Below are 144,179 nucleotides of genomic sequence, written 5' to 3'. Positions count from 1 at the left end.
ATGTTTCTCAATTAGGTTTTTCCGATCAGTACCGAAAATTGCCGATTTCAAAATACCACGCGTCAGTGTTGCTGCTTTTGGTACCATCTTCGGTGTAGAAAAATCACATGTCACGAAGCTAGTAATCTTTTTTTATTTCATAATTTAAGGTGCGTCTTGTGAGGATACGGACCCCGACTGCAGCAGCTGGTCACAGACAGGGGAGTGTGCACGGAATCCCGGCTACATGTTGTCCTCGTGTAGACGCAGCTGCGGTCAGTGCTAACCATGTCCATGCAATAAACCAGACTCATACCAATAGTGCAGTTGACGTATTATTTAGTGATAAAATAGTTGTCATTTGCCGTGAGCTGAAGTAATCAAATAATTAAACATAATTAACTGAGCAGTACATTTCCAAAACAGTAAGCCGTCACGAACAACCCGTGAAGATCAGGGTTAGAATTGGTTTTCAGCAACCCATGATTGTCGTAATAGGTTTTCAGCAACCCATGATTGTCGTAATAGGGAAATAATGGGTAGTAAGGCTCGGTTGACACATGTCATCGTATCCCAATTGCGTAGATCGATGCTCATGCTGTTGATCACTAGACTGCCAGGCCCAGACTCGATTATTTACAGACCGATATATTGCGATATAGTGCGGCGTTAAACAACAAACAATAAACTCACGTGTTTCATGTCCAGGTCCATCAATTCGTGAACACACACATTATCTGTTGAACCATTTTGTTCAATAATAACGCTAGCGCGTCGTTAAAAGTACTGGTAATACAATAATAGATATAACATGTATATTCTGGTATCACACGGTCGCAATCAAACATGCATGTCTCTGTGTAAATCTAATAATATTGAACGGAACGCTGTTTCACCCTATCTTGCACGTAAAGGGCGCAGGGCGATGTAAACAGACTGCAGTGATTTTACGACGGTGTGCAATACCCCACATTCAAGACAGCATACACCTTAGGCCAGCACTGGGGGAGAATCCATATTGGATCTGCCTCCCCTTTCTCCTCTTGGTCCCAAATCGAACCTTGCCCCTGCGATGATTTAGTAAATATATGTTTTAAATTACTTCTTAGAGAATATATACACATAATAGTCATTCTGAGTGGTTTCGATTTTCTTTTTCTTGTTTTGGGACCTGATCAATAATGTTAAGGTTTCGGTTAACATTTGTTGTTAAACTTAAAGATGAACACAATTTCAGTTACCAATAGGAGAACATTTATTCCAAATCCGCCATTATGTTCCGGCGAACTTTGGCGTCATCTGGATGGTATCAAAGGCTGATAATCACTGAATATCACGATTGTATTGACAGCTGAGTGAGTGAGTGAGTTTAGTTTTACGCCGCACTCAGCAATATTCCAGCTATAGGGCGGCGGTCTGTAAATGATCGAGTCTGGACCAGACAATCCAGTTATCAACAGCATGAGCATCAATCTGCGCAATTGGGAACCGATGACATGTGTCAATCAAGTCAGCGATCCTGACAACCCGATCCCGTTAGTCGCCTCTTACAACAAGCATGGGAGAGAGGGGACCCCTTATATACCAACACACACCCACTTTAACACTTTGCAAACAAAATTAGCTCCTAAACATTAACAGATAGATAATGTTGATCTCAGACCAAACTCCCCGATTCCCCTGGACAATGAGATGGTTTTCGGCCTTCAAGTTTTTTGAAAATGCCGTCTCTGCACGCATCTATATATAGCATACATATTTTAATAAAACAATTAACCATCGAAAAGAGGTAATATAATCTATTACATAAGTCAAATATTTTAGTTCCCGTACTGGAAAGGAGCTGAGATTGTATTCTAACCTGGCAGTTTTGCATACAGTTTGATATTTTACGAACTATTTAAATTAAATTGAGTAAAATTCAAAGTTACATCAGATGCTTGTCATCTGTTCTTTCGAATTCATTTGTCCTTCAATTTTATATCAGAAGGGGTTGTTTAATGTTTTTGATAACGACCTGGCTGTTCAGTTGTACTGTCGTACCCGATGACGTAGAGCGTTGCGTCATAACCAAATGAATAGACCACGTCGTGCCTGTCGACGTGACCGACGTAAAGCAAACTGACCACATCTACGCTTTCTCGATGACAAATAGCCCAACTGACCACACCCCCAATCGTCTTCGACCACCCTGTTACTATGAATACAGAAATTCCGTTAGGTATTTACACGCTAATGTCACCCATCAGTTAAATGCCACAACCAGTTGCTCATATTATGCACGTTAAAGTTTCCCATGAATCGGGGGGTCACACCAATCACAGCTATAGACGCTCGTCCGCCCAGGTGAGACGTTAGCGTAATGATATCCAGGTGTAGCCACTCTTGTGAAAGGGCTTCATCCGCGAAGAACAATAGTCCCTCTTTAAAAGCCATCTCAAATTACCCTGTAATGTCAGGACGCTGAAACCCACCCTAGATTGATTATAAACTTTCGCTAGTTGAGTCAGAGAAGGTGAGAGGCACAGGCACAACTCCCTGTCAACCGGTGACAACTATGAAAAGTGCCTTGTGGAAAATCTGCCAGAAATCATGTTTTCGTAAACTACCGGTGTCGGGTGACAAAGAGGCTATTCAATGAAGCCTGATTGAGTCGTCGTTTGGGACGGGGAGTCGGATTTCACGACTCTTTAACTCGGGAATTTCAGGGGAACTTCGATTGTTTTGAATAGATGAGCAGGTTTAGACGAAAATTGTGCTGGTTTGGGCTGACAGAGCGATTCATCAAATGTGTCACCTCTGGTTTACAACTCTCTGTTTTAAGCTGCATCGGTATTTCAGAGAGACAGCCTGGGACCAAGAGATTCTTTGTCGCCAAATGCCTGTTTTAATAATCGCTAAGTTGGACAGTTTAAAAGTCTATAAATGTTTCAAATTCTTTAGAAGGCTCACGAATTAAGATGACAGAAGGGTTATCGAGTGGTTAGTATTAAAACACACGCGACACAAGGACCAGGTTCGAATCCCTGCACGGTTCTGCTTGTTCATTTAATTGTACTGATTCTAAGTCCATCTGAACAGGCAAAAAACGTTAGTACTCTCCGGACTATAGCCAGTATATGACACAAACATTCCGACTCCTTTCCCTGTAAATTCTAGGGATATTTCATTTTGGTGGCTATGAATGTTAAATGTAAAAGGTCAGTGTTAGAGAATACCAAGTCTCGATTATCCGCCGAAATTAACTTCCATCATCTGAAAACACTGTAGGAAGAAGCCTCACGAACACGAACTGTCACTGTGAAGGAGTTATGAAAAAAATCACATTTTGGATTAAAGCACATCTAGCACACAATTTATTTGAAATGAATTCCTTGTGGTTCATTGATATGGTTTCTAAAAATATCCAGCCCATGTTTCAGTGAAATGAAGACATGGCTGGCATTGCAGGCTTTGTACCCTTTTCTTGCCTATATATTTAACGAAAAGGCAAAACATCTCTTATTAAAACTTCAACACTCCAAACTGTAAAACACGATATTATTTTTATCGACATTAACGAAAGAATACAATTTAGCACCTGTTTGCTGCAAATAGAATTATACATATATAAATTCTGATCTGAGACCCAAATCCCGGATCCCCCCCGAAAATGGAATGGGTTTCTGCCTTGTTTTTGAACTGCAGACCCTACACGCACCGCATCGATAATAATATGCATGTACATACTTCTATATAACAACTTACCACTGGAGAAATAGAAAACTAATACAAAAGTCACATATGTCCATTCCCGAACTTGACCTTGTACATTAACATCACTATTAAACTCCAAATATGTCCATGTTCACAGTAAATCATTTCCATAATCATAATCATAAGAATAATTCCTTTATCACAATGGTTGTAATCATTGATACTATCTGTCTGATAAAATGTGTTACTACACAGTGGAAATAAAGGACAAACATATCATTGCTAAATAGGATTTCAACTGTACATTACCAATTCATTCTCATTGCAATACACTGTAGAAGACATTTATTGAAATATTGTAAAACAATTATGACTATTAATCATGATGAAAATCCCCAATTACGTGAAATGAACATTTTTAAACGTTTGCACATGTGTTAATTATATCAGAAACGCATTATATTGCGTTATCTTTTCATACACAAAATGTGTACAGGATACCAGTTATATTTAGCCTTTCATGTAAAACACATTATATTGTAAATTCTTTTCATGTACAGGATACCAGTTTTATTTATCCTTTCATGTAAAACACAGTACGTTGTAAATTCTTTTCATGTGCAAAATGCGCACAGGATACCAGTTTTATTTAGCGTTTCATGTAAAACACATTATGTTGCATAATATTTTCATGTACAAAATATGCACAGGATACCAGTTTTATTTTGCGTTTCATGTAAAACATATTATATTGTAAATTCTTTTCATGTACAAAATGTGTACAGGATACCAGTTTTATTTAGCCTTTCATGTTAAAAACATCATATTGTAAATTCTTTTCATGTATAAGATACCAGTTTTATTTAGCCTTTCATGGAAACTACAGCATATTGTATAATATTTCATACATAAAATGTGTACTGGTTGCAAGTTTCATTTAGTTTTGCATGTAAAACACAACGTTTGTGTACTGGATACCAAGTTATCTTGCTTGCATGTAATAAACTCAACAAAGCACATATTAATGTTACAAATACCTCTTCAGTTTTGGGTCTATTGAGTCACACCCAATTAAGCCACATCTTCCATTTATAACACCGGTCGAAACAACTCGTGATGACTTAATTGGGAATAGATAGGACGGAACTCAATAAATGTAAACGCGGTTACTTAAAGTTACGAGTTAAGTATCAAAAGGTTTCCAGATTGTAACAAATTGCTGTTTAAGAATGAAGCGGGAGGGGTAGATGGATTAACCTGAAGAAAGTTACGCCATTAAACAGGTACAAAATAAAGAAAGGTAGACGCTTCGATTGCGCCGAACAAAGAGATGATGCAAGCTCCCGGTTGCGTTTTCGTTGTCCGGATTTTAATAGAGCTACCCCTTAGCCAACTACTACTTTAAGGTATCCAATTGCGCTAGTAAAGACCTTATCTGTCTATCAGATAGGAGAAGGATCAAATGCAGTTTTGAGCCTGTAATCCGATTCATAAAACACATTATTAGCCGTGGTAAGAGGAAGAGTTAATGGTTGGCTTTATTGAGTGCTTAAATTGTCTGATGGAAGGGCGTTTAAGTGACAGATTCGTTGAGTGAGATATAGGTTTGTTAATTGTATTTGTCCACAAAAAGGCACTGCTTTGTTATCGACGGTACGGGAATATACGGGTGGGGGTAATTTGAGATATATGTTCATAGTTTTTTGTCTTAGTAATTATTTTAAATGATATTAACATTTCAAACACTGTCATTAGTGACAATGAGGTAGTTAGACGGTGATTTTTGTCTCGTCGTTTGAAGAAAGTTTAATTTACTGTTTCAAGTTATGCTACAGTGTGAATGTTTCCATATATTGGCGTATGAAGAGAAGGGACTATAGATTAACCTTCGTTATATGTACCAGTATGTGTATCAGTATATCATGAATTCCAAACTATGGACACATATACATACAATGTTCTCAGACATTATAAGAGCTCGCCTGTAAACATGTTTAAACTCACCCCTCCCTACCCCACCCAGAGACCATCCCTCCACCCCCACCCCTTTCTCTCTCTCTGTCCCTCAGTCCTTCTTCGGTCCTCCAAAACCAGCCCAGCCCACCTCTCCCCCTACACACACACACACTCTCTCTCTCTCTCTCTCTCTCTCTCTCTCTCTCTCTTGTGTTAAGGAAGTGTATATGCAAGCCTTTGTGTTATGTATGTTACTTATCACAGATTTGATATTTATGATTCGAAAACACGAATATTTCTCGTGACATATAATAATCAATGTTCAAAGAAACAACTTGAGAAACCGCGTATGAAGATAGTGTTTGAGTAAATTGTCCCAATTAATCCAATATATATTTCGCACTTCTGTTTGAGTGCAAAATCACCTATACTTCGGAAAAAAACTTTCAAAAAAACAATCTGTTCGTGACTCGAATTTCTACAGGCTACCGTCATATGGCTGTAAAATTACTGAATATGGCGTTAAACAACACAGACGGTATTTGTATGTACGTGGACGCCAATTGACTTTTTCCGACCCGATACTGTGCTTTGAGCTCGGTGGCAAACTTAAATCCGGATAAATACTTAATACCGCTTTCTCTCCCTTACTTCATAAATATATACCGAGAATCTCGACAACAGTGCACCACGCGACGTATGGCAAATGTATGGGGTTCTGTTTTCATAAGAATTCACAAACACTTTCAAATGTTTGGTATTTTCGATGTTTTGAGGTCAGCTGTGAGGCGTCGATGCAATGATAAGCAATTCATGGTCGATATGCAATTTGGATATTCGTACCAAGACGTGACAACGCTCAGTGATTGCTGACACACCCCTCTGCAGCTGTGATTTATTTACATGTCGATAATAATGACATTATTATGGGTTTAAGACCGTTATAAACATTCCGTTCAGTTTTGTCACAGAGAATCAACTACCCGTGAGAGATCCGGGTTAGAATTGGTCTTCAGCAGCGCATGCTTGTCATAAGATGCGACTAACGGGATCGGGTGGTCAGGCTCGCTGACTTGGTTGACACATGTCATTGTATCTCAAATGCGTAGATCGATGCCCATGCTGTTGATCACTGGATTGTCGGATCCAGACTCGATTATATACAGCTAGCCGTCATATAGCTAGAATATTGCTGAGTGCGGCGTAAAACTAAACTCACTCACTCACTCTTTAAGTCACCTTCTGTGTTATATATTCCTCCGACATTTGTATGCCAGAGCAGGTTATGACAATACATTGTGTTTGTTTGTTGTTCTCGCACCTTCGTTCACTTTTGTAATTTTCAAACGGAGTTCAGTCAGCAGATCGTGTAAGAAATTACATTTGAAAAATAACGAAAGAAAAGCCGTGTATTTTCATAAGATTTTGTCCCCAAAGGAATTCCGGTTAAATACAGTGACATGTTTCACAAACCAATCTTAGAACTACGAATGTAAGTTTTAAAGTATGGGAATTACGTTTGTTGTTAGATTAAGATTGTGAAACGATGCCGTTGTGCAAGCAATGTATGTTGATGGGAAGTGGCTGATTAAATTGGTGGTAGGGTTTGGTTACAAAAATTGATCGCATGTCAGCCTATTGCAAAGGCGAGGATCTTTGTTCATGTTATTCAGCATTGCTTGTTTGGTTTGATTTGTGTTACAGTCATAAAACTACACTCACTCAATCAAGCAATTCTTTATGACTGACTGACTGACTGACTGAGTTTAGTTTTAGGCCGCTTTTAGCAATATTCCAGCAATATCACGGCGGGGGACACCAGAAATGGGCTTCACACATTGTGCCCATGTGGGGAATCGAACCCGTGTCTTCGGCGTGACGAGCAAACGCTTTAACCACTAGGCTACCCCACCGCCCCAATTCTTTATGAATTCCACTGGGCCCATACTTTGATTATACAGCAAATATAACAGAGGGTAGAATATAAAAGTGGGTAGTTATATAAACGTATGTCTGATAAGACTTGCGATTACTGTTGTGTTAGTAGTTTAGATTTTACTCAAACATATGCGTCGTTGAGTAAATATTTTTACATTGAACCAAACTTCTTTAAAATGAATTTACTTATTAATACCCGAAAACGAGCAACTCTACGGAAAATTATCTAAAACGAGTAACAACAACATTATCTAACCCAAACAACTTGTTTCGCAACTGGACTCTGGTATTTGCGCTCTCTGTTAAGAGAAATTGTTGATGCATATTGTATACCTGCATATTGAGATGTATATAATGATGTAAATGTTTTACCTGTGTAGCTGCCAAAGTGTTAATAAGTTCAGTTCAGTCATGGGAAAAGTTAGAATAGGAACGATAACAGGCGGAGACGAAAGTGCACAGTTCTGTCTTATAGAGTCTATATTACTTGAAATAAGAGAGTGCGCATCTTTTGTTCTGATCGAGGTTTACTATGTGTAGTAGAAATTTCGCAACCAGGAGGTGAAGTTTCAAACCAATTGGCCACATACACACACACAAAAAACGTATTGCTTACATCAGTGAAACTACCCCCAAGTTAGAATTGCTTGTACAAGCTAAAATATGCGTGGACAAAATCACCAATTAACCTGCTGATAAATTAATAATCATTTTGGAAAATGTTGTTAATTAAGCATGTCTAAACGGGTTATATTAAACGCTGGTCTCGCGAAGTTAACACATCCCGGAACAGGAATACAGGTTGTCTGATGTCAAGAGACCTTAACTTCTTGTCCGAACGGGCTTCCATAAAACGATCGCGCGGACCTCAGAGAAACAATCACGTTGCACGAGAGTAGGATCCACTCCCAGTGTTTATTGACCGCGTGGCAGGTTTAAACTGACAACTTCGACAGGTAATGGTGACACGAGGTCAGAGTAGTGCGAGCTATTGTGTACATCTGACGTTTATACCTACCACCTCGACAAGGGTCTGCCTTCCAGACGTTTAGTGATTATATATTGACAATGTAATATCGACATCCGACACCAGTATGTGCTTACTATAAAATGGGATTAATTTCGTGACAACCTATTCCTTTTTTAATGGATTCGTGTTAGAGACCAATTTTCCTCCATTCGATGTAATTCCACTGTCGAGTAACATGGCAGAGAAAATCTTTCTGTATCATGTGGACCATTTCCACATTTTTTTCTACCATTTGTAAAACATTTAAAAGACTTAACTACCAACTTTTTTAAAATATAAAATGTATAACATAAATTTCAGTGGTAGAAAGACAAGTAATGTCATGATAATAGTTTGGAATTAATTGTTAAGCGATGCCATTCCCCGCTTGGTATCCGCTTATTTCATGGGTCTGTTGGGTAGCCCAGTAGCTAAAGCGTCATCTCGTCACGCTGAAGACCCGGGTTCGATTCCCCACAAGGATACAATGTGTGGAGAAAATTTCTGGTGTCCCCTGCCGTGATATTGCTGGAATATCTCTAAAACCATACTTACTCACTATTTCAACATATTCAAATAAGTCATGTTAACCTCGATTGACGTTTCACTTTAGCCACTGAATTGGTTAATTCAAATTGAAACGATATATTCTAATGATATTCTAATATCGTTACGACAATCGTTAAAGATTTGCATATTTGCTTCTTTCAAATTTTCTCAGAATGTCTCTTGTGTAATATTACCATGAATAATTAAATCCAGACTCTAATTATTTCTTAAATAGCCTCGAAATAGTCAAACCATCTTGATATTGAATTTTAATATCGTTGGGACAATCCTTGGAGATTATAAAGATCTTATTTTGCATATTTTCTTCCTTCAACTTACAATATTACCATGATTTATTAAAGTCACAGTCTAATTACTGTACTGAATACCTTCGAAATTTGTTCAACCATTCCAAGAGTACGTTCCATAATTTCAGATTATAAGGTTTCCTAATTTGCCAACGGTACACACATTCTTGAAGCCAGTGTCCATGTTATGATTACTCTACCTCATTATAACGCAGTTTACTAACATTCAACGCTTCTAATGACTTAACCTAACACCTGAAATAAATATTTCCGTATCTGCCGCGTATTTATTTCCCCGCGATAATCAAACACAAAGTTAAATTCGATACGAAACACATTCTCCCCCGACTAATTGATCGTTAATGCTTTCCAAACATTTATGGACGCGTTACATAAATTCATCCGAATAATTTAACACTGTTTTACTGCCTCCGTGGGTTTAATGCGATGCATCTTCAAACGATTTTCGGCCTGGGAAAATTTGCAAAGAATTTGAAAATGATATCAGGAGAGGCATAACGTCGTAGGGAGGACGTCGAAGGCACCTTGGAGTCTAAATCTGGTCGTTGGAACGTGGTAGGCCAAAGCCAATTATAACCGTGTCTGTATACAGAGAACCTCAGTGGTCAAATCCCGACGTTAACTATGCTAACCGCTCCATTAATCCGGTGATTCTATTACACGCGAAATCCATTGATTTGGCCCAGGTTCTTTTGTCCTCTGCGACAAGCAAGGCGGCAATTTCACTGTCTCGTTCGTTATTACCTGAGCGAAGATCAAAGACGCCGCCAACAGGTGATTGTTCCCAATTCTCTCCCTTGATTACAATTCACGTCACCTGACAAGACTGCGTACTTTTTGTTTTGATGGGATTATTTTCTTTAGCGGAAGGCTATTTTCACTGTTGGGCGGTCTGTCAAGAAGCGGAAGAAGACAGCAGAGGCTCGGAGTATTGAACGCGGTGTTCAAACGAAGGGGAACTTTCTACTGAGCGCTCACAAGACTAGTCTAGCAGCAAAAAGCCTACACGAGAAAATTGCATTAATGTTTAATGCAGGTTAGGTGATTGCGAAAGCCCATTAAATGAACAAATGACTTTGATTTGAAGAGGAATTTTGTTTTGATAGGACCATTGGTGCCGTTATGCGTTACGTCCTTTTCAGCAAATTGCCTGGAGTCAGGATAGTGTTTGCATGCAGTTACACTATGCCTCTCTCTCTCCCCCCTTCCCTCCCTAACAAGCGGTTCGGCATATTTGTAAAATATCATTGATTGCAACGTAAATTATTTTATCGGAATGTATTCTTCTGACATTGATCGTAGTTGCCAGGGAAATATTAGAACCGACGTCGAACACTAGCTATTAAGCGAATCTGATATATAAAGTTCAATTATGCTTCTATAAGAAGATTGAAATATACCTGTGACTGCAACAACTCCAATACGTGGTTAACAAACATGCATGTTCCAAAGAAAACAAATTAAAACCTGACTCGATATAACATTCTTTCATGCCAGGGGAGATTAAGAGTTCCATTCCTAATGGGCTCTGTGCCCATGTCTTAAGGCGCCGGAGGTAGCTGTGTAGAATTCAGGGTTGGACAAAATCCCACCCAGACAAAATCCCATCCAGACAAAATCCCATAGGCCAAAATGTCTGCACATATGGACAAAATCCCAAACAGTGTGAAAAATGACATACAATTTATTTTGAAATAGATACTTTTATTTTCCCTTATAAATAAGCAGCAAACACTAATAACATGATTCAACGCAAGTTCATAACATGAATCAACACAATCTGATGTTGCGGCCAATGCCTGACAGACAGTTTGGAATGTCAATCGTTCCCTCTTTTCGGCGATAACATATAAAAATGTTTTTTTGTCCTATGTTTGTCATTTTGGTGTGGGATTTTGTCCAGAGAAATTTTGTCCTATGGGATTTTATCTGCGTGGGATTTTGTCCGGTGGGGTTTTAGTCCTTCCCACTAAAATTAACTTGCATTATACACCCTCATGTAAATAACCTTTTGTCTAAGTCCGCTACTGTGTAACTAAACGTGCAAAATGTTTAACCTCACTATGTGTAAGATATCAAGTAATAGGCAGACATGTTGTAATGTTGAAAAGGTCACATCAAGAAAAAGACAAACAACATTTACTATGAACCCAGCTCGAAAACGCTTCATATCTCGTGTTGGGAATCGAACCTGAGCCATCAATATGACGAGCAAATACTTACACCTCTAGACCACCCTGTCCACACAGCATCCTACATACCAATCATCCCATACCTACTCTTACATACCATGAACAATATGTTTGTTTATTGTTTCACATTGCTGCCAAACTTCTGGGGCCGACGAGCTAGTGGTTGACACTTTGAGCACCGCCCCCCCGTGGTTGTGGTTCGATGGCGCGCAATCAACCAATTGTCCAAGCCTCACCACCGATCCAATTTTGTCTTTTCTCGCGACCAGCTGAGGAGACGGTATAAAGTAGAGAGTGTTTCAATAATTTACTATTGTAATATATATATGTTACCATGTTAAGGTTTTGACAGACAGAGCACCAACGGTGTTGCTTCAAAATCGTAATGCAATCTACAAAAACGATGTAACTGAAGCAGGCTCATTCAGTATCATTACCTTTGGTAACTCTGTAAGGAGCAATGCTCATGTTACAGTTGCTTCGATAAATCAATCTGTGAGGACGGACTCAACCCCGGTGCAGGAGAGTAGAACGTACTTCCTTAGTACTGCTCCTCTGCGTTTGGAAACCGGCAGATATACAAATGTGAATGCGGATGAGAGGGTATGTTTTCAGTGCAGAGAGAGAGTTGAGGATGAAAAACACGTTCTGTTGTATTGCCCTGTGTATGATGATTGGCGTGAAAGTTTATATGAAAATGTCTGTTTTAGCTATCCCAACATCTTAGATCTCTGTGATGATGATCAATTAGTTTTACTTTTTAAACAACATGTATATTTCAGTACCAAAACCTGCTTTTATTTCTTACAAAGAAGAGTGAGGGAGTGAGTATGGTTTTACGCCGCGTTTAGCAATATTCCAGCAATATCATGGCGGGGGACACCAGAAATAGGCTTCACACATTGTACCCATGTGGGAATCGAATAAAAAGAAGAAAACATATTTTATATGGATAGATTTTATACTGTATATAACTATATTATTATTTATTTTAGTGTTTATAATACATTATGTCATATTATAACATAACCCTTAAAAGGTGGCTCACTTTTATATTAGATTTTATAAGTATGTTTGTGTATGTATCTTTTGTGAGGTATGGCTGAAATAAAAATCTGTCTGTCTGTCTGTCCTTAACCGCTGAATCTGCACCTCTCGCCAATAAACGTGAGCCCTTCCTGACTGGTTACCGTGACCCCTCCTCTAAGGATTAATCGCGCTCTTTCTCTGCGGATTAATGTGTCCCACCTGCTAAATGGTTAGAACGTGCACCTTCTCTTGTTGAAATGTTGAATGTTGAAATGACGAAAACAGCAGGCTTGCAAAGACTTGTAGCGCGGTACGATGTAACAGCGGACACGCACAGCATGACAAACCATCAAACTCCAAATCAGCCACTGGTAACTGGTAACAACAGTTTACAACCACTGGTAAACCCAGCATACAAGCACTAATAACAACAGTTTACAACCACTGGTAAACCCAACATACAAGCACTGGTAACAACAGTTTACAACCACTGGTAAACCCAACATACAAGCACTAATAACAACAGTTTACAACCACTGGTAAACCCAACATACAAGCACTGGTAACAACAGTTTACAACCACTGGTAAACCCAACATACAAGCACTAATAACAACAGTTTATAACCACTGGTAAACCCAGCATACAAGCACTGATAACAACAGTTTATAACCACTGGTAAACCCAACATACAAGCACTAATAACAACAGTTTATAACCACTGGTAAACCCAGCATACAAGCACTAATAACAACAGTTTACAACCACTGGTAAACCCAACATACAAGCACTGGTAACAACAGTTTACAACCACTGGTAAACCCAACATACAAGCACTGGTAACAACAGTTTATAACCACTGGTAAACCCAACATACAAGCACTAATAACAACAGTTTATAACCACTGGTAAAACCCAACATACAAGCACTGGTAACAACAGTTTATAACCACTGGTAAACCCAGCATACAAGCACTGGTAACAACAGTTTACAACCACTGGTAAACCCAACATACAAGCACTGGTAACAACAGTTTATAACCACTGGTAAACCCAACATACAAGCACTGGTAACAACAGTTTATAACCACTGGTAAACCCAACATACAAGCACTGGTAACAACAGTTTATAACCACTGGTAAACCCAACATACAAGCACTGGTAACAACAGTTTACAACCACTGGTAAACCCAACATACAAGCACTGGTAACAACAGTTTACAACCACTGGTAAAGCCCAACATACAAGCACTGGTAACAACAGTTTATAACCACTGGTAAAACCCAACATACAAGCACTGGTAACAACAGTTTATAACCACTGGTAAACCCAACATACAAGCACTGGTAACAACAGTTTATAACCACTGGTAAACCCAACATACAAGCACTAATAACAACAGTTTACAACCACTGGTAAACCCAACATACAAGCACTGGTAACAACAGTTTTACAACCACTGGTAAACCCAACATACAAGCACTGGTAACAACAGTTTATAACCACTGGTAAACCCAAACATACAAGCACAGGTAACAACAGTTTATAACCACTGGTAAACCCAACATACAAGCACTGGTAACAACAGTTTATAACCACTGGTAAACCCAGCATACAAGCACTAATAACAACAGTTTACAACCACTGGTAAACCCAACATACAAGCACTGGTAACAACAGTTTATAACCACTGGTAAACCCAGCATACAAGCACTAATAACAACAGTTTATAACCACTGGTAAACCCAACATACAAGCACTGGTAACAACAGTTTACAACCACTGGTAAACCCAACATACAAGCACTAACAACAACAGTTTACAACCACTGGTAAACCCAACATATAAAACTGGTAATAACAGTTTACAACCACTGGTAAACCCAACATACAACCACTGGTAACAACAGTTTACAATCATTGGTAAACCCAACATACAAGCACTAACAACAACAGTTTACAACCACTGGTAAACCCAACGCATACAACCACTGGTAACAACAGTTTACAACCACTGGTAAACCCAGCATACAAGCACTAATAACAACAGTTTATAACTACTGGTAAAACCCAACATACAAACACTAACAACAACAGTTTACAACCACTGGTAAAGCCAACATACAAGCACTGGTAACAACAGTTTACAATCATTGGTAAACCCAACATACAAGCACTAACAACAACAGTTTACAACCACTGGTAAACCCAACATACAACCACTGGTAACAACAGTTTACAACCACTGGTAAACCCAACATACAAGCACTAACAACAACAGTTTATAACTACTGGTAAACCCAGCATACAAGCACTAATAACAACAGTTTATAACTACTGGTAAACCCAACATACAAGCACTAACAACAACAGTTTACAACCACTGGTAAAGCCAACATACAACCACTGGTAACAACAGTTTACAATCATTTGGTAAACCCAACATACAAGCACTAACAACAACAGTTTACAACCACTTTTTACCAACCACTGGTAAACCCAACATACAACCACTGGTAACAACAGTTTACAACCACTGGTAAACCCAACATACAAGCCACTACACAAATAACAACAGTTTATAACTACTGGTAAACCCAGCATACAAGCACTAATAACAACAGTTTATAACTGCTGGTAAACCCAACATACAAGCACTAATAACAACAGTTTACAACCACTGGTAAAGCCAACATACAAGCACTGGTAACAACAGTTTACAACCACTGGTAACTGGTAAAGCCAACATACAAGCACAGGTAACAACAGTTTACAACCACTGGTAAACACAGCGTGCAACAACTGGTAACAACAGTTTATAACCACTGGTAAAGCCAACATACAAGCACTAATAACAACAGTTTATAACTACTGGTAAACCCAGCATACAAGCACTAGCATACAAGCACTAATAACAACAGTTTATAACCACTGGTAAACCCAACATACAAGCACTGGTAACAACAGTTTATAACCACTGGTAAAGCCAACATACAAGCACTAATAACAACAGTTTATAACCACTGGTAAACCCAGCATACAAGCACTAATAACAACAGTTTATAACCACTGGTAAAACATACAAAGCACTGGTAACAACAGTTTATAACCACTGGTAAAGCCAACATACAAGCACTGGTAACAACAGTTTACAACCACTGGTAAAGCCAACATACAAGCACTAATAACAACAGTTTATAACCACTGGTAAACCCAGCATACAAGCACTAATAACAACAGTTTATAACCACTGGTAAACCCAACATACAAGCACTAATAACAACAGTTTATAACCACTGGTAAACCCAGCATACAAGCACTAATAACAACAGTTTACAACCACTGGTAAACCCAACATACAAGCACTAATAACAACAGTTTACAACCACTGGTAAAGCCAACATACAAGCACTAATAACAACAGTTTATAACCACTGGTAAACCCAGCATACAAGCACTAATAACAACAGTTTATAACCACTGGTAAACCCAACATACAAGCACTGGTAAACAACAGTTTATAACCACTGGTAAACCCAACATACAAGCACTAATAACAACAGTTTACAACCACTGGTAAACCCAACATACAAGCACTAATAACAGTTTACAACCACTGGTAAAGCCAACATACAAGCACTAATAACAACAGTTTACAACCACTGGTAAACCCAGCATACAAGCACTAATAACAACAGTTTACAACCACTGGTAAACCCAGCATACAAGCACTAATAACAACAGTTTATAACCACTGGTAAACCCAACATACAAGCACTAATAACAACAGTTTATAACTACTGGTAAACCCAACATACAAGCACTAACAACAACAGTTTACAACCACTGGTAAACCCAACATACAAGCACTGGTAACAACAGTTTACAACCACTGGTAAACCCAACATACAAGCACTAACAACAACAGTTTACAACCACTGGTAAACCCAACATACAAGCACTGGTAACAACAGTTTACAACCACTGGTAAACCCAGCATACAAGCACTAATAACAACAGTTTACAACCACTGGTAAACCCAACATACAAGCACTGGTAACAACAGTTTACAACCACTGGTAAAGCCAACATACAAGCACTAATAACAACAGTTTATAACTACTGGTAAACCCAGCATACAAGCACTAATAACAACAGTTTATAACCACTGGTAAACCCAACATACAACCACTGGTAACAACAGTTTACAACCACTGGTAAACCCAACATACAAGCACTGGTAACAACAGTTTACAATCATTGGTAAACCCAACATACAAGCACTAACAACAACAGTTTACAACCACTGGTAAACCCAACATACAAGCACTGGTAACAACAGTTTACAACCACTGGTAAACCCAACATACAAGCACTAATAACAACAGTTTATAACTACTGGTAAACCCAGCATACAAGCACTAATAACAACAGTTTATAACTACTGGTAAACCCAACATACAAGCACTAATAACAACAGTTTACAACCACTGGTAAAGCCAACATACAACCACTGGTAACAACAGTTTACAATCATTGGTAAACCCAACATACAAGCACTAACAACAACAGTTTACAACCACTGGTAAACCCAACATACAACCACTGGTAATAACGAGTTTACAACCACTGGTAAACCCAACATACAAGCACTAACAACAACAGTTTATAACTACTGGTAAACCCAGCATACAAGCACTAATAACAACAGTTTATAACTACTGGTAAACCCAACATACAAGCACTAACAACAACAGTTTACGACCACTGGTAAAGCCAACATACAAGCACTGGTAACAACAGTTTACAACCACTGGTAACTGGTAAAGCCAACATACAAGCACTAATAACAACAGTTTATAACTACTGGTAAACCCAGCATACAAGCACTGGTAACAACAGTTTATAACCACTGGTAAACACAGCGATACAACAACTGGTAACAACAGTTTACAACCACTGGTAAAGCCAACATACAAGCACTAATAACAACAGTTTATAACTACTGGTAAACCCAGCATACAAGCACTAGGTAACAACAGTTTACAACCACTGGTAAACACAGCGTGCAACAACTGGTAACAACAGTTTACAACCACTGGTAAAGCCAACATACAAGCACTAATAACAACAGTTTATAACTACTGGTAAACCCAGCATACAAGCACTGGTAACAACAGTTTATAACCACTGGTAAACCCAACATACAAGCACTGGTAACAACAGTTTACAACCACTGGTAAAGCCAACATACAAGCACTAATAACAACAGTTTATAACCACTGGTAAACCCAGCATACAAGCACTAATAACAACAGTTTATAACCACTGGTAAACCCAACATACAAGCACTAATAACAACAGTTTATAACCACTGGTAAACCCAGCATACAAGCACTAATAACAACAGTTTATAACCACTGGTAAACCCAACATACAAGCACTAGTAACAACAGTTTATAACCACTGGTAAACCCAACATACAAGCACTAATAACAACAGTTTATAACCACTGGTAAACCCAGCATACAAGCACTGGTAACAACAGTTTATAACCACTGGTAAACCCAACATACAAGCACTAATAACAACAGTTTATAACCACTGGTAAACCCAGCATACAAGCCCAACATACAGGCACTAATAACAACAGTTTACAACCACTGGTAAACCCAACATACAAGCACTAATAACAACAGTTTATAACTACTGGTAAACCCAGCATACAAGCACTAATAACAACAGTTTATAACCACTGGTAAACCCAGCATACAAGCACTAATAACAACAGTTTATAACCACTGGTAAACCCAACATACAAGCACTAATAACAACAGTTTATAACCACTGGTAAACCCAGCATACAAGCACTAATAACAACAGTTTACAACCACTGGTAAACCCAACATACAAGCACTAATAACAACAGTTTATAACCACTGGTAAACCCAACATACAAGCACTGGTAACAACAGTTTATAACCACTGGTAAACCCAACATACAAGCACTAATAACAACAGTTTATAACCACTGGTAAACCCAGCATACAAGCACTAATAACAACAGTTTATAACCACTGGTAAACCCAACATACAAGCACTAATAACAACAGTTTATAACCACTGGTAAACCCAGCATACAAGCACTAATAACAACAGTTTATAACCACTGGTAAAGCCAACATACAAGCACTAATAACAACAGTTTATAACCACTGGTAAACCCAGCATACAAGCACTGGTAACAACAGTTTATAACCACTGGTAAACCCAGCATACAAGCACTAATAACAACAGTTTATAACCACTGGTAAACCCAGCATACAAGCACTAATAACAACAGTTTATAACCACTGGTAAACCCAACATACAAGCACTGGTAACAACAGTTTATAACCACTGGTAAACCCAGCATACAAGCACTAATAACAACAGTTTATAACCACTGGTAAACCCAACATACAAGCACTAATAACAACAGTTTATAACCACTGGTAAAGCCCAACATACAAGCACTGGTAACAACAGTTTACAACCACTGGTAAACCCAGCATACAAGCACTAATAACAACAGTTTACAACCACTGGTAAAGCCAACATACAAGCACTGGTAACAACAGTTTACAACCACTGGTAAACACAGCGTGCAACAACTGGTAACAATAGCTCACAACCACTGGTAGATCCAACATACGACCACTAGTAAGCACAGGTAGGCAGGTAAATTAGGAATCGCGGGTGGCCTTATTCTCTGTGCAGGGTTGCGTCCCTTGGGCACGTTGAAAACCTGAGGTAGAAAGTGGATTTGAGTCATGGTACACCGCGATTAGGTTTTCAGGTGCAGCTGTACCACATGAGTGCTCCAACGTGGTGAACGTCTTAGACATGCATCGCTGGGATTCCCTCCCTCTTGTAGAAGAAAGAAAACAAAAGAAGAAGAAAATATAATTTATTCGAGTGTCTGGGGATACAGTTTATTTTCGCTTAATGGTTCATATGTTGATCGCCCGGCCATCTTGGGCCTATTTGACACCAATGACAATTGATACAGTATGTAAAAAAGGACTTTAAGTGCTAAGCTAAGATAAGACATTTAAATATATTGTTAAGCATTTACATTAAATATCATATAAAACTTGCAGCAGACACGCCGGGATGAAACTGAGAAGACATGTTCAAAGTGACGCTAAACCCGACTCACTCATTACGCGAATACAACTACATGAGTGAGTGATTTTAGCTTTACGCCGCTTTTAACAATATTCCAGCAATATCACGGCGTGGGACAAGAGGAATGGGCTTTGCAATTTGTACTCATGTGGGGGACTCGAACCCGGGGTTTTGGTGTGACGAGCGAACGCAATAACCACTTGGCTACCCCACCGCCCCAACAAACTACAGGAAGAGACTGTGTTATATGTTCTCTCCAAAAGCAACAGGACATTTCATTGCATGTAACAGATGAGCAGCATGCGAGTACTCCCAGACAATGAACCATCACTTGTTTTATCCAAAGGCTTGGACTGACTGACTGAGTTTGGTTTTACGCCGCTTTTAGCAATATTCCAGCAACATCACGGCGGGGGACACCAGAAATGGGCTTCACACATTGTGCCCATGTGGGGATTCGAACCCGGGTCTTCGGCGTGACGAGCCAACGCTTTAACCATTCGGCTACCCCACCGCCCCCAAAAGGCTTGGAATAATCAGCAACACATATTTTTATTTTGTTGTTGCTACGAAATGTGCATAGTATAAGGCAAACTATTACGAATATCAGCTTCTTTATTGTATTGTATACTCATGCCAATAATGGTTGTCACCCCCTTCAATTGTTTTAATTGGAGAGGGGGTGTGGGGTGGGGGTGTGAGTTGTGTGTATGGTTGGGGTGGGGAGGGGTGTGATAACCATTATTGGCATGATTATATATACAAAGAAGAAGTTCTATATGCCTCTCGCAAACCCCAAAATGTGCAGAGACAGTTATGTCAGAAGAATGAGTAAAACCAGCTTATGTATACAAATTATATATTCTTGGAAATTGTTCCTTAATAGACAGGATATATCTTCCGTATTTTCCAATAGCTATCTTGTGTATTTCCAAAAATACCTTTCTTAACGTAGTGCATATGTATCATTGAACGTTCTGAATCGATTTCAAACACATAATTAATTGATAACATTCGCCTTTCAATTTCACAACAAAGTTAAATAAACCCTATTATAAAGTTTCCACATAAAAACATTAAAGGGTCATACAGTTCATTCCTGACGTTGCAACCTGCAGATTAAAGGATGTGAAAACAATTATCTCTAGTTTTCCAGTGAATAACTAATGAAAAAATAACATTCAAATCCAAAATCAATACTTTAAAATCACAGTTCCATCACAGTTAACGACCAGTTTAAATGAGTGAGTATAGATGGTGTCTTTGTTTACTTACAGATCGCTTGTCATATCCTTTTATAACATTTATACAAACTATTTGTTTAGCCACGAATGCTTTTGTTGTGACACGAACAGGCTTAATCTAGTTACCTCCCTTTGTGAAAAAAGCACTGGCTCGATATTGTGTAACGGAGCTATTAAAATAAAATTGCTTCTGATTTTACGAAAGACATAAATTACTCATGGCCCGTAAAATCAGTCAGACGGCTAGTTCTGTTAAAACGTCTCGAAGAGTTTGAATGCCTAATTTCTACATCACCTTAGACACAATTGAATCCTTTGTGGAATTCTAATTTCATTTTACCCGCTCCTGAAAAATGAATAACCTGAAATGCACCACCTTCAGAGTCTCGACGTATTTCTTTGTAAGAAGGAAAATGGAGAAATAATTGATAAAATCAGAGGCTTGCTTAGTTGCTTTACGAACAATTACCGTGAGGTGTCCACCAGACCGAATCTCGCGAAATGTCGCGGCGCGAGAACTGCACGCGGCCCCATTGGCAGGAAGCGGAAGCTATCGTAATCGGCACGCGTGGTGACGTAACAAGAACAATGGCGACCATCGAGAAAAGAATTCAGCCGACTGGAGGCACACGCTCGATAAAGATCGGTCGAAATGTCTCAGATTTGTGTGGAAAAACACTTGATGAGTTTTTCATATCAGATTAATTTGTTAGTTTTCTCAAAAATGCGGAACGCGTGAGTCGAAATCAGTGGTTTACATCTTATTTCCCCTTACCCCCCACGTGGCCTGGAGGACACGTGACGTCAACACAAACACGTGCATTCGTTGCGTCATTGTGAATATGTCAGAGTGTTGCTTGCCAACCTATTTCTCAAATTTCTCTTTCAGAATTAATGAGCATAGTGGTAACTGTTTCAGCCTGCGAATACCTACCGGACCATGAATACAGCGAAATCTGAAACTTGAGGCGCACATATGTGCTTCCTAACAACCAAGTTAAGTGAATTATAATTACACTTTCAAACGCTTCAGAAGTTGGTCCACACAAGTACAAACAGTACGCTTGTAAACGTCTTAGAAGTTTGTCCAAACAAGTACAAAAGTAATACACTTTCAAACGCCTCAGAAGTGTATTCACACAAGTATATAAATAGTACACTTTGTGAAATTAAAAGTAAATCCGGGATTGTCGAGTATACAACTGGAACGTTACCATATTTCTTACATATGTTATGGGGCGGTGGGGTAGCCTAGTGGTTAAGGCTTTCGCTCGTCACGCCGAAGATCCGGGTTCGATTCCTCGATTCCTCACATGGGCCCATTGTGTGAAGCCCATTTCTGGTGTACCCCACCGTGATATTGCTGGAATATTGCTACAAGCGGCGTCAAACTAAACTCACTAACTCACTCACATTTGTTATAGAAGAATCCCTGTTGTTCGTGAAATTGTCTGTTATAGATTGAAACCTTGATCTTTCATCAGGTATGTAAATCATATCCTTCCATACATTCCATGTGTACAACATACATGTATACTTGAAAGAATGGTCAACTCGACCTGCACTGCCCGACAACAGAAGTGTGTACATCATAGGTAGAATTGACAAAAGGTGACAACCTTATCAAAACGTTGAAACTAGTCGCCAAACCGCTACACACTTAAGGTCCAAAATAAGACTATGACACATGCATCCAATATACCATCATCAAATGCCTTTTTTACACATGAACGCTTCAAGAGTAGTGTGACACAGTCAACCCAGTAGCACAGTGACATTCGATCGGCCAACACAATCGACATGTGACAGGCAGTCAACATCTTCTTTAGGAACGAACTAATCACCTGAGGGATCCGAAATAATATAGTTTTATTAGTGGTGAATCTGATCGTAAGCAAAAACAAAAACTAACACAAAATACACGAAAACCTTATCCAACAAGATTTCCGCCGAAAACAAAATGGTTAGTTCCTTGCCTTGCGTTATAGGTGTGTTAACCAAAGTTTCCTTAAACGACTCAGCGCATAATGTCATGAAATTTGGTGGTTTTCCAATAGTTTTATCAGTGCACGATGTTGCACCGACGGTCCTCTGACGTTGTATTGACGTTGTACCGACATCCACAGACAAGTGCACAGGTACAATATGACAATCCCAGTGCACAATGGAAGCCCTGATAGTACGTGCAGCAATTAAACCCACCTGATTGCTGATGTACCTGCTTAATGTCGGCCATTAAGTGAGGCCTCGTAATATTCCGGAAACACGAGCCTCGTAATTAAATGCGATCAGTCGAAGGTTTGTGCATCGAGAGACTATGTCAAACCATATACTCAACATAACGGCACAAATTGCTCAATATCGGCCGCCGTTGTGTCCTTTGAATGCCGGATTCTGTATCCTGAAACCTGGAGCTATTGGAACATGATAATCTTTTATAATGTCACAAAAACATCAATTCTGAGTAATTCGCCGTTTTTTATTCATGTTAATTGCACAGGTACTTTTTGTTTTAATGCCTTGGATGTGTGTTGTAAATGTCAGAGAAATGTAATTTTAAAATAAACGCCAATTTATTTTTTTTATGTTCATATTCAGTAATTAGTAGTTGATCAATGAAGTATTCAGTGGTTGGACGTTCCAATTCGTCAGTTCGAATGCAAGATTTTCCCGAAGTGTTTTGTCGACTGATAGCACTAAAGCTGTGATCTTGGGTTTAACTTCAGTGCATCACTTTATGTTTTCTATCAAATTTGACACACCGTGAAATGACCAAAACATTTCCCAAAGCGGCGCTGAACCAAATGCACTCATTCACTCAGAAAGGTGATGTTGCGTTCGATTTTCCAAACCATGGTGTCTCGGGGTAACATTTGTTGACACTGCATAACCAAAGTTCACATTAGTTAACAAATGTTAACATGTATAGTGATCCTAACTGAAATCCGTAATATTTCGGTTGTCCAATATTGCCTGGGTACACGTACTCTTGTAAGCCGGCTCAAAATCATTAATTTAATTTCTCTTCGTGATTCAATCATTATTAAAACATGCTATTGAATATGATTAAGCAGATACTTAAAGTATAAATTATATACAGTTTGATATGCATCAGGGTAATTTAACTTTCGAAAGCTGAACAAACATATTTACACCAGAATGAAGCTTTGGTTTATTCATCTCCGTTTTATTTTGAACTTTAAACATGCATTCACATGCATTAAATACAAAAGGGGCTATTACATCTTTGTCAAGCAATAAATACTTGTTAACTTATGTGTTGTAGCAAAATACGGCAGTTGTGTCCCATGTTCACGTCAGCCATTTTGTACTATATCTAAACTGTCGTTTCATACATTTTATGTGGGTGCTGAATACAATTTATAGTCAAACCTAATCGCAACAAGTGTGGTAACTTCGGTAGTATGTTCCCATGCTATGACATTTATACGCTTCGTACCAACGCGTAACAGTAAAGCATTCTCAAAGCGCGACCATGAATTTGAAATCTGCTATAACGAGCTTTTATGTTTATATCTTAAATGACTTCCATAGACACATTAAAAAACGAGCTCATAGGGAGAATATTCTGCTCGGCTTTTCTGAACAATTGTCCAATAACATTAAACATGGGAAGATGCACTTGGGAATAATGATGTACGGGAAAGTATCTTAAGTTTCACGTCCACAATGATCTGCGTCACTTCCAAACTTATTAAATGTTCACAGAAGCAATTGCGTAACACCAAGACAGATTTGATAGTCTTGTAATGAACCATGACATGTCAAATCAGTTTGAAATGTGCTGCTGACTGCCAATCTGACACTCTACTAAAATGAAAAGTGTGCAAAGTCACACTTCCGCTAGTACCGGAAACGCTACTGGTTGATGTTTTATGATGTCGTAAATGTCAACACTGGGATTTTACTGATTCTTACGCTTGATTTTCTCCTTAAATGACAAAGTAGTATACAAGCACCCCGAGGTTCCTGCCCTATTAAATATTTGTAGACAAGAGTATTTGGGGTTTCAACCAAGACCACCGCTGAACCATTTTCGTACATTTACGTTGTTATTCAACGTCAGTTCACAAAGCAAGACGTTGTGACCGAGTTTCTATTTTCGCCTCAGGGTATTATGTCAGAGGTTCATTGGAATGCATTTTACACCCAGTTCCATTTTATCACTTTTCATACAATGTGTGAAGCCCATTTCTTGTGTCCCGCCATGATATTGCTAGTATATTGCTAAAAACCTCACTCACCCACTCACCTTTACAGACCCGATAAGAACAGAGGGTTCGAATAAACGCTGCTTTGAACAATATTCCAATATATACCCCGGGGCCACCACCACCACCAACAACAACAAACATCAACACCAACACCAACAACAACAACCACCAACACCAACACCAACACCACCACTTCTGGTACTGGGGCGGTGGGGTAGCATTGTGTGGTTCAAGCGTTCGCTCGTCACGCTGAAGACCCGGGTTCACTTCCCCACATGGGTACAATGTGTGAAGCCCATTCCTAGCCTGGTGTCCCCTCGCCGTGATATTGCCGGAATATTGCTAAAAGCGGCGTAAAACTAAACTCACTCACCATATATACCCCGGTGTGTCAGCTTGATGAGGGATCAAATTATGTCGATCTCCGATGTTTACCACTTTGATAGAGCCAAGATCAAAGAGCTTGGGTATGTGCTGAAAGTTTTAATTCTCATGAGCAAGGCAAATCAGTATTCAACCTTACTAATCACACGATTCAGGCATCACGTAACTCGCCAGATCTGTTGGATGCATTTTAGCACTTTTAACAGTTACATCTACCCAGCTTACAACATGCCTTGGCATTTCTCGCCATTATCCGCTTCCAAGCTGCCAAGCATATCTAGACACTTAACGACATTTCATATGTTGGCTGTATCTAGCCAAATAACAATTTCAATCTGCAAGGCAACTCTTGCAATACAAGAGCTTCTGGTCTTCTAGCCACTTAAGCTTCATGTATGTCAGATACATCTGGACACCAACCGCTTCGCGTACAAATTCTAAGAAGCAGGCGAATTTCATGATGAAACATCGAACAGTTTCAGACTGACAGTGATTCTTTTGCTTTTGTTACCCACAGGAGCAATTTTAATCATCTACGGACCAGAAAAACAGATGATTGATAATATGAGCAACAAGCCCGACTCCATGGCAACGAACGATAATCGATAATCAACCAACGATAATTATCCAATTCACCGATCATAAAAAGTTCTTTTTACACGACCCATTGGCTTCTGCAGCAATCATTTTACAAGGAATATGAACGATAATCGATAATCAACCAATGATAATCATCCAGTTCACCGATCATAAAAATGTCCTTTTACGCCATCCATTGGCTTCTGCAACCACCATTGTACATGGGATAACGAACGATAATCGATAATCAACCAACGATAATCATCCAATTCACAATTATTAAAAATTCCTTTTACGCCATCTATTGGCTTCTGCAGCCATTATATTACCGCAAATGCCACTGTGAAGACGTAGTACCAGCATGTAGTAGATGGTCTCCAGGCGCACTGCATAACATAATTAGCAGTTGCGACTGAAATTGGGGCAATTTATTGCCACAACCTCACCTATTTGCGCCAAAGGTAATTTGGGCGACATATATTACCTCCCTTTATAGTCCTGCTTCTTATCTGTATTGTGGTCATGTAAATAGCACTCAGTAAATTAAAGATTAATTTGTAATTAACAACCAGGTATTGAAATTGTATTTTTGACCTTACGATCAAGATAGAGCTTCGAACAACTTGATATGTTGTATATAAATACTGTAACAGTGACTACAAGAGCTAGTTCAAGTGCTTCCGCTCCAAGGCGGAGTGTTTACCCCCAGTGACACTAGACTTTGGGTTCGAAAGCTAAAACAGTGTTGCTGTGAATTATTAACGACAAACGTGGCTTCTCACCCAAGTCCATGGTGGCAGGAATTAAATCCCGCAAGCTTCGCTTTGTATCTTAGCACAGCCAACACCATGAGAAAAAAGCTCTGGGTTGCGTGATTTGGCGATGTATATTGTTCTGATTGAGCCCTGAGATAGCTTTGATTGGCCACTTGCCGTGTGTCGGAGTTCGAACCCCAGCGTTCTTTTCTCACGAGGCAACTGACTTAATATCTCGCTCGCATCACCCATGGGAGGGCCAATTCACGTGCCGCGTTGGAAGGTTTCGGACCGCTTTGATTGGAATTCAAGAAGGTCGCGAAGCTACCAGAATCAACAGGCGATTTATTTCTCGGACATTGATACACAGTTAATCAACAAATTGGCAAAAATCAATATTTAATGATCAATGACACGCACCGTGTACGTTTTCTTATGCGCTGCCAAGTGATCAAAGTTTTCCTACTTGAGTATTCAATTTCGTTCAGGTTGATAAGACAAATTAAGGATCGTACACAAGTTTTTTATTCGGGATGGCGCGTGTCAAACGCCTGTATCGACAGTGCTACCCTAGCCTATGTAATTAGATACATTGAAGCTATGACCACGGAGACTCTCGTCACTTACCGTGAGGTGCCCTGACATCACTTGAGCTCTCCTTCAGCTGGGTACTCTGTGAACATTGCAGACAGCTGTGGCAAGGACGAGAGCATCCGTCCCAACGCTGAGGAGGTCGGTGGGATCGGATTAATGAAGCACAAGTGTTTATGAAACCTATACCATACGTTCTTTTAATTAATAAGCCCCTTATTTTAATATTCAATTAATTCTTAATCCGTTTTAGTTTTATGAGGTGCATGTTTCTGCGTGTGCGCCTTTCGTTTCCACAATTGAGCCTGTATTTTGAAATTGTAATGGTTGTATAATTACTATTTTCGCTTTAAATTATATTTTGGATTATATGTCTTGCTGTGCTCCATGTGTTAATTTTGTTCCACGGACAAAATAGAAATGGCTCCCCTGGTTGCTCTCTATTTCGCTATAACAACGCTGTTTAAAACTCATTAAATGTTTTTTAATTTTGCACACAATTTTAATGTTGAAGATTGACTGTTATGAACAGTTACGTAAAACCTGTTTGCTTGTCTGTTATTTCATGTCAAACCATCAATATTCTGATTATACTACAAACTACCCAATTTGCAAATTACCCAATCTACCCGAGAAATTCTAATGATTGATATTATGAGCAAAGCAAGACGCAACCGACGCACGTTAGCGCACAACATGCAAACCTTGCCAAAGATCGTCATTACACCGTGTCAGACAGTCACAGGTTACTGGTTACCTGTATTAACCAAATCCCGAAGTGTAGGTACGGATTTTTCGAATAAAAGGAGATATAGTAAAGAAAGTAAAATATTTTCTTTCTTGTAGCGAGCTAAACACGCGGTTCAATATTTGTCTTGGTCGACTTGTCATGTGACACGTGGTTCGACACATCAGGATAGGGAGCTGACAGTTACATTGAAGAGATTGATTTGTATCTCGACGTTCCAATTTCGTTTTGAGGAACACTCTCAATGAGTGAGTATGGTTTTACGCCGCATTTGGCAATATTCCTGCAACATCACGACGGAGGACACCAGAAATGGGCTTCACACATTGCACCCATGTGGGGAATCGAACCCGGGTCTTCGGCGTGACGAGAGAACGTTTCAACCACTTAGCTACCCCACCGCACTGACATTCATTACTGTTTGAAATGTTTGCTTTGAGACCGTTTCCATCTTCATAAGAAATACCTTCTGAAAGCAGTAGCTTTACGATACCGATGTATGTCATGTATTGAATATATGATTCACTGCCAAAAAGTAATGGTACCAGGTGTCAGCGAAACTGTGAGCGTATCCGTCACAAACACATGCATAGGCAAGTCAATAGTTCACTTTAACCAAGCGCACGTACATTGGAAGAGACACCATATCATAATTAGCGCGATATTTTATCAAACCATTGTTTAGCGGATCCTGTTCTTCCGCTGGAATTGTATTTTCGGGTACAGTTGCAGGGCTTGGCTGCCCATGTAATATTTAATGTTGCAGTGCTTAATTCTTATCAGGAAGATTTGAACGTGGCAAGGAAATTAAAAATAACCATCCTCTCTTGTGATGAATACGCTAGCGGATGAACATAATATTTTGGTTTTTATTCTTGTCCCAAGCGATGCTGAATATATAATCTTAAAAGCGATGCTTTCAAAGTTGAAACAAGCGTGGGCCGGTTCTCGGATAGTTGTTGGGCGTCTCCAGTAAAGTCGGGTCCTTTTATCTCGAGATCTGTTATCTCGAATGTTTCAATATCTCGAGTCTTTTCTGATCGCCTCACTAAATATAACAGATATTTGACCGCTTATCTCGAATTCGAGATAAATGTACATTGCGCTATTTCGAAAAATGTTGTCGATCTCGCTTTCACTTTAACTTAACTGTTAATAGTTGACATTTGACTCGATTATAGTTTTGCCAAGCACAAATGCAGATTTTACATAGATGGGAACAATCCTCTGAGATCTATCTTGTCTCAAACAATCCTCTGGGGCGAAGGGGTGTCCTTGTGGCCGAGTGGTTAAAGCGTTCGCTCGTCACGCTAAGGCCCGGGTTCGATTCCCCACATGGGTACAGTGTGTGAAGCCTATTTCTGGTGTCCCCCGTGATATTGCTGGAATATTGCCAAAACGTCGTCTGAGTCCATGAGAACTAATACTGACTATTTCCATCAAGTGACTGTTTCAACAAAGCATAAACCTAAACGTTGTCATCTATCCGCCTTCTAAAACTTCATTTATCAAAAACAGTAACACCACACTGTGTAGTATTATTCATTTTTTTCTAAAACCAGCTCACCAATAATTATCTTTGATCCAAACAATACCTGAGTGTTTTACCCCATCAAAGAGAATCCCAGCATGCTGCCAATCGGGAGTTTAATCAAATACTTTCCGCCAAAAAATAGTCGCAATGAGAGTCAATTATTTCACCTGGATGTTTATAACTGTTGGCCAATTACCCCCTCCTGTTCAAATCGAGCTGTCTTCCGACTACAAACCGCGCGGACATCGTCTCGGCCTTTTAGCCTCGTTTTTCTCATTTCTTGCCGTAATTAATTTGCATAACGCAAACGAAAGCTCGTCGAAATCTCGCGAGAATTAATGAGACGTGCGACATGTAAATTTGATCGTTTCTTGCACGAGTTGGCTTCCTAGATACAGAAACCCGAGATAGAGGGTGGAATAAACCTTTAGACGCTCTGAGTCCGTTTTCCTGAACCAAACAAAAGGTGAAATGTCCAATTCACCTGTATTCAATTCATAGATCGAGGCCTACCGCCAATCGTATCGGTAGCGCCATTTCCGGAACATGGCTGCCAAATTGGTCAAGTTAATAGTGTAGAAAGTGGTTTGATTATCTGGCTTTTGGTAGCAACCGTAGTAAAAGTTCAAGGGATTGGAAAAAATTCTTGAATTACAAGAGAATATAATAGACATGCTGTATGCAGTGTTTTATGATGGGGTTAAGTTATGTGGAAATAATTTATCAGATGGGATGGACAACAGGACTCTGGATGCATGAGGCAGCTTCTAGAAGCCTTTGAGGCGTGTTGGGATGTGCATTTTTCGTTTAACCTTTGTTCGTATTAAAACATTATGATGGCTTTCTTAATTATACTTTATTTTTGTTTCATTCAATTTGTAGAATTTCTAAATTTAATAGAATCAAATTGTAAATTCTTTACTTTTGGGGGCGGTGGGGTTGCCTAGTGGTAAAAGCGTTCGCTCGTCACGCCGAAGACCCCGGTTCGAATCCCCACATGGGTACATTGTGTGAAGCTCATTTCTGGTGTCCCCCGCCGTGATATTGCTGGAATATTGCTAAAAGCGGCGTAAAACCAAACTCACTCACTCACTCAGTTTACTTTTGTTTGAAATAACGGCAAAGCAAAGAATGTATACATGTGTGATGTTAGTTAACAATGAACATAGACCAGAAGCGGATATTCGATGGTGATGTAGTAGAAAATGTAGCCTCGTTCTCTACTTCAAGTTTGGAGAGTTCGGGGACTGTAACGTTTGATTTTGTGTGCTCATTTTTCAAGCACCATTTAGATTCACTGATAAGGTTGACAAAACCAAAGTAATTTTGCCAAGTAGGTTAACTTCAGTTTCAGTTTCAGATATATCGATGATGTAGTATCGTCCAATAACCATCAAATAGCCAGCTCCCCTCCACTGATTTACCCAGCTGAACCTAAAATAGAGGAGACAAGCAGGACCGCCTGAACCACAAGGTTTAGGACTATAAGGATGATTTCAACTTCACAATGGTCAAGTTTCCTTAGCAATATTCCAACAGCTTTTGGTGGTCACATTCACAACTTTTGATAATACTACCAATCAAAAGTTTAGACTCACTGAAAACGCTCACTATATGTTATGTATATATATATGGTTACAACGAAGATGAAGTTCTCCACTAAGGGAAAACCAACTGCAAACTTTATGCAGATGAAATGCACGAGGATGATGCATAAAATTGCTGAAAAGCATGTGCAAATATGGTGCATGCGAACAGCTGCGTTTTGGTGTAAAGTTTTCTTAAGAATTTGCCAATTTTCACTGAGTTTCATCATTTATTGAACACATGACACTAATCTTTTCAACGTTACAAATGTGTTTTACAATACATAACTTCATGTGTAAACAGTACCTTTAAACAGTATGGAATATTTTGCAAAATCTAGTTTAGGACAGTTGACTGAAGTAAGTGGCTATATTTACACTAGTGAGTCTATACTTTTGATGGGTAGTATACAATCGAGCATTTCAAAGAGCAGTTACAACTTCGATCAAGCCTCAGTTAAGCTGACATTTCACAATATGACGTATCAGTGACAAACATATGTCAATGGAATTCCTATTTTTCAAGGTGAACAGTTGACTAGAATTCGCATTATGTTTATCACTATTGATAGTGAGTGAGTTGGGTTTTACGCCGCTTCCAGCTATATCAAGCTATATCACTGCGGAGGACACCAGAAATGGGCTTCACTCAATGTACCCATGTAGGAAATCGAACCCGTGTCTTCGTCGCAGCGAGTGAACGCTTTAACCACCGTACTACTCCACCGCCCCCCTATTTGATAGTGATTCATAAACATATGCATGCTTATGATATAGTCGGAACTGTATAACCGAGATTTGTTATGGATGTGGAAATGGTTTGTCACATTTACTTGCCTAGCAGTTTGTGATATTTTATACTTGGTGTTAGCCTATACCACTGGTGACCTTATATATAGATAAATCTATGCGCAGGTCAATCTATGCTTTTTCTCTCAAGGGACGACGGGGTAGCCTTTAGGTTAAAGCATCACACACTGTGGGAAATCCAACCCTGGCTCTCGGCTTGACGAGTGAAAGCTTTCACCACGTACCCGCTTAATCCACACCCAGTGTACAAATATCTGTGCTATAAACCATTGGTTGTGAAGGTAGAAGAAAGTACTAGCATCATATTAATATGTCAAATGTTTTATGACGCCAATATACAGTACACAGTAAAACAACGTTGTGTAATCACTTCGAGTTATTAGACGTTCGACACAACTGCAGGCTGCTGAAAATGGTTGATAGCATTCGGGCTGTACACTTACATACGCACACATATACTGAAACTGTAGGACGTACTTGAGGCACCTAAACATTTTGAAAAAGAGAACGACGAATAGCTACCAGAAGGCTACCGTGTAAAGAAGAATCAGCACATAATGTTTCAAGCTACGTCAAACCAAACTCATTAAATAGAACATTGAAAGATAAAAAGGGATTTTTTTTCAATTAAGTCACAAAAACAAAGCTGCTATAATGAAAATGATCTTTCGTCTAAAAATAAAAATAGTTTCCAAAATTCGTTCCTCTGTTCACAGCGCACCTGGAACACCGATTAAGCAACCATTGCTGGGCTTGTTGAAGCGACTACAGCATGGGGCGCACATTACCAGGTGCCTTCCAAACTCGGTTGATCTGTAGTAACATGGTATTAATGAACACTGGCGACACTCAGCCAGAGCACCACAGAGCAAAATGCTCTGTCTGTTATGTTTGGTAGAAGCAATATCCGGCAAAGCAAAATCAGTTAAATCCGGGTAATTTTCTGCTGAGAAACGCCAGGTAAGCGTGACGAATTTGCACTGCCAATGCCTTTCAAATAGGAGTTTTAAGAGCTTCGCGATTTAGGAAGAATCAATCGATTTGTTGCAGTTTTGTTGCCGCCGAGCCTCGCTGCAATTTTCTTTGCAAAAGTTGGTCATAGCCGTGGGTTATGTTGACACATCTAATGTCGACACCCACAGTCCACGGAGGAAAGTATGTAGACACGAAGGTTGTCATAGCGCCATTGTCATGATTTAGAAGTAAAGTTAGAGTGAGTGAGTTTAGTTTTATGCCGCGTTTAGCAATATTCCAGCAATATCACCAGAAATGGGCTTTACACATTGTACCCATGTGGGGAATCGAACCCCGGTCTTCGGCGTGACGAGCGAACGCGTTAACCATTAGGCTACTCCACCGCCCAGTTAAGTTAGAAGTGACTTTGGCTGAAGGATGTGTTGCAGAAATGGTGTTTAGCTCACCTGTATATAGCTAACGGTGTACAATTGTTCATTGTCAAGTGTATTTTGTCTGTGGTTTATGTAGTGTAAAAGGCAGTATGTGTTGCACTTAAAATGTCACCTGTTATTTTGTCACGTGTGAACTGTCACCTGTATTTTGTCAAGTTTAACATACGCTAGAATCGTGACCATTTCAAGGTCGGCAATTTGTGCTAATTAATGAAGCATTAGACGCGAACTGTCATCTTTTTTTTACATTCGCGTAGAGTTATGTGTATTTTGTCACGTGCGTTTGATAATGCGCAGTTTTTCACGCGAACCGACTCACTCACTCACTCACTCACTCACATGTAAAACGTGGTCTGACCTGCATGACTTCAGGACTGTCTCACACTTTGTTATGCCCTGGAATACTGGCCTAACTGGAGTTAAACCCAAAAGACTCACTTCACCAGTGTGTTAAAGGGGCGGTGGGGGAGCCTAGTGGTTAAGCCGTTCGCTCGTCACGCCGAAGACCCGGGTTCGATTCCCCACATAGGCACATTGTGTGAAGCCCATTTCTGGTCTCCCGCGCCGTGATATTGCTGGAATATTCTAAAAGCAGCGTCAAACTAAACTCACTCACTCAACCAATGTGTTAAACTTCTACACTCTCCCTTCTAAATGAACTGAAACCCTGTGATGCACACAACGCATATAGGTTAAAGATCATCTCATCTGCCATGGCAGTGTAACCATGGTAACATGAAAGAATCTGTTCTTCTTTAACTTCTTTGGGTATCATTATAGAAGTGACAAAACCCTTTCCACACCAATAATAAATCTCTGCTAAGGCAGAGTCGTTTATACGATTCTGACTATATCACGAGTATGTATTTGTTTCAGTATTGCAATTGTACGTTGTAGTTTGTAAACAATCGAGCCTTGACCAGACAAGCCAGTGATTGCTACTCTGCTTTCAGAAGGGTTTTCTTATGAAAATGGAAATGGCCTTACCGCAAATATTTCAATTAGTTGTGCGGTGGGGGTACCCTACCGTTCGCTCGTCACGCCGAAGAACCAGGTTCGAACCATATTGGGAACAATATGTGGAATCCATTTCTGGTGTCCTCCATTGATATTGCTGATGACAGAGTATGTGTTAATGGCTCACTGCCCCGCCCGTGGTACCCGTCATAAACACATGCAAAGTCTAGTCAATTGTTCACCTGAAACAATTCGGGAACGTATGGTACAAATCAAAATACGGAATTGCATCGAGCATACGTTTTGTCACTGATGCTCAGAGTGTAAAGCGGCGTTCAACCAAACTCACTCACACACTTCTTTTTTTATCCTAAATAGACACGGAGGTAAAAATCATCCCTGTCGCCCACCCACCCTCTACAAAGGATACAACGTCTACTTCTTCCACGGAAAGTCGTTTACCATAGCGCGCCTCCCATTCACTACCACACCGGGGTGTTGTTGACTTAAATCTACAAACATACATCACTACCCACCACCGTGACCAAACCTCTGCCCCACGGGCCCTCCCGCTGGGTCGCGAATGTCAGCAATGCAGGAGCAGGGAAATCACCTCGACAAGTGCAATCTGCTAATTTTCTCACGTGCTTTGATTAATGACGTTTTTGTAAATAATTATCAATTACTGGTTACCAGATACGGGTCGACCATTTGGTTTATTATAGACGCGACGTGCGTATGTTTTCGTAGCTTTTCAGCAAATTTAGAGTTTGTTTTTATTTCCTTAAAAAAAACGAGCCACCGTTGTGAGGAGTTTATCTTCTTCATCTCGAAATAGGTTCCATGACAAGCAAGGCGCTGTGATCTTGATGTAGGTGAGCTGTTTTTGTAATGTAATACGTATTCGCTTCAAGGATTCAATACAATACGGTCGTATCTTTAGCTGTGATATTATGTTTTCTTTCGAAGCAATTTGCTCTGCCCGAGAACGTAGCATTGACGGAGCAGGAACACATACTCCTGACGACCTTATTTTTGTCAGAAAAGTATTTTTTATGAGGGCGTAGGGTGATAGCGAATGTCCTTCCACACATTTCGTTATTTTACAAAATGCTATCTCTTTAGACTCTGATACTTATATTTATAAAGGTTTCAGCTGGGTGATATACGATTTATTCAGGCGAGAGTGAGGCGAATAATTTATTTTACTTACATTTCAGTTATTTCACGGCGTGTCTTATTAACATGAGAGGAATGGCCGAAGTAATGCAGATAGTAAGTGCCTGTCCATTTGATGAAGATTGGCACATACAGGCACGGTATTTACATTCAACCATCAGATTGGAAGTTAACAGTGAACGCAAATCTTCTACCTGCTCTTTATATGACAAAGTAAATTGTTGCTACACAATGTTGTAGTTGCATTATGTTTTTTTCTTTTGAGATTAATCAGAAGTTGATAAAACTGTGTTTTAACAAAAAGGCTTACTATCTAATGTGATCACTGTGTGGAATTTACAATATTCTGATGACGTTTGAGTCACGTGTAACCTAGAATGTTGCACAACCGTTATGGATTAATAAAGCTTAGTATGCAACTTTTCGGAAGGTATTTAGACTATATAAAAGAGCAAACATGTCCCTCTCTCCATGCATAAAAAACAACGGTACACTAGATATCCACGTGAAGCGGGACGGTGGGGTGGCCTGGTGGTTAAAGCGCACGCGCGTCACACTGAAGACCCTGGTTCGCTTCCCCACATGGGTACATTGTGTGGAACCCATTTTTGGTGTCCCCCACAGTGATATTACTGGAATATTGCTAGCAGCGGCGTAAAAACACACTCACTCACTCACTCCACCTGAAGTCTCGTTTAGGAGGAGGGGTGAGGGTGGGTGGTGTGTGCAGTGTGGTACCAAGTGGTTAATAGCGGCGTAAAACTAAACTCACTCACTCACTGACTGACGTTATTGCTATACATTGCTATCATATTTCATACTGTCACTGTAACTTTAATGAAGTGTCCTTTTGTACTCCAACTCAATTGTTTTCTCCCATTGTAAAATCTTTGCGTTAATTTGCAGTTGATTTTAACTCGGTTGATTCCATAAGACAATTCATTTTCAAAGTTTACTTGTTAGAAATTCCCTTGACTACTTTTATTGCACGGAATGGTTAAACATACTTTATTCACACCGTGGGTTATAATGACATTAAGTAGAAGAAAGAAGCATGATTGCAGCTGAATTACATTGGATACGATGCTCATCACGGCAAATTCTATATTCCTTACAATTGGATGAGAGACTCTTGTAGCAGCAGAACATGCCCGACCAGATATCGGGATTATACGTTAGTTACAGAGAAACATATGTTAATGAACACAGAGATTATGTCTGGGTTACATCTTCATTTTATTCTCGAGTACAACGTTTCAGGGCTTGTTCTGGCCCCTTCATCAGGTACAACTGAACAGTAACTGTTAACTCTTCCCGTGACGTCACAATGTTATGTACCATGCATTTGGGAGGTACACACCCTGATCCCTGTTTATTGCTGGTTTTGTGCGTTTGATGAAGATAGCTTCAATCAACTTGCGTTTCCGCCAGTCACTGATGTTTTTTGCGAGGACTTCAGTTTCCAAGGCAATTTCACAATAAGACAATGCCCTACCCTCGTCACTGTTCCCATGTTCTGATGTAATCCAGAAAAAATCTCTATGTTCATCAAATAGCATCTTCTAAAATGCCAATCAAGCAACATATGTTAAGTTTAGTCAAGTAAAATTTGAATATACATTTCAACATTCACTGTTATAATTAACATATATACTTATGTAGTTAAATTAATTAAGCCGGTGTGTTCTCTTCAAAGCAAACCTAGGCCAGCTTTGAACAGCGGGATAATAAGACTCTACAGAACCCACAAATGTCAGATATACATGCAAACCAATCCGATTTGGTGTTTAGTGCATTTATATGGCTCTATAGATGTCGTGGTATTGATCCGGTGTGATATACTGCAGGGCTGGGTCATGCATATGCAGGGTGTATATCTACCCGGGGTGGATTCTGCCTTTCCCCGTCGCCTTGAAACTGGTGGACGATGACAATCACAGTGAGACACTGGCTCGTGGGTAATCCCTTTCTTTCTGTCCAGCCTAAAAGACAGCAGCAGCCATGTTGCTTCTTCATCAGCATCAGCATCAGCAGCATCATCATCATCGTCGTCGTCGTCATCATTGTCGTCGTCATCATCATCATCATCATCATCATCATCATCATCATCCCCACCATCATTCTTCAAACACCCGCTACAAAGAGCTGAAAGACTGCTGGTGTGACTCACTCGTTCTTCTATCAATACAAATATGTACCACAACCCACAAATACATGCACTTTTACCTTCTCCTTTGAAAATACGTGATATTATACCATAACCTACTTTTCTTGGGGCTCAATATATAAATGTTTATTATAGATTGATAACAAGTCAAGTTTAGAATTTTCTTTTGATTTACATGTACATGTGTATCAAATTTGTGAAACGACATCTCGATTACAAGGTAGGTGGGATAGCGTAGTTGTTCAAGCGTTTGCTCGTCACGACAAAGACCCTGGTTCGAACCACCTCATGGTTTCCATGCGTGAAACCATTTTCCGGTGTCCCACGCCGCGATTTTGCTGGAATATTGCTAAAAGCGGCGTAAAACCTAACTCACTCATTCACTCAATCAATAACAGAAACATTGACGATACAAATTATAGATATATCATGTTAAACAGAATAAAACAACAACCGATGTCGATGTTTACATCTGAACATGACGCGACGATTTTCTTTACCTGCCTATTTATGTGGTTCCATTCTGTTTTGGCGACTGCCAATGGCTGCAGTTGCACGAATCCTGTAGTTTTAAAAAATAGTAAAATTTCTTGTCAATAAATATCCAACACATCATTAGCAAGCTACACCAACTCTTGGCAAGGAGGTCGTTTAAGTACGGAAACTGTTCCCGTCAATCTGTGTGCATCACCGGTACGTTCTTGAAGTAAAGGTAGCACTTAGTCTTGGTTTAGGTAACAGCCTGGGTAACATCGTGTGTAACATCCTGATTCTTACTTCGGTCATGAAATAGTCCTGAAGATTGTGACTCCATTGTCTTCTTCATCAGGGCCACCAAAGTTCCTCTTTACCATAGCTGAAATATGAACTTCTCCCAAACTCAATGCATTCTGAACACCTTTTGGATTTGCTTTCCTGTTGTTTCACGATATTGCACATGTTTGAGTTTTCGTACTTGTAGCACCAACCAAATGTCTCACTAATCATGGAACGCACGTCCATACCAAATCGTAGAACTATGACTATGACAATTTTGCGAGTAAATGTATTCCACGTGATTAAATACCGATTTATCATTGGACAAGATCCTCTAGCTATGCCTTGATAATCGATACTCGCCACCGTTCTTCGCTGACATTGCGAGGTGCTAGTTACGAGCGCTTCTCCTCCAGGTGATGACTGTGTTATTGTTTGTAAGGGTTTTTCCTGATTTGATGCCGCAGCCAGAATTATTCCAGCTTTATTTCGGGGGTCTAAAAATAATCGAATATTAACCAAACACTGCAGTGACTGACACCAGGAGAATCTACCTACGCACTTTGTATACGATGACATTCAGTGACGAAGTCACTGAGCCCGACCACCCGATCCCGTTGATCGGCCCTTTCGACAAGCATGGGTTACTGAAGACGAATTCTGATTGGGGACGGGGCAGTGGTTTGGTTTGTAGGGGGAAGGGTGTTGCTGAGAAGGGACTGCGCTACTATCTTATGAACGTATCGTAAACCATTACTGAGTGAGTTTAGTTTTACGCCGCACTCAGCAATATTCCAGCTATACGGCGGCTGTCTGTAAATAATCACGTCTGGACCAGACAATCCAGTGATCAACCGGGCGGTGGGGTAGCCTAATGGTTAAAGCGTTGGCTCGTCACGCCGAAGACCCGGGTTCGAATCCCAACATGGGCACAATGTGTGAAGCCCATTTCTGGTGTCCCCCGCCGTGATGTTGCTGGAATATTGCTAAAAGCGGCGTAAAACCAAACTCAGTCAGTCAGTCAGTGATCAACAGCATGAGCATCGATCGCTGTAATTGGGATGCGATAACATGTGTCAACCAAGTCAGCGAGCCTGACTACCCGATCCGGTTATAAATTAGTCGCCTCTTACGACAAGTATGGGTTACTGAAGATCAGTTCCAACCCGTATGTTCACGGGTCCGTAAACCATAAAGTACAATTTATTGAGTGACGACTTGCAATTCGCTGTTTACTCAGGGAAACAAAAACCACATCTTGATAAAAATTAATCTTATTTAAAAACTTGGAGATTCTAGGTAAGAATGTAAACTCAGCTAGTCGTAAGAGGCGACGATAAGGGTCGGGTGAGCTAGCTGGCTCCGCGAGAAGGTCGATTGTACGTCAACACATCCACATTGTTGTCAAATACATTGGCGTGTATAGGACATGTCTGAGGTAACGATTCGCTTTGAGGCGGTTCTTTAGTCGATCAAAAATAATGAATCAGTAAGAAAACGGTGCACCCTATCTCAGTTGTTTGGATGTAAGGAAAAAATGATTGCAAACAAGCACTTTTGTTTTTCGTTAATTCATTAACATGCACAATTCCAAAACGAGATATATGAAGCTATATGGAATCATGATTATTTAAAGGAGTAAATAAACACGAGAAGACATTTCTGCCTGCCTGCCTGCCTGTTCTTTTGCACCGTAGTGACCCGTGAAGATCCGGGTTCGAATATTGATCTGCAGTAACCCATGCTTGTCGTAAGAGGCGACTAACGGGATCGAATGTCAGGCTCGCTGACTTGGTTGGCAGATGTCATCAGTTCCCAAGTGCGCAGATCATGCTGTTGATCACTGGATTGTCTGGTCCAGACACGATTATATACAGACCACCGCCATATAGCTGGAATATTGCTAAGTGCGGCGTAAAACTAAACTCACTCACTGCACCGAAGTGAGCAATATTCTGTCTCTGTCACTGCAATCAATCGATTCTATACCAGAAACACTGAGCTAAAGTTACAACGTACTCAAAGTGACCACCAATTTCAGTTCGTTGCAACCATCGTTCTGAGGTGTTCAAATAATGTAAGTCAGAGTACTGCAGCCATATGAAAATACGGTTTGGTTATGAATATTCGTTTGTAAAGTGAGAATAAGGCAGTAAGCAGTTATAACTACTGAGAATCAGTCCACACAGGTACATGTGATGTTTATGTGTAATAAGCATTGTAACTGATAATTGTACCCATGTACCGAAATTGTTGAAATCCGGACCAACCTGTGTCAGTTATGTACTCATTCTAGATACAGTAAACTATGATTATAACAAACGCAAAGGGAGCACCACATTTAGTTCGATATAGACGTAGTTCGTTATAGACGCACTTCGACTAAAATGTACACCCGAAAACAGTTCGTTATATCCGTTTGTTCGTTATAACCGTGTTCGTGTTCGTTATAGACGAAGTTTATTGCAGATCAAACGACTTCCAGTGGGCCAAGTCACAGAGCCTCAATATTTTAATTTAAGTCGACTCTAACGACAAACATATAGGGGGCGGTGGGGGAGCCTAGTGGTTTAAGCGTTCGCTCGTCACGCCGAAGACCCGGGTTCTGTTCCCTACATGAGTACAACGTGTGAAGCCTATTTCAGGTGTCCCAGCCGTGATATTGCTGGAATATTGCTAAAAAGCGGCGTAAAACCAAACTCACTCACCCACTCAGAAATATATTGAACTAGAGTCCGATTCTGATGCCGTCCTCACACGTCCTTACTGAGACTAACGGTAAATCCGAGTTCCTGTAATCGGAATCCGCATGAATAAAGCATCCCATGCTTTGGGCTGTAAATCAAACCCAGCACCAGAGATAGTCATCATGTGTACAATCGTTACGTTTAATGTCCACGCACCAGGTTATGACAGGCAAGGTATTTGCAGGGATTATCGCAATCGTCCAGATTTGTGTATCCATAATGGAAAAGCCATAAACGCGTTAGCCTGACTGTTGTGATGATTGGAATGATCATGGATGGCTTATGCCATGCGGCCTGATGAATATGCAGCAGCGTACATTTAAACGGGTATTTCATGGACTGCATCTTGTCAAGTGGCGGTGTACATGAAACATTATCTGGCGGCGTTACGAAGGATGGGATTAAGTAGTATTTAGTTAACTGTAGCGGAATGCCAACTATTTCCTGCAGGAATAACATGGAAGATGGAACTGGAAGCTAAAGTTCAATACAGGGGAAAGGGTAGTATGTATATACATTGCACACTTTACTCAGTTCATTTCTACTTGACTCTGAAATTTCGAAATGTGAACGTCACTTGTGAAATACTTGTGTTTTGTTGGTTTGTTTAACGCCGCACTCAGCAAAATAAGTAATCGAGTCTGGATCAGACAATCCAGTGATCAAAAGCATGAGCATCGATCTACGTAAATGGGATACGATTACATGACATTTTGCTATTAACCAAGTCAGCGAGCCTGACTATCCGATCCCGTTAGTCGCCTCTTACAGCAAGCATGGGTTACTTGAGACCAGTTCTGATCCCGTTAGTCGCCTCTTACAGCAAGCATGGGTTACTTGAGACCAATTCTTCTCGGGTGGTGAAATACTCAGTGATATAATGCATGTAATATCGCTTCCGACAAAATATCCAATACATGACCATCGAAATTATTTACTAAACGAAAATTCTTAGTGTACGAAATAGCTAAAAGGAATGAAGCTATTGTCAAGGCGAGTGGTTTTGGTTAAGTGTTGCTTTCAACAGGATTTATCTTTGTCACGGAAAACCTTATGAAACACCGGAGGAGGCAAAATGGGATATACACCTCAGCTCGCATCATACTGCTTTAACAAACTGACGAATATGGTCTTCATCGATCAAGAGTCTTACTTAAGAAACTATGGGATTCGAACCCCGATCTGTCGATCGTACCACGGCCAGATGGCGTAATTCTTCCTTGCAACCTTTTCCCCTTATGTCAACAAGCTGTAACTGATGGAGGAAGACGCACGCATTAATACATTTTCCTCACTCATATTCCAGGACACCCAATATAGAATGAAATGTGGCGCAAGTAGGAATTGGCTGTCATTATATGTAACTAATTCTTATTCTGATTTACGTCAGGTTAAATCCGCATGGTCAGTGACCATGTTTTAGTTACAATTGCCAGGATTAGTCTGTTGCAAGTTTCACAACGTTTCACGTTCTAAGCATATATGTGACATGTTATAAAGCGACATGCAAAATAAAATAATAAATGTTCAAATAGAAGAGAGAGTTAGAATTCCATGAAGCCTTGACTGCAACCGATTTCCCACATTATATTAAGGGGCGTAAATATAAACATCAACGAAACACAAAAGACTGATCAATGCCCCTAAAAGAATAGAAGATTGTTGGTTTTAGATGAAAGGCTTTCTATAATAGGCTTGATGGAGCACATGCGCCAAGCTGTCGGATATGCATTTATATACTGGTCGCACCACAAAGCAAATAACGATATAATAAGGACGCAACCAAGACATTAAAATATTTCCCACGGTCGCAAAAAATCCCTGTAACACTGACCCGCTTTTGATATATATTTCATGTTTTCTTTTATATCACGTTATACAATGTTATCGATAAGGGTTCCCGTTTTGCCGCTTATCCATTAAAAGAAAAGGACAGAGAACACCGCCCTGTTGTGCGGTCAGACCTATACGGCTGCAGCGACCACAGGCAGAGTTTAGTGTCCAGGGCGCCCGTCGCCCCATCTCAGTGGTCATAAAGACAACTCACACGGGATTTGTGATCCAAGTGACCACCTTGACTGGACAGCCACAGCGAGTGGTCAAGTCTGCTATTGTTTTATAAACATACCTACACAAGTGGGGAATGTAAGAATGCAGACGTTGTTACCTTGAAGGTAGGCCTTGGTTTGATAATACCGCCTTTGATGTAATAAAGAGGACGGCACCCGGTGATATGATTAAGCTGTTTTGTCATGGTCAATGATTTATCCTTTATTGTAACAGAACCACATGGCTCTCTTACCCCAACAAAATTACACGAACTAAAAAATCAAGGAAAAAGAAGAAAAAGAGACACCAAGCAAAAGCCGCTGAACATACAATTACTATGGTGATAGTCAGTGAATACTATCACTGACCTTCAGTCAGTTCAGTAAATCGGTTTTGCCTCAAATGTTGCCTTTCATGTAAATATTGCATATCAAATCTAGAAATCTAAATATCTAAGTTTGTATAGCACAAAGCCTTTTATAGATATTAATATATATTTAATTATTCAACATAAACGAATTATTTGCTACTTCTCTTTTAAGAAAACCTAAAACTGTATGAGTACCCTTGAAGCAATCAACGATTATACGTTCAATGGAAACAAATACAATGTAATCTGTTAAAACACAGCAGGTTTCGAAACGCCTTTCCAGTTTATTTCAGATCTCTACTCTGTGTAATTCATCACTAAAAGGTCCGAAAAATATGTTCTATCTTCTAAACATTGTGTAGTATACAGTGAAGTAGACTTAATTCAACTCAGAGTATTATATTGTCTATGAACTGAAAGCAAATATAGTTATTGATATTGGAAGTAAATGATATCAGTGAAATGTACTGTGAAAATGTGAAAAGTCTGTAACAAATCATCGAAAGGTGCCCGCGATTGTGAACATAGCTTCTCTGTGAACGTTCTTCCTCTTGCAGAGAAATACAAGTTAGTTGTTTATGATATATCACTACCTATAATGTTGAAAATACATGCATGAAAGAACAAAATTTATGTTTGAAATTGTCCTCGGGTCGTTATAAAAAGTAGATGATAGGCAAAATGAAAACTTATGGTTACACACACACACACACACACACAAGAAAAAAGGAAATAAAAGATAAAAAAAGAAAGAATTAAATTGCAACAAAATACAAGAGTCTTACATTGTCTAAACAGAAGTTGAATCACACGTCAGCAACTTTCAAATGTCAATTAGAAATATTCACTTTATAACACTTTCATTCAGATGACTAAACACTACCATACGAAGAGGAAACCGCATTTGAATCTGTGTGATGTGTTTGCTTTATTCTCCTATAATTGTTGATGTCAGTTATCAACAACTAAAATCCTTCACTGTCGCGGTATGAAAGAAAATGGGCGTTTGAACGTCTCGATGTATTGACAAAGTAAACCATACCGGAACACTAGAGAGTTAAAGAAAGTCCCTGAGATTTCTAGAGACTCTCGACCAGAGATTTGGCAATCAAATACGCCCATGTATCAATCTTGATTTCCTCAGCTAACGCCCCACAAGAGAGGCTTGTTTTCTCTCCCCTCTAATGAGGCATGTCGTTGTAGAAGGAGAGTGTGTTACCCAAACTTTGTAATTAAATAAGCAGGGCAGAGAACATCGCCCAAGGGAACTCCGAGGTCTTTTCGCGTCGTCTCAGTTAGTTAACTACAAGTCTCCAGAAGACAGACCAGCGCCTCACAACCCACTGGGCTGCTGACGTACTCTTTGGGGGAATAACACAATGCAATGTCTATGTTTCTGGAGAAATATTGTGCAGGCAGTTGTTACATGCATTTAAAGCGAATAATGTGAGAACATGATTTATTTTTTGCATATTATTTGTAATTATGAAGATTACATTTGGAATCGATTGCCAGGAAACACGTACTGAGGCCCAAGGACTGATCAGTTTGAATAACTTGAAAACACGATAAACATGATAAACATGATGAACATGATAAACATTTGAAGGTATGTGGAGGGGAGGTTGTATAGGATATAACGTCGAAGATATTGCCTTTACAAATTGCCTGTATATAGCTATACGCATGCATGTGTGTTCTATAACTGATGGATGTTTTATAGTACTAACACTCCGAGAAAACATGAGTTTAACATGGATACCGAAATCAGACACTGTCCATTGATTCTGACCGGACAAAACATGATAACAATGCAATGGTAACAATTACATTGAAAGGTTACATTGAAAGGTTACTTCCCACCACTTGTTTTCACCCTTTCTTGGCAGATACTCGTTCATAAATGGATGTGGGCAGATGGATGCGGAATGGACGCACGGAATGTACACTGTTGAACTAATGGGTGTCTGAGAAACAGCCACATATAGATAAGATCAACACCCGCCTCAGTGGTGTAATTACATTACGAAAACCTGTTGACTGTAACCTTTCCAACTGACTCTGTCGTATCGGCCTGGGTTAATTAAGTTCACAAAGTCATCATTAAACTATCAAGAAGTAATTTTAAAAAGACGAGTCTTGAACACAACAGTAATCGATCGCCGGTCACGGGATCTGGCCATTTGTCACAAAATCCTAACATCTTTATTGCCCTTCCTTGCCCACAGCGGTAGGCGAGTGATCATGGATTTTTTCTGTGTCCCGAGATGAATTCTCGTGTCCCCTGTCAAAAACCATGACTGCACGATATTGTAATTAAAATACATAATCTTAGCGTTTCCGTAGCACATTGGCATAAATTATACATGTTGAGAAAACTGTCAACCAATTTGTACTGATAACATGTCGGCGGGCTGGTGTTAGGTATCAGATTACACAACTACAGGTACTGATTGTGTCATTCGAGATCACACGGGAGTACCTTGTTACTCTTAAAGCTGACAGGTGGCTCAACACTGTGAAAACCTTTCCAAGATGGCGGTATCGCAGTAAAAAGCAGGAAGTTCTTCACCTGCATTCATCAAGTAACTACCACCACCACCACCACCACCACCACTACCACTACCACTACCACTACCACTACCACTACCACTACCACCACTACCACTACCACTACCACTACCACTACCACTACCACTACTACCTACCACTACTACTACTACTACCAGCAACAGATAGTTGTCGAAAAGGATTTTAGTACTGGATCATCAAGGCTTCTTATAGCAATCACAGAATGTGCTGGTCCAGAATCTATTATTTACCGACCACCGTCATCTTGTGGGAATAATGTTGAGTGCAGCATAAATAACAACCAAACAAGTAAACAGATTAAAAGCATTACATGTCCTAGCTCATCTTACATGTAACGAGGAGATATTTTTGGTATATAAATATATAAAATCACTTTTTTTTCAGTAAAGTCCTGAAATTATTCATGATTTTATGTATCCCCTGCAAATGAAATATATTCATCACATTCAATGAAATACTGTAAGGCTGAAATAGTAGTTTTTCAACATTAAAACATAAATAAACAACATAATTATTCTTTCTTGCAGCTACAGCAGCTACCAAAACTACCACCTCTACCGTAAAAATACAAAGCAAGAGTCATCCCTTGCAAAATTCCATAGAGAGTGAGTGAACGTTGCCTATGTCACTGTATCACTATTTATACTGAGGGAGCTTCGCATCGATGATTGAGGCAAGCCAGCAGTACACACCACGAGGTTGGATGCAGTGAAACGGGATCTAACGTCGTGTCCAAAATCATAGCATATATATAGTGACGTGTGTGTAATGACCTGTGGTTCTGCCAGTTCGGGTAAGTACCGATTATATTGCACCAGCCTGCTGAGACACCATACCATAGTTTCACATTGATACCCAACACAAACAAATTAAACTGACCGTGTACCACTTTAGCCAACGATCATCTTCATTCGTGGCTTTCACCTCAATTGGGACAATGATTTAAGAAGATGATTAACGAGTAGCTGAAAGTTCTTCCTTCTGTGCACTTAAAAAGGATCAAGTAATCCAACTACTTCACACGTTTTGAAAACCTTTTGACAATCCATATGGAGGGATTATCTGGACATCGTTCTGAATAAAGAGGTCCCATCATCGCTGTATCGCATGAAAGCTGAAATGTCGACAGGAGGACATGTTTTGGTCGAGGACGAGGAGGCTTTCCTGACAAACCATCAATTCAACAGCAATGACATTAAACAGTCACTGTTTATTAAAGTGTTTTGTCAAGGATTTCCATAAAGACAAACGGTGGTAACATCTAAATATGTTTTTACTGCAAAGGCATACAAGGCGAGTTTTACATTACAACTCGTTTTCAGAGACAGTCACTCTTCTGCAGAAATTCTGCGGTTTTCATACCCGGATCCTTACTATAGCTTACAACACAGAGCTTAAGGTTTTATGCCAGGGGTTCATCTAGTTAAAGGTTGTTTTGACTCACTCACTAGCCCACCCCTCAGCCTCACACTCACTTAATCAGATAAATCTGAAAGGTTAAGCTAAGTCAAACAGAAACACTATCCAAAAAGATTCCCGGATCCTCATCGAAAAGCGAAATGAGTGAGTGTCACTGGTATCAAAACAAGACCACCAAACCAGTTCTCTCATGAAAAGTGAAGAGTAGATGCTCCAAACCGTTATATTAGGCTAAAAGGGTCGCTATTTAACCGCTACAGCTGCAGTGTGATTTGAGTTGCAGTGATAAGTTTAATATAATCGATTTGGGGGATAAAGTAAAATCTGCTTAAAAATAAAATGTGAGGCAAGCAATTATATATTTCGCATAAAATCATGTGTAAACACGCCATGATGTTATGATTAATAACTTACTGATGTTAGTTCATAGCAATGCCTTCAGGGTGTGGGGGCACCGATGGTCAGTACTGTAATGGTCAAGCATTTGCTGTACCCAGTTGTCCCCTTAACTGTGTCAGGATATGTGTATATATGAATTTTATCAATCATAACTGGAAATTAATGTTGCAAATTTAGTTCAAGAGAATGATTGCTCTGCCTTTGCATGTGTTTGCCTTCAGTTGCTTTACGACCAATCTTCATCTATGACCTGGTATGGTATTATCACTATTTGATAATGATTCATTGACACGTTTTTATTATTTAATCGTAATCTTACAACACACTCGAGATGAGCAGAGATTTCTCGTCAGTATCTAAAGGAATATGTCAAATTCGTTTACGTTCTGTAATGTCAATATAGGTACAGCGTTTTTTCGAAACTATTTGACATATTATATAAATCTACATATTTGTGTCTTCCAAACATATATCAGCATCGTTTTGCACTAACAAGCTCATTATTGAAATTTGATGGGTCTAAATCTTCTGATAACCATACCAATAATAATTACTGGCCTAAATAATACAGCATTATGTAATCAAGGACGCCGATATCCTTGCTTGGTATGAATAAACTATGCTGAGAACGAACTACGAAAGGAACTTCGGTGGGAATTCCTCCGTAAGTCTCGTGATGCACGTGGCACAAGTCCCGCGAGACCTCAAGCTCATTGGGTATTCCTTATTGCACGACCGGCTCACGATTTGCACGTGCTTTTCAAGCATGCCAACAAGCTGCAGTCGCTTTGAGACACCTGTATGACGGCTGACGCGAGAACCTGGATAAGCACGTTAATTAAATCGATCGTTGTGTTTTCTCCTAATTTGAGTTTTTGTTTAATTTGATGTCTACTTTTTTGTGATGGTTAATCACGAAATCAGTGGAGATTCTCGTGAGAAAATTCCTTCAAAAAACTTAAAGCATCGACAATATTTCAAATCCTTGATCTTCTTCAGATATGTCTTTAATGAAAAATAAATCAGAAAAAATATCTTTTTAAAGAAGAACTATGATGAAAACTTTGAATTAAAGTATATATTTGGATTAAAGGTTTGTCGTCACAGGTTTTACATATGAAAATTGCAATTTTCCACATTCATTGTTAATTGTTAAATAGTATGTTATCGTGAATAACAGTGTATTGGCTAATTTTCCTACTCTAGTTTTAGATGAAACGTGATATGTTTTTCCAATAATGTAAATATATTACCATTCCAACATTTAAAAACAATCTGAATTATTTGATTGCACCCGCAAATCTGAAACAGGACTCAAGGAATGCATTAAAATATGTGTACACTAACCTGTGTTAATGGAGAAAGCAGAGTGACGTGGCTCTCCGAATGTCATGTTGTGAGTACTACGTGACAGGTATATCGGAGCGGTGGGGAGGCCTGGAGGTTGAAGCATTCACTCGTCACATCGAAGACCCGGGTTCGATTCCCCACATGGGTTCAATGTGAGAAGCCCATTTCTGGTGTCCCCGTCGTAATACTGCTGGAATATTGCTAAAAGCAGCATACAACTAAACTCACTCACTCATACAACCGAGCGTCGGAAACATATTTTAAAACGTGAAGTAAAAGACAAGACACAGTGATGATGCAATCGAAAATGAAAAATTAATTATAATACATTTTTTAGAAAAAGCAAGCCAATCCTTGAAGAAAGTTCCATAATGGTGTGTTTTAATTACATCAAAACAATCCGAGTCGTTCAAACGAATATTGATGCTTCCTTTGTCGTCCGCATCCAAACATTCCCATTAAAACATGCATACGTTCCTATTTAAGTGATACTGCAATGAACGTCCATGTCTGGCGACGGGCATATCGGTCAGAACACTGGTCAGCTGTATAATTATACCTATATTAGAAACAATCTACACTGACGGACAGTCATTGTCATTTTATCGCGTGGTATCTGACATTCATTTAGGTACATTAATGCCGGCACTTCATGGATAGCATCACGTACATTGTGTTATCTTCTTAACGTATTCATCGACAAACATTTCCCTTTCATAAATGGAAGTAATACAAATTTCCAGTTTTTATGTTAGTTTCAAATGGAAATAGATCTGATGTGAAATGTGTCCAAGAATGGCACATGGAATCATGAATATATTAATATTCATTCCCCTTTCATAAATGGATGTAATACAAAATTCCAGTTTTCATGTTAGTTTCAAATGGAAATAGATCTGATGTGAAATGTGCCCAAGAATTACACAAAGAAAACATGAATATATTAATATTCAAAACACACAGTATGTTCGTGCAAATAGGCAGCATACTGAAAGATTTTCTGGTGGTTAGTTTTCTCAAGTAAATATTTAGACGTTAACACTGTTAGAAGATATACGTCAAAGTTATAAATTATTTAGCCAAAGCGATTAGCTGTAACTGTAATTGTAGTCATACAAATGTTACTGTTTGTGTACATATTGCACGTCTTCCTGAATGTGGTCTTGACCAGTATTTGCTGGAAACTCTCGGATGTTTTCTGTAATGGGGTTGAATCATTTCATACCCTCACGTCACGCCGAAAACCCGGGTTCGATTCCCCACATGGGTACAATGTGTGAAGCCCATTTCTGGTGTCCCCCACGGTGATGTTGCTGGAATATTGCTAAAAGCGGCGTAAAACCAAACTCAGTCAGTCAGTCATACCCTCACCTTTTCGCGAACGCCTGGCATGATCACTATTTTGTAGTGATTCATAAACACTCTGTCATTGTATCAACTGGTGACAATCACTGGATTGTTTGCTCCAGGCTCGATTGGTTTACAAACAACATCGTACAGCTGTAACACTGCGGAAACAAATATATACTCATGATATAATCACAATTGTACAATCGCTATTTCTTATGAATGTGGAAAGGGTTTTGTCGTTTCGATCTATGTGGTCAAATATGTCATTTCAGTCACATGAAAGGAACAGACAAAACAAAACGGACAATGATTATTGAAGATATGATTAATCCATCAATATATTTTTATTCCGTGAACAACTGTGTTTTCACCATCATCTGACATATAAACTGGCTCGGTGTTTGTGTTTTTTAGTAATTTTTAATCTGTGAAGGACACTGGCAGTAGTTCACGCTGAACATACTCTAGTAGCAGCATCAATATATACTTCATCTTAGGGTGCTTCGTTTTATGACTTAAATGTTTTTGTTTAAAAAAATTATCTAACATGCCACGTGTAACGCCTTAAAATTATCCACACCATAATTAGCAATCCTTGTAAGAAATTTGAATTAAGCATAAAATCTCACTTTGTAATTTAAAATATTTATCATTCGTATTGTTTAAACAATAAATCAACTGTGCCCTTCTCGCGAGTGAGTGGGTGAATATAGTTTTACGCCGCTTTTAGCAATATTCCAGCAATATCACGGCGGAGGACACCAGAAATGGGCTTCACACATTGTACCCATGTAAAGAATCGAACCGGGTCTTCGGCGTGACGGGCCAACGCTTTAACCATTAGCTACCCCACTGACCCCTCTTGTCACGAACACTTGCCTTAATCACTGATTTTCAGGGGTCAATGAATATATGTTTTAAAGCTATTATGCCTATTGTCCCAAATGGAATTGGATTTCCTTAATAAACAAGGTTGTTTATTCTCTTGAACCTACTTGTAATATTTACTTTTCTTTTGTGGTTGGCGTTATTCATCAGCATGAACCAGCCTCGTTTATTTATAAAACTGATCCGTTTCTGTTTAAAATTGGCAACGTAAAAATCAACAAAAACGAACGTTTACTCTGGATTATCTGTTAGATGTATACCCTCTCGTTTGTGCAAACTCGATTAAAGAAATACAAGATATTTATACACAATACATTAATATTAAAGACATATGAAAATTAATATACTCTATATTAATATTAAAGGAAGATAAAAGTTGATCTGGTAAAATGTGTTAAATTAACCGGTTTTATTAGAGACGTTGCCTTGGTTAAAATTGTATTCGATCTTTTACGTATGCCCAGATGTTGCTTGGGGGTTTCAGAGAAAGTATTCCAGCAGTGCACTATGAACTTCTGGAGGTTATGAGACTTAATTACTGTAATGTTTCCATACAAGGCGACATTAGGTCCAGTGGGCGTGGTGGTCATTTAGTGGACATCATGGTGACCAAATTGACCTTCCTAAATGGCCAAAAAGGGGGCGTGATGAAATGGGGTATTTCTTTTCTTGCACACACACCTTCCCTCATTTGCATCAATATCAATTGTCAATTTGTTGGCAGGGGTGGAAGCGGGATAAGATCCCAAGATGGTGGTGTGTTGAATGAAATGATCCTTGAAAGAAGTTGATCCGTCGATTAGCAGGTCGATCCTTCCCCCAGAGTCTCTCGGCGTTATTATCAGGGGTGGGGGAAAACGGGGTGACAGCTAATACGGGGATCTGTCCCTCCCGGGGGTGGGGCGAAGGGGACAGGCACCCTGCAATGTCATGTGCTTTGTTTGGCTGGACTGACGGTCAAGGCTGCAATTATCACCCCACGATATACCACGGACTGATTCACAGTCCGTGAAAGTCACATTCTAAATACAGAATTATCACTCAAGACTCAATGGGCCACTTAACACCAAACAATGGTCTCAATAAGCAGATCGTCCCTTTTCTGTGTTTATTTAATTCAATCAAGGGACAATTATTTCCCCTGCTGCGCCCCTTACAATGATACCATATCAGGTATCGCGTTTCTCCGTCGTTGGCGAATATCTACCCATCTCTGACACATAACACTCTGAAGAAGGTTTTCACAAATATATAACCTGGAAAATAGCGCTTCCAAAGGTAACGTCTTGCTTGGCGTTACACAACACTTGCAGAGGTATAAAACGAGTAAACGGGTGCCTGTCAAATGTCGTCTTACTGGATTCATCTGAATTCTCAAATCCTGCATGGTAATATCCTAAACAAGGACCTAAACAACAGGGTAACTTACAGCTTCTCACACACGTTGACTTCGCGCTTGACCAATCACGTGCGTCGCCCGCACCACGTGACTCGAAACCACGCCTCCTGTAATTGAAAGCTAGTTTAAGTACATTGTATGGGATACGAACTTCACATTTTCATTCTGCATGGTCAAAATTATATGTGTCCTGAACAAAATCAGCAGTTACATCTTGGGCTCACTTGTGCAAGCATCATCGGAATCTTCAAAGGAAGTCTTACCTGAGAGTTAATTGGATTGATCACCTGTCCATGATAGGCACGTCTTCAAGAAGCATGTTCCCATCGCTACACATCAGGTATGCAGTTGAATTATTTCATATCATATTTTCAGACTATTAACTTTTACTACCTCTTAGTTTTATACTCATGCTTAGTTAGGTTTAGTATTTCTGATAATTCTTACTGTGTTATAAAAACAAATATCATGGTCGAAAGGGTTTTGTTTTCTTTATCTCATAGGTACATACCATTTATTCTAGATTCCACAAATACATCACCTTCTTAAAGTCAAGCATATTCAAACATTTTCAAGCATGTGATATAAGAACTTAGTACAACAGTCTGGTTCATTTACCTTTGACGGCCACACACCGTTCTTCATATGTAAAAACAGCAGGATGAATTTCTCAAGCGTGCCAAAAACGAAACATGAAATGTCTAAAGCCCCATAGAGCAGCGAAACTCAGACCTGTCTCTAATGGCTCTTGTCGGTTATCGCCAAATATGAATATTTATGCAGCAATATTAACAGCAGGTATCACGGTGCTAAACAAGTCATTCAGACTTCTCCCAAAGTCTGCTACTTTTTAAGGTCAGGATCAGTCCTTACCTTCATATTCGGCTTCAGGAGATTTAAGATTGTTTCATTAAAACTAATTGCCTACAAAAACTTTGGTTCAACTCCGATGAAATTTTCTTTTGTTGAAGGAATAGAATTTAAGTTATGCATGAAGTTTAATTGTTTAAAGCTTGACAAACTGGCAAATCAGTTTTCATCTTTCTAGCATATCATATTTTGTAATATATTTGTTAACATGCGACATGCTTTATTTTGTAGTTAAGCAAACATGCAATTTACATGTTATGTTTGTCGCAATGCTAGCCTTAATTTTCATGAGTATAGAAGGAAATTTCTTCATGGCTTAATAAGAATTGAACAGTAATCGGTTATTTCCACGGCAATCCCACTGCAGAAGTTTAGTTTTGTTTAGGGTGCAAACATTTATATCGGCTGTCGTTATATGAATATATAAAAATATATTTCATTTGCATAGTCTATAGTAAAACGATATATAACGACACATTTCGACATAGAGCGTTGAAGTTTTGAAAAAAAGACCTGGATATATGAAATATAATTTGAATGAAATACACAGACACATATTTTGTCGAACACAGAAAAATCGCAGATCAAAATAAACATCAGGATCATATCAAACTCAAGTCAACACCGAAGAATAGACACTCTCGATTATCCAAAGCAACAGACTGAATTAGTTGAAAAATGCCAAAAGACGTAAAAAATTATTCAACGGATCACCTAAAACCGGTGATGAGACTCGTTCATTTCCATTTATCAAATGAAACATATCATTTAACATATTGGTATGTTTACACTGAAACATTTCATTGATTAAATTAATATCAAAGGGCATACTAAAGGTGTATGTATTTATATGTATGTGTGCGTGTGTTGTTTTTGTTGCTCTGTGTGTGTGTGTGTGTGTGTGTGTGTGTGTGTGTGTGTGTTTGTTTGTTTGTTTGTCTGTATGTATGTGTAAACAAAACGAGTCATCGTCATGCAAGATCCTGAGGGTTCACATTGAGGTGTACTTTTATGCAAGACTAAATCCGTTGTTATGCGAGTATAAGCCAGACTCACGGGTTGCATTTTATAACTCTGATCGGAGTCTGGCGACTGATTGAAGATGAGTATAAAGTTTATAGTACTCTTCGTGCGCGTCAAGTAATGAGGCAATAAGAACCCCACATTTGAATATGAAAGTCGAGTACTAAGCTCACCCGACTATATCAGAGTACTTCAAACATAACGTTCTAATTGATGTAGTTCATTGAACGATGCAGGTATGGCGAGTTAAAATTTAATATTGGCTCCACTTTGTCAGAGATGCGATTCCCTTTGTTTGGTGGTTGAATGAAACTATATCAGACATCCCTGACTGAATTCTTATAGATAGCAATCTATTTATAAAGATATATACCTATGAAAATTTACCTATACATTCTCAGCTAAATTTTCAAATCAAAATGATTTTAAAAACACACTGACTTAAAGTTACAGGTAAATGAATTGAAAAATTGACTCATTAAAGAATTCTATAATTCCTGAATGGTACCTTTAGGGTAACGAAAACACCTACAGTTAACTGTGATAATTAGGTAAGTAAAATGCAATTATATATTTAAAATGTGTGTATGACTCATGCAGATAGTATGCATTACAAACAATACAGCGAGTATGTTATACATATTTTATTTCAAATTGTATGGACATGCCGACGGACACGTGCCGCTTCAATGTGGCATCTTATAACCATCACTATCGTTATGAATTATATTGCATGTATTCCTTAATATGCATGTCTGGTGTTACTAAAGGAAGTTCTGCCACTGTTTGTCTGGCACAACAATGACTTATTGTAATCATTAGCAATTCTGATCATAATCAGCCTTAATTAATCACCATCCAAAGTAAATGTAACAAATTAACATTAAGCTTTCTGCGTTAGCGCATTGCCTGTCTTAAATAAATCATCACTTTTCTAAGGAAACGTGTTAATTCCGAAACTGATTAATTTTTCCTCTGGGAGCAACATCCCCCGTAGGTCTTAAGTCGTGATGGTGAGAAAATCCTGAAGTTTCACGATTTGAATGACAAGAAGTTGAATAATTAAATCTTACTGTTGTGCAGAGACCACTCGACGAAGAGTATGTGAAGAGACTGAAGTGCGTGTCTGGGAAAATATGGTGGAATATATTTGTATCATTATTAATTACGGCTCTGGGGCTCTGATCCCTTTTAGCATTCCCACGTTAACATTTGATTAGAGCACCGCAAGGATGTCTTCTTTTCCCACGGTAAATATTCCGCAGTTTGCAGCATATTGCACGGACGCTACATGTATATGAAACGGAAGCAAGGTCGTCATATGGAATCTGTTTACGCAGGTATTGGAGAAGTGTTATTCCCTACTGTGGACGTTATGGGTTTACATGCACAAAAATAACAGTTCCTCTACAGTCACACCAGGAGATCTGAAAACAATGACATTGTGCATACACCTGTCCTGTGCATTACCTGTATGTGTGAAACAACGACTTTCATGAGACATGTTACCTGTATGTATGAACACAATGCCATTAAGTAGAAATCCTACCTAGAAATGTCTAAACAATTACATCTGGTGAACTGCATTATAAATATGCACACATATTCTATTTACCTGTACATATGAAGCAGTGACTTTAAATGAGACATGTTACCTTATGTATGAAAACAATGCCATTAAGTACAATCCTACCTGTCCAGACAATTACATCTAGTGATCGGTATTACCTGTATTTATGATTACTATGTACACGTATTCTATTTACCTGCATATATGAAAACAATGACATTTTATGACAAGACATAACAGTGATATTTGGTATATAACCTTACCTAACATTCTGCTGACAACATTATAGTATTCTAATGTAATTAATCTACAGTTGTACCTGTATGTATGAAAATATATTAAGAAACATACTATGAAGAACCCCTATTTCACAAAAGTATAATTGCAGTAGTCAAGCAGTCCTACGTGTAAGTAAAACAATATAACTTTAACTTGTACACATCCTTACACGTATAGCGCAAAGCAGAATATGTCATGAATATGAAGCTATTTATTATTTAGAAATGATATCCACGGCTTCCAAGGATCAGAATCAACCATTTCGAAACAGAATATCCTTTGTATTGTACACTGGTGGTATGTTATAGCATACATTGAATTTGCTCATTAAGATAGGTTATGTTACCCAGAAGGTGTTCATTCATGTCCATTATTTGCAAAGTGGCTATTCTAACATTTTGATTAAGCATTTACATGGCTCCGTATCAACAGTTACGTGTAGCAGTATAAATGTACGTAGCATGACGAAGCTATGAAAGCTAATCATAAAAAAGGTAATTATAGCAGCTTTAATCTGTTTCTGAGCAATAGTTTGAAATCAAGTATTTGGAAATGGTATCTATTGATATATCTTTTTCATTCTTTATTTTTTCAGTGTAAGTCCAGTGGAAAAAGCTTTTTGGATGTTACTCTCGTTAGCATTCTTCGCAACATTTTCATTGTTCAATTTTTAGATTTAAATTGAAATGTTATTCCTTAATGCTTATGAACCTTTTGTAATGTTTACGAAGTTATTGAGATGTATGCTCATGAACATATAAAACAGGCTACACGGTATATAAAAAAATGATTCGATCTGCAATTTGGTAATAATAGATATATGGTTGTGTTTTTTTGTTATAAAAAGATAAGCATCGTTATCTAGAAGGCTTTTGCGGGTAACATAAAAAGCGAATTGTTTTTCAAAATTCTAAGGAAAAAGATAAATAAATAAAAAAGGACCTTTTTATGCAAACAATTTAACAATGTTAAAAAATAAATTTCTTAATCTATTTGGTCTTATGTGTAAATGTTATTTAACAGTGTCTAAAAAATGAAAAAGTAACAATATATCGGTCGTACACATACACAAGAATAAAAGCCGGAGAGAACACATGTCAATATCTCAGTCCTATTATACTCGCCACAAATTGAAACATTAAAGATTTTTTATTTCATACATTCGTTATTACTGCGCAATTATCAAATCTGCAAACTCCCATTATCTGTTCAATCTCAGGTATAAAGAGGAATCATTTTGTGAAATTATGTACGCTACTTAGCGCAACACGTGAGCTATTTGTTCATGTTTTGGGTTTGGACAATGTTAAAGCATTTAACTGTCGCGATTTATATTATTCACTCGCTATCTCTCGCATAATCTGACATGGTTTAATCGCTTAATCGGAAGTTCAAAAATCTTATCTGGACAACGAGAAAGTATTTTATTCAGAACAAACGAACTATTGTTAGAAAGACGTATGCCTGTCATTTTTGCAAATGGGAGTCACGAAATATTCTGTCCTGCACCGTTTTCGTATAAAAACTGTCAACATTAACGCGTTAGCGGGGTGAAAATAACCAAATTGAAATGACACTTGCACTGAATTAACAAAATACCAAACACCGCTCCCAAAATTAGAATAGAATTGGTTTTCCATGCGCGAGAACACCTTTACCAGGCAGCCAAAAGGCCAGCGTCAGGCTCGAATGCACCTTATTAATTCGAATTTGATTGGATAGTGCTCGGCCACGTGGCTTGGCTGTCCTTCAAAACGCCCCCTGGTGAGTTTTAGTGGAGAAAATAAAGGCTTCGTGGAAGAGGGTCATTTAATATTCGTTTACTGAAATTTCAACCCATGCAGAAAATCAACCGTTTACAGAAAAACGGATAGTTTCTTTCCTAAGATACAATTTTCTATTTCATTAGCTCTCAAGAAATTTCACTGGCAACATTTTATTAACTCTAAACACCTTGGAATAAATTTGCATTATTTGTAGGGGTTTCCAACAGAAATATTCAAGAAGAAATTTGTTGCAGGATTTAAAAATATATATCATATGAATTTCCAGTTCAGATCAGACAGTGTTTTTGTTTGCTACATTCAAATTCGAAAATGTTACACATTTCACGTCAATCTATTTTACATATTCTCAATTATATTTTCCAACTAAGGATGCTCGCAAATGATGTTTTCCTCTGTTAGAAGAAACATAAACGTGTATTTACGCCTCAGCTAACACAGAGTGAAAGCGCCTGTGCTGATCTGTACTATCGGTTCCATTTTGAAGAAACCTTTGTGTTGCATAAAATGCACGTCACCTTTGTAGTCTTACATATTACCTTACTGCAGATGTCCTCTTACAATGGTTCATATGCATAGTATAACAGAAAAGAAGTGTCTCAAACTGCATTGTATTTCAATGAAAATGAATACAGATATGCCTAAAAGCATACAAAGCAGTGCCTAATTTATAAGCTGAATGAGAGTTCATACACTACAGTGTACGATATCAAATATTTAGATGTGGAATCTAGCAGTAATGGAATTTAAGTATGAATTAATTCATATGCAATAAGAAAGAGCTATATATACATTATTGTCACACACTATATCACAGGAGAATTCGAGGTTTGATTTCATAATTATTTGAAACAAATGTTTAGCTTTGTCCTCTATAAAAATACTGAAGCTTACAATCGCTGTACGTTAAAGTTTTCCCTTAATGCGACTTCGTTAACTTTAATTCAAATCAATGTAATGTAATGTGGCAATAAGATGCATACAATGTAATAAACACACAAAACGCACAAATAGGGTACGTAAATATGGGTCATAATAATATATCACTGCTGTTAGTCATAAAAAGAACTTACGCCATCGCATTGTTGGTTTATTTGAATTATTTGGTTACACATTTCGATTTTTAATTTAAATGCTGAAATTATGACGATGATATATACCACGTTCCAATGAGCCTTTGGGTCATGTGCCTTTCTTGCTATATAATATATCATATCATATCATATATTTGACTGCTTCAAGAATGGCCATTGTTGAATTTGAATGTTTTAGTTGAATAATTGAAAAATATCTACAAATAAGTGAAAAGGGTTTCTTCACGTTTTCAATAAATGATTGCATATTGTTTTGTGTCGTTTTTAGCACTGTCAGAAACGGTCTTTACGTGGAATTTTGCTCTTATATGAGTAATTTCATTAACTGAAATTCCTAAATATATTTGATTAAGATAATCGATTCAGTTGCATGATATGTAATGTCATCCGCACGAGATAACGCCAGGCCCGACCGTTCCTTTCAACGGTTTGACGCACTGTCCAACTGAATTGTTAGTATAACCCCCGTGGTCTGCGTAAAGTCCACTTCAATAAAATGACGATAAAATGTCCATTCCAACGTGCCACTGTCTCCACTGTTACGTCACTTGGTTGGCCAAGCGTGGCCCGGGTGTTAGATGGGCTGAACGTGTGTAATACAGACTGCAACCGTTCACTGAAATAATCTTAAGGGGCGATGATTCCTTTCACTGAAATAGCAACGAAGTACGAAGATTCCTTTCACTGAAATAGCCATGAAGTGCAACGATTTCTTACACTGATATAGCCATGAAGTGCGATGATTTCGTTGATTGAAATTGACATAAGGTGCGACGATTGTTTTTTAACTGATTTCGAAATGGCCATTTCGATTGTTAGGGTCATTGAAATTGCCATTAGGTGCGATGATTCTTTTCATTGAAACAGTCATAAGGTGCAAGGCACATTGATTCAAACAAGGCGTCATACCTGCTACCGAAAGAACACTAAATGCGATTTAAAACTAACAATAGAAAACTCGAAATAAATAAAACTTGAAACTACTATCTGCCTGTACTGATATCAGATGAATTACATGTTTGCCACCTACAGGAAAGAGTTTTTTCAAAAGTGGCAGTAAAATGGATTTTGTAGATTTTTAGACTTTCTGATAGAGATATGAAACGAAAGTATGCACCATTGTAAGAATACATGCTTTTGTCAACCAGAAACTATCCTACTGTGATATACGTCGTGGAATATATACTTTATACACTTTTACACACAGGTAAATGTGTGGTGCTTCATCAGTTGACTAGTATTGATAAATATAGTTAACTAATTTAAAAAAAATATATAGTTCTCACAAAAATGAGAAAAACAATAATTTGAATGGAATGAAGAACAAGTCATAATTTCTTGCTAACTTGTCCAATCGTTGAGCACTTAGTTCAGTTCTCTGTTCAGTTTATTCTATCTGTCTGCTGGTAAACTAATCCGTTAATACAAATATTTATAAAGGAAATACGACTATAATTTTTTATCAAATCTTTGATTAATGCCAATACGTTTATCACTGCTGCTGACATTGACGTTACCATAGTTGCCAGAACTACTATAGCAGCTCCAGCTACGTTACAGCAGTAGTATTGACTTTGCATCTACATTTTGCTTCACCTAACTAAACTTCAAGCAAAGAATACCAGTTGACAAGGACAAGTCAACATCTTACAACGCATTGAAATGTCCCCTGTAAAGTGACAAACTGTATTTTCTAGATCAAACATTTGCAACTTTGAAAGACATTAATCACCAAAAGAGTTTAAACACAAAAGCATACTTAAACCTTACACAATTCCTTAATCGTGTACGGTACGTATCATTCATCAATAAAGCTGTGAACCTTTCATGCAAGCATCACCATAATATACTCATTGTCTGCGTCAACTGAGCAACGCGTTGACAAGGTAATCTTGCTGTGGATTAAATCTCAATTATAAACTATTTAATGGGCCGACACTGATTCAAATGATCGCTTAATAAGTTTCGAGCAGTGCCAGATTTAGCAGGTGCTTTAGTGGACCAAAGCGGCGGCTTAAATATTCCTGGGACATCGATTCTGCGCGAACATATGAGTAAAAATATCCGCGTGTATTTTTTTCCCTGGGCGTGTGTGCACAGAACGTGCTCGCCATGACGTCCCGTGAATCTCGTGCACCGCATGGGCAATTTACCGTAGTCACATGATGTTATGGAAAACATTTCCTGCCATCATCAAAATGCGTTCAGGTACATGTGACACCTTGTGGGTTGTATTGATTTGGAACAGTATCGGACTGTCTCTTCGCCGCCTCTGTTGGCGTACGGCGTCCGGTCTGTAATTAGCTCAATTATGGTAATCAGCTGCTAAAGCACAAGCGATAACGTCTGACGCGAATCACGCGAAATTTACTCGGTAATTTTGGCGCCAATATCCGCCTGTAATCCAATTCAGAAGATTTATTGATGAACTTGCTATTTCGTTTCACGAGTGTCAGATTTTGTTATCACAGCAACGATTAATCTGTAAAGAGAGCTCTCCTCAGCTCCATGGAATCCAGCCAATAATTCGTAAATATGAAGCTATCACCCCACAAAATGTTTGTCCAAAACATATTTGTGTCATGTATTTTATTTGAGTAATTATTTTAAAAAAATCAGTTGAGAAGCAAAACAAGAAGGACGAGAGAGGGTCTCCTTGCAGCAGTCTATCATAAACGAAACAATTAAACGCCCCTTAAACGAAAGGGCAACACTTAAGACCGATAATCGTGTTATTTTTCCGTCGCGTAAACGATCTCATGACGGCAATACATCACCGCCATTACAAGAACCACGGGGGAGTGGAAATTATATTTGAGATGATTTCCTAATGATTAGCAGAGAGAATGATGACAGCACTGAGCAAATTGGCGTAGCGTACAGTGTTGTTGTCACAAGCGGTTTGGACTTGATGATTAAATTTGCATTTTTGTAAGCAGGTAAATAATGCCGGTGTTGTTTGGTTAAGTTAGAATTTAATTTGTCCACGGAACATGAAACAAGATGAAAAACTGCTTGTTGATTTTCGACACCTGATATTTTGGTCTTCAGAACGTAATAAGTCTTTGGCATTAGACTGAATATCACACTCACAGCTCATATGATGCGAGCGTTTGCATATAAAACAAATCGAGTATTAATCAAAGTGATAACACTCTGATTGTTACAAGTGCACCACTTTACATGTAAATATAAACATATCAGTGAAAATGTCTCCTTAATGTTTAATCAATATATCTAAAACAATCGCTTGTACTACGGGTATAATGCTTAAATATATAATCTAAGGAACATTTAAACACTGAAGATACACACATCGTTATAGAAACCTTGCCAGAATACACAAACTAGTGGTGTAACCAAATATATTGTTCATTGTTCGTAATAAGTTCATATTTCTATGGTGTCAGATTCACATCTAGGTTTCAGACTCGAGCCTAGCGTAAATCTACTTTTATTAGGTACTGACTTCTTTAGACGTATGACAGATTGTCCTCTTTATCCCATTTTGTTCTGGGATCAAGAAACTGGCTAAATATTTCATTTCTATCAAGACCGTAACGTAATTCATCGCCAGTGTTGGTCACAACGAAACAGATACGTGCAGAATTTCAGATTAAGTGTTGGAAAAAAATCCCCAGAATGTACAAGGTATTCTTTGTAGATTCATACTGTAATCCTTCTCCTAGCTGAAGCCCATGTTTGGGATTATACCACGGTTATTGTCCTCGAAGGGACGGGTGGTTCTAAAAGAGGGCTTGGCGGGAGGTGCGTGGAACGAAATCGCTCTTGTTGAAGTCTGTAAACTGATAGTGTTAGGTTCGAGCGCCCTAATTGTGTCTGTTTTTCTGCATTATCCCTAATTTTCCCAACAACAACACAGCTTTGCTAATAGATTAATGAGGTCTAAAGCTTTTTCCTTCCGCTACATTAAGTTTGATTGGAAAGAAATATGTCTCGGCTGAAGACTTAAGTCACTGTCTCGGTAGGAAAATTGACCTTTCGCTCTTATCACAAATGAAAGCAATAGTTGTCGCCCTTTGTGCTTGTTTCGTGGCTATATGATACGGCCGCACAGTGAGACCTTACTCAGGTTAATCTCATCTCCTGCCGACAATCCAGCCTTTTATTCACGGTAAGCTCATCTCTCTATGTTTTCTGCTTCAGTGCGTCTGGATTGTGCGAGAGAGGTTCGGCTCGTCACCCCTCGGATCTGGAAGCGAGCTTCCCTCAGCCAGCGATACGAGCTCCCCAACCGAGCACCAGCGTGTCGGAGACACGACCAAGTCTCACCAACGTGTCACTGGGCGCTGTCGGAGGCGGCGCTCTCCAACCCTTCCACAATCTGCCGTTCTGTGGCCCATCCATATCAGGACCTTCTAGTGCCCTAGCGCTCCCCTCCCCTCTCCTTCACTACCCGTCACTCTACCCAGGACAGGCCGGGGACCTCAAGCATATCAGTTTCACCCACTATCAAGCTGTCAACCAGGCAGCTTTCGCGACAGAGATGTCCAAACTCAAGTCTCCGTTCATTAACAGGAACTATCTTGAACTGGCAATGCTGGTCTGTAATACCTTCAGAGGGAAGCTGTTTCCTTGCCCTCATTGTCGATACGTCACGGACCGACGTAACAACCTGAAGAGACACATCTCCACAATGCACCAAGCTTGTGACAAGGTTCTTGAATGCTGCGGTGTTCACTTCACCACCAAGGCTTCTCTTCGCGAACACATAATGATCTTTCACCACAACGGTTACTCCTGCCCATATTGCGGAAGGCGGTTTTGCCGGAAGGCGCTCCTAAAGCGCCATCTGTCGGTACACAGTGGCCAGAAAGACTACACCTGCCCCCACTGCGACTATGCTACCAGTCACAAGAGCAACTTGGAACGACACAAAAGAATCCATGACCGTCTCCGAATGGGCGACGACGGAGACAAAACTGACGAATTCATCGACCCCTGTTCCCCAAGCTACGCACCTGACACGACTGGGACGCATTGTCAAGAAAAAGATGATGACGTATGCGAGATCGTCGATGACGTCAGTGACGACGATGACCTTGACCTTGATGACGAGGACATTGATGCATGCTCGACCATGTGTCCCCCGATGAACATTTTTGCAAAACCTATGGACTTGTCAGATGTTTCGAAGATGCACCCGAAGCCTGAGATATCCCATGCTGCCTCATCATCCAAAGTCACGAGCATTTCCGAAATTGTTAACTTGTCAATGCCGAACAAAACACCGGATAGTTCTCAAGCAGTTTAATTGTCTCATTTCAAATTTCATTCCATGAGTTATAATGTAGCAAAGCAGTAGACAAGTTACAGAAATAAATACATGGGGGTTCTAGATACGTGAATATTGTTAGTCCAACGCATTGCTTCTATTTGAGAACACTACACAATAATTTTTTGTAATGTGACACAGTGACAAACACCAACTTGTGTCTGTCGTAGTGTTGACATAATAGTGTACTAAATACTTATGGACTGAAAACTATAGGCCGTCACAATGTCAAATTACCATTTTTATTTAACGTTTTAAGATCATGGAACATTTTGAGATGCTTCAATAACGTCACGTCTTGCAATGACCAAGTATGAAGTTCCTGTCCATGACACCAAACATGTGTTTAAATTAATCATACATTCGGCTGAGATTTATTAACGCCCAGTTTAGTGGAGTACGTTAAGATATGAAATAGAATTAGTTTACAATTTACATCATGTGATTGTGAAGTTCTTGCATGTATTGAGTTTGATGTTAAAAGTATTGAAGCATGATCATAGAGTACCATCTTGAGACACGACTAGAAATACTTCTGCATGATGAGATATTCATTTGTAATGCATGTATTATATTTTGATGTACATATGTGTTATTTATTAGAATTGTAAATAAACAGTTGTGTATTGACAGTAATAAAGCAACAAGAAAATATATTTTGTTTGATAAGTGTTTTCATTGTTTGATTGAGAACGTTGAGGAGTTTGTATACGAGTGTGGTGGCATGTGGTCTTGTGTGGAGAGCTCAGCTCACAAATCAGTTGAAGTTATGCAACGTTGACCAGTCACGGAGAGTGCTTGGATGAGTGACCGTGTCTGGCAGCTTGACTCCTGGGAGTTTCTGCAAATGAGAAAAATCGTTGTTGCTCACCTAACAGTAAATGGGTACCCGGTGGGATAGGTTTAATGACCATAATCCTTCTAGCGCATCACGGGCAGTTTGGCTAATCGGAGAAATAGAGTCCATTATGTTGTCTGCGGCTCCTGCCGTTATGGACTGTGCTCTCCGACTTCCTGGCGCTCTGGAATTGGTTTCTGAGACCGTCAAGACAATGGTACTATTTTGCATTGACGTTTTGATTAACATCGGTGATTATGTCATGGTCATTTGACGTCCTCTCCCAACAACTCATCAATGCATAACCGAGCTATTGCTGATTAGATTAACATCTACTCACCCTAATAACAATATAATCAAAAACAGGCCTCTGTTTCGAGCATATGATTTGTGGCTAATATAAGCTACAGGGTGGAGTTTGAAGTGACAGAAACAACTGACAAACACTTTTTTCTTGATCTATGTCTGTGGACAAGAGAGACGATTCTCTTGTAAAATCATAACTGTCACTTTCATCTCGAGCAACATGCCACCAACTTCAGTGTATTGCATCTGGATTTCGCACATGCTCATGTACTTAAGAACATGTTGGGCTGCAGGGTAGCCGAGTGGTTAAAGCGTCCGCTATTCACCCCGAAGACCCATTTATGGTGTCCCCCGAAGTGATATTGCTGGAATATTGCTAAAAGCGGTGCAACATGTGCAGTCTGTCCTGGAATTGTAAGGTAGCCAGGAAGAGGGAATTACCAAATATGACACGTAGCGCGATTCCCTTAACTGACCAGCACGTACGCATTTAAGGACAAATATGCGATGCATTACTGTAGTTCAGTGATGTGCACTGACAAGAATTTTAGATAAGCTATATGTTTGCGTAAATACACATTGAACAGCAGAACCCAATTTCTTTTGAGTTGCTGGAGTACAAATACGCGTAAAATAGTAACACTGAAAGGATACAAAGCTGAAGACAGAGGAAGATTAACTCCAAAACGTCGTGTATAACAAATAAAGAAGTTGATATGAAAAAAATACACCTTTGGCACCTAATGATTCTGGTTTAAGTTGTCTTGATGATTAAATGTTGAGTTTAAATCAGTTTAATCAAATACCATCTGAATCACGAATGAATGTGATAACAACATTGCACAAAACGTGCTCATATGATTTTCATTATTCTAATGCAAGTAAAAAAACTAACATCTCAGTTAAATATAATGAAGTTGATCTTCTAATTGTTGGAAAAGCAATTCATAAAGTATAATGTCTGTCTTTTCTTGACTAATATATATCTTGACGCAAAAAGGCAAATGTTCAAATTACTTAATCTATATATTGTGTTAATGACTTTTATGTGAATACTTTCACAAACACTAGCAAACTGACTGAAATATCGATTATATAGCTCAAGCCAAAAACAGATGACACATGATCTTTCATTATGTTAGAAAATCCATTCCATTCTTTGTGAGTGGTAAGGCTCCTGACACCTTGAAATTTTATTAACATTTTCTTAACAGTAATAAACAAGTTATTTTGCATGGGCAAGTAACAACAGAACGCTATTAGGCACACTCAAGTGTCTTGCTATCAGAGGATTAAGTTATAATAATGCATGTCTGATTTCCTTGAAAGATATTCAACATTCTGTCTTCGTGGTGAAGTCACCCAAGGGCAACGACAAAGATAGAGAGACAGCTCTTTTCTCGCCTCTCAGTAAGAAGATCTCCCTCAATAGCCAATGGCGTCTCGCTTCAATGATTTCTCCCTCAGGGGTCGCTCGTTTCAACTTCTTACCAGTCACTAGTCGCGTTACCTTATAATAAAACGGTAAGCTTGATGCGCCACATGGCAGTTTAAATATTTCTACTGCTTGTGTTGACAGAAATGTGAAGTTTTATGGCATGAACAGCGTCAAACAGGCGATAAACGAAAAGAAGGACGGATTACTTTTACCGACTGGTAACGCTACTTGTCTTCGTGTTCAGGGGTGGCCGTAACGAAAGCATTCATTTTGAAAGACGGAACCCAGTTGGGCAGAACAATTGACGATAACATGCGATATGAAGACGGTTTGTTTAAGATGGGAACAAATTGAGGAAAGCAATAAAGGGCTCTTGTATATGCTTTTTATATCAGCTTTGATGGAATACCTGTATATCATTCGTCAGACGTTATGCGCCATGAAAAAATGATTACATTTTTAATGAGGTTTAAGAATAATAACACAATAATCAATACTGACATTACACGTATGTTATTTACCACGGTATACTACTATGACAGTTCTTGAGTTTGAGTAGCAAAATTTCAGAATAATTCGCTCAAACGCGGTAACTCGTTGTAACCATAAGATGAATGAAGCCCGTTTTCGATATAGACGGTTAATCACAGACCCATCCCAACGCTCTTGTGACAGTTTGTCATCTGCGTGAATGGTGTTTTACCCCACCGTGGCTGTATCTAGTCACATAGCCATGTAGCTTTGTGTGGAGCACGGCGACAATTGCTTCATTGTTGAAGTGAGTGAGTGAAATGGGTATAATACCGCTTTGAACTGTATTTAATTATATCGTGGCATGTACATTGAATGTGGGGCAGCTGAAGGTACTCCGGGCCGCAGACATTAAATACTATCGAGCAAGGTTACTAATCACGACAAATAAATGACTCAAACCTGGGATCAGCGGATCCTGATAATGGCCTTGGGTACAAGATGATAGAAGCCTCCACTTAATGCTCTTACATCCTGAGTTTAAGGCTGTTGAGATGATATAATTTTCTTATGATTTAGTTACATTCAAGAGTGAGTAACTGCTGGCCGGCACATGGGCTTATTTCAATTCTGTTTTCGGTTTGTATATTCTTACAATGACAAGATCATGCACGCGTAAATACTTTGCCAACTATGGGGCATCCATACTGATGTCGGAAATAATATTTTGGCCTATATTTCCACATTTGTGATTTTGAGGAATAGAAAAGCTCCCATTAGTTACATGGCCAGTGGGTAGGTAGCTGTGTAACGAGGTTTTACGGCCACAAGAAGTGAGAATCTACACCATGACACAGCGTCTTGTAGCACAGTCTTATCAGTGAACAACTGGGGAAATGGTGTTTGTATGGGATTATGAAACTGTTAGTGATTCCTGAAATTTGACAAACCATCGGATACATATGGAAACTGAAATTGTGTTGATAGTGTTATTTAAAATGAAGACATCTTGTTGGCAAATTTAAAAAACACCCACATGATGTCTGTGGTGTCTGGTTTAGTGTGGTCATTTTTTGTTTGGTTAAAAACATATTTATTTGCATATATACTAAAAGTAGTGGGCCCTTTGGCATAGTTTGCTGTATTCAAAATGAGAACTTAGCAAATATATAAACTCACTGGCGAAGGAAATGTCACCAACATTGTTTTATCTTTTATCGTACACTAAGTGATTATTCATATCTGTAGTTCACACTTTCATAATTCAGAATGTTGTAAATCCATTAATTTTCCAAATATGATAGTTAAATTTCCAAAATCTGAGTTTGTTGTTTTGTGACATGTTAAAAAAGCGAGGTGACGTGTCTTTCGCCCGTAAGGTTTTATGTGTGTGTGTGTGTGTGTACGTGTGTGTGTGTGTGTGTGTGTGTGTTTGTGTATTACTCATATATATAATGTATTTTATTAATGCTACTATATTTGCATATATATATAGATAGATAGATAGATAGATAGATAGATAGATAGATAGATATAGATAAAGATATATAGATATATGCACATGAAGTTGCAAACATGTTTATTTGCATACACACACACACACAAACACAACACACACACACACATAAATAAAGTGAGTGAGTGAGTGAGTAAGTGAGTATGGATTTACGCCGCTTTTAGCAATATTCCAGCAATATCACAGCGGGGTACACCAGAAATGGGCTTCACACATTGTGCCCATGTGGGAAATCGAACCCGAATCTTCGGCGTGACGAGCCAACGCTTTAACCATTAGGCTACCCCACCGCCCCCATAAATAAAGTAGGCATGAAAAAAGTTTATATATGCAAATTTAGTTCATAGACACGATTATGTGTTATTAGATACGGAGGGTGTAAGTTATCATACTAAACTGTAACTCAAAAGGGCAAATAAAGTAAACCTGATTAATCTGGACCGAAGCTTCCCACTGAAATTATCCGGTTTAACACGTTTTCCGGACAAGCGATTCATGGTTACAGAGGATTGTAATTTAGGATACAGCCCGGAACGTTACACACAAAGCGAGCACCTGGTGTCTTCATTTGATTCAAGTGTTTTTTCCCCATTCCATTCTTGTCACCTGATTTATGACCAATGGTACAGATGTATCTGATTCATCGGATAATTGATTATTCCCTGGCGCTGGCGTTTATATTTACCGGATTAACGGGGTGCGGTATTACGGGGTTTCATTGTATCAGGGTCTAGTTAACTGAACCAGAACCGTTATTGTAATAATAAAATGAAAACACGCATTTACATCAAAAATCGTCCCGGTAATATAATGATGATCATGAACGGCAGAACCATTATGGTATAGAGATTATGTTATTTTTAAAAATCATGATCTCGAAATTTTGAAATTGATATCCTGAAATCAGTGTTTTCAGCGTGAGACATATGAACCTCACTTCCTGTCAGAAATATTTAGGAAAACTACTCCGGTAATATATCAAAAACGGAATGAGTAATTCCGAAAATGACCCGCCAATTCAGTCTAGGTGTTCCATGACATCTTTACGAGGGGATTATGTTTGATCGCGGAGGTATTTTACCCGCTGTGCACAGTTGGTAGTGAAGAGGCATAAACCATTTTCTGATACACATCCTAAGCGTGTCTCAATCCAGACAATGTAATGTACTTAAATCAACAGGACCTTTGTTGGGAATCGTGATGGATTTTATCATTTTATGATATTTCATCTGTTGTAATTTGCACTTAGGATTGAGATCCAGTGAATGGAAATGAGTGAAATATGAATATCATCCGCCCTTGGAAGTTTTCTCCTCATCTTCCTCCTCATCCTGAAAATGGAATGGCTTAATATACAAAAACAACATTATTTGTGTTGTTGAGTATTTATTCCATCCTTACAGCATCCGTGAATTTTTTTTCGAGAAGAGATATATAGTATGGCCAGAAATTATTAAGAATTTTATGAATAATATATTATGTTTAATTGAATTTCTATTATAAAATAACCTTGACCAGCTATCAAGTGATTGGTTCCTTTCAAGAGAGACAACCCAGTTTTCCATTAGTTTGTGAAGAGTCTTCCCCCTTTGTTTACTTGCTAGCAGACGACATTTTCAGTGATCCTCAGTATGGATGATTTAGAGAAGAGGAAGTTAATTTTAGAGTATTATAACAAGGGCATCAGATCAGCTAAAGTGATTTCAAGTAGAACAGGCACCCCTTTGTCCACTGTTTATCGTGTTTTTAAAAATATAGCAAATGGATATGGCATTGAGCACCAGGGAGGCGCAGGTAGGCCCAGAAAATTGACTGTCGGTGACAGGAGGCGGCTTGGTATTCTTGCTTCTAAAAACAAACGAAGGAGTTTAAAAAACTTAAGGCTGGATATGATTGAGAGGAACTGTGGCTGTCTGTAAGGAGACAATTAGAACTGAGCTGCATGCAATGGGTTGGCAGAAAAGTCGAGGAATTCCATCACCGATCATGAAACCTGAACAAAAGGAGCGAAGGTTGAACCGGTGCTTACAGCATAGAAATTTTAACTGGGACAATGTGATTTTCTCAGATGAAAGTTCTGTGTGGCTGTTTCCTAATACACTGAAATTCTGGACCAAACAAACTGAAAAACCTTTGTATCAGCGCCCAAAGTACAGTCCGAAATTTAACGTGTGGGGTGGCATATCTGTGTGTTAGGGGCAACGCCCCTCTGTGTATTTGAAGGGAATATGAACAGTGAGCGGTACACAGATATTCTCGAGGGACATTTACTTCCACCTGCTCACGTGTTCTATGGAAAGTTTTCGATTTTCCAGCAGGACAACGACCCAAAACATCGTTCAAAGCATTCACAGGCCTGGTGTCGGACCCAAAATATGACATTATTAGATTGGCCAAGCTATAGCCCTGACCTAAATCCAATAGAAAATGTTTGGGGACTTATGAAGGAAAGTGTCAATAAGAAAAATCTGACAAATATTGCTGAAATGAAAGAAGAGGTGGTCCGATATTGGGACAGCATGGACCACGACTTTCTAACTTCTTTGATCAGTAGTATGCCCCGCCGCATTGAAGCCTGCATTGCTGCCCATGGTGACTTGACAAAATACTAACTGTTCACCTGTCTTTGAATCTGGAGTTATGTTCTTCTAATATTCACATTTAATACGTGAGTAATGAGTGAACAAAATAGAAAAAATTACAATCTTTAAATTCTCAATAATTTCTGGTTGTACTGAACGTATAATATGTTTATAGTTATTTATAGATGAAGACATTTAATAATTTTCAATCCTCAATGTCAGTAAGAAACCTTGCCCATTCACATCACAGAGTGAATATTTGAATATATAGATGTGCATAATGTTTTGTTTGTTTAGATTTGTATTTTTATACCTTCATTATTTTTCAGGTGAATTGTGGCTTACCTTTACATATGCTTGTAACGGGTTTCACCAAAGGTACAAGATACCCTTACTCTGCTTGATAGTGACACAGAAGCTTATGACAGAGTCTGGTGTCTGTCAGGTATCTTCAGTTAGCTAAAGCTTCTTTTGATTGTAGAATGAGAAATTGAGTGAAGTTCTTCAGCAATATTCCAGCGCTAGCATGCCGAGGGACACCAGAAATATGATTATCGAAATAGCTTTGATGCTTTTATGTCAAATACTGATTTTGATGTTGATTCGTTGATGGTAATTATTCCCATGATATGGAATGAGACAATGGATTCTGACTTTAGTAGAAATAACTCGTCAAGATGATTATGTACATAATCATGTAACTTGCTTATGTGTGTGTATGTGTGAACCAACTGTTTTGGCATTTTTTCATGTGTGTTGTACACAGATTTCTGTCTTTTTGTCAGACATATTCATGCCAATAATGGTTGTCACCCCCTTCAATTTTGTTTATTGGAGAGGGGGTGTGGGGTGTTGGGGGGGTTGGGGTGTGGAGGGGGTATACAACCATTATTGGCATGAGTATATAAAGAATACTTCTTAAAGTACGAGCGTCAGTAATTATACCATATGACTGACGGCGAACAGAGGTATGTTTGTTTAATATGTATAGGTATCAATTCTATTTCTATTTCGGAGACGTCGTGGATTTGCGAATAAGAATCGAATCACAGAACCCTTGCCTTTAGTAGCGGTCGGCGGGTTCGGAGAGTTAGATGAAGTCATGTAACTGATCATCCACGTAGGTACTTTTTGCTAACATGTTGCACATACATGAAGTACAGAGTATAAGTTGTTCAGTACAAATGTGTAATGATTGGAGTATAATATCCCCCGCTATTTCATTTTATTGCACTGATGTTCCTCAAAGGGATATTTGATTATATGGAAATTTATAATTTGAGTTCATGAAACGGTCAGGAAATGTGACCTTTCTTTATTGTTTGTTGTTTTACACAGCACTCAGCAATATTCCAGTAATATGGCGGCAGTCTGTAAATAATCGAGTCTCGACCAGACAATCCAGTGATCAACAGCATCGATCTACGCAATTGGGAACCGATGACATGTGTCAATCAAGTCAGCGAGCCTGACCACCCAATCCCGTCTGTCGCCCCATACGGCAAGCATGGGTTGCTGAAGACAGATTCTAACCTGGATCTTGACGGGTATCTGATTGGATGATACCTAACTGTTGTATTATAATACTAAACTATTTCCAATCGTTTTAATAGATTTTGGGCTTAATATAATAGTGAAGGTTAATACTGCCATAATGTTCATAGACATATGTGTGAGTGAGTGTGTTTTGGTTTAGCAATACTCAAGCAATATTACGGCGGAGGACACCAGAAATGGGTTTCACACACTGTACCCATGTAGGGAATCGAACCCGGGTCTTCGAACGGCGAAGGCTTTAACCACTAGGCTACTCCACCGCCCGATAGATATAAGAGAAAGAGGCTGAAGACCAATATGGGTGTGTCGTGCTGTCGCGATGTGCTCCCAGCTGTAATGTACTTTCATCAGTGTAATTGTCGTTATGTTGTTATTGATATAGGGTATTTATATAGCGCACATATCCACGCAACTAGTACATGCTCAAGGCGCCGTTGCATCCAATCAGATACCCGTCAAGATCCATGTTGTATGAGCGACGATGTAGGAAGTATGTATATTTTATGTTTGATGAATAAAATTTAGGAACTGTTTTTGTCTGTAACATATGTTCATTTGAGAGACCAGATGTCTGTCCAGTTGATAGTCGCCGCTGCCTTTGGCAGATCATCTCATGCATGTAGGTCTACATTTGTCTTCATATTATATACTTCCCACCAAACGTTTAGACTCACTAGTGTAAATATAGCCACTTACTTCAGAGAACATTTCTAAACTACCTTTTGCAAAATATTCCATACTGTTTAAAGGTACTGTTTACACATGAACTGATGTATTGTAAAACAAATTTGTAACGCTGAAAAGATTGTTGTCCTGAGTTCAATAAATGATAAAAATCAATGAAAATTGGCGAATTGTTAACAAAACTTTACACCAAAACGCAGCTGTTTACATGCACGATATTTGCACATGCTTTTCAGAAATTTGATGTATGATCCTCGTGCAATTCATCTGCATAAAGTTTGCAGTTGCTTCCCCCCAGGTTAGTGGAGAAATCAATCTTCCATGTAACCATATATATATACATAACTCATACATGGTTGTCACCCCTAGTGCGTGTCTTTAAAAAGTCTGAAACTTATTGATGGGAAGTATATATAAAAGTGAGTCTAAACTTTTGATGGGAAGTATTAAATATAAAACCCTCTGTTAATAAATCACACTGCAATGAAATCTGTTACTTTGAAATGATCTCAGTGAGAAGTGAAACTTTCTCATGTGTGTATATATGAAACAATAAAACAAATTACATGTCATAAACCAGTACCATGTCACACATTGAGAGAGTGACACGAACGCCAGAGGCCATGGAATCTGTTGAAAATGACTTATTTCTCACCTTAATGCTTTGAACGTGGTATTTACCTAGTTTATCCACTTAATCAAGTTTATACACCCGCCCTCTGTGAATGACCTAACCGCTGACATCCCCCTATTGTAAAGGGTACCAAGACCCAAGAGCAACTGAGGTGCATTCCGATCACACCACCCGAGAACGCCCCTTTCCCATTTTCACCCGGGTAGGCTCGAAACCCGATCTTCTTGCTCTGCGAGAGTTTTGCCATCTGTCTTTTATCACCTCAATTACTTATCATTAATTTCGTATTGGAATACCCGCCGATCGTGACCATTAGGATCGCATTACAATCATAAAGGTTGTGCAAGATTGGAAGACCCTCGAATGCCCGGATGTTGACCGCTCTTTGGGCTATTTGGTCATGCTTATGTTCGGTATGGAACGGAGGTATGTGGTTTTATTGGGTAATTGCTCAGTGGGATGTGGACACAGTAGGTAAATAGTAATTGGGTTTATTGTCTTATTACAGTATGATGATATCGGTAGGAGAATGTTGGAGAAAAATTCCGGGCCGTAGCATTGGAAGAAAACTATGAATACTCAATGCCCATCTAAAAGGTGGTCATGTGTAAAGAAACGTTATATATGTGATTACGTTTGCTCAGAATAATCCATTATTTGGATCGCTGACTTTGTGTGCCGGTTATGAGGTGGCTTAGCTTTCCGGATGGGACTCAACCCCAAACAAACTCGAAAATCTCCATTTTACTGAGAAAGGTTGGATTTGAATGATTGACATGATATAAAACTCATAATATCCACTAACGGCGTCACGATCCAGGCTAGTTCGGCAAGGGTGGAATCTGTTTTTTTCACAGCCGCTCGGGAAGATGTGGCAAATCTCTATCTTTCTTATAATCATAATCAACATAATTCTCATAATTGTTCCTTCTATAATCTGGTGATTATTATTGCGAACACTATCAACCAAAGCACCGAGCGTGACCACCCAATCCATCAATTCGCTTCTCACAACAAGGGTAGGTTCTTGGGGACTGCGAACCCATTCTAACACGGATTAACCAACGACGCACATAATGAATAACAATAAACAAGGACTACAACTTTATAATAAACCCTTCACAATGCACCAGGTTTACTTCTTGCCCTTTAATAGGTATCCCAGCGATGTAGTGCATGTATCATAAAGAAGGTGTTGTCCATTCAAGTAGTCTTTGTCATGTGCACATCTAACTTTAAACGTATATTTTGAATCTAAATAAAGAAAAGAACTAAAGATAAAAAAACAACATTAAAAGATTATGGGGCGGGCAATTTTTTGGGCGCTGGGTCATGAGAAAGAGGAACTTTAATATAATAAGGTTAATATATTCCATGGCGATGGTGCATGTACAAGGCGCCTCGGCCATCCATGTGCAATCCCGGTATAAGGGGTATAGGGTATATAAAGCAATAGATCTTCCTTGTCGTCACACACGTCGCACAGACGAGCGGGTGTATTTCCGTGGCACGCCACACCTCCCAAAGTGGGCTGAACCAGAGTGTCGACCCTCTGCGCTTCGCCATAAATCAGCCGTCTGCTTGTGTCGGCCATTGAATGAAAGCGATCTTCCTGTGGCAAGCCCTATCACAGAGGCTATTAAATAACCGTTCAAAATCCCACAGGCGCCTTGTGATGGGCGACAACGCCATAAACCTCATGGTGAACACAACAATTGAAATTTTACTACTTAAACCGAGGTGTGAAGCTAATTGTTGACGTCATGAGGTCGTTGCGGTCACGTGGGTTTCAATGCTGAGCAGACGACACTTACGAGGGGAGAGAAAAGCATGTGATAAAACTATCAGCGCATTTTCATGGAGTTATACTCCATGTAATATTATATAGGTATCTCTTGCCATCTGTTAATTCCGATCATTACTATGCGCGCGTAACAGTTGATACTAATACCGATAATACGATAAGTTCTTTGAGAGGCATTTTAGAAGTTGTGAAGATGAAGGAAAACAAAGATGAAGTTCTATGGATAGTCAACTTCTTTATTGCCACGAGTGCGACCGATAATACGAGCCGTGAATAGTGTTCTGAATATAAATGTGAAACAAAACTGAATTTGGATGCATGAATCAGCGAGAGAGTTTAGTCTCGGTTTCCAGCTTGTTAGTCTGAAGTGATGCAGGTTTTACACATTTACTGCTGAAACTCATGAACACCAATACTGCTCTGAGAAACCTTGAACCAATTTTGGGGAAAGTCTACTGCCACACGTTTCTGGGACGAATCGCGTTTTCTGCTTTTGAACAAACACTGGTGATAAATTGCCTTAATTTCATTTGATCATGCAGGATAAATACTCTTCTTGTGTCCTGAAAACATTATTGTACCTAACGCAAACGTAGAAACGAGAGCTATGACTTTCCTTTGCTTAATTGTGAAACATACCTTGGCTGTTGTAGACTTGGTCTCATTCCCACCCACAATGTTCTGATCAGATGTAGAAGTTCGCAGCCGTCAAGACTAGACATGAGGGAAAGGGTATGGTTAATTTTTTCGGGTTGACCACAATAATTTTCCTTTGTAACAAACTGGTTGTTGTTTAACTCAGCAATATTCCAGCTATATGGCGGCGGTCTGTAAATAATCGAGTCTAGAAAAGACAATCCAGTGATCAACAACATGAGCATCGATCGCTGTAATTGGGATACGATGACGTCAGCGAGTCTGACCACCCGTCGCCCCTTACGACAATCAATGTGTTACTGAAGACCAATTCTAACCCGGATGTTCACGGGTCTATAACAAACTGAAACTATTGAGCTGGGAATCACCATTATGACTTTGTCATCACTTAGATTAGTTGACCGGTTTGTTCGTAAATAAGTGCAGTGGCGAGTAAGGAGCCTGACCACTCGATCCCGTTAGTCGCCTCTTAAGACAAAGATGGGTTACTGAAGATCAATTCTAACCCGGATCTTCACGGGTTCACCGGAATTAGCTGTACTGGAATGTATTCCTTGGTGTTATGGTCTGAAATGTCTGCATTACTTTGGGATATCATCTCATTTCGAGTTTACATGTAGTAATATTACTGGCGTGCTGTTGAAAACCACCTCACTCACTCAGTTTCGTAGGTCTTCCCCGGATATCCTGGTATTATCACTAGAGTTTGTTTGTTTATTCAAAGCCCCTCTCAGGATTATTCGAGGCAAATGACGACGGCCTGTAAATAATACAGACAGTCCAGTGTTTGACATCATGAGCATCGATATACGCAATAGGGATACGACATGCATCAACCTGACAACCTGGTCCCATTAGTGACATCATTGAAAAGGTTGGATATCAATTCTGTTCTGGGTCCCTATCCACAAAGCATTCGTAGCGCTACGATATTCGTGCAGCGGCGAGTAACGGTTATCTCTTTTTGAACTCTCAGATTAATATTACGTCGAGTCAGTATTTTTACTTTGTCAGTACTTAGTTAAACAGACAGAGTGGCCACTGTTATTACTTAGTTAGCAGACAGGTCAGTTGAAAGACGCTCCAGTGTTATAACGTTAACTTAGCACTTAGATTAGTAGACTGACGAGTCATGCTTTTTACTGAGCCCAAAATCCATACCTGACTATAACTCCCTCTGGAATAAGTTACCAATGACTACATCGGGTGTAGTCACTATCTGTGTAGATACAGGCGAGGCAGAGGCAGGGCATATAAGACAAAAGCAGATTAAAACAGCCTTGGAAATATTGCTTCCAATCAGACAAGAGTTGGCCCAATGTCAGATAGAGTTACGGTCCTGTCGTTTGTCTCTTCCCAGACATGTTCTAGGGGTCGAGAGGTGTACATAAACTGCGGGCAGTACAATTATATAATGCTGTCCTGACAGGTTTGTTGAAACAGTGCAACCTGTCTCCTCACTCTACTGTAACCCAACCTTCCGTCAAGAAACAAGATTACATGAACCACACTTACTTTGTTCCATCCAGAAACAAGATTACATGGACCACACTTACTTTGTTCCGTCAAGAAACAAGATTACACGAACCACACTTACTTTGTTCTGTCAAGAAACAAGATTACATGAACCACACTTACTTTGTTCCGTCAAGAAACAAGATTACATGAACCACACTTACTTTGTTCCGTCAAGAAACAAGATTACATGAACCACACTTACTTTGTTCCGTCAAGAAACAGGATTACATGAACCACACTTACTTTGTTCCGTCAAGAAACAAGAACATGAACCACACTTACTTTGTTCCGTCAATAAACAAGATTACATGAACCGCACTTACTTTGTTCCGTCAAGAAACAAGATTACATGAACCACACTTACTTTGTTCCGTCAAGAAACAAGACTACATGAACCACACTTACTTCGTTCCGTCAATAAACAAGATTACATGAACCACACTTACTTTGTTCCGTCAAGAAACAAGATTACATGAACCACACTTACTTTGTTCCGTCACGAAACAAGATTACATGAAACAACTACATGAACCACACTTACTTTGTTCCGTCAAGAAACAGGATTACATGAACCACACTTACTTAGTTCTGTCAAGAAACAAGATTAGATTACATGAACCACACTTACTTTGTTCCGTCAAGAAAAACTCCCACTTATTCAATGAACCTGACCGACCCGCAAACACTGACAATCAATTTTGTTGCACAGAAGACCTAAACGTTGCCAAAACGACTGATGCAAGACAAAAGGCACGTGCATACTGACGGTATAAAACAGCTTACGCGACACGTGAGCAACACAGTAGTAAAAAGAACAAACAAATATGCCACGTTTGAGGCAAATCCAAAAAGTGAGAGCTTTGGGAATGGTCCATCAAGGAGCTAAGCACAGCCATTGCCAGAACCTTCGGCTGCATCTGAAAAACTGTCATCTGACTGATGCAACGATTAGGACAAACAGGCAATATGTCAAGTCAAGTTGTTTATTTGAATGAAGGCCATTGGCCCATATACACATAGTACGTTTACATCGAGCATTAATTACATACAATGTACAATATACAATGATGTTTTATATATGTTACAGATTTCTAACATTTAAGATTGAACTTTGACAAACATATCGACATAAATTATTTAATACATCACAACACTTTGAATTCATTAGCTGTCTAAATTTGGGAATATTTACACTGTGGTGGTACATATATGGTAGATAACGCTGTCTTCAATTTCTATAGTGTTTACATACAAGGATAAAATGATACTCTTCTTCAATTCCTTTTTTACACAATTGACATAATCGCTGACTTAATTCAATTCCCAACCACCTTCCCTCGTTAACTTTTAATTTTAAAATTCCACACCTAAGTCTTATCATTATATTTCGTTGTTTTTGACTTGTTAATAGAGAGAGGTACTTTTCTGGTTCTAGTAGGCTTTTATATTGTCTATATACACTATATCGAGAACTTTCTTGATTAGTACCATTCAATGGCTGTAAATACATATTAACTGCATTAAACATTCAACATTTCAAGGAAAAATGAAATATCACCAACAGCTTAAGACAACCAAACATACCCAAACCATGTGAAAATAGACGATTACAAACATAAGAAATATAAGTTGTATATCCACAGTTATCATTATAACGTAACATGTCATAAGCTTTCTTTGGTATTCTATAATGACCCATATAGATACAAGTTTTAACATATATTTTACAAATTGACATTGTGCATTTATGTACAGTGGATATCGGCCACATTCACCGTATACAATGGCATTTGGTTTCTGTGGACCGACGTTTAAAAACATTTTACATGCAGTGAGATGGACATTTTCAAGTTTATAGAAATTATTATAACCCCAAACTTCAGCTCCATATCCAAGAATTGGTTGGATTTGCGTATCAAATATCTTAAAGAAAACGGTCGACAAAATCTAGTTTACACAGGTAACAAATAACTTCCAATGAAGACCTTTTACCCCTAGATGACAAATCTTGTATACATTTATTAAATTTACATGAGGACGCAAAGAGAATACCTAGATATCTATACGAGTCTACCGTTATAACATTATTTCCTTTATATAAAACATTTGTCGTGCTTCAACAGGCGCCAACCTCGTCTAAAAGCTACAATATTTGTTTTCTCCAAATTTACTGTTAGACCCCACGTATCTGCATATTGTTCTAAAATGTTAAGTTGTCTTTGAAGACCAGATATCACATCGGAGACTAAAATCACATCATCAGCAAATAATAATAATATCTCGATCATATCAGGTAAGAGCTGAACACCATATTTTCCATTATTAGCAATTTCTAAAGAAAGTTCATTTATGAAGAAAGAAAATAAAAGCGGACTTCAAATACAACCTTGCCGCAAACCTATTGGACATTAAACAAAATCAGTGAACATAATATTATTACTTCTAACACAAGATTTCACAGATCTATAGATACTCTGAAGGACTCTTAACATCTTCCCTCTTAATCCAGATGAATATAAACATTCCCAAAGTTTATTACGGTCAGTGGAGTCAAACGCCTTCCTAAAATCTATTCAGGCTACATACAACTCCTTTTTCTTCTTCAATAAACATTTTTGTATTAAAGCATATAAAGTAAATATATGGTCCTTAGCAGAATACCCATGTTGAAATCCAGCTTGGGTTTCTGTAAGTTTATCATGTATAGTAGCCCAGTTAGTCAATCTATTATTTAGTATACATGCATATATTTTACTTAATGTACAAATAACTTAAATTCCCCTGTAATTATCTGGATTATCCTTATTGCCTTTCTTATGTAACGGGGTGATAATTGCCTTCGTCCACTGCTCAGGAAATAAGGCTGAATCAAACATTGGATTAAATAAATTTCTTAAAAATGGAGTTATGAGAGTTTCAGAACATTTCAACATTTCGGCAACAATATGATCATGACCCGGTGATTTGCCATTCTTTATATGGGTGATGAAATTATGAATTCTACATCAGTAATAGGCGATTCAAGAATACATTTATCAATTTCATCTAACGGTTAATCATCATACGCCTTAAAATCTACATTAAACTGGGTACCCATAAATATTAAACACATTCTTAATATGGTTCATCCACATGTCTGGTTCAATGTTTGAAGTACTAACATCTGTACGGAGAGACTTCTTAATTCCTTCCAAAATCTCGAAGAATTTTTGACATTATCATACAGGAACCTTCTTTTCTTGTTCTGTTGAATATATTTTGACATTTTACATACATATTTATATCTATTTCTCATCTGACAGTACAACCGTCTATTTTCATGACTTTTATTATTTCTAAATCTTCTCAAGTGTTTTCTCGCTTCTTGTTTGGCATTTTTACATTTCATATCATAAAAACCTTTATGCCGTTGTTCAGCTTTAATTCTAACTGTTGTTTTCATACATTCAGCAGCTGAGACAAAAGCATTTACAAACATGTCTATGCTCTCCGTAAGATTATCCTAAACTCTATTAGTTATATCATGTAACGAAGGGTATGACGTACTCAACGAACTTAAGAATAATGGAGTCATATTCTCATCCCACTTATATGTAAGATTGGTGTTACATTCTGCATTCTGCGTTAAATTAGTTACAGGGTCTGACAATGTTTTAGATTTAAAACAAAGGTTAACAGGCATATGCTTTGATTCGACCCTACAGTCGACAAGTAAGTCATGAGACAGATAAAACAAATCAACGCTACTTATGAAGTAGTCCACAACACTACATCCTTGTTCTGATATATAGGTGATGTCAGACAGGCCTAGGGGTGGTCGACCACGTGTGACAACGCCCGGTGATGATCGCCACATACGGACAATCCATCAGAGAAATTTGTACCGGCGACGTCAACGGCAGCGACGGCAGTAGGACACCGTATCAGTCGACATACAGTGTGCTGGCGACTGAGAGAACAGGGTATTCGAGTGCATCTGACTCTGGGTGTGTTCAGCGACGATCTCAAAACGAGACTTGTATTATTCATGGCAACCTGAATGCAAGGGATGAAGTTTGCGACTAGTTGTGTTGCCATTTGTCCTGCAGCAACCACGTGCCACTGGCCACCAACCCTATAACGCAAGGCCTCACTCACACAGCGAGACTGACAGATGACTTTCTGCACAACGCTAACATCGTTGTTTTGTCGTGGCCAGCATGTTCCCCTGACATAAGTCCGTTTGAACATTTGTGGGACTACCTGAATCTACAAATTAGAAGACTACCAGCGCCATCTATCATCGCTCAACAATTGAAACAATATCTCCTACAGGAATGGCAACGAATCACACCTTACGCCATTCGTTGTCTTACGTCATCAATGCGTCGATGTGTTCTGGCGTTTATTGAAGCCAATTGTGGCCACACTAACTATTGATTCAGGACTTCATGATATTTTGATACCAAGTGCCTTTCCGTGTCAGTCAAACGGTACTTTCGACTTTGTATATGAAATTAAATTGTGTACATTTGCTGTTATAGAATTGAATTCTCTACTGACATTAAATAGATGTTCATTTATTATGCTTTTCTTTTCTTTTCAAGTTTGATCAAACATACTGCATATTTTCTTTTGAGCACTAGTTTATTTTATATTAGAATTTTTTGTACATGTATTCTAATTTAAAAATCGGAACCGGATTTGTGCCCACTGTTTCAGCTCACTGAGGGCATATGATCAAACTACATATATAATAACAATCGCAACTCATTCAAACAAGACGAAGATACTCGCTCATTTGCTCATGAACAACTTTGAGGTGGTGATTAGTCAGCGATAAACCCTTTCGCATCACATCCGTTGCATTGCTAACGGAGGGGAGGTAACTCGAAATAGAGTATAATAATTGAAGCGCCTGAAAATCATCTAAACTGTGGCTTTATGATTACACGAAACCAAATGTTTTCCCATAGACTTCTATAGAAACGTTATATATTTTTAAAATCCTCCAGGCTGCTAATACCCATTCCATGTACACATGGGTACAGTCTGAAATTAACCTACAATAAAAACACAAATTCCAGCTGACGTATTCTGTATATTTTCTGAGCACTGGAAGCTGAACATATCAACCCTAGTTCCGCACCAAATGTCACCAATTTTGAAAATATCTGTATACACATTAAGCATTAGTCATGATGATAAAGTGACTGCATTAAATGCTTAAAATTGTGGTCAGTATTAATTACTGGATGGATGTGTTTTTAAAAAAACCCAATAACAATCTTACACTATTTCATCCAATCACATCTGGTCCGATGTTTGCACACGACACTGGCTCAGCAAGCAAGTGATTGTGATTTAGTTTAGTACAACCTTGGGTGTCCAGCCTTGTCCTTGTCTCTTTTGTCATTACTACAGCCAATACCACCTAATTTTGTTATTGTACCTCGACAATAGTATTTGATCCTTAAGCATGAGCATCGTGTGTTGGAAGCGAGTTCTCATCCAAAATCCCAAGGGCGTAATTTGTTGTTATACATTTGTATACAAAGGAATATTCATTCTTCGATGAACACATTTTCGTATACGTCTGCATAAAATAAAAATCCGCAGTCTATCATTGAGACAGTGCAAGTATGGTTTTCCGCCATTATTAGTAATATTCCAGCACTATCACGGCGAATTGGGCTTCACACATTGTACCAATCTGGGGAGTAGTAACCACTATGTTACCCCACCGCCCCTAATTAAATATTATCGTCTGTTTCACCCGTAATGTGTGGGTCTGTCAACCCGTCTTTGTTTCACCTTTCATATTGTCCCTGTGTCACTGCCTTATTCGGCTATTCTCGCAGCCTTCCATCCTCCATCTCATTCCTCACCCTTTTGTCTTCTATCTCAGTCCATACCCTCCTGTCGTCCATCTCATTCCTCACCCTTCTGTCTTCTATCTCAGCCCATACCCTCCTGTCGTCCATCTCATTCCTCACCCTTCTGTCTTCTATCTCAGTCCATACCTTCTTGTCGTCCATCTCATTCCTCACCCTTCTGTCTTCTATCTCAGTCCATAACCTCCTGTCGTCCATCTCATTCCTCACCCTTCTGTCTTTTATCTCAATCCTCACCATTCTGTCATGCATCTCAGTTCTCGACCTTCTGTCTTCTATCAGAGTCCTCGACCTTCTGTCTTCTATCAGAGTCCTCGACCTTCTGTCTTCTATCAGAGTCCTCGACCTTCTGTCTTCTATCAGAGTACTCGACCTTCTGCCATCCATCTCTGTCCTCCCCCTTTTGACTTCTATCTCACTGCTCTCATGCATCTCAGTCCCCACCCTTCTGACTTCAATCTAAGTCACAATATGGATGAAATATTGCCGATGTGACTATAACTCTTACCTCACTCACTCTACCTCAGTCGTCACCCGTCTGTCATCCACCTTAGTCTTCAGTCACTAATCACCCACCTGAGTCTTCACGCTTCTGTCATCCAGCTCAATCTTCACCCTTCTGTCTTCGTTCATTCCTCACGCTTGTCACACACCTCGATCCTCACCCTTCTGTCATCCTTCTCAACCTTCACCCTTCTGTCTTCGTTCATTCCTCACGCTTGTCACACACCTCGGTCCTCACCTTCTGTCATCCTTCTCAACCTTCACCCTTCTGTCTTCGTTCATTCCTCACGCTTGTCACACACCTCGGTCCTCACCCTTCTGTCATCCTTCTCAATCTTCACCCTTCTGTCTTCGTTCATTCCTCACGCTTGTCACACACCTCGGTCCTCACCCTTCTGTCATCCTTCTCAATCTTCACCCTTCTGTCTTCGTTCATTCCTCACGCTTGTCACACACCTCGGTCCTCACCCTTCTGTCAACCTTCTCAACCTTCACCCTTCTGTCTTCTTTCATTCCTCACGCTTGTCACACACCTCGGTCCTCACCTTCTGTCAACCTTCTCAACCTTCACCCTTCTGTCTTCTTTCATTCCTCACGCTTGTCACACACCTCGGTCCTCACCTTCTGTCATCCTTCTCAACCTTCACCCTTCTGTCTTCGTTCATTCCTCACGCTTGTCACACACTTCGGTCCTCACCTTCTGTCATCCTTCTCAACCTTCACCCTTCTGTCTTCTTTCATTCCTCACGCTTGTCACACACCTCGATCCTCACCCTCTGTCATCCTGCTCAACCTTCACCCTTCTGTCTTCTTTCATTCCTCACGATTGTCACACACCTCGGTCCTCACCTGTCATCCAGCTCAGTCCTCATCCTTCTGTCACTCATCCCTGTTCTCATCCTTCTGTCATCTCATTACTCAACAACCTGTCATCCATCTCATTCTTCACCTTTCTGTAAACTATCTCATCCCGTACCTTATGTGTGTCAGACTTCACCCTTCTCTCATCTATTCCATCATCTTCTATGTGTGGAGGCAATGTAATTGCCGGGCATTTTGATGCGAACATCAGACACTTCTAGTCGAGGTCTGACATAAGTAAAGAGGTAAACCCCGTCAAGGTAAGAATGCAATCTGTGGGGTAACTCATTTCGCATCTACATCCACCTGTCAACAGAAGGCACGTCAAAGGTGACATATTAGGGTTCTGAGACCGTTTTGCTTAAACTTAATAGTATCGTACGCGTCCGGCTACACACGGGACACAACTCTGCTCTTCTTAATGCGACTGAATTTCGCTGTGCCGCCTGATTGTCTTGCGATCGCATTGGAAGAATCTTTAGTTAACAACTCCACATATCAAGCTCATAACTAACCTTATGAATTCTGATTGCTGAGGGGCGGTGGGGTAGCCTAGTGGTTAAAGCCTTGGCTCGTCACGCCGAAGACCCGGGTTCGAATCCCCACAAGGGTACAATGTCTGGAGCCCATTTCTGGTGTCCCCCGCCGTGATGTAGCTGGAATATTGCTAAAAGCGGCGTAAAACCAAAACTCAGTCAATCAGTCAGTCTGAGTGCTGATGGGTCCATGCATATTTTTGACTAATATTGCACTGATTAATAAATATTCTTCAGTTGATCCACTATGGATATTTTACCTGCAGGAATTGGATAAACGGTGTGCCAGAGTAACTAACCAGCTCAACTTCTGGACACAAGTGCCTCGCGGGCTGAATTACACCAGACATTGATAACCCACAGAATGCTTGTCCGTTATGTAAGAGTCCTATGACGTTAGGGCCGCCTCCGTGGTGTAGTGGTTACAGCGTCCGCCCGGAGAGCGGAAGGTCGCGGGTTCGATCCCCGACCGCGTCATACCAAAAGACGTTAAAATATGGTACTTGTTGGTCCCTGTCTGGCGCTCGGCATTAATGGGTACAACAAGGACTGGTCGGCTCGGAGTCAGTATAATGTGTCTGAGTGGGGTGTTCATGCTTCTCTGCGGCTTGGTATCTCAGTGGGCTAGCACTATAAAACCAGCTTCAGTCTGGGCTAGTACAAGCAGCCGCACATACACAGCATGAACGTCGTCATATGAGCGAAATATTCTCAAGCACGACGTAAAACCCAATTTCACCTCACCTCACCTCACCTCACCTATGACGTAAATGTTTGCTGTTTGTTTGCTGTTTAACGTCAGCAGTATTCCAGGTATTGAGGTTGGCTGTAAATAATCGAGTCTGTACCAGACAGTCCAGTGATCAACATCATGAGCATCGATCTACGCAACTGGGACACAATCACATGTGTCAACCACGTCAGCGAGCCTGACCACTCGATCCCGTAAGTTGCCTCTTCCGACAAACATGCTTTGCTGAAGATCAATTCTAACCCGATTCTTCACGGGTTTTATTTATTCTTGTGGTTTAGTTTATGTGGTTCGAAAAAGGTGGTGGTATATATTTGTGACAATAGTGAGATTTGATTAAGTGATACATACGATGTGCATCCCTGATGACATGAGGAAATGTTGTTAAATGTCCAGTTATAAAGTCCATCACTGCTTATGTACACACAGAAAAATACATCATTTTATCAAAATGTCCAATCGGAAAATATGAAAGCAATGAGAACATTGACTTACTAGCATGTAAACTATTCTTAGCTGTCGGTCCACGAACACCAAATGCAATAGTACCGTATACCGGGAAATTTTCGAGGTATCTAATTTTCGAGGTTTTCGAGGTTAGAAACGCAACATCGAAAATATTATATCCATGAATTTTTCCGAACTTCGTACCTTTGGGCTTGATTTCCTATCGATAAGCATTTCAACTGCTGGCAAACAATGACTTCCTGACATGCGCATTAACTCTGTAATGCCTGTCTACAACCACGCTATTAGACTCATTTTGTCTCGTTAAAATGTAACGACATCGACTGAAACAAACTTTTATTCGTCCGATGGCACGTTTGAGTCAAGCTACTTACATGAATAAACTATGGTAAACAAAAGAGTTCAACTTCTCAGCTTTCTAACAACAACATAGTTTCAGCAGAGACCCATGCATACATGCTTATAATTAGTTGTTAACAAAACAATATCGTCTGAGAAAAAAATGGCGTCATGTTTGAACTCTGCCGTTAGAATGTTTTATGGGCCATTTATCACAACAAAGGATCAAACGTTTGTTTTCATTACTATTATTGCTACCATGGACTGGTATACCGGTTGTTATAACAGTCAGACAGCAGTTATCACAGGCTACTAGGAGTTTTGCCGATAGCTCAGTGAGTATTGGTCCGGTAAGTGATGTTTCTGGCCCCTTTCTTCTAACCTCGAAATTAACATTGTCTAAAATATTTATATATTTTAGGTCCCCAAACCTCGAAATGTAAATCACCTCGAAAGCTCTGGGGGTCTCAAACCTCGAAATTGTAATACCTTGAAAATTTCCCGGTATACGGTATATGGAGAATGTAGACGATTTCCAGTTTCTTTAAATTCCTATGCTCCAACGATGTGACATTATGCTTAAGTTATCCACAGTGCATAATGGTCGAAATCCGAAAAAGGCATTTAATGTGTTGTATTATCTAGATGCTGCTGGGTACTACACATGGACGTCAGATATCAGCTACATACTCTGCTCACACAGTTTTTGATTTGTCTAACTTTCACAAGCTGTCGGTGATAAGTGCGCTTTTCTTTACATTTTTGTTTTACCATAATTGGGCATCTCCTGTTGAAAACAGGTCGCGATATAAGTTATATACAGGATATAAACGAAAGTTATATACAGGATATAAACGATATAAGTTATATACAGGATATAAACGATATAAGTTATATACAGGATATAAACGATATAAGTTATATACAAGATATAACAGGATATAAGGGTCTCCTTGAGCCAGAGGGGTATAATCCCATATGGAATATAAATAAAGTGTTGATTCAATTCAGAGCAAGTATTTTACGTGTAAAGAATAACGTAGGAAGGTGGCAAAATATTGATGCATCTTTAAGAAGTTTGTCCTGTGTGTAAAATAGATTTAGAAGATGAATATAACGTTTTCCTGATATGTTGATGATATAAAGAACATCGGGATAGATTTTTGCCTGACAATTTGCAAGTTAAAATGATATGTTTCAGTAATATCCTTAAATTGAGTGAGTGAGTTTTGTTTTACCCGCACTCAGCAATATTCCAGCTATATAGGGGGCGGTGGGGTAGCCTAGTGGTTAAAGCGTTGGCTCGTCACGCTGAAGACCCGGGTTCGAATCCCCACATTGGTACAATGTGTGAAGCCCATTTCTTGTGTCTCCCGCCGTGATGTTGCTGGAATATTGCTTAAAGCGGCGTAAAACCAAACTCAGTCAATCAGTCAGTCCAGCTATATGGCGGCGGTATGTAAACTATCCTTAAAGAACAGGAAACTGAAGACATGACCATTCTACCTCGTTTCATCTATTCCACATACAAAATGAGAGTAAATTTAGAAAACTAGAAAAAAGGTAGCAACATTCTAAAGGCTTCAGTCCAGCTATACATATAATATGCTACTTATATATTTTACAGAGGGTGTAGATAATCTATGCAGGTAGACACTAGACAGATAAATGCTATGAATTCTGAGAAATTGTTTCCTTTTTTCGTTAACGACTTCCTACCTGTTTGGAATTAGGGCTGGATCTTGCCCTGATTTACATTTTGCGATGTATTGCAATAATGTAAGAGATATATAATACATATTGTGATATACTGACTGGAAGGTTCTGCCCAAGTGCATACATCATAAATTCACAATAGCTCTCTATGTGCGATATCATCTTCTAAGTTAGTTTCTCCCTGTTACACTATACTGTCAGGTTCCCCATCCCCATTGTGTTGACAGATAAATAAAATGATATAGAGTGTTAATTGAAGTTTTGCAACAAAGTTTTGCGAACATAATGATGAAGTTAATAGTATAACATGACTTCACGGTCAGTGTTGTTGGCTTCAACAGAATGCACTTCAATGCAGTATTATTGTTACTGCATGTCAGTGATTCATTCAGATTCAACTCCAATATAAACTTGTGTTAGCATGAACTATTGCAAAATGAAACAAAGACATGATTGAGGTTAAATAAATAATAAAGCATGCAGATCAGGAGGGTGCCTGGGTTCTCCACCGGGAGCACAGCCCTTCTGACACTCTGGGTAATGCAGGAGGCTGCAGTGTTTGGGAGCCTTCATATTCTCCGAGAGTTCTTGGTGGGTTCGACTAGGCAGTGTTTCCTGGGAGAAGTCCCATTCGCTGTCTGGTCTGCGTGTAGAGAGGGCGAGGGCCATGAGCTGATGATGAGCCTTACCAGCCTGACTGTGCCAGGATCACCCTAACCATCTTTGTTGTATTTTCATCTTTAATCTGTAAAGCATGCTAAGTATGCGTCCCTCGCCTTTGAAATGTCTCGCTTGCATCCCAAGTACACTGTCGTCAGGCTCCCCATTGTTCTCGGTGCCCTTGGTTTGGTACCTCCTGATCTCTCGGCTCAGATCAGGAGAGTGCCCGGGTTCCCCACCGGGAGCACAGCCCTTCTGACACTCTGGGTAATGCAGGAGGCTGCAGTGTTGGGGAGCCTTCATATTCTCCGGAGAGTTCTTGATGGGTTCGCCTATCCAGCGTTTTCTGGGAGAAGTCCCTTTCGCTGTCTGGGCTGCGTGTAGAGGGGGCATGGGCCCTGAGCTGATGATGAGCCTTACCAGCCTGACTGTGCCAGGATAATCCAAACCCTCTTTGCTGCATGATATCTTTAATCTGTAAAACATAATGCTGCACGATAAACCAGGGCTGCAAGTACTTCAACTACAGTAACCGACTACAGATGTCCAACCTGTGGACGCTTCTTCTGTGTCCTGATCGGATTGACCAGTCAATTCCGGACACACAGATTCCAATCAACTGCGTGAAGCCGTGGTCCTTGTCGACGACGACAGACCAACAACAACAAGGTTCTTGACTAGAATGTCATGTTACAGTCCTACGACAGTATAAGACTTAGGCCTTTATGATAAGCGCTCGGCATTAATGGGTACAACAGGACTGGTCGGCTCGGAGTCAGTATAATGTGTCTGAGTGGGGTATTCATGCTTCACTGCGGCATGGTATCTCAGTGGGCTAGCTCTATAAAGCCAGCTTAAGTCTGGGCTAATGCAAGCAGCCGCACATACACATACACACGCATGCACGTCGTCATATGAGCGAAATATTCTCAAGCACGACGTTAAATCCAATTTCACCTCACCTTTATGATAAATGGATAAAATATGTCCCATTATGAAACAAACAAAAATAATGTGAATTACAAAATGGTCACTCAGAGCCAGAGGCTCTACTTATAAGTCGAAATAAAATATGATCCATTTGAGGCAATTCCTCCAAAATGTCAGATATGAAACTATTCAAAGCCACAAAACAATTAAAGCATTTGGTAGAAATATTTGGCACTTTGGAGCCACTTATAATGATACTTCCACTTATTATTGTAGACCGCCTCCGTGGTGTAGTGGTTAGAGCGTCCGCCCGGAGAGCGGAAGGTCGCGGGTTCGATCCCCGACCGCGTCATACCAAAAGACGTTAAAATATGGTACTTGTTGGTCCCTACCTGGCGCTCGGCATTAATGGGTACATCAATTAAAGGACTGGTCGGCTCGGTCTGAGTGGGGTATTCAAACTTCACTGTGGCATGGTATCTCAGTGGGCTAGCACTATAAAACCAGCTTAAGTCTGGGCTAGTACAAGCAGCCGCACATACACAGCATGCACGTCGTCATATGAGCGAAATATTCTCAAGCACGACGTTAAACCCAATTTCACCTCACCTCACACTGATTAATGTAACATGAAACCAACATGAACAGACGTAAATTTGGCCGTTTTAGAGCACATCTTGTTGCTGTGGATTTGAAGGGCAAATAATTCAAAGGTGCTAACTCTGGATGACCCAATATATTACAGAATCTGAACCATATCGCGACATTCGTATCGTGAGATACTGTACCGGTATATAACGGTTCACCGGTAATATTGCACAACCCTATTTGGAATATGCATATTAATATGTATTACCCATATGGTGAAACATGGCCAGTGTCATATATAGAGCATATGCACATGTGCACATATCACTTTTGCCTAGTAACTATTTTTTCTGTATTTCGTCATCTGTGACGTCATTACACAACTGACTGTGACGTCAATGAAGAGTGCCGTCACACTTGCTTACCGTGTTTTACTGCACAAATGTACATGAATAAAATGGATGATAAAGAAATTATTACACTCGAGCAAGTCTGCCACACGACTTATACGAAACTCGTGCAAAATTATTTATTGCTCTCGCTCTCAATACAAAAGTTCACACTCGTTTCACATAAGTCGCATGACACACTTGCTCGTGTAATAATCTCTGTGTATATTGGCCTGTGGCCTATGGGACACCTGTCCCATAGGCATAGAAGTTGTTCCCCAAATGTGAAAACAATCCATCAATTAGTTTTCAAGTTCCTGGAACAAATTTGTCTTTTTAGTTCAAATTAAATTAATAGTGATTATTCTTGACAATAAAAACAATTTCTACATCACACTTTGCGCTACAATTTCCCTACAAATAAGGCCTCCATTGCCAAAATCTGAAACATTCCTTTAAATGACTGTAATGTTATTGGTTGAACAAATGTGAGGAGGTAGTTATTTTCAGAGTTCAAGAGATGTAATTTGTGACAATTCTTGATAAATTGCTAATATCGAACATTAAACAACCTTGCACAGAATCTTGAAATCAATTCATTCAAGTGTGTGTTTTTTAAAAAATAAATCAAAATATTTAAATTGATGCAGCTCTGCTCTGCGCCTTTCCTTTAGACAAAGAAGGTGGCCCTCAAGAAGGTGGACCCCAAATTTGAAAACAATCCGACCAACAGTTTTCAGTTTATTGGTTGAACAAAATTGTCTTCGGAGGAACGGACGGACCGGATTCATTGATGTAACTTTAGACCCAAGAACCTTTCAGGCTGGGGTAAAATTAACCTTTATGTAACGTAACCTACATTGTGGTAACACGTCGTATTGATTAACGCGATATTTGACAAATATTTAAGGTGCAGTCAACCTGTGTTGAAACAAAATGCAACCTAATATAAACGTCTGCACAAAAACGCTTCACGGAAATGACTCACACGGAAGCCTTGTGGGACCATGCGTGTTTGTCCTATGTCTCACGTGAAAGAATGAAGCAACACAAATTGTAATTGAGATGCTTGCTCATGCCACAAGGATTTGGGTCAGGGCAGTTGTGGGATCAGGAGAAGACAGGAAGGTAAATTTCAGGGTATTCAAGTTATAGTACTCCAATAGGACCGACCTATTGCCTTGATGAGTATCATGTATCTTGGAATTTCTGTCAGCCAGCACGCAGCCAGATCAAATGGATTCGTTGGCGTCCTTCTGAGAAGAGCTATGTTTTACCGTTTGTTCAATAAAGTCACTCGAGTTGTGTTTATGGGGTCAAGTTTCATTCAGGGTGTATTTGTATTTCAGAAGCGACTGACAGCAAGTCTTAGGGTGTTATCTACACAAGAAATCTGTTCAATGAATGTATTGTAATTTACAGTCATGTCACATAACATGTGTCAACATGACTGTTTTACCCCTTTATATAAAAAAGGTACTTTAACCCGTGTGGATCCGGGTTAGACTTTAACCGTGATGATCCGGGTTAGAATTGATCTTCAGCAACCCATGCTTGTAAGAGGCGGCTAACAGGAGATTGGGTTGAAACATGCCATCGCATCCAAGTAAGTAGAACGATGCTCTGGATTGTCCTGTCCAGACTGAAGTATTTTCACATCGCCTTCGTATAGCTGGGATATTGCAACAAACAAAGGCATTTTTACCAATATGCAGAATCTATACTACCCATCAAAAGTTTAGACTCACTAGTGTAAATGTAGCCACTTACTTCGGTCAACTGTTCTGAAGTAGAATTTGCAAAATATTCCATACTGTTTTAAGATACTGTTTACTGAAGTATTGAAAAACAAATTCGTAACGTTGAAAAGATTATTGTCATGAGTTCAATAAATGATGAAGCTGAGTGAAAATTGGCGAATTCTTAACAAAGTTTTACACCAAAGCGCAGCTGTTCACATGCATGATATTTGCACATGTTTTTCAGCAATTTGATGCCTGATCATCATCTGTTTGTAGTTGATTAGCACAAATTAGTGGATAAATTCATCTTGGATGTAACCATATATATATACATAACATATAGTGAGTGCTTTAAATGACTCTAAACTTTTGATGGGTAGTATACCTCGGTCTTCGTCGTGGCAAGCAAACACTTGAACCAATGGGCTATCCCTTCTGCCTAGTACCACAGATGTTAATGATGTTGATCACTGGTCCAGATTATTGGTTGGAGGTGCCAACCAATGCTACTTAGTCTCTTTGTATTTTGGCGATTCTCAATGACCAAGGAACATAGCTGTAACAAACTAGGAGCCACGTGACCATGTGGGTAATCCTACATAATTGTCCTCTTTTACTTCATAGTTAATGCGGAAATCGAGTTTTCTATAAATCTCTAATTTAAACACATTTTGTGTTTTTACTGATCGTAGACGTTAATAAACTGGTACACTTTCAAATCAAAACAATTTTACACATAATAGAGCAAACTTGTTCCACTTCAGTGCATAATTTCGAAATGCAGAATCGGAAAATCCATTCCATTTTAGTAGCACCCATTAGCCTTCCTGGAATTTAATTCCGTGGTGTAGTGGTTAGAGCGTCCGACCGGAGAGCGGAAGGTCTCGGGTTCGATCCCCGACCGCGTCATACCAAAAGACGTTAAAATATGGTACTTGTTGTTCCCTGCCTGGCGCTCGGCATTAATGGGTACCACAAGGACTGGTCGGCTCGGAGTAAGCATAATGTGTCGACGACGACAGACGAACAACAACAAGGTTCTTGACTAGAATGTCATGTTATAGTCCTACGACAGTTGTCTTTTTAATGGATTTTCTTGTTTACAGACCGCCGTTACATAGCTGGAAAATTGCTGAGTGGCACAAACAAACGTGGCAACCACAACAATGCCCCGAAAACTGTTGGTACCTGGACAATGGCAACACTTACTCCTTTCCCCACATCGGAGTGGGAGGGTCACGTGAGGACGAACTGGAAATTCCCAGGGCCCCAGAACAACGTCGTAATTCACTGCACAACAATCACCATTCAGTCGTATATTCGCGTCTCGAAGATCCGGTTTTACATATCACTCCCATTCACTGTGACCATTGAATAGGATCGGTACAGCGCGAGGCACGGTGTTTATGACCATGTGGTAATAGGCTCTGGGAATTACAGAAGCGTTCACGGAACCTATTCGACGCATGTTGCTTTCAGTGTGGTCAAAGGTGATGTATTTCTCACCAACCTTTCAAGTGAACGTGTCGGATCGAGAAAGTAGTTCAAACTGATCTATTGATCCATATAAATCCCTTCTGGAGACGTGCGAGTCACTGACATCTTTTTTTTCCTTTTTTTTCCAGCGTTCTCGTCTTTTTAATGAATCCTGACATCTTAAAATCGTCTTCCACAATACACTCATAGTTCCGAAAACGCCAAGGGTATACTTTATATTTTCTTTAAAATAGTTAATTAAACTTAAATCCGCTAAATTCTCCGATCACTGTGCAGTGTGTTAATTTGGTTGTTTAACTACAGTTTAACATCCCAGCATCTGAGGCCGTTACTTTCATCATTTATTGTCCCATTCGTTTTGATAAAAACACATTGGTCGGTGGTTGAAATTAACATTGGAAATTAAATAACTAAGCCTCAAATAATTCTCCATTTAATGATTAATGCTTCATGTGGGGCAAAAGCCGCATTGACGTGAAATAATCAGTGGAAATAGTCATGGCTTTATCTTAGTATTCTGAGCAAAGGATTACTTTAATTCAATAATTTGTCGCATCCAGCAAGGGAGCAGGTTGTTGGATCAAGCAAGGAGGAAAGTTGCTGGTTCAAGAGAGAAAACAAATAACTGGTTCAATCGGGGAACAAAGTTTTGTTTTTCAGCGATTAAACAAAGAAAGGAAAAGAAGGTGTTGGTTCAAGTGGGTAAACAAATTGCTGTTTCCAATGGGTAGATAAGTGGCTGTTTCGTGTGGGTTAACAAGTCGCTGGTTCAAGTGGGTAAACAAGTTGCTACTTCAAGGGGTATACACTTTGCTGGTTCAAGTGGGTAAAAAAGAAGCTGGTTCAAGTGGGAAAAGAAGTTGCTGGTCCAAGTGGACAAAGAAGTTGCTGGTTCAAGTGGGTAAACAAGTTACTGGTTCAAGTGGGTAAACAAGTTGCTGGTTCAAGTGGGTAAACAAGTTGCTGATTCAAGTGGGTAAACAAGTTACTGGTTCAAGTGGGTAAAGAAGTTGCTGGTTCAAGTGGGTAAACAAGTGACTGGTTCAAGTGGGTAAAGAAGAAGCTGGTTCAAGTGGGTAAAGAAGTTGCTAGTTTACGTGGGTAAAGAAGTTGCTGGTTCAAGTGGGTAAACAAGTTGCTAGTCCAAGAGGGTAAACAAGTTGCTAGTTCAAGAGGGTAACAAGTTGCTAGTTCAAGTGGGTAAACAAGTTGCTAGACCAAGTGGGTGAAGAAGTTGCTGGTTCAAGTGGGTAAATAAGTTGCTAGTCAAAGTGAGTAAACAAGTTACTAGTTCAAGAGGGTAAACAAATTGCTGGTTCAAGTGGGTAAAGAAGTTTGCTGGTTCAAGTGGGGCAAACAATTTGCTGATCTAAGTGGGTAAAAAAGTTTATGGTTCAATTCGGTAGACAAGTTTCTGGTTCAAGTGGGTAAACAAGTTGCTGGTTCAAGTGGATAAACAAGTTGCTGGTTCAAGTGGGTAAAGAAGTTGCTGGTTCAAGTGGATAAACAAGTTGCTGGTTCAAGTGGATAAACAAGTTGCTGGTTCAAGTGGATAAACAAGTTTCTGGTTCAAGTGGATAAACAAGTTTCTGGTTCAAGTGGATAAACAAGTTGCTGGTTCAAGTGGATAAACAAGTTGCTGGTTCAAATGGGTAAAGAAGTTGCTAATCCAAATGGGTAAACAAGTTACTAGTCCAAGTGGGTAAATAAGTTGCTGTTTCAAGCGGGTAAACAAGAAGTTGCTGGTCCAAGTGGGTAAATAAGTTGCTGATTCAAGTGGGTAAAGAAGTTGCTGGACCAAGTGGGTAAACAAGTTGCTAGTCGACGTGGGTAAAGAAGTTGCTGGACCATGTTGGTAAACAAGTTGCTAGTCGACGTGGGTAAAGAAGTTGCTGGTCCAAGTGGGTAAACAAGTTGCTGGTTCAAGTGGGTAAAGAAGTTGCTATTATAAGTGGGAAACAAGTTGCTGGTTCAAGTGGGTAAAGAAGTTTCTATTTCAAGTGGATAAACAAGTCGCTGGTTCAAGTGAGTAAAGAAGTTGCTGATTCAAGTGGGTAAACAAGTTGCTGGTTGACGTGGGTGAAGAAGTTGCTTGTTCAAGTGAGTAAACAAGTTGCTGGTTCAAGTGGGTAAAGAAGGTGCTGGTTCAAGTGGGTAAACAAGTTGCTGGTTCGAGTGTGGAAGCAAGTTGCTGGTTCCAAAGTGTAGAAAAGTTGTTGTTTCGAGTTAAGTTCTGGTTCGCGTGTGAGGACATGTTTCTGGTTCGAGTGAGTAAACAAGTTGATGTTTCAAGTGATAGAACAAGTTGCTGTTCGATTGGGTAAACAAGTTGCTGTTCGATTGGGTAAACAAGTTGCTGTTCGATTGGGTAAACAAGTTGCTGTTCGATTGGGTAAACAAGTTGCTGTTCGATTGGGTAAACAAGTTGCAGTTCGATTGGGTAAACAAGTTGCTGTTCGAGTGGGTAAACAAGTTGCTGTTCGATTTGGTAAACAAGTTGTTGTTCGATTGGGTAAACAGGTTACTGTTCGAGTGTGTAAACAAGTTGTTGTTTCAAATCGGTAAACAAGTTGCTGTTTCGAGTGGGTAAACAAGTTGCTGGTCCATGCGGGAAAAGGAAGTTACCTGTTCGAGCGAGGATGGCAGTTACCTTTTCAAGGAAGAAACAAGTTGTTGGACCAAACATTAATATTTTTCCTTCTTAATTTAAGCTTGTTCCATATTCCTGTTATTAACAGTTTTAAAGCATACAACACTCAACAAACATCTTGATGGTTGAGGTAAGCTTGTCTCACCCTACCAGTAGCACCCGCCTCTCACAGAAGTCGCACAATCAACATTCCAAGGCTACGATACGTCAACACAACACACAGCTGTATTGCGACAACCTTCAAGCACCACACTCGTACAAAACGATAATTACTGTGCATGGCTTCTAGCTCTTCATGCACAGGTTACCGAGAGACACAATCCTTTCAAAAGAGATACCAAGCCCTGGTCCTATCATAATATTCAGGCGTAAGACCTGATTGACCTAACAAGATCTAACTTCCTGGTAGTGTTGTAACGATTTTGTGACACCGCTCGATATATAGATTGCGTTGTCTCTCAACTGCTGCATTGCTCTTGCACCCGCAACACTGAGAGCGCCTTCACAGCATAAGGTAAGATCTACTGATTAGTTTCACTAGCCTCCTTGAAATAGTCGAGTTGAAAAGGGCCGGGACTTGATCTGCTGTCAGTCTGTCATTTTCAGAGTATAGTTAAACGGGGCTTGTCTACTTCACTGGAATTAGCTGTACTGGAATGTGCTCCTTGGTCGTATGGTCTGAAACGTCTGCATTACTTCGGGATGTCATTTCATATCAAGTTTACATGGAGTAATATTACTGGTGTGCTTTTGAAAACCACCTCACTCACTCAGTGTTATAGGTCTTACCCGGGTATCCTGCTATTACCACTAGAGTTTGTTCGGTTGGTTGTTAAAGCCCGTCACAGGATTAGTCGAGGCAAATGACGACGGCCTGTAATTAATTAATTTAAATTTACGCCGCTTTCCGCAATAATCCAGCAATATCACGGCAGGGGGCACCATAAATGGGCTTCACACATTGTACCAATGAGGGGAATCGAACCCGGGTCTTCGGCATGAGCGAAAGCGTTAACCACTAGGCTACCCCACCGCCCCACGACCGCCTGTAAATAATCTAGACAGTCCAGTGATTGACATCATGAGCATCGATGTACGCTATAGGGATACAACATGCATTAATCTGACCACCCGCTCTCTTTAGTCACCTCATTAAATGACTGAATATCAATTCCAATCAGGAACTCCACTTACCTTGACTTACCAAAGTGGGTGTCCTTGCTGAGTGTCCCGTAAAGTATTGCAATTTTGTATTTTTAAATATTTGAACACTTCTGTCTTGTGAGACTGAGATCCGGGTTAGAATTGATCTTCAGCAATCCATGCTTGTAAGAGGTGACTAACGGGATCGGGTGGTCACGCTCGCTGACTTGGTTGACACATGTCATCGGATCCACATTGCGTAGATCGATGTTCATGCTGTTGATCACTGGATTGTCTGGTCCAGACTCGATTATTTACAGGCCGCCGCCATATAGCTGGAATATTGCTGAGTGCGGCATTAAACAACAACCAAACTAAACCAAGGTACACACAAGGTATTTGTGTGTGTCTCTCCGGACGCGGTATTATGTTCTCTACCGTCCGGTCTCTGTATTCGTACATACCAGATGCACAGTTGTGTTATACCCTAACTTATTTAACACAGTAACTAGGTTAAGGGAGACAGACCTACTGAACTATGGTCTGTTTTAAGGCTGGTTTATCGTGCATGTCCAAGTGCTTCATGTCGCGATGTGTATAAAACATAACACGGAAACCACTCAGTATTGCACTAAATTACACATAGAAGTCTTGCTTCGTATTTTAGTATTGAATCACAAAAGGCCATATTGTATTATTTCACCACACACAACAGGACACATATTAAGTGGGGAGCACAATCCCATTTGCGTCATTCTTGTTTTTAAAATTTTGGAAGATATTTGAGTGAGTGAGTGAGTACGGTTTTACACCGGTTTTTAGCAGTATTCCAGCAATATCACGGCGGGACACAAGAAATGGGCTTTACACATTGTACCCATGTGGGGAATCGAACCCGGGTCTTCGGCGCGACAAGCAAACGCTTTAACCACTAGGCTACCCAACCGCCCCAGAGATTTTAGTGACGGTATGTTAGCTTAATGTGGAAGGAAAGCAATATCTTGCACAATTTTGCAAAATTTCGACGTTATCTCAGGTTGAGTAACTGTATAGTGGCGACAGACTCAGAATCTCCCAGGAGATATCGTTATGACAGTAGATTTTGTACAATGCCGAGACAATGCTATGACGTCATGAACTTGATGACGCCACAATGCTATGACATAGCTGTACTGTTCTAATGGCAGTAACGTGCTCAGGGGTATATATTTCATTGAAAACTAATAAAGAGTGATTTTTGATGATAAATAGAATCTCACCCTCGTGTCTTCTGATATCACATATACAGTATCAACACTCGTTGATATAAGTAAAAATACAATAAAAAACTTTAACTCGTGGTGATATATTTGATACCCAAAGACACTCGGGTGAGATTCTTTATTTACCATCACAATATAGATATGGAACTAGAAATGTTTTCCATTTCACCTTTTTGAAGGAGCGAGTGACAATAGGTTTACGCCGCTTGTGGCAATATTCCAACATTATAACGAAGGAATAAACCATTAAAGGTGCTCAGACGTTGCATCAATGTGAGTTATCGAACCCGGGCTAATGGTGTCACGAGCGAATGCTTTCACCACTGGACTAATCAATCGACCATTTACGGAGGAGTGAGTGAGTGAGTTTGGTTTTACGCCGCTTTTAGCAATATTCCAGCAATATTACGGCGGGGGACACCAGAAATGAGCTTGACACAATGTGCCCATGTGGGGATTCGAACCCGGGTCTTCGGCGTTACGAGCGAACGCTTTAACCACTAGGCTACCCCACCGCCCCTTTACGGAGGAGGAAAGTCGAAAGGGTGAATAGTGTGTTGTACTACAGACATATATAAAATAGATGTAAACGTCAAAATGACCACAGGGAACAGTGCTCGAGATTATAAGCATCTCCCCATGTTGCTGGTAAGGTGACATGCACTTAAACAAGTATGAGTCTCTATCCGAACCCGTAAATCATACCCAGCTCCCATTTTGACCACCCGATCGACAGTTATTACAATCTTACTGCACGTCATGTATGTAAAATATTGCGTACACATTATTAGTAAAATGATACGTGACGTGACATACGTGACAAGTGAGTGAATGAGTTTAGTTTTACGCCGCTTTTAACCATATTCCAGCAATATCACGGCGGGGGACACCAGAAATGGACTTGACACAATTTGCCCATGTGGGAATCGAACCCGGGTCTTCGGCGTGACGAGCGAAAGCCTTAACCACTGGGCTACTCCACCGCCCCATTCAAGACAAGAATACCTGACTGACTGACAAAGGCACACTGGTTTAGCTTGGATGAATACATATTTTAAGCGATTCCATGGCATTTCATAGGCAAAAGAGGTTTTTAACGCATTTATGAATCATAAGTCGAACAAAATTTAATTAAGTCATCGCAGCTACTGGAATGGTGTTTCCTGATTGGCCGATAGTAGAGTAGGGGATGTTGAGGAAGGGGGTGGGAGAGGGGCTGTACTTTATTATACATTTCCTGCGCAACATTAAACAGTGTACACACACGATTGTACGTTACGTCCATAACGTTAAAAGTCAAATCCCGATGAGTCGAATCTCTGGGGACCAAGTAATAAATTCGACTTATCGATGTATTCGAGACATAGGTAGGCTATGAGGGTAGAAAAAAAGGTGATCCAGTCCTAATTCCTCCGCCTAAGCATTTGTTTATCTAATGATTTCCCTATCACTAATAGGGGCACCTTATCAGTTCCAGTCTGATTAGCACAGACAGTGATTTCCGTAAAATCACTAATCTGCCTTTTGAACTCACCCGTCAAAGGCGGAAAGGTGTGAACCTCGCTGGTTTGTTAATTGGATCAGTTTGCTACACCAATCAACTTCTCATTGACTGACTTCGGCTTATGTATACAAAATTGCTGTTGTTTGAATCTCATGGGACAAATTTTCTTCTCGAGTCATCGTGTGTATTTATGAGTCGAATTCGTGTAACCGGTATTCAAATGATGACAACTATAACAGGGAATGGTCGGGACCGACAGGTACTTCGAGTTATGCATAATATTCGAGACACCGGCATTCGACTCATCGGATTTGACTGTAATTCATTCCTAAATATTAAACACAATACATCGAAATCAAGTATGTCTGTTCTTGGAGAGAGAATAAATTTATTGAATGACCTAACATATAATAAAGGGTCACTTGAGGAGGAAAACAATATCAAGTTTCAAATGTGTTTGTAGATACCAACTAAAGTGGCGGAAACAATATATGCCACGTTGATTGATGGCTGTGTAGGGCCATGAAGCCTAATATCTAGGCTAACCTAGCCCGAGATGTTTGCTCACCTCTTTGTGTGTGTGTGTAGGCCGAGATTCCGGAGTAAATATATTTAATGAGCTGTCTTAAAGCTTGGACTATATCAAGGGACAGATGGACACGGATGGACGAGGGTCTTGTGTCTCACCGACACTTGATACACCCGGCAATCTGAGAGTCCACAAGATGGGATACAGGTGAAGGGGAGAGTTGTGACCACAGCTTAGTAATAGCTTTTGTAGGGGCGGCTTGGTAATCCAGTTGTTAAACGGTCGCTCGTTACTCCGAAGTCTCGGGTTCGATTTCCAATATGGGTGTAATGTGTGAAGCCCATTTCTGGTTTCCCCTGCCGTGATATTGCTTGAATATTGCCAAAAGTGGCGTAAAACCAAACTCACTCACTCACTGTAATAGCTCTTTGTTGAGCTTTCCTGACACTAAAATTGTCCAAACATGTGTCCCTTTATACTTACTACTTACTTACTTAGGTCTGAAAACCCTCGTGGGGCATAGGCCGTCTAGTACAGATCTCCAGCCCCCCACCAACACCCCACGCCAGACCCCACTGCCCCGGGCTTTCCTCACCAGCTAGTTCCAAGTAAATTCGCTTTTCCGGTTTCAGGCAGTTTTAAATGTGAAAGGGATGACTTAGAGTGTGAGAATTATTGTGTCCTGTCTTCAGTCGAGAAACATACCCACTATTGCAACTCAAATATAGAGGGACTTGTGAGAACGGGGAAGAAAACAGCAACAAAGAAACAGAGGGAAATACAGCATCACCTTGACTTACACCTTACCACCATGAAGCTAATACTTGGGAACAGATCCACTTGAGCAAGCATCTCCATAATGACAATGTCAAATTATACAATAAAGATTAAGGTTTTCCTTAAATAGAATTTCTATGTCAGAAAGATGTAACGCCCTTATTGGTCAGTGAAGCGTGATTCACATACCTGGGATTTAACAACAAGCGTCAGATTACGTTGTCACAACTGACTGCGTTTCATCCTTAGAAAGTTATACCCTAGTGCGTTTCACCTGGCTGAGAATGAAAAGATTTGAGATGTGCTGAAGTCCTTTACTATAAACAGTTCACAAGAGTAAATAGATTTCTTTCCTGACACATAAAAGACATCCCCGGAATAGAAAAGTAAATTTATATATATCGGTGAGTACACTGATGGAGATCATTGCTGGTTTTTCATAACGGGACTCCAGTTTTTATGCTGCTAAGGATACCCCCAGAGAACAGTTAGCAAAATGCCTGTCTGGATTAAAAACACCAACGACGATGGTGATGAGGATGGTGATGGTGATGATGATGATGATGATGATGATGATGATTGCTGAACTCCATTCTCTTGACACTCGTACCTAGGTCCATCAGTAGAAACTCGATTTCTACTCTCAGCAACTTGGGAAACACTCACATTATCCACTAATCCCACCGGGTACCCATGATCAGAGACATGATGAACAGACAGTCACGTCGCTATGTCTCAGGTCCACCGATAAAACATTTCCATTTACAATCGAATAAGGTTTCCAATGTGAATAAGTCACTTTTTAGTAAAAATATCTCCAATAAATAAATAAATAAAAAAAAACCCTAAAACATTTCTGGCTTCTGGTTATTATTATCGCCTTCTTGATCACATCATGCTTGCATTTTCTGAACACTCCCGACGCACCATATCGGTCAACATTCTGGCTTGGGGCAACTTCATACTGATCAAACTAATACAGACAATCCGGGTTCACTTAGTTCCATGCAAACTTCTTCTTCAATACCCTAACCTGCTGTACCCACCCCCACCGAACACCACTTACCGCATTACACACCCCTGTGTATCGCACGTATATAACTCCCATTACATTAACAACATCGAGGTGTGTCACATGTTACTCGTATTGACAAACAGGCATATCCTTGCTATATAGCATTGAATTTCATACATACATACATACATACATATACATTCATACATACATACATACATACATACATACATCGTACATACATTACAACCGTGAAATACATATATATTTGTATTACTACATCAAGTACATCGTATTTTTATTCAAATCTATCATTTTGTATTTATTCAGAGTCTATCATTCATGTATGTAAATCCGCTTTCGTTTCAAAGTTCAGAAAGGTCGATTTGATACGACTTCACAAAGGATTCACGAAACTGATATGAATTGTGTCAGTGAAGTAACACTGAACAAAACCTCGTCACGCTCAAGCAATGGAACGCGAGGTCCGGGTTATCAGAGCGGTTAATTTGTTCAGATAACACAACATTCATCCTGCAGTCAGGAGTACTATGGACCTACTCCTCTTTATCAGGTGTCTGTTTCAGTGGGTGTCAGTTCTTGGAAAAGCTCACTACTGATAGAGAGTCGGTTATTTGGAATAGCCTTACCGGCCGCGCCTATCCGGGTACATTCGGGCGGTGTTCCTGGGAGACAAGGGTCAGTTATTTGGAACAACCTTTCCGGCTGCGACTGTCCCGGGTACAATCGGGCGCTGTACGTGGGAGACAATAGTCATTTATTTGGAACAGCCGGAAGGCTGCATCTGTCCCGGGTAGAATCGGGCGCTGTCCGAGGGAGACAAAAGTCATTTATTTGGAACAGCCGGACGGCCGCGTCTATTCCGGGTACAGTCGGACGGTGTCCGTGCTAGACAAGGGTCGTATATTTGGAACAGCCTTACCAGCTGCGTCTGTCCCGAGTGCAAGCGGGAGCTGTCCGTGGGATACAATAGCCGTTTAATTGGAACAGGCAGACGGCTGCCTCTGCCCCGAGTACAACGGTATCCATGGGTATATGTTATTTGAGGGTGGACCTACCCCGAGCATGATCAGATAAAGCAAGTGGTTGTCGTGTCTCGGAGTGGACAGTCTGTTGACTGTTGGACGATGTTCTGGGCCATCGCTCGACAATAAGCAGGGAGACAGTTTCTATTGTCTTTGTGTACTGCTGTATTGATTAGTGTCTTTGAGTCAACAATAGCTGAATAATTTATATGTGAGTCATTTATGCATTTCGTTTTGTTTAATGTTCACGTTTGTTTGTGTATTTGGGTTTATTAGGTACCCGACGCCACCTGTGCTGGGATACCCAAGGGAAACTTCAGAGTGATACCTGATGATACATCACATCCGTTACCATGGCAACAGGGACAGACAATCCAGGGTATGTAAGCGAGGAAGCTGACACCGTCAACAGGGTTTCATCGTATGATAATAACGCTCACGGCGGTCGTAGGACCTCCCCCATGTAAGTAATTCATGGCTGTCGTAGTTGAGATGGAGGTGTTGCTGGCATGACCCAACTAACCCTTGAAGCGCTTGACGTAGTTCACGTACTGGCACAGCACAATGCATTTGCTGATTAGAATAGGGTACATTATATCATATTAGATTAGATTATGTTTGGTTAGGTAAGTTTAGGTTAGGTAACTTTAGGGTAGGTAAATTTAGGTTAGGTTAGCTTAGCTTAGGTAGGCTTAGGTTAGCCAAGCTTTGTACGAACTGACTGACTGACTGAGTTTGGTTTTACGCCGCTTTTAGCAATATTCCAGCAATATCACGGCGGGGGACACCAGAAATGGGCTTAACACATTGTGCCCATGTGGGGAATCGAACCAGGGTCTTCGGCGTGACGAGCCAACGCTTTAACCACTAGGCTACCCCACCGCCCCAGCTTTGTACGAAGGCGTGGTAAGGTATGGTAAAGCAATGTAAGCTAAGCTGAGGTTAGCTAAGATAAATTGTATTAAGCTAAGGTAAGGTAAGGTAGGCTGAGCTTAACTAATCTAAGGTATGGTAAGGTAAGAAAAGGATCGGTTTGGTTTGGTTAGGTTAGCTTAACTTCCCTTCACTTATCCACGCTTAGCTGAAGTTACAAGCTTACATGTATAACTAGCTTAGCTTTGCTTGCTATAATAAGCTTCTACTCATAGTCACGTTCGGATGTAGGGACTGATGGAAATATACTTTATACTGCATTACATGCGTGGTTAATGAGTAATGACCAAATGTTGTAAAATAAACATGTAAATACATTCAATTTATGAATTAAAAAGTCGAATACGTAAGAAAAGCTGAAGAATTTTTACAATTCGCTGCAAGATTCACCGATTTGAAACTTTGGTCTGTGCTCACGTGACCCATGCTCCTTAGTTTCACAAAAGTAGATCAACTTCTAACACCCATGTCACTCCGACATCAATCTGGAACGCCATTATGATACGAGCATGCTGGTCAAAGCAGCATTAAGTCTAAAATCACATCCAAAAATAACTTAGGGTAAATGAATACTCAGTCATGAAGAGGGTTTTCGTAATATTTGCATTACAGGCAAGATACATAAAAAAGGATGGATCCTCATTTCAATTATTTTCAGAGAGAAATCAAAGCCATGGGACATATTCCAAGAAGATGCCAAGACGAGCCTGTCAACTTCCTCGGAATACGAAATATGGAAGACCATCAACGCCATCGTCAAACTGTTTACATACATCGTTTTCATTGGTCTTATTCTCGGTTCGTCCGTGATGTCCAAGCTTTGCATTTTCTATATGACGTACCATCTACCCATCCATGAACATTTTGAACTTGGCAAAGATCAAATCCACAACAATACGGCTAAAGATGGGGACAACAGGGCACGGTTCCTGTTGAAACCAAAGGACCTGACTGTGGACATGAAATGGGTGTGGTCACTTATTCTCGTCATGTGGGCCCCCTACGTATTCAGGGCGATGTCGTGCACGTGGAAGATGATCACAAAGAAGAACCGATCGGTGCAAGTTCTACCTATCATTGTAGTGAGTAATATTTGAATACATACTTACTCGGCAATCATATCTCATAGTACCCGTGAATATCCGGGTTAGAATTGGTCTTCAGCAACCCATGCGTGTCGTAAAAGGCCACTAACGGGATCGGGTGGTCAGGCTCGTTGACTGGATTGACACATGTAATCGTATCCCAGTTGCGTAGATCGATGTTCATGATGTTGATCACTGGATTGTCTGGTCGGGACTCGAGTATTTACAGACCGCCACTATATAGCTGGAATAGTGCGAAGTGAGGCGTTAATCAAATTGTAAATTTAAGCTCATTTTGAAGACCACAACCACACAGATTAGTCATGTATTGCAATGGCAATGCCGTTTGTTTTCTTACAATTATACCTAGTACCAATGACTTCTGTCTGTCTCCAGGCAAGTCTCGTCGAGATCAGTCACTCCATCGGCCTCTGCATCTTTGTCTTCCTCGTCCTTCCAAATGTTGACCCGTTGCTTGGCTTTTTTGTGACGCTCAGCGTAGCTGTCATTCCTGCGATCTTCAGAATATTTGAAAGCAAGGAACAGAATAACGATGCTGACAGCGGCGGAAATGACTCCACACAATCAACATCAATGAAGGTCGTGAGAGGAATTTTGAATTTCGTGCTGGCAGTTGTACACATAGCGACTATTGCCCTCTGGGCACTGAGAACATATACCCAACAAGACAACATCACAAACGCAATTCTACTTCCTGTCAGCCTCGTTCTGATATCGGTCACGTGGTGGGAGAACTACGTGAGTGGAGTCAAAGGTTTGGCTGGAATACGACGTCGTATCCGTGAGCAGAGGGTGAAGATTGATTTAATTACCTCCGTCATTAAAATAATAACTACTCTCGTTGTCCCCGCTGTAATTTTGCCCCTGGTGGCGATGACTGTGTCAAAACGTTTTTCCTTACAAAGACGGACGCTACAGGATGTTCCTTATATGGGACGATGACACTTGAAGATGTTAGACATGTAACATCTTCCTGTTCTGCAGAACTCCCGTTTCTGGTAGCTGCAGTGTGCATATTGTGCAGCGCGGTGTGCTACGGTATGTCAAAAGCCTGCTGCAAGGTGCGTGCTCAGATCCCCTGTTTTTCAATCCCGATGCTGCTGTCGACGCCTGTTACGTTTGGTCTAATTCTGCTTTCCTACTCCGTCAGTAATGTTAATGGGCAGTTCCTGGGCTGCAGCTTCGAATGGGTGGAACCAATTCCAGAGTTCTCAGACTTTTTGCTACAGTTTACCGTGGATTACTGGATTCCGATCGGCGTATTTGGATACATAACCTTATTCTGCATTGTTGATCATATCTGGCACCCGAGCAACGAGAGACTGGCCAGGACGCACAGGTAGGTAAACTGATATTCCTTAATATATGAGTGAGTGAGTGAGTGAGTTTAGTTTTACGCCGCTTTTAGCAATATTCTAGCAGTATCACGGCGGGGGACACCAGAAATGGGCTTCACACATTGTGCTTAGTATATGATAAAATCTCGATACTAATAGTCAATAACCAGTTTGTTCGTTATTCCCGCTTTCTGGACGATCTTGCTTGGAAAGACACTACTCATATTTACGTGCATGCATATTTACTGAAGATGCAATCATGAGACGTTTCTCTAGCACAAGCTCTGATACATAAGGGTTCATTAAAATATTATATTCGAAAAGAAGTCCCCATTCAACCGATATATACTACCAACAGCAACTTACATAATTACTGTTGCTGTTGCTGATATATATCATGTCTGCATAAGTAGGCTACAGTGGAATATGGCGACACTTGCATCTTTCATATTCATAAGTGTTACAAAGTGATGTCTTCTTTCATATACCATACAAGAAATCTGTTAAAAATAACGGACAGAGTGGATCCAGACAGGTCGGTAGGGCAACACAGTTTAATGTTGAAATTGGAATCATTTAGTTGCACTCGGATCCAATGTCATTGGTTCGAATCTCAGACTCGCTGATTTGTCAGTGAAATTAAAAGGCGCGAGAATTTTTCAAAATGTATTTTACGCCCAACACTTTGTATTTTTCACTTATATAAAGCTGTTTGCATGCGTTGATATGAATCCCATGGTATTCCAAGTCATAAACCAGCTACGAATGTTACAGGCTATTTGCCAAGCCCCTGTACTGTGGAATACTGCTTGACCAGTCGCTGATACTGAACCGGAAGCGGGTGAAGGAAGCCCACATAGAAACGAAGGTACGTGACGTATTGCCATCAATGATCATTCTTGATGATGAGAGTGTAATATCGCCATCAATGATCATTCTTGATGATGAGAGTGTAGTATTGCCATCAATGATCATTCTTGATGATGGGAGTGAAGTATTGCCATCAATGATCATTCTTGATGATGAGAGTGTAATATCGCCATCAATGATCATTCTTGATGATGAGAGTGTAATATCGCCATCAATGATCATTCTTGATAATGATGATGATCAGATGATGAAGTAAAGTATTGCCATCAATGATCATCATGATGAGTGTCATTGCCATCAATGATCATTCTTGATGATGAGAGTAAATATCGCCATCAATGATCATTCTTGATGATGAGAGTGTAATATCGCCATCAATGATCATTCTTGATGATGAGAGTAAAGTATTGCCATCAATGATCATTCTTGATGATGAGAGTGAGATTGATCATTCTTGATGATGAGAGTGTTATCGCCATCAATGATCATTCTTGATATGAGAGTGAAATATCGCCATCAATGATCATTCTTGATGATGAGAGTGCCATCAATGATCATTCTTGATGATGAGGAGTATTGCTATCCATGATCATTGCCATCAATGATCATTCTTGATGATGAGAGTGAAGTATGCCATCAATGATCATTCTTGATGAAGAGAGTAATATCGACATCAATGATCATTCTTGATCATGAGAGTGTAATCAATCATTCTTGCCATCAATGATCATTCTTGATGATGAGTGAGCATTGAAGATCATCGCCATCAATGATCATTCTTGATAATAATGATCAATGAGATCATGTAATAATATCGCAATCAATGATCATTCTTGATGATGATGAAGTATTGCTGTAATATCGACATCAATGAGAGAGTGAAGTATTGCCATCAATGATCATTCTTGATAGTGAGAGTTAAGTTTTGCCATCAATGATCATTCTTGATGATGAGAGTTAAGTTTTGCCATCAATGATCATTCTTGATAATGAGAGTTAAGTTTTGCCATCAATGATCATTCTTGATAATAAGAGTTAAGTTTTGCCATCAATGATCATTTTTGATGATGAGAGTTAAGTATTGCTATCAATGATAATGTTTTATGAGACCCGTGAAGAATCGGGTTAGAATGGGTCATCAGTAACCCATTCATGTTGTAAGAGGCAACTAACGGGATCGGGCGGTCAGGCTCGCTGATTTGGTAAATATCATCGTATCCCAATTGCGTAGATCGATATTCATGCTGTTGATCACTGGATTGTCTGGTCCAGGCTCAATTATGTACAGACCGCCGTCATGTAGCTGGAATATTGCTGAATGCGGCCCTTGATATCGAAGGCCAGGGTTTGAATGTTAACCCCAAATGCTGTTACAGGAACCTTGCAAAGAAAGGTGTAAAAACAAACCGACTCATCTGACGATATCGTTGTCAATGACGCAGTGTGTCGTAGGGAATGCGAGACCCTCGGTGTGTTTTTTCGTGTTAGGAGGGTGAAGTGTATGTGTTAGGGTAGGGGTGGCGGAAGACACTGACATGGGAGGTAGAGTGTTTGTAATGTGTCTTCCAGGGTTTGTAGGGCGAGGTGTATGTTAAAGGATATGGATGGGAGTAGACAGAATGTATTGTTGGGTTGGTAGGTGGAGTGTTTGTGTCAGAGTAGAGGCAATATGTCCTCTTGTGTTATTAGTGAGGGGTGTACGATCGGGGTTATGGATCGGGGTTATGGATCGGGGTATGACGAATGTATTTCTGGGTAGAGAGGTAGAGTGTTTGTTTCAGAGTAGGTGCAATATGTCTTTTAGTGTTTTGAGGGCAGGGTGTATTTGAGGACATTTGGATGGGGGTAGACAGAATGTTTTGTTGGGTTGGTCGGTAAAGTGTTTCTTTCAGAGTAGGTGCAATATGTCTTCTAGCGTTTGGTAGACGCAGATTGACAGATAGAGTATTTTAGTAAGAGTAGAGATATGGATGGGGGTAGACAGAATGTATTGTTGGGTTGGTAGGTGGAGTGTTTGTGCCAGAGTAGACGCAATATGTCCTCTTGTGTTATTAGTGAGGGGTGTACGTGAGGGGTTATGGATCGGGGTTATGGATCGGGGTATGACGAATGTATTTCTAGGTAGAGAGGTAGAGTGTTTGTTTCAGAGTAGGTGCAATATGTCTTCTAGTGTTTGGTACACGGGGTGTATTTGAGGACATTTGGATGGGGGTAGACATAATGTTTTGTTGGGTTGGCAGATAGAGTATTTTAGTAAGAGTAGATGCAATATGTCTTCAAGCGTTTTGAGGGCGGGGTGTATGTGAAGGGATATGGATCGGGGTAGACAAAATGTATTGATGAGTTGGGAGGTAGAGTGTTTGTGTAGACGCAGTATGTCTTCTATAGTTAGAAAGTTGACGTTTGATATCTAGGGTTGGTGGAGTCATATGGGAGGATCAAGTTATAACTCAATTTGTTTTCTACGGTCACAAGGGTGTGGTGAAAATTTAGGGGCTTGATTTTGTATGTCTTCCGGCCTGAGAGTCGGACCTATACCTGTCGGGATAGGCTCAGTATGTATATTAAGCCTGGGCTGATAGAGTATGTGGGTGTAGGTGTTTCTTAAGGGTTAACGTGCGTGGACTACCCGGATGTTTTATGCACAACGCGTCCTTGTCCTGCCCACAGTGGTGTGTTTCATTTCATAGAGTCGTCCCAGTAGGTCTGATTGAATTGCTCAGTGTGTTGCAGTCACGAGACGGGTTAACGATCTTCAAAGCCTTTATCCACTTGAAAAACTTTTCAGTTCCACAAATTCCATTTACCGGTTAACTGCATATTCCTTGGATATGCTTTGTTCATGAGTGACCTAGTTTCACGCAGCAGACTAGCAATACACTTTCCCTTTCACACAATCGTTCTAATGTTAACCCCTGTATGAAGAGGGACGGTGGGGTAGCCTAGTGGTTAAAGAGTTCGCTCGTCACACTGAAGACCCTGGTTCGATTCCATATATGGGTACAATGTAAGAAGCCGATTTCTCGTGATGTTGCTGCAATATTGCTAAAAGTGGCGTAAAACTATACTCACTGTCTCCTGTATTAAGTCAGGACGTAAATGTTGCGGCTTGGGTTGAATTCATTGAAAAGAGTGGCCTGGAAACATCATATCTATATTGAGAGCGAGTCATTGTAGTTTCAGCTATGTACCACCCGTCTGTATGTGTTGGAGTGTTCTCGTCAAAAATGAGTAATATATCTATCATTTGACTTAGGATTGAATTGGTGAGTTGCGCTTACGCTGCTTTTAGCAACATTCCAGCAATATCACAGCGGGGGACACCAGAAATGGGCTTCACACATTGTACCAATGTAGGAATGGCGTAAAGAGCGAACGCTTTAACCACTAGACTACCCCGCCGTCCTGGCGGATTGACAAGGATTGACGATTCATATGGTTGAAATATGTCAAATAGATTGAATGTTATTTTACGAGAAATTCAACACAACTTTAGTCGATTCCGTGGCTAAAGCCAAATACCTAAATTTCTAACCGTATACACAGAGTTGCTTTATTATCGTGAACGTAATAAAATGTAAAGCCGGGTTAGCCATAAACAAAGTCCAGTACTTGTCCTGCCAACAGGAGCTCCTTGAAGGTCCCCAAGAGTCATATATTTACCTTGCTGACTTCAGCTAATAAAGTGTAACAGAATATTTATGTGCCCCAGCTCGGTGTGACTTGTTTGTTTAGTATAGTCTGAATTACTGTGGAGTCGGATAATATACAACAATAGGCTTATGTAACCATTTCAAAGTTTCTTGACCCGTCTGACTTATGAACATGTGCTTAATTTATGTGAAGGTGTGTTGTCTTAACCCTAACGAAAAAAACTATATTTGCCATGAGACAATCTGGAGGTCCCAACCATCAACTTCACTCGTGTTGAATGATATACAACTTCTTTATCCATAAAAATTTTGCTCATTCTTCGTCTCCTCACCTTCTAGAATGCCAATCAAAGACGCGGTACGTTTACTCGTGTTACCTAACTGTATTGGTCATCCCCCACCTTGCCGTTTGTTAGATCGAAACCTATTGTTGTAGAGATTATCGCGCATCAGTGATTTATTATTCCGAACAAAAGAGTCCGGCAAAACGGGAACCCACCACTGAATTTGATCAAGTTATCGAGAAAAACATGATTTGAGTAAAGAAAAACGACCTACCATGTCCTATTATCTGTCTGCTTAGATTGAAATCAGAAATCAGTTGTTTTGCCTTGTCAATGATATACGAAATCCTTGACAGCAAAATGAGTGAGTGAGTGGATTTTACGCCGCGCTCAGCAATATTCGAGCTATATGGCGGCGGTCTGTAAATAATCGAGTCTGGACCAGACAATCCAATGATCAACAGCATGAGCATTAATCTGCGCAATTGGGAACCGATGACATGTGTCAACCAAGCCAGTGAGCCTGACCACCCGATCCCGTTAGTCGCCTCTTACGACAAGCATGGGTTACTGAAGATCAATATTCTAACCCGGACCTTCACGGTTAAACAGCAAAATGAACCAGTGAGTGATATCCTGAGCAAAGGTGTACACGTGATAGTGTATTAGAGGCGGTGATAGTCAATGAATATGTATGATATTTTGTAGGATTTGGGTTCTTTTTAGCGATATTACAGCAACATCTCAAGGGATGGCAGGGGACCAGAAATGAGTTTCAAGCATTTACTGAAGTGGAAAATTGAACCTAGGTTTTCGGTGTGACAAGCAAACACTTCGACAACTGTGCTACTCCACCTCTCCCACATTAGGAGTATTATCGATATTGTCTCACCTCTAAATAATTACCTTAAATAGTAACCTCTTTTGGCTTTCTGTTAGCAAATAGAACACACTGAAGCAGATATGTCAGATTATTATGAACATGTAACATCTAGTCACTGAAATGAACATATTTTACTGACTGACAGACTGACTGAGTTTGGTTTTACGCCGCTTTTAGCAATATTCCAGCAACATCACGGCGGGGGACACCAGAAATGGGTTTCACACATTGAATCCATGTGGGGATCCAGGTCTTCGGCGTGACGAGCCAACGCTTTAACCACTAGGCTACCCCACCGCCCCTATTTTACTGAAATAACAGTTCATAAATCATAGTCATAAAATATATGAAAAGGAGCCCAAGGATTGTGGCAATCTAGATGTGCCATATATTCTAGACTTCCATGGGCTTTCATGGATATATTTGTTTCAGGGCTGTATGATCGACTGACAGACTGAGCACGCAGGTTACACACACGCACCATACCAGAACTCAGTTGGGATTCGAACTCGTCACATTATGGGCTTCACATTATTGCGACACAATCTGAGGTCTAATATTACACTGACACCTGTATGCACTCCCTGAGATAAACTCATGTTACTTTACTTCAGGTAGCGTTTGCTGTTGCACAAACTGCTGGTAATACTTTTGCCAAAGGGACAAATACTTTTAGCTAATACGTTGATGATGCGTGACAATTTCAGGAGAAAAATGCATCACGAGTCAACGTTCCTCACCTCGGCGACGGTGACGTCTTTGACTTGAGGGACACCACCAGCATGAGGAAGGACGACACCCCTATGATCTATGTGTGTGCTACCATGTGGCATGAATCGGAGAACGAGATGATTCAGATGCTGAGATCTGTGTATCGGTGAGAATGTCTGCAGCTGTATCAATGTATACAAATAAGATACTTCGATCTGTATCTGGATACAAAAATGAGACAATGTTTTATACAGCATATAGTATGTATAATCTGACCAGCTATGGACAGAAATTCTAAAGTCACGCAGCTCCTCAACTATGGAACAAACTTCTCTGGACATCAAATCTTCATCATCATTAACTGTATTCAAGTCAAAACTCAAGACGCACCTATTTTCCGGCAATTATTCGTATAATTTATTTCACGCTATTATGCATTGTCATTAATTCATAGACTTTATCTCCTGCTATTATTTATAGTCCTTATTTCAGGCTATTATTTATAGGTTTTATTTCATATTATTATTTCATTTCGTTTACCTTTTCTCACATTTTATGCGCTTTGAGCAAGCACCTTGTGGATGGATACAGCGCTTTATAAATGCTCATCAGCATTGTTATTATTGTATGAATACGGACCGCCTCCGTGGTGTAGTGGTTAGAGCGTCCGCCCGGAGAGCGGAAGATCGCAGGTTCGATCCCCGACCGCGTCATACCGAAAGACGTTAAAATATGGTACTTGTTGGTCCCTGCCTGGCGCTCGGCATTAATGGGTACAACAAGGACTGGTCGGCTCGGAGTCAGTATAATGTGTCTGAGTGGTGTATTCATGCTTCACTGCGGCATGGTATCTCAGTGGGCTAGCACTATAAAACCAGCTTCAGTCTGGGCTAGTACAAGCAGCGCACATACACATACACACGCATGCACGTCGTCATCTGAGCGAAATATTCTCAAGCACGATGTAAAACCCAATTTCACCTCATCACCTCACCTCACCTCACCTCACCTCACCTCACCTCACCTCACCTCACCTCACCTCACCTCACCTCACCTCACCTCACCTGTATGAATACGACCAAGACTTTGATGTTCACGTGTATCGAATTACACACGTACGACGCGACATATTAACCCTTTTAAATGCAACAATGAATAGAGCAAGTTGACATGCTCTGATGACCTGCCAAACACGTTCACGATAGAACCAACATTGTACTGCACATTTGTATGAATATTCATGTTCAGTTGTCATTGTGGGAACGCATAACCCCAAACCACTGTGTCTAAATACATTTTCATAACAGAACTTTGGTGATCTATGTTTCAATATTTTAAATATATTTCCCCCCCAGATTGGATGAGGATCAGAGCGCCAGGCGAAAAGCCATCAAAACATTTGAGACGGATGTGGATTACTACGAGTTTGAAGGTAAGGAATATTCGACATAGATTACGAATTTGAAGTAAGGAGTCTTCCAACTAGTTGTCTTACCAATAGTATCACGCAACGTCCCCAGTGTATAAACATCAAACATTTTACCGCTGGTCTGTTGATTGTTACGCTTGTCTGTTTCAGCTCACATCTTCTTCGACGACGCCTTTCAGCCTCACAAAGATGGCGACTTGGATTACGACGTCAACGACTGGGTGAAGCAGCTCCTGCGGGTGATTAACGTCGCCCTAAGGTACGTCACTGACGTTGGTCAGAACAAACGTGTTGCATCCTCGTGAATAAAATAATAATCATTCTTATTGATGAAATAGGTGAAATAGGGATTAAGATCGTTTTAATAATTATCGCACTTATATAGCCGCGTGTATGCTTTGCTTTGTTGGTTTTTTTACGCCGCACTCAGCAATATTCCAGCTGTATGGCGGCGGTCTGTTAATAATTGAGTCTGGACTGGACAATCTGTTGACTGGATCAACAGCATGACTAGCCCTCTACGCAGTTCCGACACGATGACATATGTCAGCCTGGAACCGGTCCCAGAAATAAAGAAATATTTTTAGTCCAATAAAGATTTTCACATTTTGTTAGTAAGTTGCGTAAGAAAGTGAGAGTGATGAATATGCTGACACCTCTTTGGAGAGTATTTCAGTCTCATCATCGTTTTAGTAGTCCGAACTGGCATCTGTCTTTCAGGTTTTAAATGCTGAATTTTAGAAACAGCGTTCTATGTTCCATGCGCGGCGGTGGGGTAGCCTATTGGAGTGTTGGCTCGTCATGCCGACATGTGAAGCCCATTTCTGGTGTCCGCCGCCGTGATATTGCTGCAATATTGCTAAAAGCGGCGTAAAACTAAACTCACTCACTATGTTCCACACAGAGACGAGTATAACACACCACACACTATTCCGCCTCCAACACGTACTGAGACTCCGTATGGAGGCCGGTTGGTGTGGACGCTTCAAGGGGGCAACACGCTGACGGCGCATCTGAAGGACAAGATGAAGATACGGCACAGAAAGAGATGGAGTCAGGTAGGGAAAGACCTCAACACGGGTAGAAATGTGACCTAGGCAGAGAGCTGCATCACGCAAAGGGATCGGCAGAGGTAGGACCATAGAGGCAGACTTGGGGTCAGGAAAGTTAGTAAAGAGATAGAAAGTTTGGGGTCGGGAACGTCGATGGTTTGGTAGAGATGGGGTGAGACATGTCGAGAGTTAGGCATACTTGGGGTCAGGAAAGTCAGTAGTTCCGGAGAAGTAGGGTGAGACATGTCGAGAGTTCGGCAGACTTGGGGTCAGGAAAGTCAGTAATACCTCCAGAGAGGTAGGGTCAGGTTTTCCAAGAGTAGACAGTTCGGGGTCAGGAACGTCGAGGGTTCGACAGAGGTAGGGTCAGACATGTCGAGAGTTACGCAGAGTTTTGGTCAGGAAAGGCAGTAGAGAGGTAGGGCAGACATGTCGCGAGTTACGCAGACTTGGGGTCAGGAAAGTCAGTAGAGAGGTAGTGTCAGACATGTCGAGAGTTCGGCAGACTTGGGGTCAGGAAAGTCAGTAATACCTCCAGAGAGGTAGGGTCAGGTTTTCCAAGAGTAGACAGTTCGGGGTCAGGAACGTCGAGGGTTCGACAGAGGTAGGATCAGACATGTCGAGAGGTACGGAGACTTTTGGTCAGGAAAGTCAGTAGAGAGGTAGGGTCAGACATGTCGTGAGGCCAGCTGGGTCAGGAAAGGTAGGTAGGGCCAGGTAGAGTTAGACAGTTCATGGTCAGGCATGTAGAGGCATGTTGAGGCGGGACACACATGTCGCGAGTGAGGCATTAGACACGAGATCGGATGAGACACGACAGTGGTAGGGCCAGGTAGAGTTACACAGTTCATGGTCAGGCATGTAGAGGCGCGGGACACACATGTCGCGAGTGAGGCACTAGACACGAGACCGGATGAGACACGACGGTGGTAGGGTCAGAGTTGTCAAACGCAGGGCAGAGGTAGGTCAAGGATTTTGCAAATATAAGTCAGGTAGGCCTATCAAGTGGGCGTTTTCAACACATTTCAGTCACAAGTATGTACATGAATGAACACAAATCTGTTCAAGTGTTTGATAAGCAAAATGAAGAGTTGTCCGATCAGTCTCGATAATCCAAATGTTTATTCAGTGGGGCAAAGTATCGTGTTTTTAACAGCCACGCGTATGCAATGCTGAGTGTACCGTTTTTCCAACTGCTTGCAACAGAGTTGCATTAACTGGTAGCAAACATTCCTTCCTATACTAAATTAAAACGTCAGTGATGATTAAACAAATGTTTCTAATAAACAATCGAGTTAAAAGAAAAATATGACTTAGAGTTTCCTGAGTTGTGATGTAAATTCACTGTCGCGTTGTGCTGTACCTTTCCCTTGTACTTCATGCATCCCCCCATCTGTTTGTTTTTATATTCCATTTCAAAATATTTCTACTTTGATATAGTAAAACTATGTGATTAGGGTTTCATTTATGATTAAAGGACAATACATTAGAAACCCTTTGTGGCCCAAGAGATGAGCCTATATTAAGAGATCGGAAAACTTTTACCTTTCACTATGCATGTTATGTTGAGGAAAACATTACAAATGACCATGCAAGATGTGTAAAATACATAATGTGGAACCAAATGAATACTGGTAGTACCTGCTGTGTAAACATGGCTGCGCAAGAGGTATTGATCTGTGTTTTAATATTTGATCAGTTTTTGAATATGTGAACACCTCTGGCCAAATAATGTCTTGTGAGACTGAGATCCGGGTTAGAATTGGTCATCAGCAATCCATGCTTGTCGTAAGGGGCGACTAACGGGATCGGGTGGTCAGGCTCGCTGATTTGGTTGACACGTGTCATTGTATCCCAGTAGATCGATGCTCATGCTGTTAATCACTGGATTGTCTGGACCAGACTCGATTATTTACAGACCTCCGCCATATTGCTGGAGTATTTCGGAGAGCGGTGTTCAACAATAAACAAAATAATGACCATCATCATCATCATCATCATCATCATCATCATCATCAATCATCATTATTATCCTCATTATTATCTATTGCCAATGTGACGCTAAATAATAACTCACTCACTCACTCACTCACTCTCTCACTCATTATTATCACTATCAGCACAGTTGAGAGGAACATGACTTCAACTTACCCGGCCATCCTTGCAGGTGATGTACCTATATTACTTTCTGGCCAATCAGCTCATGTCTGAGCAAATCGACATCAACCGGAAGCGCGTACGAGCTGACAGCACGTTCCTATTGGCTCTCGATGGTGACGTCGATTTCCAACCCGAGGCTCTCCGGATGTTGGTGGACAGGATGAGGCGGGACCCGAACGTGGGGGCAGCGTGTGGAAGAATCCATCCCATTGGCTCAGGTGGGGAGCAGAGACATGACATAAGCAGTGAAATTTGAATATCCATGTCCAATAGAGCATATCTTATAAAAATATTTTGTACATAAGGAGATACATTTTTTAACAAAGTAATTTTTTGCTGAAGTCGGCATCATTCTATCATATCGTTCAGTGTATGAACACTATGTGTGTATGCGCTTCGAGCATGCACTTGGTGTATGGAATTTAGCGTTATAGAAGTACACATTATGTATATCACGGCAGCGTGTTAATGATCGATCAGGATCAGTGACTGAAAGCGTGAGCAACTCGACCACCCGATCCCCATTTAGACTGACTTTTACGACAAACATGCACACACGATGATCTTCTAAACCGCAATCCCTACAAAACTGGACATTACGAGTGATAACAGGCAATTAAACATATCCCTCTTCTATTTCAGATCTATAATTGATATAATGCCTATTTACCCTGAAATTGGCAGGTCTTATAGGTATTGACGTGACCGTCCAATCCCAAACACCGTCCTAAGATATTGGGACATATTCTTTTCTGGACTCTGGAATGATTCCGTTTGACATTGTGTAACCATTTATTGCTCACACACACCTCCGTCACTTCACAAAACAGTTACTGTGCATGTTGTATTCGGGAGCCCTGTTTATCTGAACGACTAAAAGAAGACAATCTTAGCATTAATAGCGGCATGCACATGGTCTTGTAATTCGGAGGGTTGGTGGGGTAGCCTAGTGGTTAAAGCGTTGGCTCGTCACGCCGAAGACCCGGGTTCGATTCCCCACATGGGCACAATGTGTTAAGCCCATTTCTGGTGTCCCCCGCCGTGATATTGCTGTAATATTGCTGAAAGCGGCGTAAAACTAAACTCAGTCAGTCAGTAATTCGGATATGAGTTAATACGAACAAATGCACTGATGACAAAAGCATTCAGATTCACAGGGTTTCACTGTCATGAGTAAGCGTTCAAAGGAAATTTCAACAAATGTGATGCAAACAAATTTTATTAAAGGTTTGAACCAAAAAGTGTTCTTCAGTAATGCCGTGAATGCTTGATTTCCTTTGCCTGTATGTGAGACATATGCCAGTGGGAAAGTTAATTCTCACCTGTTCGTGAATGTCTGACATCAGTAGTATTATGATATTCATAAACACATGCTCGTGTCGTCGGAATCGTCTTTGGCAAATCTGATGACTATGTATCTTTTCCTTACCTAAGTTCGTAAAAGGTGACTAACGGGATCGAGTGGTCAGACTTGATGATTTGGCTGACACATGTCATCGTTTTCCAACTGCGGAGATCGGAGCTCGTGCTGTTGATCACTGGACTGTCTTTTTCAGATTATATTATTTACAGAACGCCACCATATAGCTGGAATATTGCTGGGTGCGGCGTTAAACGACAAGCCAACCAACGTAACGTATGTTTTTGTGTATTAGTTTATGTATTGTTCAACGCCTCACTCAGCAATATTACAGCTATATGGCGATGGTCTGTCTGGGCCAGACAATCCAGTGTTGTCAAAAGAATAATTTAAACGACAAAAGCCATTAATAACGAACCATCTTGTTGTATATTACTGTGTTTGTTACCAGGGCCAATGGTGTGGTACCAGAAGTTTGAGTATGCTGTTAGTCATTGGCTGCAAAAAGCAACAGAGCATGTGATTGGCTGCGTCCTGTGCAGCCCCGGATGTTTCAGCCTGTTCCGAGGCTCCGCTGTGATGGACGACAACGTCATGAAACGCTACACGACAGCTCCGACTGAGGCCAGACACTACGTTCAGTACGACCAAGGTAAGACTGAGTGAGTGAGTGAGTTTAGTTTCACTCCGCCCATGTGGGGATCGAACTGGATCTTCGACGTGACAAGAGAACGCTTTTACCACTAGATTACCCCACCGCCCCACCAATGTAAGTCAAGTCAAATTTAGAATAACCAACGACAAAAATCAATCATGGGTTATAACCTGTTTGATAGCCTGTTTGTTCGTTATTGCCTCAGACCCGTGAAGATCCGGGTTAGAATTGATCTTCAGTAACCCATGTGTGTCGTAAGAGGCGACTAACGGGATCGGGTGGTCAGGCTCGCTGACTTGGTTGACTCATGTCATCGAATCCCAGTACATCGATGTTCATGCTGTTAATCACTAGATTGTCTGGTCCCGACTCGTTTATTTACAGACCGCCGCCATATAGCTGGAATATTGCTGAGAGCGGCGTTAAACAACAAACAAAATAATCGCCAGCATCATCAGCATCACCACCCCCATTGCTATCATTACTATCACTATCAGCACAGATGAGAGGAAAATGACTTCAGCTTACCCGGCCACCCTTGATCACTGGATTGTGTGGTCCAGATTTGATTATTTACAGACCGCCGCCATATAGCAGGAATATTGCTGATTGCGGCGTAAAACTCAACTCACTCACTCACTCACTCACTTATTGCCTCAGTTAGAAAAACTAGGCCTTTATCACGAAGATCTGTAAACTATCGACTCTGGACCATAATAGACAAAAATTCGTTCTTTGTTATCACTGATAATTCTTCCTCGGGTTGCTGCACGTGGACACGTAATCAGCAATGTGACAAGTTGTATTGTCCTCAATATCAGACCAGTATGACGCCAGTTGCTGCTAATGGCCCTTCAGAACTGATACAAAGGTGCAAATGTGCAAATTGTTCAACAATATACCCTTCTGTCTTATGTTAGGTTGTCGCACTCATCAATTGTCTGGCTAATAATATGTACCACGTTCCCTGTGGACGATTAGCAGATTATGGATTTTTTTAGCCAGCCCTTTACTGAGCCTATTGTTTGTGTCTTTGTTGTGTCACCACCTGTCTGTTCAGGTTTAGTCCTGAACGGTCACTTTGGGTAAAGAAGATTTCTCACGAAGGATCCTGTTATCAAAAGAAACGCCTCCCTAACAGTCCATTGAATATACTGATCAGCAATAAGAACGCAACTCAGAATTCATGAAAATTATACTTTTTCAGCATAAAAACGGATTTGATACTTTAACACAATTGTTTTGATTTCTTGATTTGCGTTTCTTTTGCTGGTCAGTATATCTTACCAAACCTCCACTTTCCTTAGCGAATGTTGAATAACGGTTCATACGTCAAATGATTTTTGAAACCAGAGTCACTTTTACTTGAAGGTGAGGATCGCTGGTTGTGCACACTGCTCTTACAGCAAGGCTACCGAGTCGAGTACTGCGCAGCTTCCGATTCATTTACGTTTGCACCGGAGGGATTTTACGAGTTCTTCAATCAGCGTCGTCGTTGGACCCCATCAACGATGGCTAACACGCTGGACCTCCTCCAGGTAATCCTTTGGTCTCAGAGTCCCTGAACCGCTTCATTTTGCCTTCTGAGAAATCTTCCTGCAATAATAAAGCGCTAAATGAAGCAGGAAGCACGTATTCCGCAGGGTCACCTTCTCATTGAGGTTCTTTTCAAATTAAAATTTAAAAGAAACTGTTTGCTTCTATCACAATTATATAATAGGGAAGAGACTAAGCGTTAGTATATTGCTCCAACAGCAATTCAACTGGGCCCACATACACAAAACAGTCTTGGCGCTACGATCATTGCAAATCGTTAACATCGCGATTTTAGTCTTAGGCTACAATCACCATCCTCTTACACAAACGATTGTGGGGTGATATCATCATAAGTTGCAACGGAATCCCTATTTACACGATTTATTTGTTCAGGCTAAACTTCTGACAAACCGATGCTTGACAAACCCAATTCGGACCTGTCCTTCCCCTGAATTGCTATGGCGGTCGGATGTTGCACCATTGGTTGTTATACATAACAATATGTTGGTAAAATGTGAGATAGGAATTGAAAATATCGAACTAAGAAATACATTTTCTTCGGGCGATAATTTACAAAGATTTTGTCGTCAATACTAAAAAGACAAAGGTTGAACAATTATTTTCCACCTAATGCAAACTTGCATGTTCTCCTCAACGATGCCCGCACACTAGACCTAATCTGCCATATAACACATTAAAATTCGAGACAAATTTTAATTACGCTCATACATGAAGTCATATGTATTCAGATAAGACCATATTGTTATTGTCCCTCCTACTCACCAAAATCGAATTTTTAAGGACGTGTTTGTGTCAACGAAATGCATACAAGATAATGCAAAATGCTGTAAATAGTACAGTTAAACTATGGTCATAATGAAACCATAGGGACCTGAAATTGTTGTTATGACAGCCTGTCATTATAAGCATCTTGACTGAAATATACAACATGAGGCGGGCACCTTAAAATCATATCCATCAGTTCGCCATAAATATGTTCCCTATATGTAGGGGTAGCTTTCAGAGTTTGTGATGAGTAACCAACACTGGGGAACTATGCTGTTTTGTAGGACTGGAAGAGTGTCACCAGAAAGAATGCAGATATTTCCTGTCTGTACATCATCTACCAGATGGCACTGATGGCATCCTCCATCGTAACTCCAGGAACCATATTCCTCCTCATCGTTGGAGCCATTAATGTTGCCTTCCCTCAAATGCCATTATTTGGTGCCCTCATCCTTAACCTCGTACCAGTCGCTGTCTTCGTTCTTCTCTGCTTCGTGGCCAAAACCAACATACAGGTAAATGTGACAGGGCAGACTTTTTCCGCCCTGAATCATATCAAATACGTGCATGGAGACTTATTTGAGGCCTGAATCATATCAAATACGTGCATGGAGACTTATTTGAGACCTGAATCATATCAAATACATGTACGTGCATGGAGACTTGTTTGAGGCCTGAATCATATCAAACACGTGCATGGAGACTTATTTGAGGCCTGAATCATATCAAACACGTGCATGCATACTAATTTGAGGCCTGAATCATATCAATCACGTGCATGCAGACGTAGTTGAGGCCCGAATCATATCAAACACGTGCATGCAGACGTATCCGAGGCCAGAATCATATATAATACGTGTATGGGGACATGTTTCTGGCCTGAATAATATCAAAAACGTACGTGAAGACTTATTTGAGGCCTGAATCATATATAATACGTGTATGGGGACGTATTTCAGGCCCGAATCATATCATGCAGACGTAATTGTGGCCTGAGTCATATCATATACATGCATGGGCACGTATTTGAGACCTGAATCATATTAAATATGTCCATGCAAACGTATGTTCGGACTGACTCATACAGATAACGTGCATAGACAGTTGAGATATTTGGTGACATGGGTGAGAAAGAATGACCTCGCACTGCAAGATAACCAGAGGCTATAAGTGAGACAGGTAGCTATTTTTATATGCAGGACCTCCAACCAGTAAAGGTTGACTGCCTTGCTTCAGTTTTCATCTATTTGCGTAACTTAAATGGTTAAGAGTCCTTTGGACATATACTGTCATCTTATATATACGCGATACAGCAGGTGATGTTTCAGGACAAGGGTCTTGGTAGCTGAAACGAAAGGCTGCATTTGTACCATACAAGTCTCAAGCCAAAAGTCTGTAATAATTTCACTTTTATTATATATTCTGATAAAAAAGCGTACGTCATCCTTCAGCTTGGCTATGCCGCGATCATATCCATCGTCTACAGTCTGGTGATGATGCTGGTGATAGTAGGGCTGATCCAACAGGCAGCAACATACGGATTCTGCTCCACTGCAACCATCTTCCTTGTGATCGTCATTGGAATCTTCTTGGTAGCCGCCATCTTGCATCCTCAAGAGTTCATGTGCATCCTCCATGGCTTCCTGTACTTCCTGGCCATCCCTACCATGTCCATGATCCTCATGATCTACTCTTTTGGCAACCTACACGTAGTCTCGTGGGGAACTCGCGAGACTAAGCAAGCAGCACCTCCACCAGGGCAACAGCCTGAGAAGAAGAAGATGAATGCATTAGAGCAGATGTGGAATCGGATCACCGGGTCGGATGAAGGAGGGGTGTGGGACGCACTGTGCAGGTGTGTATGCTGTTCCTCCACTGCCAACAAGGACCAGCTGGACAAGGTGATAGAGAGGTTGGAGAAAATCGAAGCTGCAGTGGTGGAGCCACCAAAAGGTGTGTACCATGTACTGTAAGAATGTATATATGTTTGAGAAGTTAAACATATCTTGGGTACCTGATAGTTTGCCTTCTTCAGTTTATATAGTGAACAAAATGCAGCAATCTATTTTCTTGCACATTCTGGAACAAATTATAAATCACTCAATGAGAGAATGAAAGAAAATATCTCTGTTGCCAGAGCGGTGATTTTGTAGGCATTTGAGCCTCAGTATATATAACACCCGTAAACTCGAGAGATAATCACACCGTACTGTTCTGTTGGACGTAAAAGGCAATGAATTGTTTTTGATCCCATTAGACTTGCATGCTATAAATTAAAGCTGACATTTCCATAAACCCAGCCATATATCCACCCACTCTTTTGTTATTTTATTTTATACACACAAATGAATCCCAACGTGAATGTTCTTACTTAGGTCCCCAAAGAAGTGATTCCAATGCCAGACAATTTAGACAGCGAAGACTGGCATCTTTACCAGGTAAGTACTCTGGAATCAGTAAATGCAAAGGTTCATCACTCAGAAACATTCGTCTTCAATACTTGAAATAGGATCCTAAAGATTTGATTTTATATTAAGGAAGACAGTGTCATACCATTGACAAGGCATATTGCCTTCAGTTATAACAAAAATTTCAAAGTTTGTCATTTCAAGAAATGTCAGTTTTCATGGCAATAAACTGAGTTTCAATCTGCATAAAGACCTGTAGATAGGTGAATGTGGTATATTCTGCAGGAGGTACATCACGAACACGGTCAATAGCACAGAACGTACACTGAAGCTTGTACAATAGCCATGTAATCGACTGCGTTAAAGATCTAACCAAATGTCAACTTGATACTGTAAAGGAAAAATAGAACGGTTTGAGGAAACCGAGGTTGATTTCTTGCATGTAAACAATTTAGCACGATATCAAACAAATACGATGTTTTACAACCAGCGCTGTACATCAAGATTGCCAGCACGAAGTGAATCAAATACCGTCCAGATGCAAAGAGCAATTTTGATACAGTTGACAAGAATGCAAGGCTGAAAGTAACGTCTAGAAGAAGATAACGGTGTATCAGGAAAATAGCACAGATAATGTTATGAGCTGTGTAGGGATAAGTTAGTGAGTGACTTCATTGTTGCATTTAACAGCATACCATGCCTTCTGCATTTTCCTGATGCTCAGCTTCAACCATTGGTGAACCAGGCTGAAATTTCGGAGTTATGTTTCAACTGGGATAAAGAGTAAATGCGAATCAAAATCGACATTCAGTTCGTAAAACTGCCCCGCAGTTTATCTGCAAAGCATGTGCACTTCCTCTGGCATCGATATCTTTGTCAAAAAAAGTTGATGCATTTTGTAAGGTGAACTCTATTACAATAAGTATTATGATACGTTTAATCTGATTGTCCAAAAAGAGAGACTTAGACGAGAGAGTTCCTATTAGTCACTGGTGGCACTTCGATCGTGACATGAACTTGTAACATAGTTCAGTAAGGACGACGACGACGACGACGACGACGACGACGACGACGATGATGATGATGATGATGATGATGATTATGATGAGATTATGATTTAGATAATTTTCGTGCACTTTCCGACAATGCGTATTTCGGTATGGACGGAAAGTCAGTAAACTCCCCTGCCTTGGGACGATGTGCCATTCGGGCCTTGTGATTCATGTTAAGGATAATTCTATGATAAAACCTGCAGGGACATGCTGCTCAGAAACAAATGCCAACTACAGAGAACAAAGATAAACCAAAGTGAAGACAGTAAATATACTTTAGATAACGTATGAGTATTATAATATTGCTACGAGTTGTCTGAGTATGCTCAAGATGATTGTACAGTATGCATTACAACATTGATGACACTGAAGCTACTTTGTTGGATTAGTGGACTGAATTTTTTTAACACCTTGACCATATTTTATATCTTAGGCGAATCCATCCAAGAGCAGGTCGAAGAAAATGAGCCCTACGACAGTGACCCGTACTGGATCCTGGATCCTGACCTAGGTGAAGGACAATTTAAAGATCTCGACGGGTCAGAGGTCACGTTTTGGAAAGAGCTGATAGAGCAATACTTGTTGCCTTTGGAAGAGAATAAAGAACAACAAGACAAGATAAAGAATGATCTGCTGGAGCTACGGAACAAAACCTGTCTCTTTTTCTTTCTTATCAATGTTCTTTTTATCATATTAATCTTTACACTTCAAATGGTATCCAATTATACACCGAACCTTAAGATCCAATTGCCATGTCCAGATCCAAGATTCCAAGGCGATCAGTTTGAACCAATTTCAATCACCTTCATGCTTGTGTTTGGAGTGTTGTTGGTCATCCAGTTCCTGTCCATGTTTGTCCATCGCTTGTCCACATTCCTCCATATCACGTCCATCACAGACGTCCGGGACATAGGGAAGACACTGAGGAAGACCAAAGAGAAACTAGCGTCTGACAAGGAGGTGAAGGGTGAGGAGTATGTTGAACTTACAAAGGATCTCCAGCGTTACCAAGAAGATGCAACTGAGCTGGAGATCGAGCAAACACCCGACCCGTTTGAGAATAACCAGAAAGTGAAGTGGGCCAAAATACAGAGTAGGAGGCACAGAACACAGCAGGCAGAAGCAGATACACCAGCGACCTTTGATGAAAGGTTCGTTGGAAATTTTGCCAAGCTTGCACAAGATGTTCAGCAGTTCGGAGGCCCACTTACCACAGATAGGCCGAAGACCTTTCGCCGCTATCAGAAAAAGTCTGTTAAGGCTATAGTGAGTCTTAGTGAATCTAGTCCACATATCACTAAATCTCTCGTCCGGAAAGCAACACTCATGGCAAAGAGAATGGAGGAACAGCAGCAGGCTGAACAGGGTGTGCCTGATGTACCAATAAGGAAACGAGCACCGGCTGAAAAGGTCCGGGACAAACACAGGAAGAGACAGGATCAATCCAAGACGGCGGCTGATACTGAAGACGTGGAACTGTATGAAAACTTTAAAGGGCTTAAAGGGCATGATGAGATAGAACTGGACAACGTCAGAGACGCAGGGCACACCGCCATGTGAGATTCATGGTTCCGTTTGAGAAGTATAATGAGACCAAATGTTAAAACATAGCAGTTTTCAGTAGTGTAAATCTGCCAAACGTGCCATATTTTACAAAGAATTTCTTTCCTTAGTGTTATCTGAAACTATTATATTTGATATATATATATATATATATATATATATATATATATATGCATAGAGACATGCTGCTTTATCCATGTTGTGTATTGCATAAACGAAGCATACATGTTGGACAAAAGGTACATATCTAATGACAGACAATATAAATGAATCGTGTTTATTGTCTTCAATCCAAAGGCATTTGATTAGCGAGTGCAAAGGCAAATAGCATCTTCAATACCATTTTGATGAACTTCTACAAACAATTGAGCACTTGGTCCTCGGATGTCAAATGCTCTGTTGGAACTTAATTATTAATTATGTCAATGCTTTGACTCAGGGATGACATCTCTTTCCTTGGAATAGAGCTGTGTACAATATTGTATTTCTGTTATGCTGTACAATTTCTATTATAATAAATATACTCTTTTTGATGTTTGAGTTGAACTATCATCACGCCGCTAGAGAAATAAACCTCTACCGCATTCATTCTGATTACAACCTAATCTATAGATAGCAACTTGACACAAACTGGCCTGAGGACCTAACATTATCTCTGGTTTTTTTTACACCGTCACGTGGTCGCGAGATAACATCCATTGTATTAGATTACACAGCAATTGTGCTACTATATTTTGTGTACAGTGTACAGTCACAACCCTGTGCAATTAAAAGAACCCGCGATTCCGTTGGTATATGATCAGACGGTGGCCACATGAATACGTGCAAACACCTAGTTGCGGGTACAGAAACGTGCAGTGAACTTGGACAAATGTACTGTGACTATCTATCCCAGTCCACCCAGCTGTGAATGGGTACCTCGTTCGGATGAGAAAGCCATAATAACTCAGTGCGCCTAGTGGCTGCAAGAGTTGCATACTCCCCAGGGAGTTGAGATTGACATCAAATGATCGAGGGACAAAATACCAGCGCCTTGAGCAAGCACTAGCTGCCTGGATATGTGCGCTGTATAAATATCGTATAAATAAAAAACTATATTTTCTGTGAGATTACATCCCTTTTATGAGGTTGCAACACATTTCGATGAGTGTACACGTAAGTGCTGGGTCGGCGTGGTAGCCTAATGATTAAAGCGTCCGCTCGTCACACTCAAGTCCCAGGTTCGAGTCCCCACATAGGTACATGAAGCCCATTTCTGGTGTCCCCCGCCGTGATATTGCCATACCTTCAGAGTCCTGCACCTAATCGCCAGCACACAAAGTCAGCCGCCTTACCCGCTCATCCCCCCAGCTTCCACTAGTGGCTGAGCGGGTTAGGTGGCTGACTTTGTGTGCTGGCGATTAGGTGGCTGACTCTGATGGTGTAGGTTCGAATCCCGGACGGGACTGAACTGACCCCCGAGTGGCACGAGACCCCGATTGACACGAGTAATCCCGACCATGGGCGTAGCTGCCACTATAAAAAGCCCGGGCTTAGACATGATTATGAAAATGAAAGTTGGGCAAGCCCTCAACACTATCTAAATATGAAGCTTTGCAACCTACCGGGCTTACACGAAAACATGGCTTGCTACCCGCCTGCCGAATGATCCCGATGTGATCCTTTCCATTAGTGGCCCACTCGTGTTATTCCGGGACAACCCGATTAGGTACTCGTGCCCCTCGAGAAGGATTTCATATGGGTGTGTGAACATCAGACCTACTTCAAACAAGAACGATAACTCACTTCCTGTCTAATTACAACAGTAATACACATTACTAAAGCACTCGAAAGTTTCTGCTTTTAAAATATTTTAACCTTGTATTTCCAAATGTATATTTCTAAATACGGTTTTCATGAAGTAGCAATAAAAATAGCATTTTATCAGCTGTTAAATAGATACACAAAATAAGCATTCGAAGTACGATTTAGTATAGAGGAAATCTACCAGATGTCCGCACTTGTATCTAAAATTTTGCTGCCATAAACCTTGTGAAACTGTCGTAACTGGCGTTTGGGCGTTAGTAAACCCTACAACCGTTACTTACTAAGACGTAAGTCCCAAAACTTTCCAAGTAAAATATAAATTATCACATTTTAAACGTAGTATTTTTGTTATTTTAACTGTTGGCTAAATTTTCCTACAATGGCCAGCGGCTGAAGGGATGGTGTAAATCCAGCTAGGATCCATGCAGGTAGCAAAAGTTATGTAAGTGCCCATGGCTCCTAGCATGGTGATCTACCTTCAGTTGGTGGCGATCTATAGCCCATTTTTATATTGTGTTGTCCCCTCTAGTTAAAATGTTTTAGATTCAATTACTAGTTTTACATGTATATCTGTGATAATCTAGTTATTTTACTGTCCTTCGTCGGCAGAATTTTATCATTTCACCTAAATTGTTGATATATTTATAACTTGCTTTAGTCACGATATGGCTGAAATATTGCCGATGTGACTTAAAATTTTAACTCACTCACTCACTCACTTACTAAGTATGGCCGTTCCACATTGTCAGGGGAGATGGTAGCTCAGTATCTCCACTCTCTTGATCAGTCCAAGGATGCTAAGACAAGGAATGAGGGGTCGGGCGACCTTGGCTCCTAATTAACCGCATTACATTTATGTACTGGCACGCAAACATTAAAGGATAAACGCAACGCCAGGTTATATACATAGGTTTACTCTGTGTCAGTCCATCTCTCTGCAATTACAATTTCAACGCAAGACAGGGTATCCTTGTACCACACGGAGAACTGAAATCTTGAGCTAGTACTCTCCGCACCCTGAGCTCTTAGCGCCCAACATGTATTTTTAAATGAGACGAGCCTGACCTGATCTTGATCACTTATTTCAACATTATCGTTTTGATTCATTAATAACTGTATCTGACATTTCACTCATGTGTATTGTAATTAGAGGGGTATCGGGCAGCACCGTTCAGTGACTCCCCTTTTCAGTGATTTGTTACTTCCGTCTCCACCCTTTAACTGATGTATTTCGTAATTTTCCTCTGACGACCTTGTCGTGTCCTTGTCTCGCGACAGCTTTAGCCAAGTTCAAATCTCAATGTTTATCTGTCTCTTATTCCCGACTTTCTGTCTCCATTCTGTGTTTAACCGTTATCAGTCATGAGCCAAACGTTATCAGTCCTGAGTCAGACTGCAAATCTAAATACGGAATCTGATGTAATTCACTTAATGCTTCAGGGGTTGCATTTCTACCTTATAACAAAACTTTAAATGAATACGAAATGTATGAAATGTCAAACTAAAATATACCCAGAGAAGTGAAATGTAAGCTCTGTGTTCAAGATAAATGTTGATCAATGATATACTCTTAAAAAAAGTAGGGGAAGCTGAACTTTCAATTTGGATGGGAAGTATAAGCGTTAACAATTTTTTCAAAGGCAGACATTTTATGAACAAACAGCTATTTCTCTTATCACCTCCCCTGAACACAAGGCATGAAATGCACATGCACAACGCAGTAACCCAATGGGTGTCATTCTTGATTTTGACGGTCTTCATAAGGAAGTACAAGTGGTGATGCACTCTCAAAACATGCATTATTATCATATCAACATATCTATGTATATCCCAATATTTTCAGTCGTAAATAAAAAATGAAGTTCCCCTACATTTTTAAGAGTATATATAAATATATTGTTTTGAAACTCGTGTAAAATTACACTACCAGAAAATGTCGGAAACCGCACGTTAAATATCGAATACTGCAAGAGACAACGCTCAATGTGAAAACCGTTATGTGAACAAACACACGGATGTATTGCATCTCTCGCCGTTCATGTTCCTATCATTATTTTGAAACATCAGATTAGGCAGCACAAATCTGGTAGCTATGTTCTTTATAACGTCAAAATGAAGATATATATATTTCACGATGATTTAAGCAATCATAATATGCCATAACCGATGAATGTACTTAGGATTATTTTTATCAAATACCTCAATCCTTCCACGCATTCTGATTGGTTTGTCATTTTTTCGCACATAACATTCATCGAGGTCCGCATCCTGTCTGATCGATGATTTAAACCGTATATCTAGCTGGGCAGACAAGTGGCAAACTACCTTCAACCCTGATAAAACCGAAACAATCAATTTTTCTCGAATAATCGATTCCGACCTTGAACATGAACCAAACCCTGATACGAGAAGTGGAAAGTCATAAACACCTAGGTATAACTCTACAGAGTGATTGTGGATGGAAAAGTCATATTGAAGATATTGTAAGAAAGTTAGCCCCATGATATATTGTCTCCGAAATTTTAAATATCGCCTCTCCAGAAAAACGCTAGAAACCATGTACAAATCTTTTGTGATGCCGATATGTTATTATTGTTGTCATATCTGGGATAATTGTACACATGATCAGTCCCTTATTCTTGAATGGTTACATCTAGATGCACTTCGTACAACATGCGGCGATATATCATAGGTTATATATCGAAACAAAGTCTAAACCATTAAAAGAAAGAAGGACATTAAACCAATAAATTTGTACAAGATGAATAACGATCTCGCACCTGAATACCTCTGTGACCTTGTCCCTAACTTTGTCTCTGAAAACAGTCAATATAATCTCCATAATACATTTAAGTTACAAACAATAAATTGTAGGACTAAATATATATTAAAAGTCGTTCCTACCTGACACAATTAAATTTGAAATTCATTACCTGATAATTTAGTATTCGCTAACTCAATCGATGAATTCAAATCTCTGCTTAAAAATGATGAATCAAATAATTATCTAGATTTAAATTATGGCAGTCGATTCTGTCAGATCATACACTGTCGACTTAAGCTCGGCTGTAGTAATTTGAATGCGGATAAAGTAAATAGACACATTTCTAACAACCTTGAATGCTCTTGTGGATAGTTATACACTGCTATTAGAAATAATACCCACTTCTATGTAATTGGCCACAATCTCCAAACTGTGTTATACGGAATACCTCCGGCAAACAACAATGTCAATAAGAACATAATAGAGTCCCTGCATCAATACATCTTTAAGTCTAAACGATTTGATAAACTATTCTAGACAATTATATGCAATCAATAATGAAGTGTAGCTGCAAGCTCAAGGTTTATAAGCACCTACAACGCACATATATGATTTAATTTGTCGGTTTGTGTATCCAGTTCTTGTGTGTTTTGTTTAAATGATATATGTACTGGTGAGGTATTGGTATAAGCAGAGTTCTGCTTGTTTACCAAACCAGATTCTCTAGGAATATAAATATGTTTAAACCACGGAAAGGGACGCGTGGTGACGAATGGCCTTATGAAACAAACACCCCACACGACTTTCCTCCCCATCCCACTTTTTTCAACAAATACAAACACGTTTAATGCCTTTAGACGAGAAAAAGAGACAACGACAAAGCAATTCAAAATCGCTTTCTTGTCTCTGTTTACGCTTTATTGCCTTCCCACGGTCCTACTAGAAGGCGTAAAACCGCTGACCCTTATCGGTCAACAAATGTCTGTCAAACACGCACAGGCATCGTGCGATATTGGGTGATGTAGTTAGACACAAAGAGGAAATTCAACAGCACCATGTGATCATGGCAACTATGTGCAAACCGATAGTTTACCGCAAGGAAGTGTCACGTGGGTGCAGAAGAGGGAAATCCCAAGCACTTATTTTTTAAAAAAGAGTGGATATAATACACTGACGTCATATTGATACACCCATAGAAGTTGAACAAATTTCATGAAAAGGAAAATGAGAATCGATAGTTGTTACGAATCAGAAATATGGCACTAAGTATAATGTATATTGGTGGTACAAAGTAAAAATATATAGTCTGAAGTAAATGTAAATATTTAGCAGTGCTTTGAAAAGAATATTGTTTTTTACATATAAATGAAACATATCCTTCTTGCAGCTGCAAATGCGTAAATTATGTTACGTCAGTCGTCTAGTTAACAACACGAACTGTCAAGCAAACATTGTACTTGTACGCACATAATTCCTTTGAACCATAGTAAAAGAACAAAACGAAACAGATTCCCACGCTGCGCTAAATGCATAACCCGTGAAGATGATAAAATATAGATCAAGGTTACTAAAAATGCTTACTGAAAATCTGTTCCTATATGATACTACTACCAGGGAGACTCTATAAGGGGGAGTGGTCACTCCTCAGAAAGCTCCTAAGCTATGCCTCGGCTCGTCACGTGACCAGTGCAGCCAATATGGCGGTAGCGTAGTTTTTAAGATTGAGCCCGATTTATTTTCAACAGCTGATTACATACGCTGAGTGTTGTGACAACTGAAAACCTACATGTAGAAGATAAGTTACCTATTCTGTCACTTCATTTTAAGTCAAATACTTGTTATTAGTGTCAGTATAAGTACAGTAGCTTTGTAGTAAAGTTTCAAGTGGGCACGTTGTAGCTCACTGGCTTCAATTCTCAGTACACAGCGAAGAAAGACTAAATTATATCGCTAAAAACTTCTTTCACATATTCGTTTAATTTTTAGAAGGGAAATATACCTTTAGTTAAAAGGTGTTTGCAAGTAATAGTGATATTTTTATAACTAAAAAAAATTTGTTAGGGTGTATTTGAGGTGTGTGAAAAATATGACATATCGCCGATCGGCCATTGAAATACTACTGGGCGTTGTTTGAGTGTTTCTAGTTAGTGTTCAAAAACATCTTTCACATACACCTTCAATTTTTATGAGGGGAATATACCATCAGGTGAAAGGTGTTTGCAAGTAATAATGATAGTTTTATAACTTAAAAAAAATTGTTAGTGTGTATTTGAGGTGTGTAAAAAATATGACATATCGCCGATCTGCCATTGAAATACTACAGGGCGTTGTTTGAGTGTTTCTAGTTAGTGTTCAAAAACATCTTTCACATACACCTTCAATTTTTATGAGGGGAATATACCATCAGGTGAAAGGTGTTTGCAAGTAATAGTAATAGTTTTATAATTAAAAAAATTGTTAGTGTGTATTTGAGGTGTGTGAAAAATATGACATATCGCCGATCTGCCATTGAAATACTACAGGGCGTTGTTTGAGTGTTTCTAGTTATTGTTCTAAAACATCTTTCACATACACCTTTAATTTTTATGAGGGGAATATACCATCAGGTGAAAGTGTTTTGCAAGTAATAGTGATAGTTTTAAATTATTTTTTTTGTTAGTGTGTATTTGAGGTGTGTGAAAAATATGACATATCGCCGATCTGTTCTGATACGCCATTGGTGCTTGTGATGCTTGAGTGTTATAGTTCTAAAACTTCTTTCTTTCTTGTTGATCTTAGTATTTGACAAAACTGGAAAGGTGTTTGCAAGGCTTTGTGATAGTTCTAAACTTTCTGTTCTTGAGGGGTCTGTGACAGTGTCAGTTAACATTCTGTCAATGCCCATGTCACTCCACACATGCAATAAGATATCTGAATTAGTTACTAATGTAAAAAAATGTCTCAAAGTAATTTTTTGGAAAAAGGACAGCTGATGTTAACATGTGTTCTACCGATAGTTTTGCGTTCTTTAACATGTTTGGGGAGGGATGGCCGTGGTGTATCATTTATTCTTTCATTCATTCACATATGTTCTTTTTCTTTTGTTCTTTTTCTTAATTTCTTTCATTCATTCACATAAAATTCTTGCTCTTAATTCATTCATTCATTCATTCATTGTAAAATTCCGACCTATACAATACACTGGCTGAAGTACTGTTAAACGCAGCCGAAGTTGCGCTGGGACCGAACCAAGTCACTGTGTGCGTTGGAGCATGACGAGGCACACGTTAATTAGTACAAATGGTAAAGAAAGCAAGCGAGTGACCTATCCCTGTTGTAGAGTATCCCTGCTACTACGTAAGATATGTCTGAAGTTAGGCTTATATTTTGGTAACAGATTGTAGAATTGCATGTATCCTTAATATAGAAAGTATTTAGATAAAAGATATACATAATTAACGTGTCTCTCTACTTTGTAATTTAAACGTAGTCGAAAATGAATAACGCTAGTGTAGTGACTGCCCAAACTATAGACAGCAATATAATGATCTCTTGACTCACGTGATCTGTCACGGCCCAAACTACCAATGCCAGAGAGACAGTCTGTCTGCTCCCTCATTGACGTCAGCCTGCCAGAAGTAATCTGTAGCACTGCACGCCAAACCAGACATAGAGTTGGTGCAATGTCTGTTATCCTCCAGACCTCCTGTCACCCCAGAAACATGCGCTCCAAACCTCTACGCTCAGACTGTGTTTACAAACCGGTACGCATTCCAGAAAGACTCTTAACTCTATTCATGATTACCACTAAACTAACATCCTCGTTACTTGTAACAACTATGAATGCATTTTCCATCTTGTTGTAACTCTCCTTTGGGGAAATAAAAAACATATATATCCCAGTCAAACCGCAAGGAAAACAAGAAAAGCCTTTTGAAAATGCAACGTTGGAGGCACCTGAGTAAATAAAGAAATTTAGGGAGAAGGTGAGATGATTTTGGGGTGATTCTAGGACACTAGTCGCCCCATCGCTAAAGAAATTTAGTGGCTGCTACTAAAATGGAATGGATTTTCCGATTTTCTACATTATGCACACTAGAATGTGCTTAATTACGTGTAAAAAATTGTTTCGAATTGAAAGTGTATGAGTTTATTGACAGAATGTGTTTATCTGGTGTATAGAAAACTCGATTTCCGCATGAACTATGAAGTACAGAGGGTAAACATTACATGGATTCTAGTTTGCTACAGCTATGTTCGTTGCTAAAATACAAAGAGGCTAAGTATCATTGGCAGAGTGAGTTAGTGAGTTGAGTTTAACACCGCTTTTAGCAATGTTCCAGCAATATCACGGGGTCGGGGGTGCACCAGAAATGTACTTCACACATTGACCCATGTTGAGAATCGAACCTGGACCTTCGTCATGACGAACGAACGCTTTAACCACTAGGTTACCCACTGTCCCTATTGGCTGAGAGTTATTTTGAATAATCCAAGTGTAAATTGTTTAGTGAAATTTCACCTAAGAGACAAATTCAGCCCGAATAAAAGGTTGGTGGCGCAATAAGCTAGCGCTGTTCATATATGTGAACTCAAAACCTTGGTTCAGATAGGTGAATCCCCTTTTCAATCTCAAAATTTCATGTCGCCAATTTCCTCTCATGTACAAATGCTGCAGTTAGAGGAAATTGCCACACAGAGCTTCCTTGTTGGGGGGTATAAAGGGGGTAGTGTGGCGTTAGGGACATTCCCGCCACGGACCTGGGCTCAAGACACACCTTACCCTACATCAAGTTGTACAGACAGCTGAGCGAAAACGGGCGGAGAAGGCCGCCTCCTGGTATGTTTGTTTTTTGTTTGTTTGTTTGTTTGTCAACACGTTCAGATACATTCCGCCTTGTTGAAATCCGCCAATAAATAATAATGAGTGAGTAAGTATAGTTTTACGCCGCTTTTAGCAATATTCCAGCAATATCACTGCGGGGAACACCAGTAATAGGATTCACATATTGTACCCATCTGGGGAATCGAACCCAGGTCTTCGTCGTAACGAGTCAGCGCTTTAACCACTTGGCTACCTCAGCGCCCCACCAATAAATAATAAACCAGAAAATAGAGTGATGGATGTTATGAGCACCGTTCAACTCAATGTACGACGACGAGCGATTCTGTATATTAACTATATTGATATAATATTTTATGAGTTTATTTCTTACTAGTAAAGGTTTGATACTCATGAATGTAGTGATATTTTTTTCGACTTCGTTTAAATTAAAGAGTTAACTGGCAGAATATTTCAATATTTGTCTGAATACTTTTCTTTGCAGACGGGATTTTACATCTTGTTTCCAAAATGGAAGCCTATCCAAATGCAGACAATATTTTCATGTTGCCCAATATCATATACAGTGTTTTCCGTAACCAAATGTCCTACCCTTAATCAATATTTGATCATTTTGTTTAATGTCAGTTTGTTTAAACACCGCCTATTCAGTGTATTTCCACAGAAGACAAGTCCTTTGTTGAAGATGGCGGTAAATGTGGCTGTGTGTCGTCACTGATTTCCACTGAACCATTCATATACATTTCTATGCTATTTGGCTTTTTATATCGGGGGTGCTCTTCAGGGTTGACGTTGTACATATAACAGGATGTATTTCAGGGGCGGTGGGGTGGGTAGCACAGTGGTAAAAGCGTTGGCTCGTCACGCCGAAGACGCTGTTTCGATTCTCCACATGGGTACAGTGCGTGAAGCCCATTTCTGGTGTCCCTCCCAGAGATAATGCTCGAATATCGCTAAAGGGTAATGGGTAATATATATTTCGCTCAATGTAAATGAATCACAGAAAATCAGTGTAGATTCCAGTTGTTCGCGAAACGGCTAAGTATGTCCTCTCTAACTTCTTTGAGTGGCATTTTAGAAGTTGGGAAGTACAATATAGAACAAACTTTATGGAAAACAACTTCTTTTTATTCGTGAGTGCGACGTTTCGATACAGATTCTTGTACCGTTTATGCTTGACAACGGTACAAGAATCTGTACCGAAACGTCGCACTCACGAATAAAAAGAAAATGTTATCCATAAAGTTTGTTCTATATGTCCTCTCTACCGTTAGCGTTTTCATAAAAAAAATACCTGTGTCCTGCCGACGAAAATCGGATGCAATGCAGTCACTAGAACCTGTAATTTATTTCGACTACCTGTCGGTGATGACACCGAGAACTGTCCATTCCATGTCGGGGACGTATCATCTGGGAAGCTCCTTTCGGCATTTCAGTTGGTTGGGACGAACTTCTGGGGGTGTATACCGATCTGTACGTCCCACAGATGTATGAACATATAGGGATTTGATCCGAACGAATTTTTAATGTATACTATTTAACCCTCTTTATCAGCCCACCGGTTACTCCGACGATGGCACTCACATGCATGCTGATCTGCTTCCTCGTGCTGCTGGGTTTATCCTTGACACTGACCATGGAATCAGGGCCGTCAGCATCACGTGATGAAGACACACAGACAAGGGACACCAATATGAAAGATCAAGTACTTCGGAGAATGAAAAGAGCACGATTTGGTTTTAGAATGAGAACACCCAGCTTTAAACCCAGGATTCATATTAAACCAATGGCGGTCATGCCACCGCGCAAGCTGACTGGCGACGATTCGCCGAGACTCAGAGCAGGTTCTGACAGTGATGATGCGCGGAGTCACAGTCACAGTCACGACTCGCGACGGCAGAATGATGCCAACACTGACATCGACGACGCCAACGACCCACATAACGATAAACCGATGTACAGAGAGACAAGGGACCAGGTCGATGGATTTGCCGCCCAAATTAATCACCCGAAAAAGCACGTATTAAGGAAGACGTTCCGAGAGGCGATGAAAAGAGCTTACGAGGGATCTGCTTCGGCCCGCAATAAACTCAAGAAAGCTGCTAAACTGCTTTTGGAATACGGTCCAGATTTCTTTGACCTTGGAAGCTCCATCATGGATATGGTCATGGCGGCCGAGGATCTGCAGGCGTCACTCCAGCCACAGGCGGAACCGACACACAGCACTGCACGTGACCAGTACGGCGCAAACGACAGCACGGCAGACGACAATCTGCTGCCCCTCTTACAGGCGATGCTGGAACAGCATAGTTCAGGTATTATATAGGAAAAAATATTTCATTGCATGACCATGTGTGAATAACTTTTAAACAACCATCTCAAGCTCTAAAAATATGATTCACAGAAAGTAGAAATATGCGGAATAAACGGGGCGTGCTGAGAGATTACTATGGGGTTCGTCAGCTTGTTTGAATTACGGAAGTTAAACAGTCCCGGAGCTAAATCGTGAATCAAATTGCTTCATATGTTTGTAGGAGAGTTCTTTTTTACAAACTCCAATGAAACATATTTGTGTTTGTTGTAAATAACGATATCGTCAGCAATGTTCCAGCTTAATTACGATAGCTTACAAACACTCCAGTCGGGTCACATATAACCCATCAACACAAACAGCATTTGTAATGTGCTTATTTGATGACGCACCATCAGAAAGATTAGTCATTTTAACCACCCGATCACCACTGCAGGGACTTTTTCTCCGAACAAGCGCTATGGCCGCCATTGAATTACTGACTGAGTTTGGGTTTACGCCGCTTTTAGCAATATTCCAGCAACATCACGACGGGGACACCAGAAATGGGCTTCACACATTGTACCGTTGTGGGGATTCGAACCAGGTCTTCGGCGTGACGAGCCCAACGCTTTAACCACTAGGCTACCCCTCCGCCCCGCCATTGAATTAAAGTGAGAGATGAATTATGAGAGGTGAAATCCGATGGGATTCTGTTCACCCTTGCATTTGTGTACTATTTCAGGACTTGCTGATCCATAAAGATGTCTCAACATGTAATGAGGTTTGGATGAAGTAAAATGTGAATGTATAAACTGTTGCAGGGGCGAGTGATGGTTGGATGATCATGTCATCGAATGTAACAACGGCATTTACTCAATGTTGCATTACATATACAAAACGCTCGGTATAAATTCTTTCGCCCCTTAGTGTAATACTTTTTGACTGTTTCAGGTTCAGGATCAAATTTCCATGGCAACGGAATCTTCCCTGGAAACGTTGTCGTAATTGTTGCAGTGCATGCCCTGGTTTACGTGTAGAAGCACAAATCCGTACGCATTTGGAATATCAGTTCAGAAATGAAAACCCTTATAAAATTGAAAGGAAATCCTAATTTTCGATTTTGTCAATTCGTGACAACATAACATGTCTATGAGCAATATAGAAAAAATATTATCTACTTGAATAAAACTTAATTTCCAGATTTTCTCCTGTCATTTGTATTAAGACTTACAATAATGATAATTCCACACAACCAAGGAGCAGGGTGCCACCATCGAGTCGTTTTAGGCTCTGCAAGAACAATTGTAAGAGTTGTGTCCCTTGGAGTTGCCAGGAACCTGAAATCATGGGTTCTAATGCCACTGTACCACCTAATAAGCTGACACGTTCTGATACGATGTTAAATAGTGCGATGAAATTAATTAACGTAGTTTCAATTCTTTTGATTGTTGTGTCATGAATCTGAGAATCCCTGTAACAAATCCGTAGACCACTAAGCTCAGTGAGTGAGTGAGTGAGTGAGTATGAGTAAGTGAGTTTAGTTTTATGCCGCTTTTGACAATATTCCAGCAATATCACGGCAGGGGACACCAGAAATGGGCTTCAGACATTGTACCCGTGTGGTAAGTTCAGACGCCGTGATGCAATAGAAATGTGTCACTCACCATTCTATTGTCACCACACCATGTGACCTCGCTGATTGTGTATCCGATACTCTATGATATTGTGTATTGCCACACTCTCAACCACTGGTTTGCCTGATCCAGATACAAACCGCGAGACAGATGGAATTATGGCCGTAAACCAGCACTCACCCATTTACCCACCCTAACACCTGGCGTTCCGTAATTTGCAGTGCTATTACTTTGTTATAGACACAATTCACACCTCAGAGTGAAAAGAAGGCGGGCGAAAAGTAAAGTGAGTGTGTGAGTGAGTGAGTGTTGGATCATTGTGGAAGGTTGATTGAATGTTCATGTGCATGGGTGCATTTTGCGTTGCTAAATAGTGGAAAAGGGAAATCAGGGAAAAGGCTTAACATATTGGACCATTTGGTGAATCGAATCTTTAACCAAAAGGCTACCCCAACATCACTTCCCCTAAAGAAAGAACAAATGTATCCATACTCTGACACCTCAACGTTGCGCCAAAGTCGAATCATTCTGCTAAACATGTTAGAAGTTATCTAGAACTACTATAGTCTGTTTACAGTGAAAATGTACCGATGAATTTCACTTTAAACAAAAAAGTAAATAAACTAAAGTGAAATGAAGATTGCGAATCCTCATAATTTTACCTTGCCAATTGAACATTTAAATCTCACAATTTTATTCAGCTTAGGACAAACGCTCATAGTTTCAAATCGCTATTATTGGTTTGTATTACAAGGGGGTACGCGCAGTAGTTTGAACAGTGAAAGACCCGTGAAGATCCGGGGTAGAATAGGTCTTCAGCAACCCATGTGCTTGCCATAAAAAGTGACTATCTTGTCGTAAGAGGCGACTAACGGGATCGGGTGGTCAGTTTCGCTGACTTGGTTGACACATGTCATCGGTTCCCAATTGCGCAGATCGATGCTCATGCTGTTGATCACTGGATTGTCTGGTCCAGACTCGATTATTTACAGACCGCCGCCATATAGCTGGAATATTGCTGAGTGCGGCGTAAAACT

The 144,179-nt window shown here is 40.0% G+C and overlaps 4 protein-coding genes and 2 long non-coding RNA genes across 23 annotated transcripts in view; 4 read left to right on the top strand and 2 right to left on the bottom strand.

Moving 5' to 3' along the window:
* LOC124260723 overlaps nucleotides 1-300 on the top strand; it is a 10,447-nt gene extending 10,147 nt beyond the window's left edge. The window contains exon 8 of the mRNA XM_046695009.1: nucleotides 150-300. Within this exon, the coding sequence (XP_046550965.1) occupies nucleotides 150-265 (116 nt within the window). The 3' untranslated portion in view covers nucleotides 266-300. The remainder of the gene's footprint in view (nucleotides 1-149) is intronic.
* Nucleotides 301-53,508: 53,208 nt separating this feature from the next.
* LOC124260720 (zinc finger protein SNAI2-like) lies at nucleotides 53,509-65,914 on the top strand. The gene is made up of 2 exons (XM_046695008.1): nucleotides 53,509-53,684; nucleotides 64,132-65,914. The coding sequence occupies exons 1-2, from the start codon at nucleotides 53,638-53,640 to the stop codon at nucleotides 65,237-65,239; spliced, it is 1,155 nt and encodes a 384-aa protein (XP_046550964.1). The 5' UTR covers nucleotides 53,509-53,637; the 3' UTR covers nucleotides 65,240-65,914.
* Nucleotides 60,937-80,908, bottom strand: LOC124260721. Its single transcript, XR_006894147.1, has 5 exons — nucleotides 80,792-80,908; nucleotides 80,225-80,737; nucleotides 78,700-78,707; nucleotides 77,691-77,695; nucleotides 60,937-60,947 (listed from the first exon to the last, which is right to left on the bottom strand). It is a non-coding gene; the product is annotated as an uncharacterized LOC124260721 (long non-coding RNA).
* An 18,284-nt stretch (nucleotides 80,909-99,192) lies between these two features.
* LOC124260725 (chitin synthase chs-2-like) lies at nucleotides 99,193-130,356 on the top strand. 18 transcript variants are annotated; one of them, XM_046695028.1, is made up of 16 exons: nucleotides 99,193-99,283; nucleotides 106,322-106,424; nucleotides 107,637-108,060; nucleotides 108,460-109,423; nucleotides 110,196-110,289; nucleotides 115,819-115,988; nucleotides 117,178-117,254; nucleotides 117,402-117,510; nucleotides 118,156-118,309; nucleotides 120,471-120,681; nucleotides 122,275-122,475; nucleotides 123,850-124,016; nucleotides 125,085-125,315; nucleotides 126,252-126,753; nucleotides 127,176-127,238; nucleotides 128,694-130,356. In XM_046695028.1, exons 4-16 carry the CDS (start codon nucleotides 109,023-109,025, stop codon nucleotides 129,818-129,820), a joined length of 3,507 nt encoding a protein of 1,168 aa, XP_046550984.1. In that variant the 5' UTR covers nucleotides 99,193-99,283; nucleotides 106,322-106,424; nucleotides 107,637-108,060; nucleotides 108,460-109,022; the 3' UTR covers nucleotides 129,821-130,356. The 18 variants fall into 18 exon arrangements, with proteins under 18 accessions (XP_046550984.1, XP_046550973.1, XP_046550975.1 ...); XM_046695017.1 differs by having other exon boundaries at nucleotides 106,322-106,508; XM_046695019.1 differs by lacking the exon at nucleotides 99,193-99,283 and adding an exon at nucleotides 103,394-103,414 and having other exon boundaries at nucleotides 106,322-106,508.
* LOC124260735 lies at nucleotides 105,634-105,835 on the bottom strand. The gene is made up of 2 exons (XR_006894155.1): nucleotides 105,760-105,835; nucleotides 105,634-105,685 (listed from the first exon to the last, which is right to left on the bottom strand). It is a non-coding gene; the product is annotated as an uncharacterized LOC124260735 (long non-coding RNA).
* An 8,778-nt stretch (nucleotides 130,357-139,134) lies between the features above and the next one.
* LOC124260732 lies at nucleotides 139,135-142,707 on the top strand. The gene is made up of 3 exons (XM_046695050.1): nucleotides 139,135-139,212; nucleotides 140,770-141,530; nucleotides 142,460-142,707. The coding sequence occupies exons 2-3, from the start codon at nucleotides 140,789-140,791 to the stop codon at nucleotides 142,543-142,545; spliced, it is 828 nt and encodes a 275-aa protein (XP_046551006.1). The 5' UTR covers nucleotides 139,135-139,212; nucleotides 140,770-140,788; the 3' UTR covers nucleotides 142,546-142,707.
* Nucleotides 142,708-144,179: the final 1,472 nt, after the last annotated feature.

Source organism: Haliotis rubra, unplaced genomic scaffold (genome assembly GCF_003918875.1).
Source record: "Haliotis rubra isolate DU_JTF1 unplaced genomic scaffold, ASM391887v1 Scf772, whole genome shotgun sequence".
NCBI lineage: Eukaryota > Metazoa > Mollusca > Gastropoda > Lepetellida > Haliotidae > Haliotis > Haliotis rubra.
This window is presented reverse-complemented; position numbering and strand designations above follow the sequence as displayed.

Bases quoted from the DNA above. Each gene is read 5' to 3' on its own strand.
- LOC124260725 (XM_046695028.1), top strand. From the start codon at position 109,023: ATGACACTTGAAGATGTTAGACATGTAACATCTTCCTGTTCTGCAGAA. The intron at 109,424-110,195 runs GTAGGTAAACTG...CGAATGTTACAG, and splicing joins AGACTGGCCAGGACGCACAG to GCTATTTGCCAAGCCCCTGT. The intron at 117,511-118,155 runs GTACGTCACTGA...TGTTCCACACAG, and splicing joins GTGATTAACGTCGCCCTAAG to AGACGAGTATAACACACCAC.
- LOC124260732 (XM_046695050.1), top strand. From the start codon at position 140,789: ATGGCACTCACATGCATGCTGATCTGCTTCCTCGTGCTGCTGGGTTTA. The intron at 141,531-142,459 runs GTATTATATAGG...TGACTGTTTCAG, and splicing joins GCTGGAACAGCATAGTTCAG to GTTCAGGATCAAATTTCCAT.
- LOC124260720 (XM_046695008.1), top strand. From the start codon at position 53,638: ATGATAGGCACGTCTTCAAGAAGCATGTTCCCATCGCTACACATCAG. The intron at 53,685-64,131 runs GTATGCAGTTGA...TTTCTGCTTCAG, and splicing joins TTCCCATCGCTACACATCAG to TGCGTCTGGATTGTGCGAGA.